The sequence below is a fragment of the Terrapene carolina genome, unplaced genomic scaffold, assembly GCF_002925995.2.
Source record: "Terrapene carolina triunguis isolate 2854851 unplaced genomic scaffold, T_m_triunguis-2.0 Scaffold189, whole genome shotgun sequence".
Taxonomy (NCBI): domain Eukaryota; kingdom Metazoa; phylum Chordata; order Testudines; family Emydidae; genus Terrapene; species Terrapene triunguis.
In genome coordinates, this window is record NW_020664540.1 from 10,823,264 (window position 1) to 10,967,442 (window position 144,179).

Genomic DNA, 144,179 nt, shown 5'->3' on the forward strand with positions numbered 1-144,179 from the left:
TCCTTGCTGAATAAACCTGTCATTCAAGAAAATTATTTCCACTGAACTTAGCAGAGGATTGAAGGTATTTGCATAACAGGGACCAACGTACTTCAGCCAGGTTAAAAGGTTCAGAATTCATCCAGTGTTTAGCTTTTTGCCTCCTTTTCCTTTCAGCAGCCCTGTACAATGGCTTCTAATCTGATAATACAGCTAACTATCTAAATGATGTCAGAACAGGAAAGTATTGCAAGGTTTGGATGAGGGATGGATCAATTTCACTTTCAGTAACTCCTAAATCTGATTTGTTGGAATTTAAGATGTAATCCTTAAAAAAAGTCCCTTAAACCTGAGGGCTGTTTATTAACATCCTTTCTTTTTTTATTTGACCTTTGTCTTAGAAACTACTATTCTGTACCTGCCACCCTCCGAGGGTCCTTTCTGATAATTTCATATGCGTTTACTTTTAATGACTTATTTTGGAGGATAGCTATAAAGCCAGTAGGGTTACATATACAATTTCAGATTTTTATTTTAAAGCTTGTGTTGCTGAGTTAATGAATTCATACAAATAGAAGCAGGATGGATAGGGTTAAATAAAGGAAAACAACAGGCGTCCAGCATTTTCCAGGAACTATTTTCATAAGAGTTTCAGACACCTACCTTTCAATGTGTATTCATACAAAGATTTTTAAAGCCAGTAAATTGTCTTTTTTTTGTTTGTTTGCAGGGAACTCAACTGTGGTGGAACAGAAGATGAGGAGACTAAACTGGTTTTAGACTGCTGTGGCATTCTTAGTCTGCGCTATGAAAACTTTGGAAAAAATATGAAAAAGGTGCAATTTTTCTGACTGCTTTTATCATCAGTCTCAAGAAAAACCTCTCCCTGTGCTCATTTTCAGGCGCTTTCCACCTCTCTCACCTTTTGGATACATGGCAGGAAGTTTGGATACATGGCAGACGTCAGATTTCATAATCAGATTTTGACACTAAATGGAATTTAGCCACTTTTGCATTGAGAATACGTTTGACACCATTCAGGCTTTCAATAGATGCAGTTCATATTCATTGCAAACTCAAAGCATCTTTCAAGTTAAAAAAATGGCAAAGAATGGTTATCAAAGAAAATGAATAAAATCCATATTGAGATAATTTTTTAGAAAATGATTGAAGTTTTAACCCAAGAAAGGACTCTTAGAGTTTCTTATAGCTTAGAATAAGAACATGTCAATCACGATTAAGCTTCTGGAATCGGAATCCCTTTGAAATGCAGCTGTTTCTTCTTTAATTGTGGCAGCGGACTCAAAAGAAAAGAAAGGTCCAGCCTTAAAGATGAGTCAGGAATACAAAATAGCTCAGGATTAGTTGTGGAGTTCAAAGGTCACTAATTACACTAAGGAGTTCCCAGACACAGGGAAAACATTAAACAGGTCACCTACCAAATGGGAAACAGACTTTGTCTTCAAAAAAATTATCTTGAAGAGATAGGTTTCTAGACAAAATCAAAAAACATCGCACAGTGAGACCAGCTGATCTCAATGGGATGAGAACTGGAATTGGTTTTAGTTCTCTACTGTTATGGATGGCTACAGATACCCTGAAGATTAACAAAAATTGTCTAGATTGCACCCAGCTTTCTAGAATGCTCTATTAAGGCATGGGGAAAGGCCTTAGCATGAAAAAGATGATTTTTACTTACTGCCCTTGATCTGCATCAGTGAAATACAAACTACCTCTAAGATCAATAGCTGACCTTGGCACTTGGCTCATTTAATGTTACTGAAATGCCTATAAAATTGTTCAGCTGGTAGAGAAATTTCAGCCTAGCCTGTCAGATGACTCTGCTGATAGGGCTATCACACAAGAGATGCTAGTTCAGGAATGACCTCCGGGGGAGTCTTTCTCCACCAGTGGGGGCTAGAATTGGCTTGAGGGTAATGGTTTCCCTCAAGGTCTCTTCCCAAGAGAAAAGTCCAAGGAGCATTGTTTGTTGGCTCTGCCTAGCAGTTGATCAAGGGGAGGAATAAACATCAACTGGGGATAAAGACAGCTGTTCTGCACCCAGGTGTGTGCAGCAAGAATTAAGAAATCATGAAGGGAAACGGGGTGACTAAGAATGACAGTGAGTGGAGGCAACAGGGAGATTTTAATGACCAAGGCCCAGATTCAGCAAGGTACTTACGCAATACCCAACTTTAAGCATTGACTTTAGTTGGACACGAGGAATCCCATTGATTTCAACTGAAATCCATGAGACTAATCACACGCTTAAAGTCCAGCACATGCTTAAGTACCTTGCTGAATCAGGGCCCAACAGTCCCTTGTTGTCAAAAACTGCTCATTGTCATTGCAAAGATCTACCACGACAAGCTATGCCTCATTCCACATGGAAGGCCATTCCTTCCCTGGAAAACCTTAGAGCATTCAGTTTAAGGGGGCGAAGGCAGGAGGAAATCTCTCTCTCTCTCTCTCCTTAGTTTATTGATTAATAAAGTTATTTACATAAGAACAGGATCTATTTCTTCAGTTCCCACTTTCCCACCTGAAGTCACAGTCCTGTTCCTGATATTGCAATCGGTGGATCTTAGAGCAGAAACAGATTTGTGGTTTCATGGAAATAATGCAAGAGAATTGCAGAAAATCTGCTCGGTGCATACCTTAGTGGTTTACAAAGAGCCCGTACTTGCTCTTGAAGTCAACTGAAGTTTTGCCATTGACTTCTATGGAGCAAGATTGGGCTCCAATTGCGCCATTATCCCCTCCCTACACACTGTGTGGCAAATTAAGAGCTGGTGCCAGGGGAGCTAACCCATAAACAGGCTATGCAGCTGCAATGCAGCCCCTCTATGGCAGTTATCGACCGTAAGAGCAAATGCTGCATCTCTTCCGCTGAGGTTTGGAGTTACTGCTGTGACGGCTTACCCCTGGGGTGCCACTTGGAACTGGGGTACCACTGAGCCCACCTGACCCACCAGCCTGGGCTCCCTTAACACTGTGCTGCTGAGGCAAGCCAGACAAGCCCTTTCCCAGGCTTCCGACTACACTTTACCAGCACACATACAGGTAGGGACACACCCAGCTGCAGCTACACACACAGATGCTGAGATCAGCTCTGCATGGGAAGGCTCAGCTAAGGAACTGCCCAGTTATTCAAGTGCACACCCCCACTGCTGGAGTCTAAACCCAACATTATACCGTCTTGCGCTGCACAGAGAATTGAACAGCGTGAGCTCATGAGATTAGCCCCCTCCCTCAATACACAGCTTTCTGCCCCCAGTTATGATTTCCACACACTGGTGTTAGACAAAACAAAAACAAGTTTATTAACTACAAAAGATAGATTTTAAGTGATTATAAGGGATAGCAAACAAATCAAAGCAGATTACCTAGCAAATACAACAAAACGCAATCTAAGCTTAATATACTAAAGAAATTGGACATAAGTAGCAAATTCTCACCCTAAATGTTGTTTTAGGCAGGTTGCAGACATTCTTGAGGGCAAGCTGCACTTGCTTGCAGCTTAAAACTCCAGGTACTCCTTTCACAGGCTAGGAAACTCTCTAGCCTGGGTTCAGCCCTTCTCCCCCAGTTCAGTCTTTTTTTCTTAGGTGTTTACAGCAGTAATCTCAGGTGGGGAGTCAGTGAAGAATGACTCATGACCATGTCACTCCCTTGCCTTAAATAGCTTTAGCATATGGCGGGAACCCTTTGTCATCCAGTTTGATTCCCATGCCTGATCAGTGGAAAAACACTAGTATTATGATGGAGTCCAGTACCAGGTGACTTGGTCACATGCCTCTGTAGGGCCATAGCAGCCATGAGACAGAGGCTGTTTGTAACGTCCTCAGGAAGGCTTCCCAGGAAGGCTCCCCGGTGGGAGATTAGCATCTTCAAAGTCCTATTGTTTTCCCTAAATCACTGCTTCCCAGGATAGAGTCCTCCATCCTGTAAGTATGGCCTACAGTCTTTGTTCCTACATGTATGGCTTTACATTTGGCCACATTAAAACACATATTGTTTGCTTGTGCCCTGCTTACTAAGCCATCCAGGTTGTTCTGTATCAGTGACTTGTCCTCTTCGTTATTTACCAATTGTGCAAATTAAGTGTTATCTGCAAACTGTAGCAGTGATGATTTTATGTTTTCTTCCAGGTCATTGATAAAAACATTAAGCATGGGCCCAGGAACTGATCACAGCAGAACATCACTAGGAACACACCCAATCGATAAGTGCCCATTTACAATTACATTGAGACGTACCAGTTTGCCAATTTTTAGTTCATTTAATGTGTGCCATTTTGACTTTGTATCGTTCTAGTTTCTTCATCAAAATGTGCAGTACAAAGTTTATTACAAAAACACTATCAAGCTTGTTTAATAAAAGTACGTAATCAAAACAGATTAAGTCAATTCCATTATTTTGCCCCAGATTGATGTCAGGCTGATAGGCCTATAATTACCCATGTTGTCTCATTTGCTTTTTTAAAATATTGGCACAACATTAGCTTTCTTCCTTTCCTTTGGAACTTCCCTTTTTCTAAGACTTATTGAAAATAAACATTAATAGTCCGAAAGCTCCTTGGCCAGCTCTTTTAAACTCTTAGATGTAAATTATCTGGACGTGCTGATTTAAAAATGTCTAGCTTTAGCAGCTGTATCTGAGAGAGAGGTGCAAATATGGAATACGAGAGTCAGGGCCCTTCCTCTGAGAAAGAGCACTTTGTATAAAAAAAGATTCTTAAAACTGCCCTTTGGTAGAGAAAATATTGAATAATTATTTGAAGTAATTATTAAATGGATGACCTTATCTTGAAAAAGAGGCTTGGTACATTATTAAGCAACTAAAGGGACATCAACTTGATGTCTAGTTAACATCAGAACAAGTTAGTAGTAGTTGCAGGAACTTTTTATTTTGTGGGTTCACAATCACATTTTCCTGATATAAAAAAAAGTTTCTTTCGCTGTTATTGTGTCTGAAAGACCCACACAAATGAGGAAAACTTATAGGGAAACAGCGAACCTGGCTAGACACAACATAGCATGAAATACACAAAGTAAACAAATTGAGAAAACAGAGGATTTTTTCTCTAACCTCTCCTGTATAGTAATCTCAGCTGTGGGCATGACATTTTCAGATAGCATTTCCATTAGGTATCATGGGGGATTGTGGTGGTTATAATTAGCAGTAAAAAAACAACAATACTGTTTCCCATTGTTCATGCTGTGGCTATCTCACAATCACCACACCAGAGAGAGGTCTTGTGGCTATTAAACAAAGCTGTTTAGCTCAGACATGCTTGGTCTACCTCCGTTTGTCTTTTAGGCTGACCAGTTCATAGCTGCTTTCCAACATATGGGCCAAATCATGCTCTCAAAACATCCCATTGAAGGCCAATGAGCAACATTTTGTCTGATTATGAAGTTTTCTGCCATGGGATGTCCATGGTTTCCAGTGAGGTGAGAGAGGCTGGTCATGGCCTGAGGGGAGACACCACCTGCACTATCATCCCCCTCCAAACCTTCACTGACATCCGCATGTAAATTAATCCTGCCAATCACTTTCCCTTCTTGCACACTGAAGTCCTCACTTAGGGAGATTTGGAAGCATGGACAGGAGGCGAACCAAAAGGAACATAGCTTGTGAAGCAGCCCTGCTTTCATGGACAAGGGAGCTTCTCCTATCACACAATGAATTCCTCAGCCTCTGTTGATACTCCAAGATACACAGATTGTCCTGGAGATTCTTGGACATCTGTGAATTACAAAGGTAATGCCTGCTATGAAGGTTGAACAAATCCCCTTTCCCTCTACTGGGATGGTGCAAAGCAATCCCCACAAGGTGAAATTCAGATTCATGGCCCTTCTGTAGCTTTCTTGTACATAAGGAGGCGGGGGGCAGACCATGCCCTAACTTTAAAAAAAAAATTCTTAAAAATTTTTTTTTTAAACATTCTCTAGCCTAATCTGAGCAGTGTTGGTCTGTATGTATGACAGGGTCTTTGGGGGGCAAGGGTGGGGGTCAAAACTCTAGGAAATTTATGAATGCACTCTTTGTCCAGTAGTAAAAATGAATGCAGCATCTTTGTAAAATGGGTCATTTTAATTCCACCATACTGTAGCTGTCCTTTAGAAGTTTGCATAGCAGTTTCAGCTGAGCTGCATGGTTCACATAAATTAATCTACTCTTTAGAACGTTTAACCAACCAATTAGATTACTATCTCAATCTAAGCATATTTAAATTATAGCTTAAAACTTTCCTCCTTATATAATCACTAATCTTATTTATCACACAGCGTACAGTTAAACAAGAGGTACTGTAGCAGCAGCCACGGTGCTCAGTTATTAGAGGCGGCATTCTTCTCTTCTTTTGTGTTGCTCTCCAGGTTCCCATCTTTTTCCCCCCCAGCCTTTCACAATTTGCTCATTTCCTGATATCTCTCTTAAAGTCCGTTTCCTGTGTTCCTGCAGATACCAATTTTCTTCTCAAAATTAGAGGTTTGCCTCTGTAAACTCACACTCCCTGGCCTTTAAGCCCAGTTTTCCAACGAAAGTGGGTTAGTGATACTTTTCAGCACGTTAACAAACTTGGATAATTTTGTTAGCTATTTTTTGTTAATATTCTGTGATTTGTTTTTTAAACTGTATTTGCATCTCTGTATCATCTTTGCTACTGTCTCCTATAACAATGCCATCTAAAGGTAGATTTCCAGATTATTGCTATCAATGTAATTATGTGGTTATTGTTCCCAACTTTAAAAGCACGATACAATTCATTTGCCATTACTAAAATATAAATGAGCTAAAGTGTTCATGTGTACTTCATACAGAACCACACACAAAACAAATTGGGAAGAGCAGCTGTATGAAGACAAAGATAAAAAGGATTCTTTGCTATTGGACTGCCCTATTAACTTAGGGTCCAATCTGACTCCAACTGACTTCATTATAGGAGTAAGATCAGGCACTTTATGTGGGCCTGTAAGTCTGTGTGTTGATGGACGCTGGTGTCTACGCAGAAACTGAAGTCAGTGGCATTCTCCATATGAACAGGGCTCGTCCATACCAACTTGCAGCATTGGATCTTTATTTTGTAAAAGTTAATAATAGCGGGAAGATGTGTGTGGGGTAGAGATGGAGGGTTGGAATCAGATTTTAAAGTGTATTCTTTCAAATAGTATCTAGGACTAAAAATTTTAAAGCAAACAAGATAAATTTAATTTAATTGAAATAAATTGATATGTTTTCCCCCAAAACAGGAACTTAAATACAAATATATTAATTAAAAATACTGCTTCCCCCCCCCCCCCTTTACAATTTTGATAGCGGTCTTTTTTTGTTCAAATACAAAAATTCTTCACAGGGAAATTAGAAAAATAATGTTCTGTACACTACAGGTGCTGGGGCTTTGGAATTCCAGATGTAATAATCGGAGGAAATCAATTCCCGGGCTAAAAAAGATAGACAAAATAAACATTAAATGGTGTCTTGCATTAAGATAATACTTTATTCAATTTAAGAAAATATTGATCCATTCTTACTAATTGACAGAAAAAATGTAATGGTCTCTTTACATTGAAATACCCAAATTATTATTTGAAAATTGTTTCTGAAGAGGAGATATTTAAAGTCTCAGCTTCAATTACCTCTACTAATACATTAGTCACAAGCTAATAATTCAAACAGAGGTTAACTCAAATTCAGGTGTATGGTTTGGATTTTGTTTAATAAATATAAACTGCGTATTCAACATAAATATATATGGTATGACAATTAAGTGCTGTGATGAATGGTTTGGCACCACTAGAGTTCTCATGAGGAATTTCTGGGCTTCTGCTGAGGTACTTGGAAGAAGTTACAAAATAAAGAAGCAGCAAATAAAACAGTGACTATTAGTCACCGCTGTCTGCTCACATTTAATGAGTGTCTAATATTTGCCCAACAGTGGTACTTTTTTGGTGAAGACTCAAGAATCTTAAGTGTTCAAAACACATCGGAGAAAGAATGGCCCACTGTTAATTGGGGATGACAGCACTTTCCTACCTCACAGGTGTGCAGTGAGGATAAATATATTAAAGAATATTAAAGAACTGTGAGGCACTCAGATACGTTGGTAATGGTGGCCATATAAATATTTAAAATACAGAGATTATCCACTTATGCCACGTGCACATTGTTCCTTCTATAACCCTTTTTTATCAGATACTTGTTATAAGAGTCTTAAAACAGACATAATTTAGCTATTCTACATGGAGTTCATAATTCAGTTTCCAAGTGTAGTTCATAATGGTGTATCTTGTCAAAAAGACTGCACTATTTACTGTAAGAGCGGGTATGATATTTCTAGTTACCATGTCACAAAATTTTTACATTCTTGTCGGGCTCAGTCACATCATTTGATTAAAAAGGTACTTTAAAAAAATAAAAAAGGGTTGAGAGACACATTTTTTGCTTTAGTGACTTTTACACTGAAATTCACTAACTTTGAAAATCGTATTTAATAAAATCAACAAAAAATAATCTAATTTTAAAACTCAGCCAGTTATTTGTACTTCACGACTCCACTTTACCGTTTCAACTAAATAATCAATAATTTTGAACTCACATGTACTTATTTTTGGTTTTCCTGATGAAAAGACCTGAACAGAATGCTGGTCTGCATAACATCCAGTAAGTGTGTAGTCTGGGATCCTAAAATAAAGCTACAAAAATATGGAGAAAACATGATCAGATGCATATTTTTATTCTTACTTCAGAAATGCTGGCAATCTAAGTTATGTCACCCTTGGTGTGCAAAGATATAAAATTGATAGGAAGGAGCATCTTAGACAAAATAGAGAACAAAGATATTGATTATGTGTGATGCAAATCAATGTAGTTTCATAGCCAATTTTAGTTAATAAAAAGTGATTACTAATTCTCATACAGACTACAACTCACTTTTACATATGCAGTACTCCCACTGCAAATTGGATCAACTGGTTGCTCTTTGCTCATAGAACCAAAAGTCACAGTTCCAGTCAGAGAAATTTCTAATGATTTGGGAAATTTTTGTCCTAGAAACAAAAACAGCCTCAGTAAAAATTTAGATAAACAAATGTACACAAAAATGACTAGAAAAAAAAAAGATGTATTTTATTCAGCTTACCTATCACCCAAACCAATAAGCTTTTCTCTCGAGATACGTCTAGCTGGCCATAACTAACTTTGTACTCCAAATGAGTGACTGGACCCCTATTATAGAAAAGGGAGTAAAATGTCATTGGAACAAACACCATACAACTATTTATTGACAGGTATTTTATTGAATAAAGCAACAAATGTATTAAAACAAATGCCACTATTTATGTGTACACAGACAAATCACACTGAACTGAACATACTGCTATTTTGTGGAAAGAAATTACAGTGTTTTAACGTATTAACTGCAGTAGAACTTTTGGTGATTTTATTTCATTGACAGCATTTTACCACTGCTATGATCAATGTCAGCAGCTTTGTAGAATTTAATGATAATTATATGACAATATACTCATAGCAATTATCAGATAGGCTTAATAAAACTGTAGTTTTAATTTTAAATAACTATATTTGGATAAGCTGATTTCTGACTATGATTAGAAGTCTCTACAACTGGGAGATCCTGGTTCGGAAGCAACCTCAAGACTTACTCCACCAGGTGGGTGGTAGCTGAATTTGGCACAAAGAATGGTAGAGGGAAATAGGATATTCAACAAAAGTGCTCCAAGTTATCCTTTCAGAGTAGTAGCATAAATCTGGTTGGAGAAAGCGTCTGTCCTGACTGTTGGTACCACTGATAAAAAAAGAAGGCTTCCTGAATCAGGATCCAGGTGAACATCCTGAGTATCTCATTTGAGTTTGAGTACATTTTAGGTGATTTCTTAACGCTCAATGACAGCAGCCTTGGGCATAAGCTTGAGGGAGAACAAATCCTGATATGTTGATCCATGAGATCCCCATTCTAAGAAGACTATTAGGGAGGTGAAGAAAATTATTTAGGATTTCTTTACTCTTACCTGTTAAAGAAAGGTATACGAGCTTCACAATACTCAAAAGCATTTTTTACACTTTCATGAAGTTTTAAATTAACTGTTAATTTTAATTGCAATTCTTCTTCCTTCAGCTGGTAAAATCCCAAAATTGGTGGTACAGGCACCTGAAGAGAATACATTAATTTTAGGAATAATTCAGCAATACCTTCAAGAAGTTAGTTATGCTCTTTAATAATAATAAGTAACTTAATAGTTGTTTAATTTATGTTGAGAACTATATATTTTTAATGACCCTGCAAGCCAGGCTCCTCATGTCACTTATGCTACATAGATTTGTGGTGTGCCAGGAACAGTTCTTGGCACCTTATCTTTGCTCTACTGTGTCAGAGTAAAGTTCGCTAATCCCTGAGGAAGCTCACTTAAACTTTCTCAAAAATATAGATTTTCTCCTCCCTCCCACCTCCAAACCCACTTGAAAGAGTGGTAAGTTATATGCATCAGGGAATGTAGTTACCTGGGAAGTATAGTAGCACAAATTGAATAAGTCAGAAGGAGGAGTGAAAGGAAGTTTGTATGGCCCACTAAATGCAGAATCATCCATGACATCAACGCTACAGGAAGTAAGAATTGCAGAGTCAAGGGAAGTCACACAGGGATGCACCAGGATATCCTGGAGTGGAGAGCCATTGGCAGGGAGGTTCAAGCTGACAGTCACATTTGATGTAGCTCCTTCCAAATCACACTTGGAACACAAAATGTCAGGAAATTACTCAAAATTTCTAAAATCAGAACTAGACATTTGAAAATAAAACAAAAAATAAACGATCCCACTAAAGAATTTAAAATCGACTCGCATGTGAAGATTGACAGATATACTTTCAAACCCACGTCTTTTTCCCAATTTTTAACCTTCTGATATCCTAAGGAGTATTAACACAGACTCTTTTATAGAACAGTCTTTTAATTAATAAGCACTCCTTGGCAAAAGATGCAAATGAACCAAGCACATGCAGTAGCAGATACATTATTAAGAATTTGATAGACATATTCAATAATTGTCTGTCCAATTAATTCAGTTATTCATACATCATCGGTTTAATAGATTCAAACATGCTATTAATGTCCACTGAGATACCATTTCAGCTTTCTCACACTGATGGCCTGCAGTGCTATCCACTGTCTAGTCACTTGGTGCGCCAGCTCAGCAGTGCGTGATTACGCCAATACTTTCTTTTTATGGCTGGCTCTCTACTCTGCAAAGTGACCCAGAAACCTGCCCTACTGAGAGCAAGAATCTCTCCACCAAGATAATCCCCACCAGCACAACTGGGGGGGAAAAACCCAGTCTTCAAGAGCAGTAGACTTTGGTCAGCTTCCCTATGAGATGAGCATGTTGACACTTATTGCTAATAATTAAATTACCATGATGCACTTTATCAGAATTTCTTTTCTCCTTATCAAACAATAGCAGCTAAAAAGTGGTTAGTTATAATAATGTCACACACTTCTCTAGCACAATTTATGACAAAGAAGAGGAACTTTAAATCATTTGATACAGCTACTGGATTCACTATTAAAGATACAAATATTAGCATGTTTCATAAAAATATTATTAATCTAATCTACTTAACAAACATGCTTCCTCATTTTTACTAATAAAAATAAACACCTGAAACACACACAGAAGCTATTTAAAACAATCATAAAACTGTTTTCTTTCATAAGAATCTATTGTCCTTAGATTTAGCAATATTAGGAATTATAGTATAAACAGCATGTGTGGATGCATGGTTTTGTTTTAATAGAAGAAAGCAAGATATAAAATTAAACTTTCATTTACTAGAAACCCACCAGGCAATTACTGAAGTGCTAATGCAAAGACACTTGTAACATTCTCATTTAAGAATTTTGTTTTTGTTGATCATTACTAAACAAGACATTTATTAGATGGCTGGGGTAAATTTAGCACTATAATTGTTATTTCTCATTCCCTGTCCTTAAATGCAAACACTTACCATTTCATTAAAAATAATAAGAACATTGTAAAATACTTTGGATCTGGATGAGAGGAGTGTTGGTTTTATTTCCCATAAATAGCTAGTGAAAAAAAATGTGTGAAGAATGCAAGAAAATAACAGTAAAGCAACATTTTTATTCTGATTTAGCTCACTAATCTAATAAATATCCTCTGGTATACATTTAGGCATAAAAGCTATTTAGTTCGATTGCCCCATATGCCAAGGTAAAATGAACTGAATTTTTACTTTTCCTAGTGCGTTCATATGCTAAATAGGTCAGTCAGATTTGTACCAGAAATATCCTCACCTTACAAGTCACAGTTCCATAAACTTGCCACATATCCGCAACATCCCTTTTGTCATATTGCATGGACTTGACTTTTTCAGTGATACAAACATTAACCTGAGGTTTGCCTTTGTATGTGCTAATTCTCCAAACTGGTTGTTTCTGTGTGTGGTTTGTAGAAACATGAATGTTATCTAATAAGCCATTCAAGTTTGTATCTAATGGGGTGCCAAGTGGACAGGCCTGCATGAGCAAACTTGGAAGTTGGCCCACTTTTGCACTCATCTCAGCTTCATTCTTCTGACTGGAGTTAATGAAGACCAGCAATCCTGACAAGACAGCGAAGGCTTGTGAGATTCCACTAATGCTAATAAGGGGTGGGCGTGGCTTCAAGGATTGCTCAACTAGGGGAAGACAAACATATATCAAACCACTCTTCTGAAAGGCAAGGACAGGCCAAAGGTCCCCTCCTCCTGTTGGAAGCGCATACACTGAAGTCTTGTTGATTCGAGAACAGCTATCTCGATATTCCACAAAGTTCTTGTCTGGATCTGTCAGCTTAAGTTCAAAAAGCAACGCTTTAAGAAAAACACTGTCCTCTGGTACGGTCACATAGCTTGCTCCATTGAAGGCTTTTGCTCGTTTTTCAACCGTGGGGTAACGCCTGTAATACAGAAACAGAAATTCATTAGCATTACTCATCTTACCCTGCCCATAAAACAAAACACACACACTTCCTGATATTTATTGTCTGCGCTATACTTTGTCTTTTCTAATTAGCCAAACGCAGAAATTCCGCTGATGCTCTGAGAGGGAGTATTATAAAGAACTATGGAAGATAGCTATAGTCAGGGTTGAGGTTCAGTCAAATATAAAAGCACAGACAGAACATTTGAAGGCCCTCATCCTGCAAATTATGCTGTGCTCACGGACCCCTATGACACCCCAATGAAACATGTGGGTGAATGGGTCTGCCCACCCGGAGCAACTTGCAAATTAGAGCCTAAATCATTGCTAATAATATAGAAGATTTTTAGCAACAAGTGGATTTTTATTGGAAAGTCTGAGCAAAAGTATTCACCCATTTTTGAATAAAGATATGTATCTTTTCTGTTATAAAAAGATGCAGACTATTTAAAATAAAAACAAGCATAAATAACACCTGTGCAACAGAACTTTAAAAGTTGAAACGTTCCAGGAAGCTAGATCTCAGTCACTGAGGACTAGTTTCCAAACAATTTTCCAGGAAAAATGAAAAATAAATTTTGCATTTGTGCAATACAAAATTTCTGCTGCCTTTAGTGTTGTTATAATAATATTTATAAGACTACAGAAGAACATAAATACATAATATCAATGTTACTTACATACATGTAGTTTTGCATTGCTATTCCACTGTGGACTTTCATAATTCTGTAATTCCAGAACTGCACAGGCAAGAGCTTACATAATAAAATCTGTAGCGTGGTGATTACTTAAATTAATCTAATATTAAGGTTAGTCAGCAACCTTTACTTTAATATACAGAGGCCTTTCAATAAAAAAAAAAGTCCATTTTTTTCAACAGGAGTTGTATGGATTTATATGTGGGCAAAATTGGATTCTAAATTGTATGTACAGTGCATCTGAAGAAGTGAGGTTCTAACCCACGAAAGCTTATGCTCCCAATACTTCTGTTAGTCTTAAAGGTGCCACAGGACCCTCTGTTGCTATGTACAGTATGTGTAATTTAAGACTACTGTAACAACTTACTGTCATATATGCATTTCTTGACTGTTTAAAAAGTTATAATCTTAATATTGCACGAAAAGATTTTATATATTTTAAAATTTCTATTTTGTATCAATGTTCTTTGCATATTTTTCTCTGATTTTCTAGTGAGAGTATTTGAGAGAAACCAAGCCAGCTATTTTATCCTCAAGCAGTATTAATTTATGTATTTGTTTTAGGAGGGGGAGGGAAATCCCTATTTTCTTCTTAGGCTAATTTATATCCACCAGGAACAATTGAGGATTTGACTTTTTAACAATTGACAAAAGAGGAAGAGTGTTGTCACTGTTTTTTTTTTTTTTTGGTTCACTCCATCCCCTAATCATCCTGAAACGGATTCCTATTTGGGCCAAAACTTTTTTTTTTGGTGTTGTTCTCAGCCCCACCTAAAAGACCGCTTTAAGCAACAGGGGAGCAAAAGTTATTTTTATAGATTAAAACAGACTCTATTTACATGATTCTACAGAAATTAAAAAGATAGGATGACAGTCTCTCAGTCTTTTTGCACTTCATTTTATCTGTGCCTTCCATGTGTTCTTCTCCCTTTCTCCCTTTGATTCCTTGTTCCTCAGGTCATTGTTCTTTAGTTGGAGGGTTCTTCTCCCATTGGCTGGCAGACAGCTCCAGTCCCTTTTGGTTCCTCTCTTGGCAGAAGCCCTCATTGGAGGCAGCTATGCTGGCTTCTCCTGGTTGATTTCAGCTGTTTTTACAAGCATCTAAGCCTTTGTAGTGAAGAGCCTGGATGCCTGGATAAGAAAGCATAACAAAAAGAGAAGCCAGAACTGTGTGATTTACACATGGGCCACAGGAAAAAGTTTGAGAATCATCTCTCCAAGTGGTCTTATATACATGATGAACAGTAGGGGGCATGGATCTGTTTCACAGCTTGAATTTTTCTCGGGACTTGTTAAACATAATTGAATAGGATGGGACCAAATTCTGCCTTGGGGATTACCTCTTGTTTTTGGCTGCTTTTTTGAAAATATGGGAAGAGGAAATGCTTGGGGTGTAAAGTTTTGCATCACTAATATCCCAGTCTTCTGCCAGCACACTTCATCTGCTTGAAGTTTGTCAGCAAGCCACAGTGATCTCATTCTATGCATGGGGAGTAGAGGCTTGGATTCAAATCACTGATGGTGTTGACCATCAGATGATTATATTGCTTTACTGACTTGCTGGTCTCTCAGCCTTGTGGTTTTCCCTTCAAGGACATGCTGACAATTTCATGGATTTAAAAGTTTTCACTGGTGAATCAGCTGTGGTGGTGCACCTATCTTTATAAGATACTGTAGAGTGAATGCTCTGATCTTTGCCTGGACGTGGATGTGATCAGACAAAGAGAGGGGAATGTTTGTGATGTCTCCAATGTCCTCACTTATGCTGAACATCAGATCCAGTGTGCATCCAGCGGAGTGCATGAGTCTGGAGATGACTTTTCTGAAACCCAGGGTTTCTAAGCAAGATAGGAGACTGGATGTTAAGACATTCTTTGTATTATCTATGTTGAAGTTAAGGTCACTGATGATAATGAACTTGGGTATTCCAACACAACTATGCGCCACAGGTTTATTAATTCCCCTAGAAAACTGACAGGATCTTTGTCTGGACATCACTAGAAGTCTAAGATGCTCTTTGCCTCTTCCATGCAGTTAACTGGGAAACAAAGTGTTTTCATAGAAAGCAGTATAGTCTACTGAATAGGGTACTGGACTAGGATTCAGGAAACCTGAGTTCTATTTCCTGGCTCTTCAGCTATCTCTCTCTGTTTACTCTCTCACCATTGTCCAGCTTGTCTGTTTAGACTGTAAGGTTTTCAGAGCGGGGACTGTTTCTTACTATGTGTTTGTACAATAGAGCCCCAATCTTGGCTGAGACCTCTAAGTACTACTCTAATACATATAAGAGGAGGAATTTCTAGGGTAAAGCAGTCTTCATCTGAGGTTGGAGGTGACTACTTTCTTTTTGTCTTGTTCTGGATTCTCTCTTGATTGTGTTGAATTGAGTATAAGATTGAAGCCTTCCACTTTTACCCGTTCTTCAGGCCCCACAATTTTTTCCTATCCTCAATACGTCCAGGTTCCCTTCTTTCATTCTCTGGAGAACAACAATCCTCTAGAATCATCCAGATTACTCTCAAACAGGCAGGAGACTTCCCACGAAAACACAACTGGCTTTTCTAGTCAGAAGCCTTTCTACTCTCTGTGCATTCAGTTCTAAAGGATTAAGAGTCCTAAATAAATAAATTCTTCTTGGAAAATACCCCTTTAGTACCCAAAGAACTCTCTCTATATGAAGGTTACAATCAATTTGGGCAAAAATCAAACTTCTGTCTGAAAATACTTTACCTACTCTCCAGTTACAAATAGAAGAGTACTAAAACTCAAAGAAGTTATCAGAAATGTTTTTCTACATTTTCAGTTGTTTGCTTTGATCATTTGACAGCATTTTGTAGAGAGTCATCTTCATGGTTTTCTGTGTGCCACCAGACACTGTAGTTGGTTTTTCTCTTAATGAAAAGACCCCCATTAACATCAGAGGAACAAAACAAAAACAAAAACCACCACCACTATTTTTAAAAAGGAATTTAAATAGTATGGGTTATTTTACTGCTCTCTCAGAAATTGGAAATTTTAAAAATTATTTTCTAAAATTACAAAGAGACACCATCAACTTGAAGTACAATATTAATAAAAAAATATTTAATTGGCATCATGCAGTTTAATCCCAGTATGGCAATTGGTTTTATTTGTTTATTTTTGGGAAGGAGTTGAAATGTCCCATATATCATCATTCAAGCTGTTATGAAAATACTGATGTCCTTACAATGCCAATTGGTGATTTTTTTTGTAAGAGTTACTATTAAAAAATAAAGCAAATGCAATAAAATTATGACAAAAGAATAAGTAAGCAACCACAGCCCAGAAATATTGAATATCTTTTCACTGATGTAGTAATACCAAAATTTTACTGACATAACTGTATCCAATCACATCACTATATTTCATCTAGTTATCGGTATTCACTTTTTAACCCTGTCCTCATACTTACCAAGCTTTACTATGGCATTTGATCAGTCACATAAGTTGTTTAATGCTTTGTATACTCTTCTGCAATTAATACTAGTCTTTAAATAATGCAAAGAGTCCAACATAAAGAAAAATTCAGATCTGTTTCTCCTCTATTGTACCGAATAATGGGTAATGTAATGCATATGTACTGAATTACCAAGCTTCAGGTTAAAGATGGAGTGGAAGTCTCAGTTTAGCACTTCATTGCTTTTGTCTGTTCAAGTCAGCCCCTTATCATTTGAGCAGTTATTTGAGTTTCCATGCATTACTGGAAAAAAGTACCGGCTCTCTCCCCAAAGAAAAATAGATTTTTTTTTAAAATAAATCCTTATCTCTTTTTTAAATCTCAAATGCTACTGGGAACAATTATTTCATTTTGTTATAATCCATGGACCTAGCCCTGCAACAAGCACTGCATGGGCAGACCCATGCACCAGCATGGAGCTCTAGTGAAATCAGTGAGGCCCCGTGAAGGCACAAGGGTCCATCCAGCCTGTACGTATTAGCTTGTAGAACTAGGACCTAAATAACCTTTCAGCATTTCTCTCTTCCTTAAGTGAGGATGGATTTGCAGGGCAGTGCATGTGTGTTACAGTTATTCTCTAGAGAATGGATGATTTTGCTGTTTCAATGGGCTTGTCTTCACTAGAATATCATGTTAGATCATAACCTTGAGGAGTCATGATAAATAATATAATGTTAGACAGGACTTTGCAATCAGTATAAACTGGGCTAAATCACATTTACTATTGAGCCACTGGTCATGGGCATCCCTATTAGGGCCATGATCAGTACACAGGACATTAAACACTATTTGTCCCCATCTATGCTGACTGCAAAGTCATGTTCAACATTGTGACAGTTAAAAGCAACAGAGGGTCCTGTGGCACCTTTAAGACTAACAGAAGTATTGGGAGCATAAGCTTTCGTGGGTAAGAACCTCACTTCTTCAGATGCAAGACTGAAGTTAACGATTGTGACAGTTAACGTGCCTCTTTGTACATGACCTGATTTTCTGATGAAGCAAAGACCAATGAGAGATATTTACTAGCCCTGTCAAGATTCCCTGATGCAATGAAATTCACAATGGTTAATATTATTGGGTCTATCATAATCTGGGAGGAGCAATTTTAATAAAACCGTATTTAGAGTAAATCACTCGATGACCTGGCTTGATTTTGAAAATTTTTGTTTTGCCAGGTCTGCATGAGCCACCCTCACGCACACACTTTAAGCAGTAGAGACTCGGATTCACACAGACTCGGGCAGTGTTACCTGGAGAACAGCACGGCTCCACAGGCCCCTTGTTCGCAGCTGATTAGCCACAGTCCCCTCAGGGCCATCACAGACAGCTAGGAGGCCAGGACCACTGCACTTCAGTTCATCATGCTGGACAGTTACCTGAGGTGCCTGGCATCCCAGGCCTAATGGCTGCTAAGGGCATTATTGAACAGTGACATTCCTGTCTGTCCCCCCCCACCCAAGTCCCTTCCCAGCCTGAAGCAGGCACACGCCCTCCCCCCTCTCAGCAACAGGCACCCCCACAAGCCACCCAGGGGACCACCCCCTTTGCTGGAAAAGGCCCCCCCAAAAGCAGAAGCCTGCCCCCCCCACACACACACAATCTCTCTGTCCCCTCCCCACCCAGACCAGGAACACCCTCTTCCTCTGCTCCCCAGTAAGAGCCTACGGACCCAAACCCGGAGCCCTTCTCTGTCTCTGCCCAGCCCCCCAAATCAGAGCAGCCCCCCCAAACCGGAGCGGGCCCCTCTGCCCAGCCGCAGCCCCCGCCCCCAAGCCAGAGCAGGCCCCGGGGCACCCGCGCCCCACCGCCGCTCTCTGCCCCGCGGAAGGACTGACTGAGGCCCCGCCCGGCGATGGCGCTGGCGCAGCGCGAGCGGGGGGCGGGACGTTCCCACCCTTCCGGGCCGGGCGCTGCGCACCGCGCGGGCTGCGGCTCCTCTGCGCAGGCCAGGCCCGTTTCCGGCGGGCGGGGGCGGTGCCGCGGCGCTGGCCTGTCAGGGGCACAATGGGCGGCGGCGGCGGCGGGGTGTGAGGGGCTCGGCGAGGAGGAGCTCGGGGCAGCTGCTGCCGCAGACATGGCCGCCACTGCCGAGCTCTTCGAGGTGGGTCGGGGCGGCCCTGGGTGAAGGTGTATGTGTCCGTCCTTCCGTTGGGGCCTACGGCTGGAGGGGCAGTGGGGCCGGGAGGGGCAGTGGGGCCGGGGCTCTCTGGGCCCTGGAGGGCGGGAGGTGTCTCTGGGCCCTGGGGATGTTGTGGGGCTCAGCAGGCAGCGGTGGGGGAGGTCTCGCTGAGGTACATTTGGTGTCCGAGGTGAGGGGAAGCAGAGGGGACAGTGGGTGGGATTTCCTCCCCCGGAGCTCAGCCCCATGCTCGACTCGCTGACGGGTGCTGCAGCCCCCAGGAGAGGAGTGGGGGTGAAAGCCGAGACCCTTGAGTTCCTGGGGGCTGGTTTCCTTCTGGGCTCGTCCCTGGTGTTGCTGGTTGCTGGAGGGACGGAGTTGTCCAATGTCGTGAGCTCAGCCTAAACTCAGTGCGGTCTTGGTTGTCAACACTAAATTCTCCCGTCCGACTCTAAAGAGCAGGCGACTTCCAGCTTCATCCACAGGTGCTGGACTGGGAAACCACGTAGACATAAAAGCAGAACTGAGAAGGGGTTGCTGTGCTGGGAGAAGAATAGATATGAAGGGTTGGGGAAAATGGATATAAAGGGAAAATAGTGGTGGCTGTGTTGGGTTAGGTGCAATGGGGCATGCAGCTGCTGGTTCCCCTCAATGAGGGCTCCAACAAAGACATTCCTATTGTGTCTTGCTTTATACTGGATTGTAAACTGTTTGGGGCCAGGAATGGTCTCTTTGCTATTTGTTTGTATAGCACTTAGTACTGTGTTCCAAGATTAGGGCTTCTAGGTGCTATAAATAATGTAATTTTTCCATAGTGTGAGCACTGTTGTAGTAGAGAGATTGTTCTTATAGCCCATCTCAATGCTGACTTGCCTCCATGCAATGGCAAATGAAGTACCCAGCACATGCTTCATACCTCACCTGGAAATGTTCCATGGACCAGTTTGGGAACATTCCCCCTGGCCAAGGGAATAGTTATTCTGCTACTGTATTTGAATCAGATACATTGTAAATCATTATTATGACCGATCCATGTTATAACACAGTTTTTTCTGGCTTGTATCAAAAGAAAAAAGCAATGTTAAAACACTATGTTATAACTGCATTAAGGAGCCATATATTCACACCCTTTACTTTATAATTGTGTTTGGAAAAATATGTTTGCCCCTCAACCTGAAGACAACATGGTTGCATTTTGTAGTGTAGCTGTTAGATATGCATAAAACACTAGGTCTTTTCTGCATTACAAAATGGAATTGGTTGTTACATGACAAAACATGGTTTGCAGTGGTGGTTCAGCTGTGTTGGTCCCAGGATATTAGAGAGCCAAGGTGGGTGAGGTAATATCTTTTATTGGACCAACTTCTGTTGGTGAGAGAGACAAGCTTTCGAGCAATGAAGTGCTCTTCTTCAGGTGTGGGGAAGGTACTCAGAGTGTCACAGCTAAATACAAGGTGGAGCAGATTGTTTAGTATAAGCAGCTAACACATATTGTCAGAGACCATTCAAGGGGAAATGGCCTGTTAACACGTCTGCAATCATAGGACAAAAAAGGGGTGGTTAGATTATTGTAATAAGCCATACATCCAGTGTTTTTATTGGGTTCATGATTTTTAGTGTCTTGCAAAGTTATGAATTTAAGCTACCAGGCTCATCTTTTGAACATGTTGTGCAGGTTTTTTTTTTTTTTTGAGGATGAGGACTGAGAGGTCAGCTATGGAGTGATGGTTTTGTGAAAAGTGTTCCCCCTTGGATGACTTGTTGTTTTTTATCTTTTATCATTTTTCTGTGCGAGTTCATTTGAGAGTGTAGTTATTGTCTGGTTTCACCCACATAGTTGTTGTTGAGACATTTAGTGCACTAGATGAGCTACTCCACATGTTGTGATAGGCATCTTGAAAGATGTCTTGTGGGGGATATTGATCATCATGCCAGTGGAGATATGTCTTCCAGTTTTGCATCTGTTTTGGCAGGGTCTGGTGCTGCTTTCCGTTGGTCCTCGTCTGTGGGGAGGTTGCTTCTGATGATGAGCTTGGAAAGTTGAGGGGTTGTTTGAAGGCCAGAAGAGTGGGCTGGGGAAAATTTCTTTCAAGATGTGGTCCCCATTGAGTATAGGTTGTAACTGCTTAATGATACCCCATATGGGTTGCAGTGTGAAGTGTAGGTGACAACTAGGTTTGTGCAGTTGGAGTGGTTTCCCACTCTCCTCCCCCCGTCCCCCCGCATTGAAGCAGATTCTCTCTGGGTATTTGGGTGGTCCATTCCATGATGGGATCTACTTCTCTGGTGGAATGTCCTTGTTCAACGAAGGCAGTTTTAAGTATGTTAAGGTGTATATCCTGGACTTTCTCCTTAGAGTAAGTATATTCTGTGTTGCCTGGCTGTAAATAAAGGGTTTCTTGGTGTGGTTACAGGATCTGTGAAAGTAAGTGTGGTGATCTGTGGGTTTATTTTATATAGTTGTCTGTAGAGTTCCATTGTTGAAGCTGATTGTGGTGGCCAGGAAGTTGATGCTGGTGCAGGAGTGTTCTAGAGAGAGTTTGATGGATGGGTAGTGGTTGTTTTTGAAGTTGTGGTGGAAATCTATGACAGATGACCTACACTCTCTCCAGAAGATGAAAATATCATTGATGTATCTCAGGCATATCATTGATTTTGTGGTATATTTGGCCACAAATTCTTCCTCAAAGTGGTCCATGAAGAGGATGACACATTGGGGAGCCATCCTAGTATCCATGTCTGTTCCCATGGTTTGGACAAAGTGTTGCTGAACGTGAAATTGTTATGGGTGAGGATGAAATGGATGAGTTTGGTGGTGTGTTTGGAGTGGTTATCTGAGTGTTGTCCATTGTCTTGTAGATATTTGAGGCAGGCAGCAATGCTGTCATTATGAGGGATGTTGGTGTGTAGGGAGATGACATCCATGGTGCAAGAATGATGATTTGAGGGAAATTATTAATGTTGTGAGTTTCTGAAGGAAGTCAGTTGGGTCCTGGAGGAAGCTGGCCTTTTGTGTGGTAAGTGGTTTGAGGATGGTTTCTGAGTCCTGATCATCTGCCAATAAAAGTGCCATGGCCAGATAAGATGGATCTGCATAGGTTCCCTTGTTTGTGTATCTTGGGAAGCATGTGGAGGGTGCCTCACGTGACTTAATGGGAAATGAAGTTGTAGAGTTTCTCTTGGAGTTGTTTGTGGAAGGATTTGGTGATATGCTTAAGTACCTGTGTGAATTGTGGTATGGGGTCTTCTTTGACTTCTTCATAGTAGGTGGTGTTGGAGAGTTGTTGTTTGGCCTTGTTAATGTAGTCATCGCGGTTGAGAACTGCGATGTCTCCCCTTTGTCTGCTGGTTTGATTACTGTTTGATGATTTCAGGGGCTGTGTAGCTGTCCTCTCAGCAGTAGAGAGATTGTGGTAGATGTGATGTTTATGGATTTCACAATCAATTTTCCTAAAGCAATCAAGGTAATGATAAAGTGTGTGATTTTATCACTGTGGGGTATCCAGTCAGATAATTATTTTTTCTTATGACTATTGGTGGAGATGTGTTAGTTGTGGGTTGTGTCTTTGTTGTGAAATAATTCTTTGAGAATGGGTCTGCGAAAGAATTCTTCTAATTCTCCATGTTAGTATGGTATCAGTTTCCGTGGTGGGGCAGAAGTTCAGTTCCTTGGAGACTAAAGATAATTCAGCTCCGATTAGGGCTGGTCTTGATAAATGATGATGATGGGGTGTTGTGTAGTGTCTATATGGTGAGTTCTGGTGCTACGGTTTCTCCTGGAGTTGGGGTTGTGGAGTTGTTGTAGTTGGTTTTGCTTTTTGTTTTTGTGTTGGATGGCTGTCATCAAGTTTTTTGATAGATGTTTTAGTTTTTTTGCATAATCCCCAGGTAGTTGTCCTGTTGTTGTTTTTTCCTGCCAGTGTATGGGAGTATGTGATGATTTCTTGTTTGAGATGGTCTCTTTTGGAGTATGTAAGGTACAAGAGATGGTTCCTCAGTTTTTCTGAAGTCCTTCTGCAGAGCTGTTCAGTGTATTTGAAGTTGTATGTAGTGGTCAGATTGTTATTGATGATGTTTTGTTTCTTGCATTTGCCCAGGAAATAGATGTCGCTGTTAAGTTTTGCTTCCTTTTTCTTTGTGTTGTGGAATTTCCATTTCAGATGGCAAAATTTGATATCTATCACGTACCAGAATTTGATACCTATATAGCAGCCATATTGAAATTGTAGTGTGTAGATGAAGCCTTACCCTAGATACCAGGTTTGAAACATTGTTCCCTAATATAGGTATACAGTCTATTTTTGTCCACTTAAGCAAATAAGAAGTTGTAATAGCTTTTTAAATAACTGTTAGTCAATAAGCTGCTTGTGGGACCTCTCCTACTAGTGTTCGAATTTGAAAAGTGATGTGTATTATGATGGTAACTGGGTTGAACATAGATAGAGGAAGATGTGTTACTGCCTCATTTGGGCAGAACTATGTTTGAGAGATATTTTCAACCTGATTATGCACCCTGGTGTGGATAGAGAGTTAATGAAAATTGATAAGCCAGAGGGGACTTGAAGAATTGATCTATCTACTGAGCCAAAATAGAGTTCAACTATGATTATGGCTGAACTGGATTTTAACATGGTTTGATCCAGTTTGGGTCCATTTGCCCAGGCCAGACCAACTGCGTTATTGCCCAATTCAACCACAATTGTCATTAAATTTGGTTGTTTTGGCACTGTAGATACGGTCCCATATATTGCTTTGGTGCTAGAGGGAGGTTCAAAGCTGTACAGAAAATGCCTGTTAGAGTTCATCTGATGATATCACTTTTACAGATTGGGTGCTTAGTAATGACATTTACAGTAAATGTTATTTTCTGCAACTGTGGAAAGGAAATGTAAAATGCTTACTCAACCGTCAGATTGCTCTAGATACTTTTTTTTATTGTACAGCTGTTTGAGCTTTTATGTAATACTTTCCACTATTCTAATTCTTGCCAAAAGAGAAGCAGCAACAGATAATTCAGTACTAATATTCTTTTTGTTGTTGATGATGTTTAAGAGCTTTTTTGTTTGTTTGTTTCTAAAGAGACAGAAAGATTGGACAGCGATGCTTTACGGGGATATTTATGTTCAGTACATGTTAACCATCTTCATACTATAAAGGATGCACAATTTGACATGTACTGTATAGTTTCACATTCCACCAAAAAAACTGGGATATAAACTATTACAGTATATTATTGTTCAATACAGTTGTAATAATTTAATCTATTTTCAATAAATGTTTTCCCTTCTTATCAAGCTTATACGTTTGCAGTTGAATGTGCTACGTAACTCTCAAAGTGACATTATCAATTTCAAAATCAGGTTTCGCTTACTGCAACATCAATCAAATCAATGTACAATTCACTTACTGTAACTTCTAAAATTACTATAACTTAAAGATTGGAGAAAAAACCTATTTTCTAAGTTTACATTGATCAATACTTTGTATTTCCCTTGTGTGTGTGTAACTTTCACACAACAATGAGGAGAGGAAAATGTGAGTGTAAAATTACCAAAATTGGCCAGGAGGTAAAAGGACTTATCTGCTACATGAATGTAGTTTTACTTTAAATCAAAAATATGATTAGATATCAAGTTGATTTCCCTTGAAAATGCTGCTCTGAAGAACCAAAAGACACCCACACATACAATATTGAATCATTTCAGATTAAATACTATTTGTGGGCTTGTCATATTATACATTATATACTGATGTGCATTTTATTCCCTGCAATATTCTCAAATGTAAAATGTACTGAAACCTATATATAAATCATGATTTAAATCACTAGTCAGGAAGACTCGATTTATTCATGGATTTCTACATAAAAGTGCATTTTTGTTGGTTGTTATAACCTTAATACATATTCTTTACAACTCAAAGATAGATGTAGGTTTCATTTTTAGATGGTACACACTATACGTTTTTCAAGTGATTTATTTTGAAAACTTTTCAGATTAGTTTTACAGCTATATCAGAAAATGAATGATTGGTTATTTCATTTTCCAAAGGTAATTGAAGCAGATATTTCTGAAGTTATTGGGAGGTGAACTATCTCCAATTCAACAGGTTAATCATTAATATTTGGAGGATTTTCTTGCCATGCTGTATTAGGAGGAGAACATCACCAGACAGACATTTAAATTGTTTTATTTAACTAAAACAACAACGTTATGTATTCTGGATTTTTTTCTTCAACAGCAAACACATAATATTTTAACAAAAGAAGCATATGAATTTTTGAATTTAGTTAAACATTCAAGTTTTTAAAAATCAGGTTTGTTTTTGTTAAAATTGTTTTTAACTAAAAGTTAAGTGAAATATTAAAAAAAAACAAAAACCCAAAATTAAATCAAGTCTGTCAACCAGGTCAACATGAGAAACTTAAAATATCAGTCGTCTTCACCTTCATTTTCCTGTTTCTTCATAATCTGGAAAAGAAAAACAAACTTTCCTGCTTTTTCAGGTCCCAAATGATTTCTCAATTTGGAATGAATTAGTCCAAAGAGAGAAAATATTCTTTCTACACCAGCAGAAGAAGCTACTGTTGTTAAAAGTGAGATTACCACTTCAACACTGAATCCAAGTGCTTAAGTGACTTCCACCAGTTCACTGGTGTGACTTTCTTTAAAACATCATCAGCAAACATATATTTCTTGAGTATATGAAGTTTATTATAGTTGGCATTTTGGAGGGATGATTGCTGGATGTCCATGTCATAGCCAACTCCTCTTCTTCAGCAGTTAAGGTTTGACCCTGGTACCGAGTATTGAGAATATTTGCAAGAAAACGAGCTGGAGATAGTGCTTGTCCCATTCGTTTTTTTTAATGCTTGTAATTTAACTCTGTCATTGCATATTTCTCTTTTTAAGATCTCACTCAGTTCCTTCCAAATTTCCACAGCGTCAGCAATAAAACCGCTATTTCCCTGCATTTTGTTCAAGGCTACAGAAATAGGTTTCAGGGAACTCAGCATGTGTTCAACATTTCTCTTAAGCCCAATGTTGAGAACTTTGGCTGTGACAGTGCCATCTATTTTTTCACGGTTTTGTTCACAAAATGTCATCAGATTAGGCCAGTTCTTGATATAGTGCTCAAAACAGTCCACTACTGAGTTCCATTGCATGTCTTGTGGGAGAGTTAGCTTGATTCCTCCACTTTTTTCAGAGCAGCTGCTGCAAAGTGGTTGTTACGGAAGTATTTTGCAGTTTCAACAATATTAGCCTTTATTTCTGGAACATTGAAGTCTTTGGCTAGGAGGTACATTAAATGAGCACTGCAACTGAATGTTATTAGCTTTGGACTCTCTTCTAAATTTCTTCTCATCTTGGATACATTTGCAGCATTGTCTGTGACCAAGCTGCGTACTAGACATTTGAATTTTTTATTCACAGTTTGTTATAGCTTTTACTGCTACTTGTAAGTATTCTGCTGCATGTGCATTTCCTGAGGTATCAATTGTTTCTGTAAGAAAGATATTCCCTTCTGTTATCACGCAAGCACATACAACAGGATCATTATGGACATTGCTCCACCCATCAACACTCAGGTTTACAATTTCACCCTCTAGACCTTTTGCACGCTGCTCAATTTCTCTTTCATACACTTTATCCAGCAATTTGCCTGTAACATCTGCTCTGTTGTGTGGACTGTATCCTGGTCTTAATGACTGAACCATGTTAATGAAGTGTGAGTTCTCAATCATAGGGAAAGGAGAGTTTGTTGCATAAACAAACCGGGCAATTTTTTCATCAATTACCTCTTCTTGTAATCTCCTGGTTCTTATCACAAACTTATTTATGGTTGTTTCTGGATGATGGAGATTTTTATTTTTGCTACAGGCGATATACTGTGGCTATGTGACATAGATGATGTGACTGAAACAAGTAACAGAGGGTCCTGTGGCACCTTTAAGACTAACAGTTCTGTTAGTCTTAAAGGTGCCACAGGACCCTCTGTTACTTTTTACAGATTCAGACTAACACGGCTACCCCTCTGATACGTGACTGAAACACTATCATTGGCAGATAACTCTGAAACTGTAGAAAATGAAGGTGGATAGTCTTAAGAATTCTGTATGTTGAGGATGGATTCTCCTAAACAAAATAAGTCAGTGCAGTTATTTAATTATTATTACCATACTGCTCATTTAGTATTTACCATACTGCTCATTGCATTCACTGACACTCAGTACTACTTTAAAGGTGAAATTGTAAAAGGAAGATCTGCCTATTTCAGCTATTTATTTTTTATCACAACTGCATCTAAAATTATAGTACCATAGAGTAACAACTATATTTTTTTGCTCAAACATGAGAATTTAAGAATAGTCCAGAAGGAAGACAGGCAGTCCTTAAAGAAATATAAAATAAAAAAGTTTACCTACCTGAAGATCCTGCATCTTCAGACATGTTCCTTTCATCATAAGAATGGCTGTCTGGGTCAGACCAAAGGTCCATCCAGCCCAGTATCCTGTCTACCGACAGTGGCCAATGCGTATGTGTTTGGCCTTTATTGCAACGAAGTTTTTAACCACTTTCATAATGATGTGTAAACAGCAATTTAGTAAATTACCCACTGTGGCACATTGTAAAGAGTCTTTATTCTATGGCTAGGAGCCTTTTGTGGCAGATGAGTACATTGAACGCCTGGCATGGCGAATTCCTGGAGGAGGTTCCAGAGGTGGAGCAGAAGCTTTTGATCCCAAAAGGTAAATGAAAATGTGTAATTTGTTTTAACAATCTTTAATTATTCAATTTTTTTTACATCTGTAACAGAGCTATATGCAGTGTCGGCATGTATCCAAGAAGATCTCCAACTGGGAGAATTGCTAAAATATGTGACCACAAGCCAGATTTTTAATGAACTTTCAGAACAATTTTATTTAGGGGGAAAAATATAGCAGTAAGAAATGAGTGGGGAAATCCCTTTTTAAATAAAAGGGAATGGCTTCTACTTGGCCTTATGCTTTGACAGTGGTAATTTTTGCTGGTCAAGAGGGAGAGCTGGTTTGAGCAGTGTCCCTGGGCAACAAGGCCAGCCTTCTTTTTGATGTGTTTAATAACTTTAATCAACAAGTAAACACAATTAACACAAAAATTCTATGCAGCAATACCCTTGGGGGGGAGGGGAGTGAAAATATTCTGTACCATTTTGGTTTTTAGAGGATGGAGCATTGTTGTGGTATCTCAGCATCTTCCACAAAATATTCATTTGTTATCTTGGTTAGCATGAGAGAGGCCATGTTGACTTAAGCAATTTTGATTTTCTGATATGTTGAAAAGAATCCGTGTTTCAATCAGTGCTGTTCATTATGACTTTACTCTCACCAGTGCTAGTCTTAAAGCCGTCATTGACTAGAGTATTTTGGGGCTGGGTGGATGTCCCTTCTTCCTTTTGTAGTCACAATTTAGGAGTGCTCAGTAGGACTAAATTTAGGGTAGACCTAAATTAACTTGGATTAAGGTATTGTGTGCATGTAAAACACAATAGCTATTCCTAAATAATTCCATGTGTGAATACCCTCATTCTGGATTAAGAGTGTCTTGTGCCTGTTTACCTTAATCTACAGCAGATCAAGCTGAACAAGACACTCTTATTCCACAATAAGAATGTCCGCACATGGAATTAGATATCTCCACATGTGGACAAGCCCATACTAGCCAGAGGTAGATATGAAAGACAAAGATAGAGGCTTCATTAATAAGGTTCAGTGACAACCCCCTAGTGAGAAGCCCAGCCCTTTAGACATAACATAAGAAAGGCCATACTGGGTCAGATTCAAGGTCCATCTAGCCCAGTATCCCGTCTTCTGACAGTGGCCAGTGGAGGTGCTTCAGAGGGAATGGACAGAACTGGTAATCATCCCCATCGCCCATTTCCAGCTTCTGGCAAACAGAGGCGAGTAACACTGTCCCTGCCCATCCTGGCTAAAAGCCAGTAATAGACCTGTCCTCTGTGACAGCTGCAGCAGTTGGGGTGGGGGTTTCTAGAATGATGCTGTCCCTGGAATTAGACTTCAGAACTGAAGTTACCCATTGAAATGAATGGAAGAGGTTCACACTTCTGAGTCATTATTTTTAAACAGTAGTCATTGTGTCAGTAGTTTACATTCAGGCCACATTTTAAAGATTACTTTCATAACCATAAGCTTAGATTCTCAAGAACAGTAATGTGGCAGCATTACCATATTGCTCTCTATAAATATATCAGAGGGATAAATACCAGGGAGGGAGAGGAATTATTTAAGCTCAGTACCAATGTGGACACAAAAACCAACTGGATATAAACTGGCCATCAGGAAGTTTAGACTTGAAATTAGACGAAGGTTTCTAACCATCAGAGGAGTGAAGTTCTGGAACGGCCTTCCAAGGGGAGCAGTGGGGGCAAAAGACATATCTGGCTTCAATACTAAGCTTGATAAGTTTATGGAGGGGATGGTATGATGGGATAGCCTAATTTGGGCAATTAATTGATCTTTGACTATTAGCGGCAAATATGTCCAATGGCCTGTGATGGGATGTTAGATGGGGTGGGATCTGAGTTACTACAGAGAATTTTTTCCTGGGTGTCTGGCTGGTGAGTCTTGCCCACATGCTCAGGGTTTAGCTGATCACCATATTTGGGGTTGAGAAGGAATTTTCCTCCAGGGCAGATTGGCAGAGGCCCTGGGTTTTTTTTGCCTTCCTCTGCAGTGTGGGGCACGGGTCACTTGCTGGAGGATTTTCTGCACCTTGAAGTCTTTAAACCATGATTTGAGGACTTCAGTGGCTCAGACATAGGTTGGGGGTTTGTTGCGGGAGTGGGTGGGTGAGATTCTGTGGCCTGCGTTGTGCAGGAGGTCAGACTAGACGATCATATTGGTCCCTTCTGACCTTAAAGTCTATGACTCTATGACTCTCCTGCTTGCCATGGGTAATAAATTTACATGGGCAAGTTTCATGAACTTCTGCATAATCTAACATTTAATAAGTTAAGATTCTTTTTTAGTCCTTACAGTTACAAAGATGGTTTTTGAAATGTAAACAGTATATAAACTAATGCAGTCTGCACAGACAACTCCAATACTGCTGCTGCTCATAGCTTTGCGAAGCTGCAGCTAAGTGAAAGCTGGTCAGTCTTAGCAGCAGTAAACACTGACATTCGGAGCAGTGGTGAAACTGACAAAAATCAGGTCAGTTTCATGCAGCTGCTTGGTGGAAAAGCTATAAGCCTCAGAGCAGGTAGGCTCTGGAGCTACTCACTGGGAGGAGGCGTAGAATAGCAGAGATACCACTCTCCCTTCACTTCACAGTTGCCTGGAGACTCTTTGAGATGGGAGTAGTGAGCAGAAAGTGTGTGCTCCTTCTCCTTTCTAGTAGTTGGATCAGGTTGGAAGGGCTTTAAATTATTTGGACACTTACTTGCCAGAGGCTAATATGAAAAAATGGATCCTCCAAACAGGGTCCAGGAACAGCATCCTGGAAGAAATGCCATCACCACCTCCTCTGCTAATTCAGCATTTCCCCAGATGCAGAGTTCCCTGATCTTTCATTTGGTTTTGTTATTAGGGTTAGTCCTGTGGCTGTTTTATTCCTTAAATTGCAGGGGATGACTTGGCACTGGCATTTTTTACCTTGGTGAGAAGGCCTAGTGTTTGTCTACATGAGAAATTTTTGCATTGGTATAAGTAAACCATTGTAAAAATCCCTAATGGAGACAAGTCCTTGGGCTAGTAAGTGCCTGGCAGTTTTTTTCCAAGCGGCTATATCTATATAAAAATATGAAATGCACAGGTGTAAGAGCTATAAATGTAATTTTAAAAAAACCCAGAAGCTTCAATTCTACAGAGATTGATACCTTAGGTTCAATCACTAGCCAAAGAAAGCTTCCTGCTTCCTGCAGGTGAGTGGATTTCTTAGGCCTGTGCCTTTAATACATTTTTACTGTAGTAAGATAAACCTTTTCATATTAAAATCTGCTTTATCAAATCATCATTTTTTAAATCAGATTATTAGAAGAATTTGTAAATCATATCCAAGAACTACAGGTAATGGATGAAAGGATTCAAAGAAAGGTGGAGAAGCTAGAACAGCATTGCCAGAAAGAAGCCAAGGAATTTGCCAAGAAAGTACAAGAGCTGCAGAAAAGCAACCAGGTAAGAACTAAGGTGTATAGTCAATATTAAATTATAAAAGCTATTGAAAAATGTTATCCTATAAAAAAAATTCTCAATACAGTGGGCCCATAATTTGCAATCAGATCTCTGTAAACAGTTCCTTTAAAAAAAAAAAAAGGGGGGGGGGGGGGGAGGTGTCTTATCTGTAAAACAGGTCTTTACTTCAGGGATTGCTGGGCTCTTCAACCCCTACGGGAGGTATTGGCAACTACAGGGGTTCTCATGAAGGCCGTATGTTCAATCACTGTGAGTAGCTTTAGCAAGACCAGCTCCTCTTCATTCCTTGCTGGGAGCCCCTGCAACAAGACTAAGCGCTAGGAATTCCTCCCCACTCTCCTGGGAGTTGTTGGCAACTATCTGCTAGGGGAGAGTATTAAAGGGGAGGGAAATAATATCTCTTAAACGCAGTACTTAAATTGTAGTTGCTAATGGCTATGTACTAGAGTGAAACCCATTTATAGTGGAGTGAAGCTTTGTTGAGTAGCAAACCCTGCCCTGCTTTCTAGAATGCATGAGGACTGGTATGGTTTCACAGTGAAGTGAGTACAAGGGCAAGGTGTCAATAGCCACCCATGTCAAGTATTAGGAGCATAATTATGTAAGAAGTGGTGAACAGGAGTGACCACTATTATTGAGCTGCTCAGGAACATGCAGAACAAAAGTTAGGGATAATTTTCCGTCAATGTGTGCAACTCATTGCCATGGGATGTTGTGAAGGCCAAAAGCATAACTGGGTTCACAAAAGAATTAGATAAGTTCGATAGGTCCATTAATGACTATTAGCCAAGATGTTCAGGGATGCAACCCTACCATGCTCTGGGTGTCCCTAAACCTCTGATTGCCAGAAGGTGGTTTTGCCAGTCTTGTTCAATTACTTCCCTCTGAATCATCTAGCAACGACCATTATCAGAAGACAGGATACTGTGTTAGATAGATTGACCCAGTATGGGCATTCTTATGTTGTTACAAATCCAAGTTTTGGGTGCTAGTCTGGGATGTGAGTATCAGTCAACTAAGAATAAAATTATAAAATATGTATCTTATTTGCAGTATCTTATGCATAACTTAATGTTCATTTTAAACCATATACATATGAAGTGTGTATGTTTGTGTGTGGATTTGGCCCCATATCTTTTAGCATAGAGAGGCAAAGTTTAGGGTACAATACATATTTGTAATTAAAGTCACATCTGGTTTTGGTACTTTACAAGTTATGTTTGGTATTTTACATAAATATCTCTGCTAAAATATATGGGGCCAGATCCTCAGCTGGTGTAAATCAACATAGCTCCACTGATTTCAGTAGAGCTACATCAATTTACATCAGCTGAGCATTGGGCCACTAACCTGTTTTATTAGTTTTAAAATACTAAAATTCCAGGTCTGATTATAGACTATTGCCTTTCATCATCAGTGTTTGCTTATGTCAATGGTTCTCAACCTATTTACCATTGTGGGCTGCTTATGCAGCTCTTTGTGTTATGTGGGCTGCATCCACACAATATACACACTACCTGTATGGCCCTGAGGATGTCACATGGGCCGCAGCTGTGTGCTGATTGGGCCGTAAACCAGCCATGGGTTGAGAACCACTGGGTTATATGGCTCTTCAGAAAAGTGTAAAGAAAGTAAGTGAACTCTGGGTAATTAGGGGTACATTCTAAATGAAGCATATACAGTAACTCCTCACTTAACGTTGTAGTTATGTTCTTGAAAAATGCGACTTTAAGTGAAACGAATCCAGTTTCCCCATAAGAATTAATGTAAATTTATTTATTTATTTATTTATTTGTTTTATTTATTTATTTTTATTTATTTATTTTATTTTATTTTATTTTATTTATTTTAAATGGGGGGGGGTAAGGTTCCAGGGGTTTTTTTTTTTTTTGCCAGACAAAAGGCATTACATACATTTTAAACAATTTTAAACAAGCAATTTAATACTACAATCATCATTGCTGAGTATGAAGCAGTGGGAACATCATTGCTGAGTATGAAGCAATGGGAGGTGCCCCCGCCTTACCCCACACAGGCACAGCCCACTGGCACTGCAGAATGCTGAATGCCGCAAAGCAGCTGAATGCCGCGGGCAGGAGGCGAGGGGAGCAGGAGCAAGGCGCTGATCCGCGTGGTCCGCTGAGAGGGCGTAGGGGAGCTGATAGGGGGACTGCCAGCTGCGGACAAAGCAGGCAGCCAAATGACGTTATAGCGGAGCATTGCACGACTTTAAACGAGCATGTTCTGTAATGGAGCAGGGACGTAAGAGTGAAACAACGTTAAGCGAGAGGACGTTAAGTGGGGAGTTACTGTATCTCTTTCCCCATCACAGGAGTTCTCTCTAGCTGTGAGTGCTGAGCTTGTAATTTAGTTGTCCAGTTTGGTTTGCTTGTCATTGTGACTGACACTAGATAGAATCAATAGTTTACTTTTATTTTATTTTTTTAAGTACAGTAAGTGGAAAAATTGTGTATTTTATAGGCATGTCTGTGTTCTCCCAGGTTGCCTTCCAACATTTCCAAGAACTAGATGAGCACATCAGCTATGTAGCAACTAAGGTCTGTCACCTTGGTGACCAACTGGAGGGGGTAAACACGCCACGGCAACGGGCTGTGGAGGCTCAGAAACTGATGAAATACTTTAATGAGTTTCTGGATGGAGAGCTGAAGTCTGATGTTTTTACAAACTCTGAAAAGGTAAGAGCTGTCAGCGGGATAAAAGCAGTTCAAAGCAATAAGCAGTACTGCCCTAATTACAAGCTGCTGCCATGACTTACCATGGTCAGACTTCAAACCAGGGAGTGACTGACTTCTTAAAGTGTCATTGTTCTGAAATGTAAATTAACAGCACTAGCCTGCAGATTGCTGATAAAGCATTTGTATTCAGTGATTCTTAATTTGGCAATGTTGGCATTTTTCATTTTATGAAATTATAAGAGATTTGAAAAATGCTGAGAGGGCAGCTTTAGAATGCACACAGAAATCTCTTGCCTTTTTTCTTTGAACTCCTCCCTCCCCTCAGTTCCACCCAATAATCCATAAAGTTTTTGAACACAACGTCTGAGATTTTGTTGTGCTGGGCCAGTCTACTGGACATGGATACTTATAATTGGAGTGTGCTTTTGGGGAATGTACAGCCTATGGTGGTGTATTCTCTCCCCTCACCAAGATTTGGGGGAATTAGGCATGAAAGCTGAGATACTTCTTAAAAGTTTCTAGTTGTCCTTACAGCATAAATCAGTATAAACTGACTAGTGGGACTGAAAGGAACAAACTGCAGAAGTGGAGTGCAGCTGCTGCAGGAAACAGGACACCAATAACTCCATGCAGTATGTAAAATGAATGTTACATTTGAGATGTATCCCAAAGAATCAGCTCGCTAACCCAAAGTACTGCACATGGTGTGCATGGTGGATAGGAATTGCTACATTTGGGATGGGAAAAATTTATTTTGCAGGCCTGGCAAAAATGTTAAGGATGGCTGGCTGTACTTGAAATGCATCCTGTAGGAGAGATGTGTCATAGCTCAGGGTTAATAGCCATCCCCTTACTGCTTAGCTGAAAACATATCATAGCGAAATTAGAAACTAACCATTTCATATGTCCATACTCCGTAGCAGCCAGTTGCACAGTGTTGTTTGGATCATTGTCTGTGGGTATACAGTAATTGCTGTTTGGCACTCTGCATTAGTCAGTGAGAGTGTGTGAAAAAGTGCTCCTGTCCTTCAAGAAAAATGAGAACAGATTTAAATTAAAAAAAAAAAAGGCATCACAAGCAGACAAAACCTTTTCCAGATCTGTATATAAAAGTTATCTGTAGTAACTGTCTAAGCTAGACCCAAATAAAACTTGCATACATTTTATTTTAAAAGTGCTTACCATACACCTCCATATAAAATCCCATGTAGTAACATGAAATTTAAATAGTAAAGTGCAGGTTAGAATAGTTACTTGGAGCCTACTGCAGTGTAATTGTTAATTAGCTAGTATTTTCATGCCATTTATAATTAGAAGTTCCGTAGCACTTTCCACTGGAAGATCCCAAAATATTTGAATAGATTTTAAGGTGAAGAAAGGATTTGATGAACATGAATTAATTCTAGCACCGCCCAGTGAAGTAGGATCTGCATCTTACAGATGTGGGTGTGAAGGAGAGAAATGAGGCAGAAGCCAAACTCTTTGCTTTAGGCCACAAAGGAAGCCTGTGGCAGAGCTGGGAGTAGAAACTAGATTTTCTAGGTACAAATAATCCTATGTAGATATCAGGTAAGTCTGGTGCTTGAATATTGATTGTGCTCGGTAACTTTAACATTACCTCCTAAGTCAAATCATAAGTAGAGATAGTATTTATAGGAATAAGGGAGAACCTGCTTAGATATGTGCTTTACCATCTCCTTATACCCACAACAATTTAAGTGCAATCCTGTGTGCGCTCTAAAAGTAAAATATCAACATTTCTTTGTCAGTTATATGATCTTGGAGCCCAAATGTCTGTGTACATTTCACTGCTTTGGGGGCTAATGGCACCTCCTGGGTTGCCCTTGCATTATCCCCACATAAATGCAGGGTTTACTCTAACATTTTTACCACAGTGTTAAAATAATTTCTTTCTTGGACACTTAATGATTGTGCCTTGATGATTTCCCTGGGTAAACTATGTTATTGCCTTATTGACCTCATGCGTGCAAATTCTTTCCTGAAGTCTAGTTGGATTTTTTTTCTCTTTTCTACTTTTGGATTGTTCTTTCAATCTTGCCACTTGTTAACTACTCTGAATAATTCTCCCACATTTATATTTCTGTAATATCATATCTCTGCTTTGCAGTCTGTTCCCCAAACTGTATGTATCCAATTTCTTCAGCCTCTTCATGAAGGCATATCTTCTGTTCCTCATCACTTCTGTTGTCCTGCTTTGGAGGGACTGGTTAACCAATCCTCTTTCTGTAATGAGAAGCCTATAAGTGAGCAAAGTGCTCCAGATGTCACTAAAGATGGTTAAAATAATCACCTTCTTAGTTTTATCAGTGATACCCAGATTAGTGTTTGCTCTTTATGCAACATCATTTTAGCATGTGCTCATGTTTAATGTGTTTGCTGTCATCTTCAAATCCTTCTCTGCATTACTGCTCTGTAATCAACATTTTGCTGTTTTGTCCTTTGCATGGATTAAAATATATTACCTTGAATTTTTTGTTAAAACTTCCTCCTGTTCATCTCAGTCCATATTTTTCTAAATTCTTTAGGTACTTCTAGTCTTTAACTTGTGTGTGTTTTTTAATAGCATCTGTATTTATTTTGATTTAACACAGTTCATTGAGATCTGATTCAATTAAAAACTAAGTGTGCGGATTGAAGTAGAAACCATGGAAAATTGATTTGTCATGGCTTCTGTTGTACACAGGTGTTACTGAATTCTGGACCTTCAGTTAAGAAGTTGGTTAATAATTGTGAAAAAAATAAAAATATTTGTATTATTGTAGTGTCTACAAGCCGTCTTCGAGCTCACAAGAACAGAACTAGCAGGAAGTGCAGGGAGACCACATGATGTTCATATCTCCTTAATCCTGTCAAATCAAGCAGCGTTGTTTTGTGGGTGGTTTTAACTAGGGCTGTCAATTAATCACAGTTAACTCGCGATTAATCGCGATTAATTTTTTTTGAGTTAATCACACTGTTAAACAATAGAATGCCAATTAAAATTTATTAAATATTTTTGGATGTTTGTTTACATTTTTAAGTATATCAGTTTCAATTACAACACAGAGTACAAACTGTACAGTGCTCACTTTATATTTTTTATTACAAATATTTGCACTGTAAAAATGATAAACAAAATAAATAGTATTTTTCAATTCACCTCATACAAGTACTCTAGTGCAATCTCTTTATCATGAAAGTGCAACTTACAAATGTAGTTTTTTTATTACATATTGCATTCAAAAACAAAACAATGTAAAACTTTAGAGCCTACAAGTCGACTCAGTTCTCCTACGTGTTCAGCCAATCGCTAAGAGAAACAAGTTTGTTTACATTTACGGGAGATAATGCTGTTCACTTCTTAATTACAATGTCACCTGAAAGTGGGAACAGGCATTCACATGGCACTGTTGTAGCTGGCATTGCAAGATATTTACATGCCAGATGCCCTAAAGGTTCATATGCTTCTTCATGCTTCAGCCATCGTTCCAGAGGACATACTTCCATGCTGATGACACTCGTTTAAAAAACAACAACAATGCATTAATTAAATTTGTGACTGAACTCCTTGGGGGAGAGTTGTTTCTCCTGCTCTGTTTTATCCGCATTCTGCCATATATTTCATGTTATAGCAGTCTCGGATGATGATCCAGCATATGTTCATTTTAAGAATACTTTCACTGCAAATTTGACAAAATGCAAAAGAAAGCTACACCACTCGACCCAAGGTTTAAGAATCTGAAGTGCCTTCCAAAATCTGACAGGGACCAGATGTGGAGCATGCTTTCAGAAGTCTTCAGAGCAACACTCTGATTTGGAAACTACAGAACCCGAACCACCAAAAAAGAAAATCAACCTTCTGCTTGTGGCATCTGACTCAGATGATGAAAATGAACATGCACTGCTTCGGATCATTATCGAGCAGAACTCATCATCAGCATGGACGCATGTCCTCTGGAATGGTGGTTGAAGCATGAAGGGACATGTGAATATTTAGCGCATCTGGCATGTAAATATCTTGCGACACCGGCTACAACAGTACCATGCAAATGCCTGTTCTCACTTTCAGGTGACATTATAAACAAGAAGCAGGCAGAATTATCTCCAGCAAATGTAAACAAACTTGTTTGAGCATTTGGCTGAACAAGAAGTAGGACTGATTGGACTTGTAGGTGCTAAAGTTTTACATTGTTTTATTTTTGAATTCAAGTTTCTTTTGTACATAATTCTACATTTGTAAGTTCAACTTTCATGATAAAGAGATTGCATTGCAATACTTGTATTAGATGCATTGAAAAATACAATTTCTTTTGTTTTTACAGTGCAAATATTTGTAATCAAAAATAAATATAAAGTGAGCACTGTACACTTTGTATTCTGTGATTGAAATCAATTTTTTTGAAAATATAGAAAACATCCAAAAATATTTAAATAAATGGTATTCTGTTATTCTTTAACAGCGCTATTAATCGCATGATTAAAAAAATTAATCACGATTACTTTTTTTAATCGCTTGACAGCCCTAGTTTTAACACCGTGGCTAGGATTTTCTTTACCCCACTCAAGGTGCCCTCCAGTCCCCAGGGCTGCAATAATAAAGCTTCCAAAACCATCATGGAGGCATTTTGTTTGGGCCTGTCAACAAACTTCAGCTTTTAAAGGGCTTCAGTAACATCAAGCTGTAATATTTACAGTTGCAAAAGCTGTGATTTGCATTTTCATAATTTTAACTCAGCCTGCCAAAACTGTCACTAAAATCTGTACAGCCGCCCTTTATCGTGATGACTGACAGTGAAAAGACAAATTATCTTAGTCACCTGTCAAAAGTTTTCCTGCCCATGGGCAAATAGGAGTTTGCACACTGTATTAACTGCACTTGGTATTTTTTTGTAACTAAATATTGACAAGGGTGTTTGTTATAAGATGTTATTTTATAGCCCCAGGATTAAATTCCCTTTAATCTGAAACATAGCCTCTGCCTTAGAGGAAATAATTTATATTTGATTTCTTCCCCACCTCCCTCCTCTAGCATGAATTTAGAAACTGTAGAGATGCACTACTTTAACCCTAGACAGTATTTGGTTCTGCCATGCGGGCAGGGGACTGGACTCGATGACCTCTCAAGGTCCCTTCCAGTCCTAGAATCTATGAATCTATGAAACCCTCCAGGCATCGTGTCATGATTGCCCTTTCTAGTTGAAAAAAAGTCAGGGTGCAGCTTTACTTGGGACTTATTAGTGCTGCTTCTGACCTGGCTGGAACGGTCACTAGCCACTTTACCCTGGGGTTTAGCAGAATGTCACAGCATTACTCTCAGACCTTTCTAGTTCAGGAGTGGGAGATTGAGCTAAATCTTGAATTCAGATCCCTTGCACACTGTAACGTTGCAGTAGCACTAGACACATGAGCTAGCTTTTTTTATAGGTTTAAGATGCTTTATTGTGATCCTATAACAAAGAGGCTTGTGTTTACATGAAATTGTATGAACTACTAGTATGTAAATGAAGATTGATCTGACATAATAAAAACATGCTGAGGCTAGGTCTACACTACCCGCCTGAATCGGCAGGTAGAAATCGACCTCTCGGGGATCGAATTATCGCGTCTCGTCGGGACGCGACAATCGATCCCCGAATCAACGCTCTTACTCCACCAGCGGAGGTGGGAGTAAGCGCCGTCGACGGGAAGCCGCGGAGGTCGATTTTGCCGCCGTCCTTACAGCGGGGTAAGTCGGCTGCGATACGTCGAATTCAGCTACGCTATTCGCGTAGCTGAATTTGCGTATCTTAAATCGACCCCCCCCCGTAGTGAAGACCAGCCCTGAGAGTCCTGAAGTGGGTATTACTTTCCATGTGGATACCAAGCAACTTTAAAAAGAGTGGAGAGGGGGCAATTGTGAAGAAAGAGAGAAATCTTATAGCCATAACTTTTAGGGTTTTTTTAGTAAACTTATGACTTTCCTCCCCTAACAGATTAAAGAGGCAGCTGATATTATTCAGAAGTTGCATCTGATTGCACAGGAATTACCTTTTGACAGGTAAAATCCAATTCAAACATTTTAAATAATATTTGGAAGAGCTATAACTTTATTGTGTAACTTCAGTTTTTTTCTTGGTGCCTGGTGTCAGCTGATTTCTTTAATAGTTTTTGACATGATGAGTGTATTTGAGTATTTAGGCTCACCTTTGAACTTACACCTCAAAGTACTCGATACATTTTGCTGGAAACAACCTAATTTGAGTGTACTTATTTCCTTGTAAATTGTATACTAATTTATTATAGATTTCTTACAGATAAAGCTTGAAATATCATTGTCTTCCTGCTCCATATGTTGTTAAACCCTAACTACAATGAACAGCAAAAGTGTTCAATTAACATGTTAATACTTGTTTGAATTTTTGTGTGTGGGTTTTGATTAATAGTACGTTTTTTTGATTTAACAGGTTTTCTGAAGTAAAATCAAAAATAGCAAGTAAGTTTCCTCCCCCATTCAACCAATTTTGCTCAATCTTAACTTGTGTTGCTTGGTTCTTTAATCTGCTTTTATTGACAACATTCAACTCTTTATTTCTTTGTCAAAAAGTTCCTTGCAAAGCCTGATGGATATTTTTTTCTTTTCAGGTAAGTACCATGATTTAGAGTTGCAACTGATTCAGGAGTTTACCAATGCACAGAGAAGGGGGGAAATCTCCAGAATGCGAGAAGTAGCAGCTGTTTTACTTCACTTCAAGGTAAAGACTGAGGTTTTTAACTCTAAAAGCACATGCTGCATTAAGTACCTGTTCTGAATGAATACAGTAATGAAGCTGGTCTAGACCTCTGAAGAAAATGGGTCTGAGAAAGTTTATCCTTTTGATAAATCTTCTATTAAAACTAAGCAGACCATTTCCCATAATTGCTGCATTTTCTTTATTGAATTGTCAGTATGTAATGATATTTCACAATACTGTAAGCATAGAAAACATATTAATTCCCGTTTTTTTTCCATCCCACAGGGCTATTCCCACTGTGTTGATGTATACATAAAGCAATGTCAAGAGGTAACGTGTTTTAAAACCACATATGTCTTTATATTTGGGTCAATTATTTGTGCATGCATTTTATTATTATTGATATCTATTGGTTTGGAGATCTTACATTGTAATGTGCCTTTAATCTCTAGGGAGCTTACTTGAGGAATGATATATTTGAAGATACAGCCATCCTCTGTCAGCGAGTGAACAAACAAGTTGGAGATATCTTTAGTAGTCCGGAGACTGTATTGGCCAAACTTATTCAAAATATATTTGAAGTCAAACTTCAGGTATTTAAAATTTGGCGTATTAAAGTTGGTTGTTAAGAATGAATAAGAAGATTCCTTAAGTACTTCTAGTAACAAAATCCCAAAGAATCTATATTGTTTGTAATATTTTGAGTAACCTTAATCATGGAAAAATCACATTTGACTGCTCTTTAAAAATTCCAACAAAAACTATCAATTAAGGATGTTAAAGTAGCTGTTTGTGTACTATAAGCACAATGTAAGCAAGAATACATAAAATACAAATATACGCAGACTTAAACTGGAAGAATAGATGTATTCACTAATTATTCTGATTATGTCATTCAATGTCAGGCACATACTTGGTTTATCTCTGCAGCCCCAACATCAAAAATTTGGGAAAAGAAAAATTTATGTTTAGTAAATATCCTTAATCCTTTCACTCTTGGAGTCAGATTTCCAGTGTGAGGCTAGCATTGAATATGCTAAAATAATGTATGCCAAGAAATAGGGTCCCGCAGCTAATATAGTAGTAATATGAAAACCTGCTGTAGCTGAAAATGACAGTCCCTCATTCTGCAAATACTTATATACGTGAGTAAAGTCAGCGTGACTACTCTCATGTGTAAAGCTACTTCTCTGTAGGTGTGGAAGATCTTGTTCTTCCTATCTAGAACAATATTGTTAGAGCCTAATCGTAAAATTGAAGCTTCCTTAGATTTAATTCTTGGGCTTTCCTTGAAGGAGGAGTGATCTGTTTACTTACATGATTGTAAGTGGATCTGAATTATTCACTTGTTCATCAGTTGTGTTCATTTACTCTGTTTGTGTACTAAGAATGCATGTAGACTGCCAGTCTTTTTGCTTTGAAAATCAGATGCTTTGGCTCTTATATCTTATAAACAGCAGACATCTTGCATTTCCAAACTAGTTTCCTTAAACTAAACACGTTTATCTAAAACCCTGGAGTTAAATGTAAGGTATCTGTAAATTGAGATAAAAAGTAAATATGTATGACTGTGTTATATAAGATGCAGTACTTTCTTGAGGGTTTATTGTTAAGGCTAAGTTTTAGTCAGCGGTATTTTTAGTAAAAGTCATTGACAGGTCACTGGCAGTAAACAAAAAATCACTGCCCGTGACCAGTCCATGACTTTTACTAAAAATACCCCTGACTAAAACTGGGGGAAGCGGGGGGTGCATGGGTGCTGGGGAGTGGAGGGGGGTGCAGGTGCTCAGGGGAGGGGGTGAGGGTTTGGTGAGGCTGGGGCAGGCTCCCTACCCAGCTCCTGGGAAGCGGCGACCTTAGCTCCACATGCTGCCTCTGCTCTGCCCCAAGCCCCAGTTTTGCAGCTCCCATTTCCTGGGAACCACGGCCAATGGGAGCTGCGGGGGCGGTGCCTGGCTGCCAGCAGAGGTAGTATGGGGAGCTGAGGGGGAAGCCCCCCCTCCAGGTAAGCACTGCCCTGCACCCCAATACCAAGCCCTGACACCCCCCCCAAACTCCTGGGGAGGGGCGAGGGGGAGCCCGAGATTGCCCCAGCAGCAGCTGGTGTACCTGGCCCAGGGGCAGCCCAAGCTGTTCAGGCGGCTCCTGGGCCAGCCTCACCGGGCTGCTGCAGAAGTCACGGAGGTCATGGAAAGTCACAGAATCCATGACTTTCCGTGACCTCCAAGACAAACACGGAGCCTTATTTATTGTAGATAATATGAAATGTTGATTTTTTCTTATTCCATTAACTGAGATTATGCCTCCATTTTATAGAGTAATGTAAAGGATCAGTTAGAAGAACACAGGAAGTCAGATGCAGAACAGTATCTTAAGAATCTTTATGAGCTGTATACAAGGTAGCTATAATTTGATTATCAACAATTTGTTGTGTAAGTAGCATCTTGTGAAAGGTTCATTTGTTGTTAAGAGGTGGGAAGAAAGGACGAAAATTCCAACTTCCTCTAAAAATTGGACGACTATTTTGCTGCCCATCTGCCTTGACAGTTTTCCTTTTTAAATTATGTGACCTTTTAGAAAACAGCTGTTGTACTTTTAAAGAAAGTATCTAGATTTTTGAGGAATCAGAGACTGACATTATTATTTAGCAAAGTATATAACACCCTACTCTTGTAATATGAGAAGTGTAATTAACAATTTGACTGCACTTGTACCATATGTATAAAGCTGTAAGAAAGTTGTGAATTTTTGGGGGGGTGGGGGTGTCCGAAAGTTGTGGCCACAATTTGTGGAAGTTGTGGTTTGGGGTGCAGCTGTGTGCGTGGCTGGGGTTACAAGACCGAAACTCTTGCTTTGTAACTGACTAGATGTTGAGTTGGAAGCACACCCTCCACAAGGAGCTGGATACCTCCCCATTCCTCCCATCCCCGGGGTGGGGTAAAGGGGCCCAAGCCCCTGCACCCTAGAGCTGGCCCTAACTCAGAAACCCCTAGAGATGCTGTGGGTGGTTGGCACTGCTGGGCCTCCCCGTCCCAGCCCTGCACCCTGCAGGAAGCATAAGCTCCTACCTGGCGCCACTCACTGGGTCCTCCCCAAGTGTGTTCCCCAATGCATTCCAGCAGCTGAGGAAGGCAAAATCCTTGAGGTCACACAGGAGACATGGCTGGTCAGCAGACCCAGCCCACTCCACTTGGCAGCACCAGTGCTGGTGGGGCTGAGTGCAGGTGGTAGCACTTGATGCAAAGGGGAGTCAGCAAGTGGGACGAGCCCCCAGGATTGTGCAGCCCTCATCCGCGCAGGTCCCAGGCCCCACTGTCCTTCTCATCCACCTCCCCCATGTCATGATGGAGGGGGGGCGGATGGGCCAAATCTGAGTAAGTGGCGTTGCAAAAAAGTTGTGGTGAGTGTCGAAAGATGCAGTTTCCACAACAAAATCACAGCCTGCCATTTTCTTATACATTACATATGTGCATAAATTATACATTGTTCTAGGTGCGTTGCAAACATGTAATACTGTAATTCATACAAATGCAACACTTTTTTTCTCTGTTTCCTTTGCATAAAGAACTACTAATCTTTCAAGCAAATTGATGGAGTTTAACTTGGGTACTGATAAGCAGACTTTCTTGTCTAAGCTTATCAAATCCATTTTCATTTCCTACTTGGAGAATTACATTGAGGTGGAAATTGGTTATTTGAAAAGTAGGAGCGCTATGATTCTGCAACGCTATTATGATTCCAAAAACCACCAGAAGAGGTCCATTGGCACTGGAGGGTGAGTTTCTTTTTAAAGAGGAGAAAATATAATAAAGGGAAAAAATACAGTGAACATCACTTAAACTGTACATTGATCATCTGCATAAAAGCTGGCTTCCAAAACCATCATTATTTTCTGTATTACTTGTGTTGTCACATTATATTACCATATACTAAAAGGTTTGCTTCCCTGGATACAAAGGAAATGCTAGATAAATCCATTATATAGTCACATGAAATTAAACTAAATGTCTTGAGCAAGTAAGTTGAAACTTAAGCCTTAGTGTCTAGCAGATCTTTCTTCACCAAATATAATACTTTTATCTAATATCTTTCTCAGGCTTAGTGTGAGTCTTATTACTGTAATAAGGCTAAAGACTGACACACCCTGAAACAAATTGGCGTCACACTATCACTTGTGCAACAGTTTACTACTAAAAGTTGGATAGGAGTAGTTATCATATAGTGAAGAGCCTAAGGTGATCAAATTGAACAGACTCAAAGTGGGATCTTTGAAGTATAGACGCTGTGCACAGCTGAAAGTGTGTTAGCAGTTATGCATTCTTTCCTTTTGTTTATGAAGGAATTTTTTTTAATGTGTATGTTTTAAGACAGTCTTGTAAAATCCCACTCATCTGGGGCAAATAGGAAGCTTTTGTGGGCGAGTATGACCAATTGCATGATCTACGTTTTCTCTTTAGTTGTTAGCCCTCGCGGCTGCAAAAACAAACTGAATGTAACTAATACTTCAGTTGCCATGCGGTGAGTGCAGCTGCTGTAGTTACACTGTTGGCCTGAAGGAGAGCTCCAATAGGCCCTGCTGGATCCTTCAGCCTCCCTCTCTTCTGAGTGCATAGAGGGAAAGGGATTGAAGACCAGCCGTTGTAATGCCCCCTCCCCTGGGTCATGTCTGTTCCCTCCTTTATCCCTCCTGGCTGGAGCAGGAGTTGGAGTCTTCCTGCTGTTCTGCCCTGTATTCTTCTGCCCAGCTCTGGCGGTCCCGTGCTGAGACAAAAGAAAGGGAGGAGAAGAGAGTGAGTTCCATAAAATCCTTCAAAGAATCCAGCAGCAGAGAGGGCTAGAGCTGAGCTCTTGGTTCTCCTCCTCAGCAGCAACCACGTGCTTAGACAGTGAGGGTCTGTAGCACCGAATGTGCATAGCCACATTGTACAGCTTTATTTTAGGCATCTAAAAGCTCCACAGGGTTATTACTGATCTGGTGTAGCTAGGGTGAACAGACAGCAAGTGTGAAAAATCGGGACATGGGGTGGGGGTAATAGGAGCCTATATAAGAAAAAGACTCAAAAATCGGGACTGTCCCTATAAAATCGGGACATCTGGTCACCCTAGGTGTAGCCAGGTTAATCATGGACGACCCTGTGGCTGCTACCAGTCTGTGCCCAGGCATTGTCCCCTCCTGGTCTCCAGTCCGATCTTCAGGGCTCAGTATGCAGGGATTTTGTCTCCAAAGTGGGCTATATGACCAAAAAGTGCCACCCGGTGGTGACCAATGATGACTTCAGTCCTCTTAAGCTCAGTTCTCAAATAACACATCCCTATTACTAGAGCCCCGCAAATCTGTGGACATCCTCTTTGTATCCACAGACCATGTTTGCAGATCGTTGATCGGCTGCAGATACAAATTTTGTATCTGCGAGGGCTCGATCTGTTGCTGATCAAATCAAACCATCTTATCCCAATAGTCCTCGGGAACTGGGAAACTGTGGTGCTGCAAGTGGAGCAGCTGGGGGGGGGGGAGGTGCCTGCCATCAGGAGAATGCTGGAAACTTAGCTGCGGGAGAGGTGCTGAGGCTGCTGAATCTTTGAAGAGCTGCTGTTGGGGTGTAATAGGTTTGGTGGGTCACAGAAGAGAACTGATTTGGGGGAAGGGAAGGAAGAGAAAAATAATGCCTTGGCAGGAAGAGATCTGATGTTGCAGGGGAGAGAATAAACAGACTGAGATGACTGGAGTGCTGGCTGAATTGGGGGGAGTGTGCATGGAGGTGAGCCTGAGCATGTGAGACAGCCAGGGCTGCCTATTGAGTGAATGTTGGGGTGGTGTGATTGTCAGGTGCATGGGGGTGTGTAAGAGACAGAAAAACTGGTGAGAAGAGAGTCCAATGGGAGTTGTGTGTGTGAAGTGAGAGTCTCGGGGGGCGGGGGGCTAAACTCCCACAACAGGATATAAATATACGCCATTGAATTCACTGGGAACTACTTGTGTCATGCAGTGGGGAGTACCTAGTCCCCAGGGTGTGGAGGGGCATGGCAGAGTAGTGTGGGTGTGGTCGTGGTTGTGGGACTTGAAGAGTGGATTGTGCATGCTAACATGTTTGGTAAGGTCAGTAGGTTTTTGTCTGCTTTAGTAAGTTTTCTCTTGACCACTTTGCAAGGTTTTATTTATTTAAGTTTTATTCAAAATACAGGTGTGCACCTATTAAGTTATGTTTTAGGCTTCTGTTTACCATGTTAACTATTATAATATTCCCAATGTATTGTTAAACTTGAACATTAAAATTTCCACTCAGTGAGATTTCCCTCTGGTGTATTGAATTCTAGTATTCAAGATCTCAAAGAGAGAATAAGACAACGTACAAACTTGCCATTGGGCCCAAGTATTGATACCCATGGAGAAACCTTCCTCTCCCAAGAAGTGGTGGTTAACCTTTTACAAGAAACCAAGCAAGCTTTTGAAAGATGCCATAGAGTAAGTCTGCTTTCTGTGACTTCTATAAGTAGATATAATTTGAATGGCACACAAAAACAAAATTGAGCTAGAAGAAGCAACTGTTTACACGCTCAATTTTAAGAACACATCTTGTTTTACCATTAGTCGAAGTCTAATAGGAGGTGAGTGGACTTGGTGCAGAGGCGAGGACTTGAGTCTCCATTTAATGAAATGAATTACCTTTTTAAAATCAGGGTCATGGTGAGGTAGCGTAAGACATTGTTTATAGACTTTTTGTTTAACAAAAGTGAGTTACAGAAAACTTCTGACCATTTGTTTTAAAAACACTATTTATAACCAATTGGAATAAAAATAGCTTTTTACATTGTTTTTGTTTCTAAACCAGTCCTTATAATTGATTAGCATTTAGTATAACAACTTTGATATGTTGTACAAATGTCACAGAGTTTAAAACAAGAAGTTACAAAAATAAGATTAATTTAGGTACGATAATTTCCCTACAAACATTCAACTGTCACATGTATCAATCTTCTATTATTAATTAATACTACTGTTGAGAGGCTGCGGGGAATAATCTTTGCTGTTGCATTGTTTACCTTCTATTAATCCTTGACTGTTTTCAAATGTTTGTGCCTAATACAAAATAGAATTTTTACTATTGATATAAATCACAGGTTTTTCTGTGGCTCATTGGCTGTGTGGGTGTAGTGCTTTAAAGGTTTAATAAGAACCTTAGATTTAATTACAGACTTTAACGTAGAGGAGCCAAAACCATTTTTTGCAAATACACACATCTATTTATAAGATTTATCCATAAAATGAACAAAACAGAACTCCAAATATTTTGCTGAACCGTCTCAGTGTGTTAATAGCTTTTAATATATTAGATATTGAGAGGATACAGTGTAACCATGGTTATAGCAGAAATAGATACAACACTGGTTATTATTCACATAACAGCCGACTTAGCATTGAGAATGTCAAAGTGACGGCATGATGCATAGACAAATTAGTCATGTTATCATTATAGTGGTCATTGGTAAAAACTGCTGTAGTTCTAACTCAGTTCTAACCTTCCTTTTCAGTTGTGCATAATTTTTTTTTTTCCAAACACATTCCTTTTGGGATGAAATTTTTCAAGTTTGGTCTCAGCCCAAGATTGATTTATTTGTAAAGTTAGAGCAAAATAAATTCAGGTATTTCTGCATGCATGAATAAATGTTGCACTTTCATAACCAAAACAGATGAAACTAGAAACTTTAAAGCACAATTTATCAGGGAGACGTAAAATAAAAACTTCTAAAGGTAAAGAATATTCGAAATTAGTAACTTCATGGGAATGCATTTGAAGAATTAGAATGTGTAGTTTTTATTTTATTTATTTATTTGGACACCTAAACTAAGCATACATTTGGCTCCAAATGCCAGTGGTCCAAATCTCCTGTGCTGCAAAGGTCTATAGTCTTGCTTTTGCAGATATTCTAAACTACAAAGGACCAAAGTCCAGTTGCTGTTCAGAGAACTTTAAGAGCCACCTTTTTTAAGTTCTAAAAGCCCAAATAGTGTTGGGTTTTTTTGTTTAGTTTTTTATGAAAAAGAAAAGGCAGAGCATCAGATTTTGCTATATAAATATCTAGGACAAGATTTTAGAATTATATGCATATAAAAATGTACTCACACCATACAGTTACTGAAATTGTATTTGTGCGCATGATAACTGACCATGCAAAAGAGGAGTTAGAGGTGTACTGTTACCTTGACACTTCATACAGTCATAGTAACTATGTATCAATTATTCAAACATGCAACTGTAAAAAATCTGAGCACAACTGCCTACTCAAACGTATGCATGAAAATTTCAACATGTGATGATTGTCTATAGTCCTATATTATATATTGATATATGGAGCAGATCCTCGGCCAGAGTAAACAGTCTCACTTTATTGACTTCAATGGAACTATAACAGTTGACACCGTCTGAGGATCTGTTTTATTATTTTGAAAGTGCGCTGTAATTTTAAGTCTTCTGCGATCACTGTTTATATATTTTTAAAAAGCATGTGCAAAGGATTGTCTACACATGAAGTTATTCACGATAGCTCTGTATGTGGTCACATTGTTATTCTGGAATAAGTGTGTCCACATATGGAGTTATTCTGAAATGTCTTGTGTGCTTTAAATTCACATCCTACCCTAATTCAAATAAACTTCCAAGTATAGACAACAAGTTCTAATACTAAATATCAAAATATTTGTTGTTCTTTTTAAAGCTCTCTGATCATTCTGATTTACCGAAGAATGCATTCAGAATTTTTTCTATGCTTGTGGAGTTTTTGTGTATTGAGCATATTGATTATGCCTTGGAAACTGGACTTGCTGGTAAGCATAATTCTGTCTTTTGTTTTCTTAAATGTGTGGTATTTCATTATAAAATAGCACATACTAATGTTTCTAATTTCATTGGTCAATGCATTCAGAGCACTTTATACTCTTCAGTGATTGGCCTTGAGATCTATGCAAGTTAATGTTGTGCAAGGTGTGTTGATTAAGGGAATTAATTTATCTCATTTATTTGGAAGCCATAAATAAGCTTCTGAAGCACACCTTACATATGGGAAATCAGTACAGATTGAAAGACCATGATTATTCAGAAATATCTGGAGGCTTTATTTCCTGCATCATAAGAATCTGAGTATAATCATTCCCTTCCTACCTGTTTCACCTTCTCCATAAAAAGAGAATAAGGCTTTTATAGAGTATGTTTATTTAGAGTGTGTGTGGTTTTACATGTATATGTTACATAGAGGAACACTTCTTATATAGAAAGACTTTTCTCATTGTATTTACTGTTCAAAAAAACCTCTTTTGTTTGTGTGTGCATATTTTAATATTTTAGGGAAACGTCTCAAAGTAAGATTTTTTCTATGTTTCAACTGTTTTGAAGAATAAACTAGATGTGGTTACAGAGTTATAAGTCTTTCATACAATTTGCTGCCTTTCATTGATAAGCAGAATTCCTGTTTAATATTAGTGGGAATCCATTGAAGTTACCCTTTGTACTATCTACATACAAGGAATATTGTATATAGACTTTTAGGGTAATTATGAAAAAAACTCCTGTGATTTAGGCTTGGTCTACATAATAGAATTAGGTCAACATAAGGCAGCTTCTGCTGACCTAATTATGTCAGTGTACATACTACATCCTTGTTCCCCCCTGATATAAGTTCCCTATTACACCGACGACATAACTCCACCTCTGCAAGAGGTGTAGGATTTATGTTGGTGTAGCTAGGATTACTTACCTTGGCTGTTGGCTGTCATTCTTGTCAATTTCATGGCTCCATGCTGGAGCCATGAAATTGATAAGAAAGCTGGGGCGAGTAGAGGGGCTCCAGCTAGAGCCCAGCTGTTCCCAGGCTCCCCACTTCCAGCTGGGCTGCACCCATCCTGCTCAGAGCCTGGCTGCCCCCAGGCTCCCTGCTCCCCCTGTGCCTGCCTGGCTCCCCGTGGGGAGCCCTGGTGCTGCCCAGCGACAAGGAACTGAGAGCCAGGGGTGCAGCCGGGCTTCCGGCGGGGAACTACGTGTGGAACTGAGAGCCCAGGCTCTCAGCCCTCCACACTGCCCCTCTTAAGTCGGTGGAAGCGTTCCTGGTGAGGATGTGCACCACTGACAGAGGAGGGTAGTGTGGACATGAACCACTGCAGTGGGTGTAAGTCGCCCTAACATAGGTCGACTTATGGTTCTAGTGTAGACGTGCTCCTAGATGCCGAACTCCTGTTTTCAAAGTGACTGATGTTTTTAGGGGCCTACATCCCATTGATTTTAACTTAAGTACTTTTGAAAATTTTACCCTTCTCCTTAGAAAGGATAGTGATACAGATTACATGCACTATATTTTTTTCTGATCCTAAATAAATGTTTCCACCTTAGGCATTCCTTCTCCTGACTCTAAAAATGCAAACCTTTATTTCCTGGATGTTGTACACCAGGCCAATACTATTTTCCACTTGTTTGACAAGCAGTTTAATGATCATCTGATGCCATTAATCAGGTATGTCAGGTGTTCTGTTCTGCATTTCTTCTGTGAATATGTATGGTCATCATTGCTAGAAATTATGAATTTCATTGTTGTTACTATTAATATAGTTAAATATTTTTATTAAAAGGAATTTGCTTTAAAAATAATTCAAATGATTGATGATGGAAGTTGTAGAAAGTTTAGTGTTTATTTAAATCTGACTTCTAATCAGTAAATTTGGAAGAGGAGTCTTTTAGTCTGTTATGTTGATGTGCAGCATATTGGCATGCGCAGCCGTCTTGGCTCACTCTTCGGTCCACTGGGGACTGGCAGCAATATGGGAGCAGAGTGCTCAGTCCAGGGGCAACTCCCTCTGAACTACAGCAGAGTGTCGCCCACCTCTGGGTCAGCAAATACAGTTGTGGGGGTCTTCTGGTTTTTGAAGTAGCTCCATCCATCAGTCCTTGATTACAAAGACAGATAACTGCATCCACTCTGGTACTTTCTGGGAGGGGACAGGCGAGGAATCCTGAAGTACTCCTGTTCTCGCTAGCAACCAAAGCAAATGGATTTGATTTGCATTATTTTGACTGTTATGATTTTTTCCCTATTGTTTTCTAGCTCTTCTCCAAAGTTATCTGAATGTCTTCAGAAGAAAAAGGATATAATAGAGCAAATGGAGATGAAACTGGACGTGGGCATTGATAGGCAAGTGAAGTTTTAAACTTTCCATCAATCACTGCTCTACTTACCATTTTTAACACAAAGAAGTTTTGCCTTAGCTTGTTTTTCCTGCTGGGAAGTAATCATTTAGAATCACAGAATTTATTTCCTTTGAAATCCAGACAGAAAATCAGAGATCACACTGAACTTTTGTCAAGAAAAAACTAATTTTGGGAGGCTGAAATATTTTCCATGCTTGATTTTTTTTACCTGAAATTAATATTTTTGGGAAGAGTGAGCAAAATCTTTCATCTACTTTTGTGTTGAGGGAATGAGATAATTCACAATTTTCCTCTGTCTCTCTAAAAAACAAACAAACAAAAAAAACCCAAAACACTTCCTGCTTTGGGCTGCGGGGGAAAAGCTCACATACAGAATGTTGAAACTTGAAATTTTAAAGTATTTAAAGAGCAGTCTGTGTGATAGGCTGAAAGAGATTAACTGACTTGTTTGAGTGGGACTGTGGTGTAATGCATATCTTGGGAGTCAAGAGAATTGAGTGTAATTCTGGGTTTGACATTGACTTGCTCTGAGACTGAGGCCTGGTCTACACTAACCCCCCAATTCGAACTAAGGTACGCAACTTCAGCTACGTGAATAACGTAGCTGACGTCGACGTACCTTAGTTCGAACTTACCGCGGTCCAGACGCGGCAGGCAGGCTCCCCCGTCGACTCCGCGTACTCCTCGCGCCGAGCAGGATTACCGGAGTCGACGGCGAGCACCTCTGGGTTCGATTTATCGCGTCCAGACAAGACGCGATAAATCGAACCCAGAAGTTCGATTGCCTGCCGCCGAACCAGCGCGGTAAGTATAGACAAGCCCTGAGTGATTCATTTAATCTCCGTCCCTCAGTTACCTCCTATATAAAATGGTGTGATTTTTATGGATGGAAAAAGCATTATAAATGCAAAGTATTATTGTCATTTTGCAGTGGGGAAAACACAAGAAAGAGGTAATGCTTAATGTTAGGGAGCAGAGCCACAATGTAAGTACTCTACTTACAGAGTATGTATATGTTTACTTGTACCAAGGAAATTTGTTTTATTCCCATATCTCCAAATGATTTGTTGGTTGACCTTGGACCAGTCGCTTAACCTCTGTGCCTCGGTTTCCCCTTCTTAATGTAAATAATACATCCCAATGGGAATTGAAAATTAATTTCTGTACTGCCTTGAAAAGTGCCATATAAGCATTAATTATTAGGTGTCCACTCCATCCTGAAGGAGCAAAGAACAGAACTGTACAAGAGAAAACAAGCATTGCTCCTTGTATCCTAGCTCTGTTACCTTCTGATCGGTGAGGAAGAGTCTCAAAGTGTGTAAATTGCAAAGGAATTGAGGGATGGTTTGGTAAAAATATTTGCTGTGGCGATGGAAGGAAAGGAAAAACGGGAGAAAGTACAGAGATAACAATGGAGATTTTAGCCTCTGCTGCTGGAAATGCTGTAGTGGTTTAAACATCAAGTCTGAAATACTTAGACTCTCTGGAGCCACTGGTTCAAACCTAGACAGGATTGCCTGAGCCCTCAGTGTCAGAGTAGATGAATTAAGTTCTGTGTACAATAAATAATCTCTAAAGACTGTGTGAGGATTTTCAAAAGTGCCTATTGATGGAGAAGCACAAGTCCAGTTGGAAGTCAATGGTACTGTGTTCCCAAGTCACCTAGGGTGGGATTTTCACAAGCCCCTATGTGTTGCAGACAACTACATGTTTGTGGTGGCTCTGCAAAAGAGAGACCAGTTTTGAGACAAATCACTTATATAAGAATGTGGTTACTTGCACACCATTTTGTCTACATGAGCACCAAAATACCAGAAAAAACCCCAAGAATAGATCACGCTGGACTTGGGCACCGTCTGGTAACAAAGAAAGGTAGATTTCCAGGCACTGTTGGTTTCAATATTCTCCAGAATCTGACAATGTCTGATAGCATACCCTTGAAGGGTATTCACAGTGATGGTTTCTTCCCCGGTAATGATTAGCAGAACTGATTTTAGTCCATGGGACCATCCTAATGAACTAGCATTGCTGTTCTATATATCCATATAGATTGCCTTACATGCATGTATATTAAAAATGGGAGTTGGAAGAGCAGGGGGATGTAACTCTGATTTCTGTTATTGACTGGGGCAAGGTTGTAGAGTGAAGTACAGCCAGAATGGGAGTCTGAGCTTCATAGGCATGGAAAATAATTAATTTGATTCCCTGTTTTGGGATTAGGTGTATTTTTCCCTCCCTCAAATCATGTGGCGCTTTCATAGTCCAAGCTATGTAGCTTCATTTTTGCTGATTACGGTCCCTAGAAAACTGAGAGAATCTGTTCTGGAAAAATGAGTGTTCCAGGGAGAGTCACTTGGGAGAATGAGCTCTATGTATTGCAGCTGCTTTGCTCTTCAAGCACTCCCTGGATCAGCTTTGGGACTGACTGACTAAAATAAACCATTTCTGACTTTAGATAATGTTCAGGAAGGATAACTGCTAGGGGGAAGATGCAAGTAAAATTGCACTGGATCTTTCAAGACAAGTGACCAGATTCTTTCTTGTTGCAAGTGTTTTGTGATGCTGTTTCACTTGAACTGTGTATTATTCTTTATGAAGTTACTGAACTAGGTCTAGAAAGTTCCCTTCAGAGTCTTTCTGGTTTTCCCCAGCAAAGAAGAGTGCCTGGCTATTCTGAAGAGCTGACTTTAAATGGGTTATGTTTCAATTCAATTCTCCTTTAAAATCAGCTGGCCAGCACATACTGTATTGCATTCCAGGATAAAGAGAACTTTGGAGCAGAGACTTCTCAAAGGCTTCTATCTAACTCTCGTGCCCCTACCACCTTCAGAAAATCAGACTTGTCTTGTGTACTAAAATTGTATTGTATAGCAGCTTCAAAAATATTTTTGATCTTTGCAGTTCATTTTAGCGTGAACGTCTTTTTATATTAAATGGTGAAACTCATTTAATGTTCATGAATTTGTAGAAGTGGTGGATAATGGATTTCTACTTATATTTTTTGTGGGATCACTTCAGAATTTTTAAATGTTAAAACCAAGTAAATGAAAACTTTTATTTTAAAACACATGTATATTTTAACTTTAAAGGACACTGAATTGTATGATTGGTCAGATGAAGCACATCTTGGCTGCAGAACAAAAGAAGACAGATTTTAAACCAGAAGATGAAAACAGTGTTTTGATTCAGTATACTAATGTGAGTAAACAAATAGAGATTTGTCAGTAATAGACAGTAGCATTTTGAAGATAATTTGAGCAGTGTTGGCATTTTGATAGTGTATGTCCAATTACATGTACATCTGATTAACATTCAGGCTTGTTTCACTCTATGCCAAGGATTCTCGAACTCCTTCACAATGTGGACCCTAAACTTGGTGGGAGTATTCTCAGTTTTGTTGTATAATAGTAGTGTCCAACAGCCCCAGTCAGACTGGACGAGGTGCCGTACAAACACAAACTCCCCCTCCCCCAAAATACCATCTAAATTAACATGGACCAAAACTTAATAGAGTGTGTGTCATGGATCTGCCTTCCCATTTGCAGGTCTTTCCAGTGACAATGGCAACAATTGCTTACCCAGAAAAGTAATATTAGGGCAGTATTTAATGAATGTATGGATGTCTTTCAATGCAATTTTTCTGCTGAAAATGAGGAACGTCAGCAGCAAATGGTCAGCTGGTGATCCACAGACCATTATGTGTGAGCCAGTGCTCTATACGTTGCTCATCATTAATCTGAGACTTTGCTTTCCAAATGTTTTTTAAGAGGGGAAGCGTCTCTCTAATCAGTTAACTTACAAGCAATCTTTTTATAGGCCTGTGTCAAAGTATGTGGCTATGTCAGAAAGCAAGTGGAAAAGATTAGAAAGTCTATGGATGGTAAGAATGTGGACACAGTTCTGATGGAGCTTGGAGTTCGTTTTCATCGACTTATTTATGAACATCTACAGCAATATTCCTACAGTTGCATGGGAGGCATGTTAGCCATTTGTGATGTGGCTGAATACAGGAAGTGTGCCAAAGACTTTAAGGTTAGTGTATGTATACTTAATATGTATGGTGTTATAGAGGCATACATAAAATGCCTGGATAGCAAAACAATATTTTTGTTGGAAAATGTCGTCCTTCATATAGCCACATTTCACATCTTTTGCCTTCTATTCACAACCTACCATAAATTTTAGACTTTAGATTGCCTGAGTACCATGGCAGCAGCTTTAAACATTTAATAAATGACGCCAGCGAGACCGTCTTTTCCGAATAGTCCTCATATCTATCTCCTAAATTCACTTGCTTTGTGTCATGAGCTTACCTGAGTCAGTTGAGCATCTCACAAAGCAAGCTTGTCCTGATTTTATAAATCATAATAGCCACCTGGGATTTAAAATTCCAAAACATAAAAGTCCTTTGGTGGCTTAACCAAATGGTTTAGTCAGAGTTAGGTCCCTGACCAAGCAAGGCTTGGTTAAAGCAGGGGAAATCCTTCCTCCTTGTTCCAGCTTCAACCAGAACTGGCCTTTGGAAGAAGCAGTCAGCCCATTTTATCTTGCCTGCTGGGCCTTGATTGGCTTCTGTCTGCTTCCAGCCCTTCTAGCTGCTGGAGAACTAATCCTTATTGGTGCTGCAAGCAGCTGACCTTGATTGGCCTCTAAACAGTTCTTGCAGGTTCAGACTTGCTGCTTTTTTTCTCACAGACATATTCAGGTGGAATGGGTCAAGGTGGTGGTGGGGATTTCAACGGGGATTAGCAAATGCCTGCTACACACCAACATGCATTATTTTGAATGTAATTCAAAAACACACTGAGTGTTTTCATGTGTATGTAGGATTGCACATTGAAATAAGTTAGGAATGTACGCACTGCCAGACAAGATAAGACCTGTGGTCCATCTAGTCCAGTATTCTGTCTTCAATAGTAGTCAGAGGCAGGTGCAAGAAACCCTGCATTAGACAAATGTAATATAATCTGCCCTGCATATTAGGTATCCTCCTAATCCCTTTTAGTTAGAGATTTAAGACCACAGACATCTAAGGATTAGTCTCTTGCAAAATTTGTTACCATCACTATTATAACTCTGGATATTCTTTTTATCCTAAACATCCCATCCCTTTTTGAATTGTGCTAACTTTTTGGACACAACTTCCTGTGGCAATGAGTTCCACAGTTTACTTTCATACAACATGTAAGTAATTTCCTCCTCCTGGATTTGAATTTGCCATATTTAATTTAACTGAACACCCGCTCATTCTTGTGTTTGAGACCAAACAGAAGCTGCCAGCCGTCTCCATATCATTCATTATGTTATATGCTTTTAAAGTGTTATGAAGCTGGCTCATTTTTATTATTTCCAAACCAAGCTTCTTCAAATAGCAGAAGCACCTGTCCTTAATGAGAGTTAAGTTCATGGCAATTTTGAAGCTTTAATGAATCAAGGCCATGTCATTTTAGAGCACACAAAAAATCTGAAAAAATTCTTTGTGCAAACTATTTTTTCATGGTGGGATAACAAAAATAAAACCGAACTTTACCAAAAATAAGAAATAAGCGGGTAACTTCTTCCAGAAAGCTACAATTGCATGTAATTGGGTATTATAAAAATACCACCTCAGTCATAAGTAGTGTAACTATAATATTGGTGAGTGGTAGCGGTAGTTTGTTGCGGGTGGTTTTTTTGTTTTGTTTTTTGAACAATTTTTAAACAATTTTCAAATTCTCTGAATGGTCACATCTCACATTTGTTCTGAAACAAAAGTACCCAAATTCATATACGTTTTTAAAAATTAAATCTAGCTTTTGAAAATTGCTTTAGTCTGTTTTTTACAGAAGACACAAATGAGTCTCCTGTGTGGAAAATAGCACTGACATTCTCGATGAACTTTGCAGCAGCTATTTCATTATAAGACTTACACTTACTTTGAGCATTTTTACTGTTTTTGTTTTCTCTTTCTCTCTCTCTCTCTCTTTCAAACAGATTCCATTGGTGTTACAGCTTTTTGACACCCTGCATGCACTCTGCAATCTTTTGGTTGTAGCACCAGATAACTTAAAGCAGGTCTGCTCAGGAGAACAACTTGCTAATCTGGACAAGAACATCCTTCACTCCTTTGTTCAGCTGCGAGCTGATTATAGATCTGCTCGCCTTGCTCGCCACTTCAGCTGAGCGTGCAGACAAACATGTTGTACCATTGCCAGGCCGGGGGTGTTAGAAAGCACAGGGAATAATTTCTTATTAAACAGCAGTTGTAATTTTTGTGGGACAATGACTGTTCAGAACAAAACAGCAGCCATATTTAAACCAGAATTTATTTGAAGAACGTGAGCAGATATAATCCTTAATTCATATTCCTTAAACTACAGTTCCCCCAGATATGAATTTCTGCAAAACTACTTGCCACTAATTTTCCATTGGAAAAACATTGGTGAAGGAAGGCAAGCGATAAATTGAAAGTATTTTAGTCCTCAATCCTGAATTATCTGATACCATTTGTTAGACTTTAACCACAGAGCATAGCGTAGGTAATGGATTACATAGAATAAAACTGTGTAAAAACATTCATCAATTTTAATGACTTAAACTTCAGCACAGCTAATCATAATCAAATTATCTTTGCTGATTGGTGTTTCTAAATCATTTCATTCTTTCAAAATGTTATCCTACGCTATACAATTTCTTGCTTTAATTAATTAGCTTTGAATTTCTCTGAGATGTAGGAGTAACAGAAACACTATCCCAAGAAAGATGTAATTTATTCATTGTATAGAACTTTAAGCTAAGCTAAATTGGAGAGGGGTTTTTGTTGTTGTTGTTGGAGCCCACTGGAATGTATCAACTTCGTATGAACTCATGGCACTCTGTTTATTATCTGTCTGATAATGGCACTTTTAGTTTTGAATATGTTCCTAAATGAATGCAACCACCTTGTTTTAGATTTCATTACTGTGAGGTGAAGATGCTTGTTGTCGGTTTAACATAATAGAGACTTGTTTGTTTTTTATTCTGTACATAAACAAATTGAGATTGCAATGGAAGTGAAAGGATGAGGTATAGCCCACACATTCGTCTGTAGAAGAGGAAGAATTTGTATTAAATCTAGCCAAAATCCAAAGCTGAAACTTCCTATCCTAAAGTTAAACTATTCTCAATACCTGAGCAACATAAAATAGTTGAAAGTGCAGAAACTTCTCTTCCCCTTTATATATCTAATGCTGGGGATAACTATTATTGTATGTGTGTTTAAACAATAGGAACTTACTCAAGGTGCCTCTGAGATGGATCCATGCTGGGTACAGTAGCTGAAGTGAAGTAATGGGGATGATGAAATATTTGGGGTAATATTTCCCAACAGTTGAAAATTCTGTAGTAAGTGGTGACATTTTAGAGCCAGAGAGCTCCTGTGGAAACCAGATATGAACTGCATTGTTTCCGTGTTCTAAGTTCCACTCATTATCACTGTGCGGATCATCTGTAGCGCTCTGTCTTAATTCTACTCTGCAGGCTTGGCATATTTTCTGCAGAACTTTCTCTCCCTTCTTCTGAGTAGGTTTTCCTAAAATCTACTTTGTCTCTGTTACAGCTATCCTCTGCCAAATTTTTTAAAACTTCCCAGTCAAAATTGATTTTTTTCCCTTTATTTTATATTGAGCAGAGAATTATATTGGTAAACAAGAGAAATCAAGTATGCCAGGTTTTCCTCCAAAGCATTCTGGGAAACTGTGGCTGCTTTGTCCAGATGTATAGCTCTATTCCTTGGCCATGGCAGAATCACAGAGAGTTCTGGATACTGGAGGAGGCACATGCTTGTACTGTTGCCATTTTTAGAAAGCTCTGATGTGAATTCAAATTATACCTCTCTGTTACCTCTGTAACTTAAAGCCAACAATTTTAAGATAGTGGCTTTACTAACCAATATAAAATCTTTGTACAAAAAGTGTCAATTTGTAAACACTTCAGAACAGTAAACAAAACCACTAGGCATCATTTTAAGACTGCAAATTACAGAAGTGCTTCAAAATGTCTTGTGTTGTAAATTTCTTGTTTTGAATTATATTTTAAAATTATATAAAATGTACTCACCATATTGTTTACTTTAACTGTGGTGTTTTCCATGCATAAATTCAGTGCAATATTCTTTATTATGTCTATTAAAATGATGATGAGATAACAATAGGTGAATACTTAGACATGTAAACACTCAATAAAAAATATTCCCTCCATATGCCTTTTTCATTCCATTCCATTTCCATATTCTTATCTTTATATGCAATTGTATAAATCCCCTTTATTAAAAAAAAATCAATAAAAGTAATTTTACTGATCACATTTATCGATAGTGTGGGCCTTCCCTTCCCACTTTTAAACAACAAAATAAAAAACATAACACAAACCTTTTATATAAGAGACTATTATTACGATGAAGTTTACTGTAAAAATAAATTTTGGGTTGGGATGTGGGAGAGCTATAATTTTTATACATTTTGAAGTTTATAGCTTTTATAGCATGTAATTTAGGAAAATATTTCCCGGAGTTTCTGAATATAATAGCAGTACTATCAAAAATACAAATATGCTTTTTTATGTGTATGTAATGAGTTAAAAGTACTACTTTTCTAACGTTCACTCTTGGAACATTGGCTTTTAACAGGCTGGCAGCCAAGTGAATGTTAAAGAGGAGGTATGTGTATGTGCATGTAATTATGCTGTCTCCAATTGGTTAAAATGGTTTTGCAGTAAATTATTGTAGGTTGGAAAATAAGCTGTGTTTTTACAAGTCCTACAATTTATTAACATGACTTGGTATTGTATTGTATTTGCATAAGTGCAGAGGGCAGAAAAAAGCAGGCTCTTCATAACAATATAACTCAACAAATATAAAAGAAAAAACAAAAATCAGGAAATGGAGGGTGTGGTGGACGAGGATGGAAAAAAGGAAGTTCTAGGTGGTTAGAAACAGAAGATAGTAGAAAGACCATGAAGATGGCATAAGCTAAAAGGATCTGGAGAACAAGCAATTTGTAAGTAAAAAGCCCAGCACCTGAAAAGGGAATGCTAGAGTCCTAAAATATGATTTAACCGGGCCCATATATCAACAATATTGGAGAACAGACAGGATTGTGATCAGAATACTTTATACAAGATCCCAGCCTTATTAAATGAGATACTGCATTCTGCGAGAAGTGGGAAATACACCAGCAATCTGCAGTTTAATTGGAGTGAAAGAAATTTTTCTGGAGCCAAGCTTGTTTTCTTTTTCGAGGCTGTCAGTGGTCTGTAGAATGGTACATGGCTGTTTGAACTGCAAGATACTGACATGCAAAATGTCAGTTTACTGTGGGTCTCAAGGAATCAGTAAAATAACTTGGTTTTTCTACCTATCTCTAAGTGCGTATAAAGCACCTACCATGGTTTTATTTAAGTGCTGCACATAACTTACAAATACAGTGAGAGGTGCCTCAAAGGCAGTCCGACGTCGTCTGTATCTAACTGGTGCCCGTCTGGGTGGATGTTCAGTTTCCATCCTGAACTAGGTTGTATTCTGTCTCTGTGGGGAATGCAACGGCAAGGAGGTGCATCTTATTTGATGACCGAGAGGCTAGGACTCTTCCTGCTGTCCTTTGGAAGTGTGCCCTGTTTGGCCTGCTGGCTCTATCCCCAGCTTCCTCAAGTCTGTGTATGGGTGCCAATAAACCTAGTGCGCAGGATGATCTTATCTGCCATGGAGGATTCCTGGAGGAAAGATGACCTTTGAGATAACGTTGGACTGTTGTGGCAAGGGCTTTGTCAGTCTGTTATCAGACCTCTGAATTGACTCAGTAGTGCAGGAGGAACCGGTGAAGGCTGTTGGGGGACAGACACCAGCTTCATTGCCCTCACCTCCTCAAATATCAGGAGAAAGAGCAGGCAACTATCCTCCCCGCTTCCTCTCTCCCCCTCAAGAAAACCCTCCCCCCCAAAAGTACCTCATCTGAGGGAGTGGGAGTTTGAGAGTTCAGTTACTGCTGACCACTCGACACTTGGCTATGATCTTTCCTGATCTGCCTGTGGGTAAGGCTGCACCTCGCAGGGATAATTCCCTTCTGAGCATTGCAGGCGGGAAGTGGAGCTGCAGGCTGATTTGTCCAGCACACACTCTCCTCACTGGAAAGATTTGTCTTCATGTATAGTGCTACACTGGTGCAGCTGTGCTGTTGTAATGAAGACACTACTCTGCTGATGGGAGAGCTTCTGCCATCAACATAGTTAATCCACCTCTCTGAGGTGAATTTAATAAATTAAAAAATCGTGGGACTAACATTTGCAGACCATCACTGCTTATCCCTTTTCCCCACTACCATCTCTGTCTTGCCTGTTTAGATTGTAAGCTCTTTGCGGCAGGAGCTATTGTCTCTTACTCTGTAAATGATTCCTCACTCTTGGTTGGCATTATCCTAATACTAATAAATAATAAAAAGAACAGGAGTACTTGTGGCATAAGCTTTCGTGGGCTACAGCGCACTTCTTCAGATCCGAAGAAGTGGGCTGTAGCCCATGAAAGCTTATGCTCTAATAAATTTGTTAGTCTCTAAGGTGCCACAAGTACTCCTGTTCTTTTTGCAGATACAGACTAACACGGCTGCTACTCTGAAACCTAATAAATAATAGTAAATTTGCAAGAGTTGGCAATGCTGCTCTTGAGTGGATTTCACTTCCCAATCCCTCTTTACTCGTCTTGTATTAGAGTCAAGTTTCTTGGGCTTTAAATCACTGGAATAGATTTCACCTTTTGATTAACTCCCAAACCTGCTTTTGCAGCTTGTAAGAAAACGTTTGTTTCCAAATGCCTTTGTATTTTAGTGATCTCTAGAAGAATTGCAGTTCTGTAGAAATTAGTTTTTTAGTGGTCTCCAGATGAGGATGGCAACAGCTAAAAGTGGGTAGTCCAACCTGATGAGTGAAGGTGAAGTCAGTCAATATATAGTGTGGCAAGATCGTACTGTTTCTAAATCAAAATGAGTTCGGCATTGCCTACTGAGGAGAATGCGTTGCTGGTCTCCATTGAGCCGAGGTTAGGCTAATGATCTTGCCAGTATAAGCGCAGTCATTTTGAACTTAGCAAAATACTGACTATTACAGTGCAGCCATAGAAAAGCCAGTTAACGTGAGCTTTAATCTGAAACCTTTTTATAACATTCATTTTATTGTAAACAATTCATTAAAATAACTTGCTAAGGCTTAGACAAGTGGATTTTTGAAGGCTGCTCATTCTACTTACCTATCCATCCAAAGTCAATTTGAGTCTGAATATATAACATTTTACTTATAATAGCAAACAACTTCAGAGAAGACATTTATTCTGGAGGCATAGATTCAAACTAGACAGCAATGATGCATTACAAATATATAATTATTTGCACTAATATTTGAGCAGGTGGAATGGATTAGTACATGGTCAACATTACATTGCTGATAACATGTATTTTTCTGTATTAATATGTACTGTGCAACATGTATTAAAATGGTCAATAATTCATTTTAACAGTGATACCAATATTTATATTGCTGTGTTCTGCAGACAGCAGAACGAATTGGTAAAATTTGCAAAGCTGGGCTAGATTTAACTTTAAAAATATTTAAAGACCAGAATTAATTCTCTCCTTTAAAAAACAAAAGACCTTGCTATTTCTTTTTAAATGTCAGTAAAATTGGGAATTGGCAAAGTATGTATAATATCCACTGTCTGTCTGAGGGGATATTTAAAAGAGGGTGGCAGGGTGGGTGTGAAGAGATAGAGACAAGTGACTTACATAAGCTATTATCTCAAGGACAGGTAAATAAAATATAGAATTGAGTAAGCAGGAATATTTACTACAGATATAAAGGCTTGTCTACATGGGGACACTCAGGAAAATTAATCCAAATTAACTAAAATTGGGAATTTATAGTAGATTGGTAAAACCGCATAAAACCCTTGTGTGGACACTCTTATTTAGAATTAAAGTGGCCTTAATTCGATTTAGTTGGTCTTCACTTCCAAAGTGACTTAATATGAGACACCTTAAAAGGACCTGAGCTTTAGAAAGTGCTGAGCACTCACCCTCTGAAAATCAGGCCCCTGTAACATGTCTGAGGTTGGGCACCCAATATGAGAACTGGTCGGGAACTTTTTCCCGATTTCTTTTCCATCAGAAAATACTGACCCATTGAAATTAAAACTTTGCAAAGACACTTAACTGGTTTTGATTTAAACTTTAGTCAGGAAGATTTCTCAGGGCTAGGCTGGAATTTCTGGTCAAGACCACACAGATAGTTTAGAGCAGGCTAGAGAGACTGTTCAAAGACTACCACATCTGCCTTTCCCCCTTCTCGCTGCAGTCATGCACTGGCCACAGCTCACCTGGACGAGCAAATCTGTCCTATTTGCATATATGCAGGTATTGGTGTACATACAGTCATCTCTTGCAGATAGCTTTGGACATGGCTGGTTTCTTTTTCTGTTCTATGTAACTTGTTTATCTTAAAGTAACATCATGTATCCAAAAAGCTTCTTTAAAATGTAATGGCAGCCTGATATGTATCTAACACCACCTGCTATTAGCATCAGTGTGAATGAGCACCCTGCTGAGATGGACAAATAAAGACTTGCTTAGCTATTGCGAATCATCTTGCTTTTGAACTTGCTTTTTCCCTGTACCAGTGAGAGCACAAGTAATAATTTAGAGGTAGAGGGTTAAGTGTCGCACTACTGGTTGAGACCACAACTATCTGACTGTTACCTAGGCAAAATAATTGTGCCAAATTCATTGGTAGTGTAACAGGCACAACTCCATTGACTGGAATGAAAATATTTAATTATTTTATAATCATGCACATTAGACACATACCTTGGGCTTCTTATATAATGGGAGATTTCCTTTGGAGCATAAATCCAGCATCACTTTGAAACCACTAATGCTGCTTCAGTGTAACAATTCCCATACATTTGAGATAAAATAGGTAAACTGCTTGGCTGAATTCTAATTTAGGAGAAGCGCATCACCATTTTCAAGTTGCTCTATTAACCCCTGCCCCCCCATACATTGCTAAATAAATTCGATAGCTGAGGATCAAAATTAGTTAAAGTAGTATGTAGGCATTACAATTTCAATTTAGCTGCTTCTGCTCAAATCACAAACTAAGCCCTGGTCTACACTGGGGAGGGGGGAGGGATAGATCTAAATTATGCAACTTCAGCTATGTGAATAACGTAGCTGAAGTCGACGTATTTAGATCAACTTACTGTGGTGTCTCCACCACGGTGAGTCGACTGCTGCTGCTCCCCCGTCAACTCTGCTTGCGCCTCTCGCGGCGCTTGAGTACAGGAGTCGACGGGAGAGCGCTCGGGGGTCGATTTATCGCCTCTAGACTAGACTCGATAAATCGATCCCTGCTGGATCGATTGCTACCTGCCGATCTGGTGGGTAGTGAAGACCTACCCTAAGATAGAAGTTACCAAAATGCCAGATACATTGCTGGTACGTAAACTTAGCGCTAACCTTAGGGTATGCATATTGGATACAGCTCACTTTTTGGTGACTTGGATACTAGGATGGTACTTTAGTTAGAAGTTGGAAATTATCCTTTTCTGGGAATTGAAAAGTAGCTCGAAGTTACTTTTGGGGGGTTACAAACATCTGCAGTATGAAGTACAATAGATAGTAGTCCCTGTAAAGATGAGGTAAGGGTTTTATGAAATTAAAACACTTTACCTAATAAAAATAAATTAATATTTGGTCCAAAAAAGTGCATAAGAAATCTGGGATGAATGGAGATGCAGGATTTATACGAAAAAAGCAGTAAGACTGACTCTCTAGGAAATTATTCCAAAGTGTACACTCAGATTATACCACCAGGGGGAGGATGCCTTTTACATTAGTGAGATGATCCAAAATTTATCCATTACTTTTTTAAGATACCGCACATGTTGAGAAAACCCAAGGAATTCTTTGTGCAACTAATAATGCAATCCGCATTGCTGTTTTCAATTCAGACCCACCGTATGAGGTAGAGTACATGGAAGTGGGCAGCTTCGTGTTTTGTTTCATACAAAAATGGTGCATTTTAGAAACATTAGGGGCCTAGCTTAAAAGGAGAAGGGAAAAGAAAAACCCTAAGTGGATGCTTAATACTCAGCTGTGAACTCACGTTGTGAGGGCAGAAATGAACAGCAGCATCAGCTAAGGGACAGCGTTCATGACTCCTTATTTCCAGGTTTTTGGTGGTTTGAACTGGATCATTAAAGCTTATAAAAAGTGTTTTTCCTTGGGAATTCTTAAGAGAGTGACTGGGGGTTGGACTGTCAAGCCAAGCTAGAAAATGTGTATTAGTTACACAATGTGGCATCAGATACAGGATTTTGCACACACATTGTGCTTTTAATCGGAAGCATTTATTATTGTTTGGGTTTTTCAAGTGCCAACAATCTACTTTGCGCTGCACAAGACAAAAATGAATATAGTCCTTTCCCTGAAGAGTTTATAGCCTGTAAAAATAAGCATAGAAAAGATTGGATGTACTGGGGAACCAAGAAAGGGGAATAACAGGGATTTTTTCGTTTCATTTTATTTTTGGACATAGAGCTATATGAATTCTAGGAAGGAAATGGAATGCAGCCAGCTCAGGGAGGAAATGTGTTGTGATGCAAAGCATGCAGCTACATTCTCCACCACAATGTGTGACTGAAATGGAACCACTGAAAGAACGGGGAATATAATGACCCGTATTCTGGGCAGGCCGCTAGGGCTAACAGCCCTGCTCTTCAGAAAAAAACTTGCTGTGGATAGTCAGCATCTGACCTCTCCTCTGAAAAATGAGAAGAGTGCCACCTGCTGAATTTAGGTAAATGTACTGTGTATATAGGCATTTATATAAACCCATGCAGACCGAAAGGTTTGGCTAGATCCCAGTCAGAGGGCACATCTTCTTTAAAGGTTATGCTCAAGAAGGCCATGGAGAAATTCTGGCTACCACTAATTCCATACCCAGAAAAGCTCAGTTAAAATTGTATTGCTTCTGACCTTCTGGTGTATTACTGTCTTTATGATTATGCGACACACACGGTGAGAGTGAGTGCTAATATCAAAATATATTAAATCCGCCTTCTTCCTGGGTACAGTATGTGGGAGAGTCTGACTGGCTAGGAATTTTCTCTTCTGGCCAATTTTTCTTTGACACAATGCCAATGAATAATGAAGTTTCCTACACCATTTATGAAAGTTCAACTCCTTTCTTTAGAACAGGCTGAAGTCTGGGCAGTGTGATCATCTCTCTTCGGGTGGCAAAGAATCAAACGCGTGCCGATACCTGCCTGATCATGTTTAAAATCTTGTTGAGCAGTCACAGAGGCACGCAAGGCTTCCCATAGCTTATGGACATTAAATGGTGGTTGACTCCTCAGGGCTTCAAGGTAGACTTGGTGGTGGGTAAATCCAGGCCCTCAGTGAGGAACTGGCCCTTCTCCAAACGTTGTTAACATACAAGCCAAGAAAGTCACTTTAAACCAGCTGCCCTCATTGCTTTGACACCTGAAAATTGCCTGGCTCCCAGGAGGGCATTTGGGTTTCATTTTTTCCACTGCAAATGGAAGAGTCTATAGCTGGCATAATTTCATTAGAAAATTCTGTGAAGAGAGGAAGGCTTGGATTGAGTGGACTCCTTCCTATAAGTGTTCAATGGCATCTTTATCAGGACTGCAAGTACAGTTGGTTGTATAGGCAGGGCCTGGCATCTGGGTTTATCTCCAATGAGAGTGATGTGCCCAGAGGTGGCTCAGTGCAGGGGGTGATGCAGGCATGAAAACGTCATGTGCTCGTGGCAGTGCTGGTCTGGGGGCAAGGGGATAAGCTAGAGCAGTGGCTCTCAACCTGTCCAGACTACAGTACCCCTTTCAGGATGCTGATTTGTCTTGTGTATCTCCAAGTTTTACCTCGTTTAAAAACTACTTGCTTACAAAATCAGACCTAACAGTACAAAAGTGTCACACTGAAAAATTGCTGACTTTCTCATTTTTACTATATAATTAGAAAATAAATCAATTGAAATATAAATATTGAACTTACATTTCAGTGTATCGTACATAGAGCAGTATAAACGTCGTATGAAATTTTGGTTTGTACTGACTTCGTTAGTGCTTTTTATGTTGCCTGTTGTAAAACTAGGCAAATATTGAGAGGAGTTGATGTACCCCTGGAAGACCTCTGAGTACCCCCAGGGATACACGTACCCCTGGTTGAGAACCACTGAGCTAGAAGATAAGCGGTTCTGTTTTTGACGATTTTGATTAGGGCTGGTCAAAAAATGGTAATGAAAGAAAGGTGAGAGGGGGAGACAAAATATTGAAAAATGTTCATTTTCAATTCCATTCAATTTGATTCCAAATGAAACATTTTCATTAATCAAATGCTGGTAAACGTCAAACAATATGAATGCTTTTTGTGAAAGACATTTGTATAATTTGAAAAAGCGTTTTTCAATCGGCCTGAGTTCTAACCAGCAATTGGCAGTTTAGTGATCTGCACAAGATGATGAGATGAATGTGCATTTCTTCCTGGGAGGGGTCATATTATTTTCACTGCTAGGCATATGCTACTGTTGAACAATAGCACCCTCAGCATCTCTTGTCTTCCTCTGTGTCTCTCCCTCGGTGATGCCCCTGTTCCTCTGGCCCCTTAGTGTGTAACAGCTTAATTCATTATAACCCTGGTGAATCAAGACGCTGCCGGCCTGCCTGTTTATAACTCAGTGAGAAAGCTGTGTGTGCGCGTTTTGCTGGCTACACTACTCTGTTTAGAGAGATTTCCTAACCTGCAGGATGTAGGAAGCTTGTGTATGCAGCTCTGCCACCAAAGAACACCCAGGCTGGTCCAGATGCCCAGAAGCCTTTCGTTCCGTTCAAGGAGTGAATTCCACGGCAGGTAGGAACACCTACATTTTGGGCGGAGGAAGCTGTTTCCAGGTTTGGCACAGAACACAATAGAACGTTTATGATCTCCAGTTGGTGGATGGTGTAGAGACAAGGCAGGTCATCACCATTCACTTCTTGAAGATGGAGCTCTGTGATCCTGGGATCTCAAGTCATCCTTTGGGAGAGGGTGGCCTTTCTGCCTGGTAACGTTTAAGAGCTTATTTGATGGCGCAGTGAATCAATGGGTGCTCCGGCTCCAGATGGGAAATAAGCCCCTAGCCCCCAGTACCGGTTTAATGTGATCCCGAAAGAGAGGCTAACCTTTATCAGCCTGAGATCAATGTAATATAGCACAGACACCTTTAGAATTTGGTGTAGCCATCTCAACAACAGGACTTGCTATGTGACCATTGGGATGTTTGGGCATGGGGGGGGGGTCGTCTTACTGCTTTTATTCCTATATATGCCAAAAGCAATGAACTTGGCATCCCCAGTTTTGCTTAACTAGGTTTCCTTTATACCAGACTTCTGAGTGTTCCTTCCCCTCCTGCAGTTTGGATTTGTGGCCGAAGCATCATCCACTGGACAAACAGGTTGGTGGATAATGGAAATACAAGATTGCAGTTGACGGTTGGTGCAGCCCAGCTTTGGCTGAATTGTCCTAGCATTTGTGGCACGTGGTAGGAGCACCTTGCTCGTAATGCTATTTGCAAGGGATAGAAGGCTGGGTCCACTACGAGTTTTAATTATATGCCCGAGCGTGGATGATTTAGTGGAGAATTCTGGGGTTAATTTCTTCATTTGAATCTTGATGAGACCTCTGGCTGCTGAGAACCGGGTGAGCACTGTGTGACCTAGCCTACTTCCGCCAAAGGGGAGGAGATAGTAAGTCTCACCTCGAGTTCAATAAGATTAAGTATCTATTATTTTATTACCGTTGCACCTAGGGGTTCTAGTCGTGGACCAGGACCCCGTTGTGCTAGGTGCTGTACAAACACAGAATAAAACAGTCCCTGACCAGAGGAGCTCACAAACCAGAGCTCAGGCACAGAGGTGTCTCACACAAGCAGAGTGAACCCTGTGATGGTGGCAAGCTTTGTTAGTTCCATGATTCTTTCATAGAATATCCGGGTTGGAAGGGACCTCAGGAGGTTATCTAGTCCAACCCCCTGCTCAAAGCAGGACCAATCCCCAGACAGATTTTTGCCCCAGATCCCTAAATGGCCCCCTCAAGGATTTAACTCACAACCCTGGGTTTAGCAGGCCAATGCTCAAACCACTGAGCTATCCCTCCCTCTTTCCGCTGGGTTTAGTTAAGAAGGAAGGGAGAGGGGGGCAGGGAAGGGGAGAAGAGTGCGAGAGGAGTGATACTGAGGTGAAGAGATGCAGCCAGGAGGCTTGGAGCAAACAGCCAATCTGCACAGGGCAGAGGAAGTCCAGTCAAAACTAGAAAGTACTCCAAGGAATAAAAGACCCTGTGGCTGGCCTGGGTCAGCTGACTTAGGGCTCAGGCTGCGGGGCTAAAAATTGCTATATAGATGCTTGGGCTGGAGCCTGGTCTCTGGACTCCTCCTGTCTTGTGGGGTCCCAGCCATGGGTGTTTAATTGCTGTGTAGATGTGTATCCCAAAGGCTGGCTCCTCTTTGCAGCTTCCTCTCAAGCCTAATCAGGGGAAAGGGAGGAGGACACTACACCTGTCCTAGTGCCCCTGGGCGTAGGGGGGAGTTTTGGGTGCAAGGAGGTGCTGAGGGGAGGGGTGGAACTCTCAGAACCTCATTTCTTCCCCCCCCCCCCCCCCCCCCATGCAGCAGTCCCTGCTCTGGCTGCTTCAGCCCCTATCAGCTGGAGTCTCTGGCTGCTCTCTGCATCTTTCTTCCAAACCCACTTACAAGTACTTACAGGCCCTGAGCACCTCCAGGGAGCAAATGAATAATTATTCAGCACTGCTGACCTGAAAGTCCCCATTAGTTCGGTGGGAGGGGAAATGCCTTTAATACCATGTGTGTAGTCCAGTGATTTCTAGGTAAACTAATTTCTATTACAATTTGAATATTCTGTTGGAGAGGGAACTGGGGATGCAAACCTAAGAAATCCAGTCAGTTCAGATCAATTCTCCCCCTGTGTGTGTGTGTGTGTGTGTGTGTGTGTGTGTGTATATGTATGTATGTGTATATAGCATAACTGGTGGAATAATTGCAAATAGTTTATTTCGCCTCGATGAATTTATTAAAAAAATATTTGCAAATCAAATATTGTCAGCTCTATAGATGGTGGAAATATATTTCTCAAAAACATTATTCACCACTTATTCCTATCAGTTGGCAGATACATTATTTGTGAATACACCGTTTTCATTAGGTAAGTAGCTGTAATGTATGCATATGTTTAAGTATATGTAATATGTACATGCCCATACAGGAAGAAGGGGAATCTCTCCACTAGTTTTTCCCTCAAATACACCCCACTCTTGTGGTAACTGAGGGGAGATGAACTGGTGAAAGCAACAGGGGAGCTCAGATGTATACAAGGCTTAAGGCAGCTGCTGGCATGTTAAGCACCCTGCCACCAGACACCACTCAGAGCATTTCTACCTGTTATCAAATGCCCCAGGGAAATAGACCAGCTTTACAATGTGAAGGCCTTCCCAGTCAGGCTATTTTGAACCAAGGAAGGAAGCAAATTCAAAGCCTCAGGACCCTCATACAGAATACCCTGCCAACAGCCCTTTCTTGTACCACTGGGTCTGCCCCTGGAGCGCCTCTCCTGATTCAGCTGTGGGGGTGTGGCACAGAAAGGAAGGCGCACTCTCAGGCAGCGAAGTCCTAAATCGTGTAAGGACTTCTTACATTTCACCCGGAAACTCGCAGGCAGCCAGTGCAGATCATGGATATACGCCTGGTGAGACCCCCTGCTTCCCCAGGGTGCTGCGGCACAGTGCAGACGCTTCAGCTTCTGAATGAGTTCAAGGTGTCACCCCACATAGAATGCATTGCAATATTGCATCTGGAGGGGACGGAGGCATGGATGGTGGTTGCGAGGTCGGCAGCCGAAAGGAAGAGCCACCATCTCATACACCTCTACCCTGATATAATGCTGTCCTCAGGAGCCAAAAAATCTTACCGCGTTATAGGTGAAACCGCGTTATATTGAACTTGCTTTGATCCGCCGGCGCGCGCAGTCCTGCCCCCTCCCCTCCTCCCCCGGAGCGCTGCTTTACCGTGTTATATCCGAATTCGTGTTCTATTGGGTCGCGTTATATCGGGGTAGAGGTGTACATAAAAGCTAACGAGCTGACTGGATTGTTGCTGTTACCTGATCTGCTAGTGGAAACTAGGTGTCCAAGCAGTCCTTTTAGATTGTGAACCTGATCGACACAAGCTGGACGCACACCTTCAGTTAATGGCACAGATATTACTCAGGCCAGTGGCTAACCTCAGCCAACTCAGCATCACCTCAGCCTTGTTTGGAATAAGGCCCAGTGAGCCAGCACCCCTCTACTGCCCCAGTTTCAGTCAAACGCTGAGTGAGATGACTGGCCATTTTGGCTGCGGCAGATGGAACAGAGACACAAAGCTGCAAACAGAAAGTGTCTTGGTAATAACAATTATTGTTCTCTTGGGCTCCTGTGGGGGCTGTCAAATTTGTATAGTTTTAGACCTTAAACTAGACTTGAAGGCAGCCATGCAGGAAAAAGGTGAGCACTTTTCCCCCCTGACAGCCTGATTCTGCAGTGAGCGCTATGTGAACAGATTCTTACAACGGCATGGAACTCATTACAGGATTGAAGCCATGGGAGTAGTTTGGAGGGGAGGCATGGGGGGGGTGTTGCCCCCCCCCCAAACTGCAAGCCTCAGGCAGGTGCAGAATTCCTCCCCCCATCCCCCCGACCTGTTGGCCTGGCTGGAGCTGCCCCCTCCCCCCGAAATCCATAAGTCAAACTACGCCTATGATTGAAGCCTGAGTGAGCTAGCTGGTGCAACCTGGCTGCCTATAGTGGCTCCGTGAGTACGTAAGCACGGAATGAAATCTGTATATTTCACATACATAAATATGTAGTATTGTTTGAATCTTGCATGTTTTTCTAAAAGATATGCTCTTGTTCAAACAGAAATTAGTTTAGCAAAGCTCTATGGCCTGTGACAGGCAGAAGGTCAGACTAGACGATCATAGTGGGCCTTTCTGGGCTTGGAATCTGGGAGGCTACGAGGAGAGAAACAGTTAAGCGTCTTAAGCTGTGTAAGCAAAAAAAGAAAAAAAAAAGTTGCCAACATATTTTTTGACAAAAGACAGGAAAATGACAGGCTGTTCTGGGTATGCCAAAAATGTTCCCTTTCATACATATTGACAGCCAGAGGGGGGTTATTATTGAGAATATGGGTAAAGTTACTGCCAGCTTCTGCGGGTACTCGTGTTTAAAAAGAAACTATGGAAACCAGGAGTAGGAATATTAATTAAGTTCAAATTTGGAATGCCTTTGCCAGGAGAGGCTGCATGAATTCAATGAAGCAACCTGTTGGGTTGCAATTCACTATGTTGTTTGCAATTTAATAGAATGCTGAACTTTTCATAAATTAACATGTTGTTTCAATAATCTGATTAAAAGGTTATATGTTGATAAGATTAGCCTCAGCTGTGTTTTTCCCCTTGTTTAAAGAACCAGTGTATATTTTCTTGTCTTAAATCTCTGTGCAGCCATAAACTATATCTTAGGGGCTGGCTCATCAACTTGTTTAATCATTGTAGCTCAATGGATCTGTGACCATTTATACCAGTTGAGGATCTGATCTTAGTCCTCAGTTTCTGGACAGGATCTGATTAATTGAAACTATTCTGGAAAAAAAATGCGTTTTTGGATTAGTTGTATGCCTATAGCATAGATAACAATAATGATACTTTCCCTGCTTGGTCTGTTGTGCCTCACTTGCATATTGACTGTATTAGACCTGATGTGTTAAAATTTTTTTTTATGTATGTTTAAATATATATGAAAAAAATTTATACTGGTCAGATCCTATGAGGTAGAATGACCCCAACCCTATCTCATAGAGCTGGAAGGGACCTTGAAAGGTCATCGAGTCCAGTCCCCTGCAGGACCAAGTACTGTCCTTGACAGTTTTTTTTTTCTTCCCCCCCAGATCCCTAAATGGCCCCCTCTAGGATTGAACTCACAACCCTGGGTTTAGCAGGCCAATGCTCAAACATCCCTCCCCTCCTATTAACCCCCATTAATAAGAGGAAACTGAGAGCCAGATATAAGTATTGTTACTTCCAGGATGCAGATAGGGGAACTAGAGCACAGAGACAAGGAAGACCAAGGTTTTCAAACAAGGTAGGCACGCAGTTGCACTCTGTAAAGATCCCAGTTCTACAGCAGAAAGATCCCATTGGCTGCAAGGGTAACTTGGCTGTGCCAATCTGATGACACAATTGTGTCATCAAACTTGTGCACAACTGTCCGCCTAACTTGCACATGCAGACATGCCAGTTTGTGTTTGAATCAAGCAATTAACCAGAATCAGCCATGTGAATGTGCAGTTATCAGACTTTGCACACACAGTAATGGGAGTTGTACAACTGTGTGCCTGACTTATTTGGAAAATCCAGCCCCAAGTGCTGAGTTGTTACAGGCCACACAGAGTAGCCAGGATTATATCTCAACAGTTTGTGGCTCCTGAACCTCATCTCAGATCACTGGATCATAAAGCCATTGAAAAAATGCCTAGCATTTGATATTAGCATCTGATAATTGTCAATAGTCCCATATTTTTGGAGTAAAGTAGAAGAGATTTTATGTGCAACACACGTAAGTGGCATCTCTGGTTGTGGAAAAGCATCATTCAATTCAACCATAGGAATTTAAGAAAGGATGGAGGGGAAATGGAAAGGTTATATTCATGTATTGTATGTATTGAAACAGGCAGAATTATTTGTGTGATGCTGTTCAGTTTTTAGAAATGCAGGGAAGTAAATTGCAAGCCGTTATCTCAAAATCCTCAATGTAAAATATCATCACGTGTAAAGGAAGGTTGCCAGCGTTGTATGACAATAGGTTGGCTACATTGATTTTTAACTACCTTACACCTTTGTAATAAGAATGGCTACTGTGTTCAGAAAACGCGTATTAAGCCAAAAATAAACCCCATTTTTATGTGAAAAGCGAATCCTAAATATAACCACGGTCAGCAATAGATCTCAGATCTAAATTGTACGCCTTGCTGATTCTTATTCCAAATCCAGGGCAGCAGATGGTAACAATGCACTTCCCTTAGATGGTAGAAGGGAGGCACTCTTGTTTCAAGTAATACTATTTCTGGGCGATAATCCAAAATGCACAGTAGGCAGAAGTTAAAAGGAAGTGCTTGCTTTTAGGTTTTTAAACTATATCCCTTAATCCCGGGTGATGATTGACAATCATGATTTAGAGTACGAGGTGCCCCTCTCTAATCCAGCAAGTTTGATGTTATTTGCGTATCTAGGATGCTTTATTCAACTAAACGTAAATTGGAGCCTGTGCAACTGATGCCACATTTCAGAGATGAGTCCTGGACTGGGAGTCTATTTACAGATTAGTGGATACACAGTTCCCATCGTTGTCGTCTTTGTGTGTGTGTGTGTGTGTGTGTGTGTGTGTGTATAACCAGTGCCCATCATTGTAGTCTGTGTAATTTAAAGACTCCAAAAGGCAAATTTACAATTAAAATGTTTCTTGCTGGGTAAGAATACTAGTAGGAAACTTTTTACAAAATTTAAATCACCCTAAGGGAAGCAATATACAAGATTATATTAATCCTAATTTGATCATTATAATAAAATAACAAAATATCTTTGTATTTACTAGTGATTAAAAAGCTATCCTTCATTGATTTTTTTTTTTTTACTATAACGTGCTTGATATTGGTTTCCACAAAAATGTCGTCTTCATCCTGCTGGCATTTACAGTGAACAAATGCAAAATGAAGATGGGGTAAATGACCTTATTTCAAAACGTTTGTTATTTTTAAAGGCAAGGTGATACTTGCTTATGTCCTGTGATCAGCTTTTAAGAGCCGTTTTGCGTAAAGGATAAATGGTAACAGGTCTCTATTCATTTCAAAGAAATGGAAAAAAACCAGCACATATTTAAAAAGAAAAACTACAGAAAGACACAAACAAACGGGTATGATTTAGCGCAAACATTTCCATGTCTGTTAAAAGGATGGGGCTTTACAGTTGATTTACCAAATACATGGTTCCTAAGCTGTACACTTCTGTAGATTGAAAGCTGGCATCTATATTTGAGCATTAATCACAAGCAGGTGCAGTGTAGGGAAACCCCCTTTATAGCCAGCCAGATGAGATTAGATTAAAATGATCCCTATGTAAGGTGTTGAGATGCCTACTACTGGGGTGGAGGGAAATCACATTAGACTTGTGACTAGATTAACACATGGGCTGAGCTGACTATTCTTTCCTGGCCTTTTACTTTGCTGGGTGGGAGAAATAAAAATGTATCTACACAAGTGAACTGCCGCAACAAGGCATGCTTCTGTAATTGCTTTGGATACACATACTGGTTCCTCAAGTCAGCAGAGGATACCAGCAGTGTCAGATGCCATAGGATGCATGTCTGTAAACCCCAGTTACATAACCCTTTCTGTTGCAAGTACACCCTGGATGTATTGCATTGTGCCAGATAGTTGATGGAGTTGTATTTATTTTGCATCTCCTAACTGTGGAACCAGACTCTCGGCTCATGTAAATCAGCGCATCTCTATGGACTTTAGTGGGGCTATCCCAGTTCACTCCAGCTGGGGATTTAGGCTGCACTAGACTGTAATCCAGTGTATGGTACATTATAATATTTTGATATTGCAAATGCAATATAAGCACAAGTCCTGGTCTGCGACATTGGTTCTTGAGTTCAGACCGTGCAGGAGATCATCACTATAGGATGATACGTGGGGTTCAATACTGTGCTAGACAAAATATAGTGTAACCCCCAAACCTGCTGAAATATTTTATTAAACTCATTTTGCATAGCTCCAGTGTTTGGAACGGAGCTGCCAGACGGGAGGGGGGCTATTGAACTCATTCTGTCTTTCTCTCATGAATGGCACTGGGGGCTCCTTCTTGAACTGCTGGGGCAGAGCCCTGATGGACCAGGGCTTTATTCCAGTACATATTGTCACAGTGGCAATTCCCCACTCCACTAGCTGTGCTTGAGTAAAGAGTGCAGGATCAACCTCCAGATCATTCCGATCTTTTCCTAAGGGACCTACGTCACTCTGAGTCATTCACACTGTGGTCTTGCGAGCGTTTTACCATTTTCCAGAGGGGTTCTCTCTAATGCAGTCTCATTGCAGGACTCCACCTGGCTTCTCTCTACACAAGACCTTGCACCCGATTCTGATCTCTACTGCTAACCCTGTACACGGGCTCTGTGAATGTACAGAAACTGCAAAACCAGAGCATCTCATTACTAGGGAATATAACCCAGTGATAGCGGAGGGAATTCCCTGTGGCATAGGGCTTGCCAGGCATCCGGTTGCCAAGCATCCGTTTTTTTACCAGAATGCCTGGTCAAAAAGGGACCCTGGTGGCTCCGATCAGCACCAGTGACTGGGCCATTAGAAGTCCGGTCAGCAGCGCAGCAAGGCTAAGGCAGGCTCCCTGCCTGCCTTGGCTCTGCGCAGCTCCCTGGAAGCGGCCGGCATTTCCCTCCGGCTCCTAGCACAGGGGCGATCAGGGTAGCTCCATACGCTGCCCCCGCCCCCAGCACTGGCTCCACAGCTCCCATTGGCCAGGAACCACAGGGTATGGGCAGCGTGCACCGTGCAGAGCAGCCTGGCTGTGCCTCCGTGTAGCTGCTTCCGGGAGCAGCGCGGAGCCAGGGCAAGCAGGGAGCCTGCCTTAGTCCTGCTGCACCGCCGACTGGGAGCCACCTGAGGTAAGCACCTGCCCAACTGGAACCCGCACCCCAACCCCCTGCCCCAGCTCGGAAACTCCTCCCACACCCAAACTCCCTCCAAGAGCCCACACCCCCTCCCCCAGCCCTGAGCCCCCTCACGGAGCCTGCACCACAACCTCCTACTGCAACCCTGAGCCCCCTCCCACACCCAAACTCCCTCCCAGAGCCTGCATTCCGCACCACCTCCCACACTCCAACCCCTTGGCCCCAGCCCAGAGCCCACTCCTGCACCCCAAACCCCACCCCAGAACCCTCACCTCCTCCCACACCCCAACCCCCTTCCCCAGCCCAGTGAAAGTGAGTGAGGGTGGGGGAGAGCAAGCAATGGAGGGAGGGGGACTGGAGTGAGTGGGGGGGGTGGGGCCTCAGAAAAGGGGGGGGCGGGGCCTCAGGGAAGGGGCAAGGCGGGACAAGGGTGTTCGGTTTTGTGCAATTAGAAAGTTGGCAACCCTAAGTGGAATGACGGTATGTCACCTTTCACAGCTCCTGGCATAGAACCATGTCAGGGGGGGTGGAGAAGGAAGGGGCAAAGCCAAAGTGCTCTGTTACTGCTGGACAGCCACTTGAGTGCCTATTATTTACAGCAGGACCAATCTGATCCCTGGCCGCCTCCAGAAGCCAGGAGGTGCAAAGGTGCTTGGCCACCACCTGGAATCATGGCCCTTGTCTCGTTCTCTGCATCTACAGCTCCATCTGTCTGCTGCTAGGTCTTTCCTTCTGCTCTTTCTCTGTTGGTTTGCACCAAAGTCCCCCACCACCTCCACTAAGCAGCATTCTCTAGATTTTCTTTCTGCTGTTGTGCTTCCCTCCAGCTCTGCTTCCTCTCACTGTCTTGCTGCTCTCGGGCCCCTCTCTGCCACTCCTTGGCTTTTTTTCCCTTTTTCCCAGTTGACCTGCCTGTGTTAAGAGTTCATGTAAAGAGTGCACAGAGGAAGCCATTTGCTATGCACAACAAGTGGTATTGGTCCTTACAAAACCATGCCCCAGGAAATGTACCAGGTGTTCTTGAGCGCCATCTTCTGGCGTGTTTATATCTACAGACAGAGCTCTTGTAACAGTCTCCATGCTACGTCAGTCTAAATGCTATATTTCCAATGTGCTCTGCTATGATGAATTTGGCAATGTTGCCTTGACTTTACGGTGCCTTCTTGGAATATCAGCCCTGCTGCAACTGCAAAGGAGGTTTGCTCATGGAATGCGTGACCCTACAAAAGAGTCAGTTCACAAAGTGCACCTCAACTCACTATATTAAAGAGGGATCAGACTGTATTTATACAAGTAGATTAGGGGGCAGGGACTGTCTTTGTGTTTGTACAGCACCTAACACAATGGGGTCTAGGGTGACCAGCTGTCCTGATTTTATAGGGACAATTCTGATTTTGGGGGCTTTTTCTTAGATAGGTGCCTATTACTCCCCATCCGTCCCGATTTTTTACACTTGCAATCTGGTCACCCTAATGGGGTCTGATCCCTGACTGGGTCCTCCCAGACAGTACCACTATACAAATAAATAGTAATCATAGATGTCAGCCAAACACCTAGGATTGTATTTTTTTTTTTTTACACTGGATTCAAAGAACTGGGGGTGTGTGGCCACTACTTAGTTGATTGCTGAAATACATTGGTAGGAATTTTTAAAATATTGGAAAGGGAAAATATTGGAACTTGAAATTTCCAGAGAGATCACCAGTGTTAGGTTAACGAAGCTTAACTTACCTGTACCACACTGTGTCTCTGTGTGATCCTGATTGTAGGCCTGATCCAACTCCCACTGAAGTCAAGAGTAAACCTTCCACTGATTCCCCTGGCTGGTGATTTAAGTGTCAAATAAAGGGGAAACATTTCAGTTCAGATTTGGTTTTGGATTTCTGGAATAGCTTTGGGGCAGTGACTGCAATTTATTTCATGGCAGTACAATGCACAGGACAACAGATGGAGGCCGCTGAGTTACTGCGATATAGTTGTTTAATACTAACAATGCTGCAGTTGTATGGTGGGATTTTCAAATGCATCTAAGTGATTTAGGAGCACAAATCCCATTGAAAGTCAATGGAATTTATGCTCCTAGTTCACTTAGGAGCTTTTGAAAACCCCACCTGTAGAGCTCACCCAAACCACTTCTTTCCAATGAGTACCATGGTCACTCCAAACTCATGTCAATAAAACCTTAATAGCACATTGCACTATCATGTGTCTTATAATAATTATCTTTACCTGTATAACATGAGAGAATGCAGGATAATGGGGTATGGTATAAAGGTTTTATTGGTTACGTTTTGGGACAGCTACATTATTCAGAAGTGAAATATGACCTCCCGACGACTGCCGATGAAACATATTTTCCACATTACCATCATATATTTTGTTTATGCTGCATATTTCACAGAAATACAGTTATAAAATAGCATTCACGTTATTTTGATTGGTACTGTTTTTATGTACCCCTTTGCTTGTAAAATCAACCACTTTTGTACTGAGTGGCATCCATCAGAAGATTGAAATTATAATTAACGGAGTTTAGAACCCTCTAAAAAGTATCCAAAGCAGCTTCTTCTACCAACTCTAATGGTGTCTATTTAATGTCTGATCTCTCATGACCCGCCAGGGCTAGAAACAAGTGCTGTGTCCCATTGGAAAGGGAAATTCAGAGCTCTCTGACATTAGAACATAATTGTTTCTTGCTTGGTGGGTTCACCCGACTTTGCCCTTTAAACCTGCCACTATTCCAGGATTGAATATTGCCATATGTGGGCTCTGACCATTGTAATTTTATCGGAGACACTTTCTGTATGCAGACATGCCGAAGGAACAGGCATTTTTTTCTTGCAGGTTTAGGTTTTTTTTTTATAGTGGTCTGAATAGCTGGTTTCTTTAAGTTGGTTTGTTCTGTGGATCTCAGTGAGACTTAAAAATCAAGTCAAGTCTGAAAACTATGTGCAGTCTACTATAACATGTTGGATGCCTGACTGTACAAGAAATGCCAGATTGTATTAAGTGGCAAATAATTGCATAAAGAGATCATATTAAGGCATAAGATGAGGAAGCCGAGTTAAGTATGAGCTTTTGTCTTTAATTGTGCATTTCCTGACTTTTAAAAGCTTGTTTTGTCAAATTCCAAGTTGTAGTTGACACTCATATTTTGGGTACAGATCTTTTGTTGAGAAAGAAAGAAAAAAATTGCCAGCGGAACATCAAAGCATTAAAACAATGAGCATTAAGGGAAGGAAAAGAGATTTTTAAGATGAGGTTAAAATAATGAGATGAATGAGGAAAGCAAAGATGCGTGATATATATATATATATATAATAAAGTCAGAAAAGTAAACAAATAAAGACAATGAAAATGAACTACTCTCAGGAGAGGTGGGCCTAATAAAAAAAAACCCAGATCTAAACTTTCACAGATGTATTTGAGTGCAGAAGGGGAGGGAGTTAATAGCTGAATCCAGATCTGGCCCTGGATTTCTCATCTCCCATCTTTCTCTACAATGGGCTGAAACCAAACTCCAGATGTGGAGGAGTCAAAATCTGGATCAGAATTTTGCAGCTCAGACCCATTTCTAATTATAACATCATTAACTCAAACACAAGTATCATCCAGTACCTGACTCGGTCTAGGGCTAAAAACGTCAAAGGAGATAAGGACTGAACCATGCAGTTTGGATTTACAGATGGAGGCAAACCAGCCCCCTTCAAGTTTGCTTGAAGGTATGAATTCATCCAACTCCAAACTCCAAGTGGAAACTCTCACAGTTTTTTCCTTTGGCTAATTACATAGTTAAAAGCTTGAGTTGAACCTGAGAGCTGATTAGAAACCATTGCAAAGCAGGAAGCCATCAGCAGTCTTTGCTCACATTATCCCAACCCCTGACCCAATAGATGAGTGGCCACTTTCTGTACTAGATGAAGCTTCTGAAGTGTAGCCCTAGATGTGGTGGGACATGGATAACTGTGGTGTGGTTTGCATCAGAGAGGGAAAGTCACCATTTCCTGGCCAGCTAATGATGGTTAAATCCAGGAACTGCAATAGATGGAAGAGGCCCAGTTACTGAGAGTATGACACATTATTACTCATGTGACTTCTACAGATAAACTATATTAAACACAATGAATTCCTTCAATACTAACCCTTGAGGATTAAGACCCTGAGTTCACAAACACTTATGCGTAACTTTAGGTTCGTAGATTCATAGATTATAGGCCAGAAGGGAACACTGTGATTGAGTCTGATCTCCTGTATAACACAGGCTACAGGACGTCTCTGAATTAATTCCAGTTTGAACCAGAACATCTTTTAGAAAAACATCCAGTTTTGATTTTAAAAATGCCAATGATGGAGAATCCACCACAATAAATTGCTCCAATGGTTAATTACCCTCACAGTTAAAAACTTGCATCTTATTTCTAGTCTGAATTTGCCTAGCTTCAACTTCCAGCCATTGCATCTTGTTATGCTTTGGACCTTTGTCTGCTAAATTGAAGAGCCTTTTGTTATCAAATTCTTGCTCCCCATGCTTGAGCAGTCCCCTTGCACACTACTCATGTGCATAAAGGGAAGCACATATTGCATACTCCTAGTTGTGTGCAGGACCGGCTCCAGGGTTTTTGCCGCCCCAAGCGGCGGGGGGGGGTGGGTGGGGGGGAAGCTGCGATCACAATTGCAATCAGCGGCACTCCAGCGGCAGCTCCACCACGCCGCTTTCTTCTTTGGCGGGAATTCGACGGCAGGTGCTTCCCTCCGAGAGGGACCCGCCTCCGAATTGCTGCCGAACAGCCCGACGTGCCGCCCCTTCCCCTTGGCCGCCCCAAGCACCTGCTTGCTGGGCTGGTGCCTGGAGCCAGCCCTGGTTGTGTGCAAAGGATATTTTATTGTAGATTATCAAGCTCTTTGAAAGTGTTGGGAATTAACTGTAAATGCAATAACCATTCATAACTGGGTAACACATCTGTGATCTATTTTAACGATCTGTTTAATTGGCTACGGTCTCGGTCTTGCTTTCTTCAGAGCAGCATGTATGTGTGTAAGTAAGGCCTAAATTTGTGTATGCCAAACTTGCCACAAGCTAAAGGGAACTAATTTTTAAAGTGTGGCTGCTCAACACTCTAAAAATCAGGCCCCTTGAACGTGTCTCAAGTTGGGCCCCAAACAGTGAGGCACCCAAAACTACTATTCACTCTTGAAAACGTGCACACCCGCTGCTTAGACTCCACTAATAAACATGTCGGACTGAATCGGCCCTATTTAGGTCAATGGTAACACTTCCATCGACTTCAATGCCAGCATTGGCTCCATGATTTTGATCTGTTCTATTATCAACAGATAGAAAATAGTCTTAACAGTCAATTCAGCTTTCATGTGTGGCCCTCTTCCGCCCCCCTTTTCCCCCAGTCCTCCCCAGGCCAAGGAAACTTGTGTGTGTTCACACCTTCTCTGGCTTGGCACTGTATTAGAATACTTGCAGTAAAGAGAGGAAAATCCTGAAAGCTGTGCTTTTACCGGCAGCTTGGCACCATCCCTTCAGCTTTCATCCGCCGACTGGAGTGTGCCAAACTCACGCTGGCACAAACAGATGTGACTCTAGAGCTTTAAGTGTCCAATGAAAGAGGCATTGCTTGCTGAACGCCGCGCTGAAAACAGCCAAATTCACCAGCCTTAGGGTTTTCCGTTGAGATGGACAGTGTCTCAGAGCTTTGCTTCAAGGTTCCTGGATGTTGATTCTCTTTCTTTTTTTTTTTTTTTTTTTGGTTGGTGAACTGACATTTTCCCAACATTCAGTGTGTGATTTGTTTCAGAAGAATGTTTTCATTGTTTCAGAAGCGTGTTTTCAGACTAGGCGGAGTGCTAAGAAAGCCATTTGATTCCATCTTAAAGCAAATGCTATATATTATTATATACATGGTAACTGATTAAATGTATTGCACTTGCCCTGCAAGCTCACATGTATTGAGATTTGGTGCAACAGATAAAATATATTTTGATTTCCACAGCAGTAGCCACTTTTCCTGCTGTTTGAAATGTATGTATTTTACTGCTTTAGATACAGTAGAGTCCATGCCGCAGACTCCCAAAGAGGAGATGTTTAATTGGCAAAAACCGCTTAATCCAGACATCTACAAGGGAAATTAGGTAAGCCCAATGATGCTTAATGGCAGTGAGTGCCACTTAATGGGGATTGTAATTCTGCTTAACTGGGACACCTTGAGGTAATTTAGCGAGGCTTAGTGGAGCTGGCTGAACAATTTGCAGAGCTTATTCTGCAAAATTTAGGCTTTTTTCTCCCTGGTTTGCAAATACTCAGTGAACAGACTGCAATTCCTAAAAATATGTTTGTTTGTCACAATTGTCTGAGGGTCAGATCATAAGTGGGGCCTTGTATGTTGGGGGAGGGGAAGGGACAAGAAGCCCCCCCTTCCTGGAGTGGCCTGGGCAAGGATCAGTCACAATAAACTAGTAGATTCTAAGGCCAGAAGGAACCACGGTGATCGTCTAATCTGACCTGCTGCATAACACAGACCATAGAACTTCACCCAGTGATTCATGCATCCAGTCCAACAACCTCTGGTTGGACGAGAGCATATCCTTTTAAAACATGGCCAGTCTTGATTTAAAGACTCAAGTAATGGAGAATTTACAGGTGGGGAACAGAGGCACAGAGAGGTTAAGTGAGTTGTGCAAAATCCCACAAGAAATCTGTGACAGAGGTGGAAATCAAACCCAGATCACTTGAGTCCCGGTTGAGTGCCTTTATCACAAGACCCATCCTTCCTCCTGAGATAAAGAAGAGCTTATGGTAAGATTGGTAAATGCTGTGTCCAAGAATTAGAGGCCTGGGAAAAAATTTCATGGCAAGCAGTATCAAAAGATGTTCTTGTGAATTTTTAAAAGAATTGGCCATGAAGAACACATTGAGTGAAAGGCAATAACCTGGGGTAGTCTGACCTACATTGTGCTAATTGTTTGTTGTAGTTTTGCAGCTCTTGGAATGGGTCTCAAATGAAAAATCTGTTCTGTAGCACATTCCATATTATATTCCCTCTAGACAAAGCATTCTGTCAACTCATGACAGTGTTATTCCAGGCATTTCTTCTTGGAATGAATTGACAATGACCCTAATATTTGGCTGGAGGGAGGTTGCTGCTGGGAAAGAACGGGATGGCTCAGCTGGTCCCAAACTGGTAACTGTCTGTTGAATTATTATAATAATTCAACATTTAACGTTTCCCACCAGACAGAGCTTTTAGATCTTCTAGAAAGCAGCTCTCTTTGACAGAATAGCTTGGGACCAGGTAATTGTAGGTTGCTAATAAAACTCTTGTTCCTTCATATTTTCCAAAGCACAATGATTGAATGCCATCAGTGAGAGAAATGTTGCTCTTTGGAGAATTAAAAAGTGATTCAATGATTAAGCCTTGACTTTAAAAGAAAAGGTTATGAAATGAACTGCAAGAGTTCTCTGGAACTAGGGAAACCCCTGAAGTGTAGGGTGGAAGGTATCGTTACACAAAGATTATAGGGTGCCGATTCAGCAAAGCGCTTAGGCACATGCTTAACTTTTGAGCATGTGAATGACCTCATTGGCTTCAATGGGATCATTCACATGCTTAAGGTTAAGCATTTTCTTAAGTGCTTCACTGCACAGAGACCTAAGGGCCTGGTCCTAAACCCATCAAAGTCAATGGGAGTCTTTCCTGTGACTTCAGTGTGATTTTAAACAGGCCCGCAGTGACTAAGTTGGGATTTTAAAAAGCGCTAAGTGACTTGGGAAAACAAGGGCCATGGAAAGTCCCATTGATTTCATAGGGGTTGGATTGGATGCTTGGCAAGGAATAATATGTATGTCCATTAGATGTCACAGTTTGTTTTTAAATTGCTTTTCCACAGGTGTAATGTTCTGCAGCACTATGGTTTATGTGTTCTGAATAATGGACTAGAAGCAAATAGCCTTTAGTGTCCTTAAGGTAAAACAGGACTAGTAGAGAAACAGCATTTAAGCCCAATTCATGATTTCTTCACAGCCAGGAATAAACACCAGCAATGATTCTATCATGGAGGGATAGCTCAGTGGTTTGAGCACTGGCCTGCTAAACCCAGGATTGTGAGTTCAATCCTTGAGGGGGCCACTTAGGGATCTGGGGCAAAATCAGTACTTAGTCCTGCTAGTGAAGACAGGGGGCTGGACTCGATGACCTTTCAGGGTCCCTTCCAGTTCTAGGAGATAGGGTATCTTTAAATATTAAAAACCTAACTCATTTAGGTTTTTTGTTTCAAACTGGAAATGTTTCTTACCAAAACCAGCCACAATTTTTCGTACTTTAAGGACCACGTTTTCAACCCTGGCCTATAACTTTGCATGCCTCCCTTGGTGTATGCAAGGAAGAGGTGGTGCTGGCAAAATGGATGCATGTTAGTTTTTTGCACATGCACATTATGCAGTTGAGTGGGCAACTTTACAATGTGTGGGTGGCCATTTTTGAGGTTGCCCTTAGTTCCATGGGCCCAATCAGAGTCTGGGACTGGCAATATAGTCGTTAAAGCTGCGTTAAGTCTGGGAGTGACACAGGTTCTCAAATCAAAAACCACACACCAGTTGTAAGTCAGCAACACACTCTTTCATTAAGTTTTCCTCAAATGGATGCTTTTAAGATGGTTGCTGGTATCCCATAATATCAAAAGAGGTCTCTTAAGATGGCCTATTAATTGTATGCAAAGTCAAATAGAATGCCAGTATAAAACAATAATCAAGGCACATTAAATATTTGTGTTTATTATTTATTCCATTTATTACACTTTTTAAAGATTCTAATTAAAGCTTGTCATTTGCTGTGTGTGTGTGTGTGAGACACACACATGAGATGATTGTGAGGAACTTCAGAAGAACCTAGCCTGGGCGACCGACTGTGCAATGCAATAGATGAAAATATATGTAGACAAGTGCACATTGGAAGCAACGATTCATTCACATTGCTGAGTTTTAGGTTAACTGTAACCACTTCTGAAAAATATCTATGGGACCGCTCAGTGAACACAACTGCCTGGTGGTGATTTTAAACCACTCCAAAGAGATTAAGTGAAAATATTATGTTATTGCATAAATCAATGATTCCCCCCCACCTGGAGTACGAGGTCCATTACTGGTCACCATGTATCAAAAGGATATACAAGAAATCTCTAACGTCTAAAGAATGGCAACATCAACTCTGTGCCTGGAAGCATGAAGCCAATTACTTAGTGCCTGGAGTTAGGAAGGAACTTTGCCTATGAGGTGATTATTGCTTACTTAACCACCATGGTGTTCCATTGCACCCTTCGCTAAAGCATCTGTCACTGGCCTCTGTCACACAGAAGGATATTGAACTAGGTAGTTCACTGGTGTGATCTGGGATGGCAAATCCTCGGTGGGAGGGTGTAGGAGCGCATGTTATATATTTGTTGCATACCGATGTGACCAATATTCCCTTTTAGTGGAATTACTCCTGCATTCCACTGGTATAAATGACAAGAGACTCAGGCCCATTATATATACATATAAGTACATGAGCCTGTGAGACTACACAAATACATACATATGTAGGGCCCTACCAAATTCACGGCCATGAAAAATGCGCCATGGGCTGTGAAATCTGGTTTCCCCCAGTGAAATCTGGCCTTTTGTGTGCTTTTACCCTACGCTATACAGATTTCATGGGGGAGACCAGCGTTTCTCAAATTGGGGGTCCTGACCCAAAAGGGAATTGTGTGTGTGTGGGGGGGAGGTCACAAGGTTATTTTAGGAGGGTTGCGGTATTGCCACCCTTACTTCTGCGCTGCCTTCAGAGCTGGTGGCTGGAGAGCGACTGCTGTTGTCAGGGCACCCATCTCTGAAGGCAGCGCCCTGGCACCAGCAGCGCAGAAGTAAGGGTGGCAATACCAGACCATGCCATCCGTACTGCTGCTGGCGATGGCTCTGCCTTTAGAGCTGGGCTCCTGGCCAGCAACTGCCTCTCTCCAGCTGTTCAACTCTGAAGACAGCACTGCCACCAGCAGCAGCAGAGAAGTAAGGTTAGCAGTACTACAACCCCCCCTACAATAACCTTGCGACACCCCCCCCCACACACACAACTGCTTTTTGGGTCAGGACCCCCTACAATTACAACACTGTGAAATTTCAGATTTAAATAACTAAAATCATGAGATTTACAATTTAAAAAATCTTATGACTGTGAAATTGACCAAAATGGACCGTGAATTTGGTAGGGCCCTATACATATGTAATATCAAATAGAGGGGTGTATAGTGTGCGTGTGTGTATAATATAGAAATCATAAATATATAAACTATTTAATTTTTGTATGTTTCAGCAATGAAGGCAATGATTTATAGCAGGATGGTCATAACTAATGTATAATTGCCCTAGTTGACTGCACAGACATTTCATAAGTCTTTTCATGCGCAAGAGAGATTTTTTTCTAACATGACTGCGCAGTTGAATCATGTGAACTCTAAATTACGTAAAAGCTGGTGTGTTTGAAAGCCAACTACTTCACAAGCTGTTCGGCTAAAGGTCTCCCAGTTAGTCCAGAAATGTTTTTTTTTTTTTTTTTGCTGTCATTTCTGTCCTGTTAATTTGAGCAGAAACTATAATTAGATGTAAGTGGTCCTTTTCCCACAGAAATGAATGGCAGCATCTGGAGAGAGACTACCGTTCCAAATACTTTTGGCTACCGACTGTCTACAAGTTAGCAGTATGGAGCAAGGGCCTGAATCCAGACTTCTGTCGGCCTAATTTTGTATCTGTGGAAGCACAACACTAAATCCAATATTCTAATGACGTGCTGTGATGGGTGTAGAGCAGAGTACATTCCAGACCTTAATGCTGCCCGCTCCTCCTGGGAGGCAGACGCTGCCTGCGTCTCCATGTATGATTGTAAATATTTTTCTGAATCACCTGGGCTAGGAGAAGGGAAAGGCATTTTTTGTTTTCCATTGCATTATCAGACTTGACAGTATCTGGGCTCCGTTTCCCCAGACAGGAATCAAGCCGTGTTTGCAAACCAGTAATTGAGTTAAAAGATGTTTTGTGTCTGAACTGAGCCCGCTTCGTCATTTGCTTTCCCTGCAAAAGGACTGAACTGCTTCTGCAGGAAGGTGTGGCTCCTGGCACCACATGTGTCTGCCATTGAGCACAGGGTCGTCCCGAGGTCACGTGGCTCCTTATCGCCACCAAAATACGCCTCCAATGAGCGTTTATTGTAATCAGCACTAGAGTGTTAAATTTCATCAAACTTTACATCCTCTACAGGAGCATCAGACTTGAAATATTTCCATTCGGCCTTTCAGTTAATTGAAATCGGATACATTTCTTTCCTGTCTTCATCTTTATCTTTCTTGGACCACATTCAATAGGTCTCCCCTTTTCTGTGGGGGGAGGGATAGCTCAGTGGTTTGAGCATTGGCCTGCTAAACCCAGCATTGTGAGTTCAATCCTTGAGGGGGCCACTTAGGGGTCTGGGGCAAAATCAGTACTTGGTCCTGCTAGTGAAGGCAGGGGGTTGGACTCAATGACCTTTCAGGGTCCCTTCCAGTTCTATGAGATAGGTATATCTCCATATGTTGTTATTTATTTGCAGCATTGTCATCTCTGGCCAAGTAGTATACATATTTGAACTTTTTCTTTTTAAACACAGCTTCACAGTTTTACATAATTGAACTGGTGGGTCTGCATACGCAGGACATGCATGATGGCAATTTTAGAAATGGGTTATTTATTATTTGGTTCCTAAGTTAAGCCTGTCTTCTTTATTTTATCTTGCTAACATTCATAGCTCTGGTAAAATGATCTTTCTGCTGCTTGGTTTTATTTTCCAGTACTTTATTGTCTAACAAACTTTTGGAAATATAGCGGGGGAAAGAATTTAGCCTGAGGTTTTCAACGCTGCCTAGAAGAGTTAGCAGGGGCGGCTCCAGGCACCAGTGCACCAAGCGTGTGCCTGGGGCAGCAAGCCGTGGGGGGGCGGCCTGCCGGTCGCCGTGAGGGCGGCAGTCAGGCTGCCTTCGGCGATGTGCCTGCGGGAGGTCCGCCGGTCCCACGGTTTCGGCGGCAATTTGGCGGCGGGTACGCTGAAGGTGTGGGACAGGAGGACCTCCTGCAGGCATGCCGCCGAATCCGCGTTACCAGTGGACTTCCCGCAGACATGCCGCCGAAGGCTGCCCGACTGCCATGCTTGGGGCGGCAAAATACATAGAGCTGCCCCTGAGAGTTAGATGCACAATTTCCACTGAGATTGATGAGCATTGTGTGTCTAAATCCCTTAGGTGGTTTACAAATCTCTGCCTTAATTTATTATGGAGGCATCAGTAGTGACTGCGCCATTGAGGCAGATTTGAGTCTTGCACTTGTAGCGAGGATTCAAACTCTGTTATGTGTGAAAAATACAGTGTATCGTCCCCAAAATCACAGTCCTTATTTTTTAAGTACAGAATTATATTTCTGAGCATTTACAAGTAAATCTTTTCATTAGTTTGGGAATTTAAATTAAAAATTGGTCTTTTAAGAAATGTAGTTCTCCGCATCAGACATTTTTTTTGTTGCTCTTAATAATCCCAGTTACAGAGTAACACAGACCCTTCAAACTTCCCATATAGCTAAACCTCACTGAAAACTTTTCTATGGGCTATATTTGATTTTTTTTTTATTAATAGTATTTTTCCTGTTGTTCTTCATAACTGAAGGTTTCTCCTTCAGTAGAGAGCAAAGAATGCCAATGGTTGGCTACAGAGAATTCCACAAAGAACTGATTTCTTTCTAAATGTCTGCCATCTTCTCTTGTTCTCAAAGGGATTATTGAAGGCACAACTACCCTCAGTTGGTGGCCATTTTGAGAAGGGTCTCTCTTTCCCATGGGCTTCAGAACCTGAGCTCCAGTCTGTGTCTACACAGCTATTTTTAGTGCTGTAACATGAACCTAAGTCAGTAGACTCGGGCTCTGAGATTTGCTGCCGTGGGCTTCTGCTTGCCATATGGGACTGAGTGTCCCAGCCTGCTCACAACATACAGGGCCACCATCTTTCCTGTGGCATCAGACCCATTGAGAACAATGGGAGATGGTGGCCATTTTGAAAGGAAGCAAGTCTTCCCGACAGATAAACGTTGTGAAAAATAATGAGGGGAAAATACCATTAATCCTATCTTTTCTAAAGCCACCCAGATCCACTCAACTGATAGACCAGCAGCGAGGGGAAACTGGGGGTATAGATGCCAGCGGTTTTACTCTGCAGTGGTAAGACAAAGCAGCTGTAAACTAATGTATCTGGCCTGTATGGTCTCACTGTTTGTGCTATTCCAGTGGGGGTTAAAGCAACCAGAGTGAATCTGGTCCTAAAAATTAAAGTTAAAAACTGGTTTGAGGTTGATACCTCATAACTTAAAATCTTTAGAAATATTGCATTAATATTCTTTTTGAGTTTATTTTGTTCATATATACATTTTTAATTAAAACAAACCCCAAAGAAATTCCCACACAAAAACTACGTTAAAATGGAGTTTACAGCCGCAATTTTGGAAAACTACATTACAGGGATGTTGTAATCACTGCAAAACCAAGTGTTCTAAACCTTGGAAATTCACAATTAAGGTTAATTTATTATTATTATTATTATTATTATTTATTATTTCATTGTATTTTATTAATAATAATTGAAAGTTTCTCCTTAAGCTGAAACCTTATCTCTGCCCTGTAATCACACCACACAATTATGATTGAGACATTTAGTGTTTGGGCATAGGTCCCAGCCCCTCCACGGGGAAAGAAGCCCAAGTCCCTCTCTCCAGTACAGGGCCTCCCCTCAGTTCCCCAGACCTTGGTCACCTCTAGGTTGGAATACAGCAATATTCTCATTCTTGGGATTGCACTCAAAGGTCACTTGGAAGCTTCAGCTCCATGTGTGCCCACTTAGGGTGATTCTCATTGGGGGCATGATTCCTGTTGTCCATAACCTCTACTGGGCTCCCAGCTCCTTTCCAGGGGTATCTGAAAGGGCTGCTCTAGTCTAGACAATATTTTATGGTTTGAATCTTGGCTAATTTGGAATCTGCCTTGCTGTCCGCTTGCTAACAGAGGGCCCTTGAGCTAATGGCCCTGGGATGGAAAGGGAAATGGCTGTTCAATGAAGGGATGCCAGGACACAGACCACAACTCATATTCTGACACATCCATTCTTCCTTCCCCCTTAGAGTATTCAACTTTAAAACTCTAATGTGCGTCTAATCCTTACATGCCCTCTTTATTTTTTGCTCATTGCTCATTTTAGGACAGTAACTAACCTTTTTTTTTTTTTTTTTTTTTCTTTAACCGTAAGGGCATTCTGAAAATATCATTTGTTAGATACAGATTTTTGTCTGTGGGAGGTGCTTGGAGAGAGTTAAATGGCTTTTAGTCTTTGGGGTGAGGTAGAGGGCCGGGGTAGGAATCTCGGCAACAGGGGCTCAAATGAGTTAACTGTCGTTTGACCGAGGTAACCATGTATGTGGCGTTGTCCATGAGTTTTGATCAGCACATTTTATAAAGCTCAGTACATAACATTTGGTGGTGATGTTGCAGTTCCCCCCCCCCATCCATGCGAAATTACAGCAGTGGAAGGATGGGCTTGTGCTTAAGGCATTTAAGGAACCAGGAGATCTGGGTTCTGTTCCCGACTTTGCTTTTGGAGAGCACCTAGACCTTCACTTCCCAGCAGCCTTCACCAAGCTTCTGAGACCCTGGAAGTAAAGGAAGGCCCCAGAACTGCACTTGCAAGTTTTCCATACTTTTGAATTTTTAAACAAGATTCTAGGAATCCGAGAGTAATTTTGTGTTTTAGGCTCAGTCCTGCCAGCGTGTAGATGGGACCTGGCCAGAGAGCAGAGCTGAGCCACCGACTGGGCTGCTGTGCATGATGCTGTGTTAAGAGGAGGTCACTGCACACTCGAGGTCTAGCTCATGCCCACTGTACACCTTGAGGCACCGAGCAGCTGTTGTTAGAGCTCAGTGGAGCATTTCTGTGTCCGTGGTTGGCGCTCACGGATGGCCCTGCTCCCTGTTACTTATAAGGGCAACTTTGAAGAGCGCTAGAGTGAGCCACTATTCCTGGTTGGCAGCAATAGTGACTGCTATGGCGGTTGTACACGATGGCATTTCAGCCTCACAGGTGAAATCCTGGCCCCACTGAAATCACTAGGAGTTTCTCCACTGATGTCTGTAGGCCCAGGATTTCCCCCCACTATCCTGGCCATGCATCTGTTACTTATATAGAAACATCTCTTGTAAATCGGTGGCAGCCAAGATTACAGAACATAGTTTCTCTGGGTTTTGTAGGGCCAATAGAACTCCTTGTTGCTGTGACCTGCAAATGGTTTCCAGCTCTGAACATTATGGCGCCCCCTCACGTCATCTTCTCCCCCACCTCTCGGCCAAAGGTTAGTGACTTGAGATGCATACACTTATTTTAAAGGAAAGGAGACAGAACACCCAATGGCTTATTTAAAGGTTCTGTAAAGCCAGCCCCTCACCGCTGCCATCTGTTGGAGCCACGGGTACGGTGGCGATTCTTGTCTGCCCCTCCCCTTGCAACCATGGGAAGCCTTGAATGCAGCACAGCAAAAGCAGGGGAGACAGCAGAAACCCGGGAGAGTGCCTAGTGAGTGCACAGCCCTGCTGCACCTCTCCCTTCCCCTCAGTGAGCAGTGAGGGATGGGGGAGTGGGAGGTGCGGCAGGGCTGGTGGATTTGCGCTCTACGTACTGTATACAGGGCCAACACCTTAGCCACAGCCACAGAGGAGGACCCAATAACCACATAGAGGAGCTCTCAACTGCATTAACAACCATGAATCCACTTAGCTTCTCGCCCCACCTGCTTCTGCAGAGCTCCCCTGGGCAAAGCCTGTTTTCTCAGGGTCTATGTAGGATCTGGATGTGGCTCTATGTCTGGGTGGTGACCAGTGGAAGAACATTCTCTGAAGAATAGCGGAGTGTCTCCACAGCTGGCAGAATCACTGACTTGTAGGCTACCACCAAGGATCTATTCTTACTCCACAGAGGGATCGCTTCCGTGCGATAGGGGCAGATGCTTGCGAAAGTCAGCATTTGATGAGTGGAAACCTTTTAGCTTTTGGCCCGGTTTGACTAGCATGGAATAAAAGAGTGAATCATTTCAGGTCTGGAACGTGCACTCATACATGCAGCATCTCCTGGGACATATTGTTGAGCTGCCCTTCCTTCGGAAACAAGGAGTGTTAGCCTAGTAGTAGCAATAAACTTTAAAGACTAGATGCTCAGCTGTTGTAAGTTATCGTAGTTCCATCGATTCAAAGGACCTATGCAGATTGAAACCACCTGAGGATCTGTTCCATGCCTAATACGATCCCTTACTGACATCCTTTGAAAAGTGCTTTCAGATCTAGTGATGAAAAGTGCCGTGTAAGAGCTAGGTATTAGTATTTATTTAGCTTTTTATTCTATTTGTCCTGGAAGAATGGTGGTTAAGGTTGGTCTAGGTGCAAAATGCCGTGGGTATAATAAATGATAGTTTGGTGGGGAGAGGTGCCAGTAAGTTGGCCATTCAACCTCTAACCTGGAGCAGAAAGTGACCAAACCCAAGGATGTGGCATTGGTATAGGTAGGTGGATGAGCTGGCCCTTGTTCTCTCATGCCCATGTAGTTTCTATATGACTTTTCCAGCCCTTAAGCCATTGGTTCTCCAGGCTCACTGTCAGTCTCATGGACCAACTCCCTTCCCTGCTTTCCCATTGCTCGGTTACCAAGATGTTTTATTTTGCAGGCTACCAGGCACAGGATTCACCAATAGCTTGGGGATCACTGTCTTCAATCAATAATGCATCCTTGGACTGCCTTCAACAGATTTAAAATGTACTGTTGTTGTTACTGTCCTGTTATATCACCACCTTTTAAATTCTCTAGTCAATTTATTTAGCTTTGGATCCTGGAGAACTTGTAGAAATTTTGGAGACTCTTTGACCTGGAAGGGTTCCCCTGCTCTCCTCAGATGGCACAATCTTCAGGGAGAAGAGCCCATTTCAATTTGCAGAACCTTCCAAGGACCCTGTGGTATATGAGGTATCTTGAAATCCTTCATGCTATCTGTATTCTTGGCAGGGGCCATGTACAATAATAAATAAATAAATAATCCTGTAGTCATGGAAGCATAGTTTACATCAGATTTCTATTTGCATGCTTTCATCCATATACATAAAAAATATTTCATGTACCAAGTTAAATAATGCACAATACTTAAACTATGCTTACTTTTTATCCTTTGGTTATTGTAATTACAAGTCATTTTGTGAAGGATTTTCTATTTTTAAGAAATCACACTTTTGTACTTGATCCAGCTAACAGGATTTTCTTACATTACTTCATAAAGAGACCATCTTTAAACTTCTAATGTTATTTCTTATTCATTAGTACATATGCCTGTAGGGTATGTTCATAAATGGGTTAAAGTTACAAAGTTATGCTTATAAAAGCTCATGGTAATTTGGAGTATCAGGAGGATTTATTAATTTTGAAATCTTAAAAGAGCAAAAGCTAAAATGAGATTGGATTAAGTATATTCTTGCATGCAGTTATTCTAAACACCCTTAAGGACCGCAGACTAACTTACAGAGGACATTATGCAAATATGAATATATCTCTAAGTGCCTCATAGGCTTGCTGATGTAATATTTTACATGGTTAGTTAAGTACATCAAGTAAAAGGTTTGACCTTGGTATACTATAAAAGGTACTCATCTCACAACACCCAATTGTTTCCAGTGCCATTGTGGAAACGTATCGCTGAAACGTGCAAACAATTTGGTGCGTAAATCTCATTAAATATGGCTCAGGCAGCCAAGCAGCTGTCCACAATGCCCGGACTCTTAGAAGACTAAAGATCTGCTTTATAATTTATCTTTATCGGGATGCTGTTTGCATTTATTGCCAGCACCAGGCGGTGGCCATGTGATGAGATGACTGTTTTTATGATGTCCAGTAGTTTCTGGGCTTTCTTTCTTTCTTGCCAGGTTACGATGCCCTTAAGTCAAACATCGTTTGGGGAAGAGACGTGAGCTGGAGTTTGTCTCAGGGCAGACTTTGGCCAAATACTTGGATTTACTCCCTGTTACACTGTACCTCAATAAGCCCGACTTTAGGGACTGTAATGTTACACTTTCCTATTTTTATCTCCTCCTGCCCCCACCCCATTTTATATTTTTTTTCGGTTGAGATGGCAATGAAACAGAATAGAAAGGTGGTTTGCTAAATATGGCGCATTATCTTTTCTGTGTGTCTGTTTGTCTGAAGGGGAGATTGGTTGATGTGGCACCTGCTGATTACTTCAGGGTAAATCCTTGTTTGTTCTGTTTAGCATTTCTGTGGTTATCACTAACTGAACTGGAGGTAGAAAGTCTATAGATGGACAGTGATTTGCATGTGGTCTATAGTATTAATTAGATGGAAACATAGATATTCACTCCTGCACACCAAGATATCAAAACCCTTTAAAAATCTGTATCGTATCCAATAGTTCCTGTGGGGCTCAATAAGTAATGAGTATAATCTCTCTCAAAGCCACTCCAAAGTGACCCAACTGCTCCAAAAGTATTATGGAACATTATATTACTTAGACTAGAAATACTCTCTTGAGATTGCCTTTCTTCCATAGGGGTTTTAGGAGCAATCGAACAGCTAGGAATATAACAGAAAGTGAATTAAATAGTGCACTTTCAGATGTAAAGGTGCAAGATGATGATGCTGAGTTTTGCGCTATTGTTATGAAAGGCTAATGGTCTATAGCTGCCAGCCCCATCCTTTCTATTGTAATTTGTGGATTTGACCTCTTACCCCTGTTTTAGGCAAGTTTTATATCCTGTGTCGTGCAGGAGGTCAGACTATGATCACAATGGTCCCTTCTGGCCTTGGAAACTAGGAATCTATGAAAACGTAGCTGGTTCTTGGTCCCTTGAGCTATATATTTATTGCCACTGTACACTATTGCTGTGTATGAAAGCGAGCTAGATGAATCACTTGATAAGCACTAACACAAACAGCAAAGGAGTCAGTATTGATATGCACCTATCTTGGACATATATACACACACACTGCACAGTACAAATGCACATAAGACAAGTAGAATACCTATTTCCAAATAAGGCTAATCTTATACTTTTATACGGCCTACTTTTCTTCAGTCTTCTCACAAAAAATAGCATGTGACCGGACACCTAGTGAAGTTAACCCAGACAATAAAGGGGAAGGGATGCAGATTAGGATAAGTAAAGAATATGTCAGAGATCTGATGACCAATTTGAATGAATTCAAATCAGCGGTGCCGGATGCTATTCACCCCAGGGTATTGAAGGAATTAGCAGAAGAAATCTCGGAGCCACTGGAAATAATATTTACAAACTCATGGATGATAGGAGAGGTCCCAGAAGACTGGAGAAAGGTGAATGTAGTGTCCATTTTTTAAAAGTCCGGGGGCAGGGTGGGGGGCAGAGGAGATGCAGGGGAACTATAGACCTGACTTCGATACATAAGAATGGCCATACTGAATCAGACCAAAGGTCCATCAAGCCCAGTATCCTGTCCTCTGACAGTGGCCAATGGCAGGTGCCCCAAAGGGAATGAACAGACAGGTTATCATCAAGTGATCCATGCCCTGTCACCCAATCCCAGCTTCTGGCAAACAGAGGCTAGGGACACCATTTCTGCCCATCCTGGCTAATAACCATTGATGGACCTATCTTCCATGAATCTATCTAGCTCCCTTTTGAACCCCGTTATAGAATTGGCCTTCACAACACCTTCTGGCAAGGAGTTCCAGAGGTTGACAGTGCGTTGCATCATAGGAATCTTTGTGTTTGTTTTAAACCTGCTACCTATTAATTTCATTTGGTGGCCCCTTGTTCTTGTATTATGAGAAGGAGTAAATAACACTTCCTTATTTACTTTCTCTATACCACTCATGATTTTATAGACCTCTATCATATCCCCCCTTAGTGGCCTCTTTTCCAAGCTGAAATGTCCCAGTCTTATTAATCTCACCTCATACGGAAGCCATTCCGTACCCGCAATCATTTGCCCTTTTCTGAATTTGTTGCCCTTTTCTGAACCTTTTCCAATTCCAATATATCTTTTTTGAGATGGGGCGACCACATCTGCACGCAGTATTCAAGATGTGGGCGTACCATGGATTTATATAGAGGCAACATGATATTTTCTGTCTTATTATCTATCCCTTTCTTGATGATTCCCAACATTCTGTTCGCTTTTTTGACTGCCACTGCACATTGAGTGGATGATTTCAGAGAACTCTCCACAATGACTCCAAGATCTCTTTCTTGAGTGGTAACAGCTCATTTAAACCCCATCATTGTATATGTATAGTTAGGATTATGTTTTCCAATGTGCATTACTTTGCATTTATCAACATTAAATTTCATCTGCCATTTAGTTGCCCAGTCACCCATTTTTGTGAGATCCTTTTGTAGCTCTTTGCAGTCTGCCTGGGACTTAACTATCTTGAGTAGTTTTGTATCATCTGCAAATTTTGCCACCTGGGAAGCAACTAGAGCAATGTATGAAATATTCAAATTGTGAATACTTGGAGAATGAAGGTGTAATCAAATCCGCTTGATTTCCTTCTTTGACAGGATAAATGATTTGGTGGATAGGGGGAATGCAGTGGATGTAATATACCTGGACCTCCGCAAGGCTTTTGACACAGTCCCACATAACGTTCTGATAAGTAAGCTGGAGAAATGCGGGCTCGACAGAACTACCATTAAGAGAATACATAATTGATTACACAATGGCAAACAAAGAGTAACTGTTAATAGAATGATGTCGGATTGGAGGGAGGTCTCAAGTGGGGTTCCATTAGGATCTGTTCTGGGTCTTGTTGTTTATTAATGACCTGGATGTAGGTATAGAGAGTATACTGACCAAATATGCAGATGACACAAAGCTGGGAGGGTTGCCAATAGTTGGGAGCATAGAGCTAAAATTCAGAGGGATCTTGATGAATTGGAGAACTGGGCTATAGACAACAAAATGAAATTCAACAAAGACAATGTAAGGTGCTACACTTAGAGAAGAAATCCAAAAGTATAAATAGAGAGTGGGGGATATCTGGCTTGGCAACAGCACTGCTGAGAAGGATCTGGGAGTTGTGGTGTATCACCACCTCATAATGAGTCAGCAATGCGATGCTGTTGCAAAAAAAGCAAATGCAATTTTAGGTTGCATTAATAGAGGCATAGCATGCAAGTCACTGGAGGTGATAATACCGCTCTACTCAGCGCTGGTTACTCCTCAGCTGGAGTACTGTGTCCAATTTTGGTCCCGAATATATGGAAAGGATGTAATGAAACTGAAAAGGATGCAGAGGCAGTGACAAAGGTGATCAAAGGGATGGAAGGCATGCCATGTGAGCAAAGACTGAAGGACCTGGGTATGTTTAGTTTGGAAAAGAGGAGATGAAGGGGGGATATGATAGCAGTCTTCAGATACTTGAAAGGCTGCCATAAAAAGATGGAGAAAAGTTGTTCTCTTTTGCCACAAAGGGCAGGACAAGAGGTAATGGGTTCAAACTACACTACAGCATAATCTTCCTAGCTGAAAGAACAGTAGGACAATGGAACAGACGCCTCGCGAGGTTGTGGAAGCTTCTTTGCTGGAGGTTTTCAAAAGGAGGCTGGAGCCATCTGTCTTGGATGGCTTACACACAAAAAATCCTACATCATGGCAGGGGGTTAGAGTAGATGACCCTTGTGGGTCCTTCTAACCCTTTGATTCTATATTTAGATTTGTAATAAAATGTCATTGGAGAGGAGATTCCACTATTATGCTATTTTGGTTGTGTTTCATTGATTTTGTATATACAATGCAATAATGATGTATGCATAGGCACATCAAACTGAAGCTAATAAAACAAGAATATGTACAATGCGGTACAGCTGGATCCAGTAGAGTTGTGAGAAGACGTTCACATTAAATTTAATGTTTTGGTCTTAAAATATTATAGAATTTTTCATCTAAAGAATTGTTCTTAATGTTGAACCTAATCACAAACTGCAGGAAGAAATAATGAATCCACCTACGTCAGAGATGCAGCATGGGCCAGTGGCTTGGACACTGGACAAGCCCTCAGGATATCTGGGTTCTAATCCTCTCTCTGCCACTAACCTGATTTTTGACCTTTGGCAAAACACTTCTGTTCTGTGCCTGACTCCCCTCCCACCTTTTATCTGTCTTGTCTATTTAGATTTTAAGCCCTTTTGGGTAGGGGCCATCTCTCACTAAGTTTGTACAGTGCCTAGCACACGGGGCCCTGTTTTCAGTTGGGACTGCCAGGTGCTACCGTAATGTAAATAGTAAATAATTTTTGAAACGTTGCCAATATTTTCATCAAATTTGAAAATGTCAGTAAATTTCCTAGAAGCAAATGCCTGTTTATGCAAATAGGTTGTGCCAAGGGCCTTTGAGTGAGTCTCACAACCCCATTCAGGTAGAGCAAGTCTATTGTTACCTTCCATTATTCGAACTCCTTATGTTCAAAGAACTCAACCTCTGCTTGACTGTGCTGTGTGCCCGACACCCCTTTGGTTTGGCCGATGGTCACATCTTCAGCGTCACAGTTTCCAACACCCATTTTCACCTGCCTGGACCACTGCTTGGACTGTTGTTTTATGGAGCAGCTGGTGGCGATTTCCTAAGCGGTGGGAGGAGTTCTAGTGAACTGTGATTACCGTTGTCTCTCTTGAGCCCGTCCTGGGGCAATTGCATTCATTGTTAAACACAAACCTCCACGTGGGTGTTTCAAACCCATCCTCTCTCCTGTTCTTGCCAGTGGAAGGTTTGTGGGTGTAGAGGGGTCAGTGCCTAACAGACAATCTGTTATCCCGTGCAGAAGCACATTCAATGCATATTTCTCTGGTGATAGGCAATAGTGGTAGTTGCACAATGACTACTCACTAGCATTTGTGGGCATCACTAAGGGACTGAGCCACAGTGGGTAGGAAGTCTAGCTGGTAGGGAGAATTGGCAGGTGTAGAAATGATGCGGAGGTGAAGCCGGAATTTAATTTCCTACAGACCCCTTCTCCACAAGCTGTGCAAACTTTCTTTAGCTAAATAAATACACTTTAAAGACAAAGATTTCCCATTTTCATAGAAACACTCATGGTAACAACTGCTTGTGCTTACTCTCCTGCAGCCTTAACAAACAGTCCGCTCATTTGCATTTTCTCTATTGGTTTCGGCGGTAAACTTCCTTCCAAAAAGGAGGGGCAGGGGAGGAAATCTTGTGTTCCCTGAATGCAGAATGAAATGACACGTTTTCTTGTTCACACACAGACAGAGTTGAGCACTTCACATCTTCAAAACACTGTTCACATAGGAACTAAATCATGTTTGTAAATTCTTGCTTCTGGAAATGAGTTCAGATTGGGTGTGAGTCCCGAATGAAATGGTGGTGGGCTTAATGAAGCCCATTATGAACATTTGCCATAAAACCACAGTATTGTTTGGTTGCCCTGAACTTTATTAGTTTAAATTTCAGCACGCAGAAGCCTCAGCTAATTCAGAGCCCCATTATTCTCTCATCGATACGCACAAAACATGGAGTCATCTATTGAGCCTGTATGTCCAAAGATGGTAACAGAAGGATCAAAATTCGAGGCCAGCTTTGAAGATTTGGCCCAAAACATGAATAGCCAAACAATGGAGCGAATACTTTAAAAAGTAGAGCTAATAAAAATATACTACTCATTGTCAGCAGTAAAAGAGAGAAATGCATAGTCACCTTAGGGCCATGTTCTAATCTCAAATGCACAGTGCACATTACCATATAGCTGAAAAAATCAGATATTTCCAAGCTGTTGTGTGTGTGTGTGTGTGTGTGTCCATCTGACAGAAACTAGAATCTTCCATGAGTCTGAAATGCACTTAACTCCCCCTCCCCCCCGGTAACTAGACAGTGTTTGGTCCTGCCATGAGGGCAGGGGACTGGACTCGATGACCTCTCGAGTTCCCTTCCAGTCCTAGAATCTATGAATCTATGAAACTGATCATTCTCAAACCATGATTGGCACGACTGGTGGAGGGGCAGTAGGGTGAAAAGAAGGAGAGGCATGACCACAAGGCTGAAGGCAAAAGAGAGGTAAAGGAAAGAAAATAGAATATGACTAAGCTGGAGCTGGCAATCATGCCAACAGCCTTTCACTTCCAGGTCACCAGTGCAACTGCAGCCTCGGTAAGTAGTGTCCAAAAGTCATTTTTTTGTCTCGTAATGATTCAGTTTGGTTTGAGAAGTCTATGGATTGGTCTGGTTTGGGGCATGCAGATTTCTGCATCTTCGCAAATGCATCACTGTGGCTGGCAGTGATGGATAATAGCTAGATTTATAGTGGTCAACGAGTGGACACGTGATTGTATAATAGTTCTCGTTGTCTATGCAAGCATTGGCAGAGCATACCCATGGTACCGTGTAAAGCATAAGTACACCCCACTCCACACAGCAGGATAGGGGATGCTCAGATCGCAGTACACAAGATGCTATTTTTACCTAAACTTGTCCCTATTTCAGTGCTCAGAAGGATGTTGGTAGAGGGCCTTGTGCAGCTGAGGGCCTTGTTCTGAGAGCTCCTTGCTCCTGAGAATTTCACCATAGGTCTGCTCAGCCGCAGAGTCCCCACTGATCTTGCACGTGGTTGTGGATTGAGAGGCAGTGGCTGCCGTAGTGGGGCTAGCCCAAAGAGGGCATTGAGGATTAGTGCCACTTAAAATTGGTTCAGGGCTCCTGCATAGCAGCAGAATGCTGCTGTGGCCGGGGCAGGCGTCTGGCGCCAAGTAGATTCTCTTAGAGATTTAACATAGACGCTCCATAAAAGGGGAGGCAGGGCTGAGCCTTGGGAGACTCCACAGGTGAGAGCTCTTGGGGAGGAGGAACAGCTGCTAGTTGTGACCCTCTGGGAGCTATATGAGAGGAATGAGCAAAGCCATCTTAGCATGACTCCACTCGTCCCTGCCAGGTCTGTGAAACGAGTCAGCCTCACCCTCTGATCATCTGTGTCAAAAATGGCAGAGACAAGGTCGGTGAGGTAATATTGGCAAAAATGTTGGTGAAAGTTGGTCCAGTCAAAGATATTACTTCATTCACCTTGTCCCCCTAATAACCTGGGAACAAGATGGTTACAACAACACTGCAAGCCATCAAAAACTTCTGTCAGCTCTAAGAGAACTAGTATTGCAATTTGTCCTCAGTCCATAGCTAGGAGGTGGCCATTCACCAACGTGACCAGAGCAAGTGCTGTAGCAGAGTGGTTGGAGTGTTTGAACGCAAGATATCTTGCATCGACCTTGTGCACTTAAATTTCACTCTCACCGACATAGCTGACCCGTTACGTTGACTTAATAATACCACCTCTCCAAGCGGCATAGACGCACAGTTGATGTAGTTAGGTTGACGCAGTGTCAGTGTAGATACTGCATTACTTATGTGGACTGTTATTGGCCTCCAGGAGCTGTTCCACAATGCCCCATGCTGAACTCTGCATTGCTACAAGCAGTCCTGGTGAGGATATGCACAGCTGACCCAAGAAGCGTAATATGCACACGCACAAACAATGTATGCGGTGGTTATATGCTGACATAACGTAGGTTGACGTAATTTGGTAGTGTTGACATGGCCTTAGTGAGAAAGTTTGCTACGTGATGGCTTCTCAAGCACTGGCTGGACTATTGTATATTTCAAGATAGCTGCTAGGCAGGTCTTTCTGAATGGGGAGACGTTGACGTTCTTGGCTAGCAGTGGCCCCGGGTCTCTTTAGCGCTTTTCTCCAGCCATGAATGGCAAAATCTTGAGTTGTTTATACATTGTCATTGTCTCTTTGAAAAAGTTCACAGAAATAAGTAAGGAAAGCTAATACCGTTTCTGTATAAATAATTCCAATGGGCTATGTTTACAGAAGTATTTAGGTGCCTAAAGATACAGATGGGTGCCTAGTGGGATTTTCAAAAGCATCTAAGTGAATTAGGTACCTACCTGCCATGACTTTCAATTGGAGTTAGGTGCCCAACCTGCTTAGATGCTTTGTGCGATTTACAAAGGTGTCTCGCTGCATATTTAGGAGCATAAATACCTTTGTAAATCCTGCTCATCATGGATAATCCCAACCTGGGGTTGCTGAGTACTGTAGTAGCAGTCAAATGTCTTTGCCTCAATTTTCAATCGCTCAGAAATTAAGCACAAAACAAAACAGTGTTTGGTGATGACCTCACAATATTTTTATTTTTATAGGCCCTGGTCCAGAAAAAGAAAAAAATATGAAATGAGTGGGAAAAGGGTCATATAATGAAGCTACCAAAGAAAGGAGACCTCAGTCAGTTTAAAGACTGAAGGGGAATTCAATTGCTGTCTATTCCAAGAAAGGTATTTACACATATTGTTCTGGACAGAACAAAGAAAGAGGTAGATTCAAGGTTACAAGAAGAACAGGCAGGGTTCAGACTGAAGAAAATATGTACAGATCAAATAATAACCCTACGTTTCACCATAGAACTGTTGATCAAATGGCCATCACCACTTTATATGAATTTTATAGATTTCCAAAAAGCCTTTGATACAATGGATAGAACAGTTTTATGGAAGTTGCTATGCTGCTACAGAATCTCTCAGAAATCTGTGATCTTCATTCAGAGCTTCTGTGAATATATGACATGCCAAGTAATACATAACAGGGAACTGACTAAGATATTTCAGGTTACCATGGGCATCAGACAAGGAAGTTTTGTGTCACCCATGATCTTTTTACTGGTAGTGGATTGAGTAACAAGAGATGATAGAACAACCAAGGGGCATACAATGAACTTTCACACAGAAATTAGAGGAGGACTTTGTAGATGATATCACCTTGCTATCCTGTACCCATAGGAACATGCAAATCTAAACAAATAATTTCCAGGCCTATCCACAGTTAGTAGGGTTGAAAATCAACATAGAGAAAATTAAAACTGTGACAATCAACACACAACAAGAAACACCAGTAACGCTGTTGGGACTGACATAGCAGAGGTACGATATTATGCATATCTTCGCAGCATTGTAAGTACAACAAGTGGAACAGACACAGACATTAAAGCCAGAATGGTGAAAGCTGGACATGCATTTGTAACTCTGGAGGTGATCTGGAGAAATATGAATCTTGCCCTCCAAACTAAACTTTGAAGCTTTAACACCATTGAAAAGTCATTATATGGTGCTAATGCTTGTAGACTTATTAAAATCTTACTATCTAAACTCCAATTTTGCATAAATGTCTGCCTTAGGAAAATCATTAATATCAGATAGCCAGAAAAAAATCACAAATGAAGAACTCTGGAGGAGGATGAAACAGAAGCCTAAAGGACAGGAAGTTATGGAATGAAGATAGACATGGCTAGGACATGTATGGAGGAAAGACCCAAGTAACATAACATAAGACAGGTGTTGGACTGGAACCTGCAGGGCAAGACACAATGAGGTAGCCCAAGGATAACATGGACATGCACAATGGAAGCAGAATTGAAAGGTATCAAAATGACATGGGGAGAAGCTAAGACTGCAGTGGGAGACCAGCAAAGATGGAAAGACAGTGGTGAAGGTCCTTTGTTCCCCATGGAACAGAGAGGCACAAGAGAAGAAAAGCCCTGATCCAGCAAAGTACTTAAGCATGTGAACAGCCCCACTGAAGTCAATGCGACTGCTCGCATGTTTAAAGTTATACACGTGTATTAGTGCTTTATTGGAGAGGTGGCTCTTCAGCATTAAAGCCCCATATCAGGCAGTGAAACCCCAAGAAAAGAAACAAACCCCATTCCATGATCTTGCCAGGTCACTGATGATACTGACAGATAAACAAGAAAATAACAAACAAAAAAAGGATTGTTAATTTCAGCTTATTGAAACACAGAAGGAAGATTCAGTGTTTTCCAAGTAGAAAAGAATAAAACTGGAAAGGTAATAAGTTACTTCAAGCTTTTGAGAGTGTATTATGAACAACAAAGGATGAAAAACAGACACTGAAAACTATACAATGGGTACTTGACAGTGTCCTTTTCATATATTTTTTTCTGCTGCTTGTTGAAATATCATCTTTCTTCTTGAAATTGTTTTTTTTTCTTTTTGTCCTGGAAAGAGGCATCATCTTCAAACCCTTCCTCACGGAAATAAATCTAAAATGAAAACAAGTCACACATTTGGCCAACACTGCCTTAAAATTACACATCAAGAACATTTCCAGTGACAAATACTTTCAAGGCAAACAAACTGAATAGAAATTAAAAAATCTCTGTGGGACATAAATATGTAATTACACTCACACAGGGAGCATTTTATCAGGTAAACCATCCTACTTTGTTAATTGAAATGCTGCGGCACAGGGTTTTTTGACAAAGGGCCTGAATATGTATGTATATTTCGCACTGCTGCTGTTCCATTTTCCTCGATCCTTTCTCTATGTGTTGTAGTGATGTGGGAAGAATCACTCCCTGCTCCCTTTGTTTGAATACCCTCATTTCTACCTTCACCAGGGCAGGCTAAGACTGTCTTGGGAGGCACCATTTTTGTTGTTTTTCAACAAAATCCTCTTTTCAAATTAAAATATTTGGAAATGCTGAACTCTTGAGAATGCAAACAAAAACAAACGAGGAAAAACTCCAGTAAGTGTCTGACTGTATTTGTCTAATCCCATTAAACGCAATCTCCAGACCAGTTCTGAAGAAGTTACGGAAGCGGATGGTAACCAAGAGTTAGAGCAGGGGTAGGCAACCTATGGCATGTGTGCCGAAGGCGGCACGCGAGCTGATTTTCAGTGGCACTCACACTGTCCGGGTCCTGGCCACCGGTCCAGGGGGCTCTGCATTTTAATTTAATTTTAAATGAAGCTTCTTAAACATTTTAAAAACCTTATTTACTTTACATACAACAGTAGTTTAGTTATATATTATAGACTTATAGAAAGAGACCTTCTAAAAACATTAAAATGTATTATTGGCACACGAAACCTTAAATTAGAGTGAATAAATGAAGACTCGGCACACCACTTCTGAAAGGTTGCCGACCCCTGAGTTAGAGTTAGGTTTGGGTTATGAGAGTTTTCTGGTCCGGGTGCTAATCCTTGTGAATATTTAGTGGCCATGGGCAGTTCTCTGTCCCTCTGTGAAATATTTAGGGAATGATCACTTCCAAAAACACAGCTGCTGGCAAGCTATTTAATTGTCTAAATGCGAGCAGAAATGCCAGCTATGGTTTTGCTCATCCATCTGCAATAGTTCTAAATTGCCAGTCTCTGCACTGGCAGGTGGGTTGGAAGGTTTTGTCCTTTAGAAAGGACGTCTGAAGCACATTATATTACATGCATGACCTGCACACGCACAAACTGCTAAAGCTCACTTGTTAACAGCAACCTCCATGTTAGCTGCAATACTAACAGTTTATTAGAGAGGGCAGCACCACACCTTCCCCCAGTGAAGACACAGACACTGGCAGCTTGTCCAGCTTCTCTCTGCCCTGTAGATCAGTGAAGAAGCAATGGGCTTTCCTGCTCATTTGTGACCTTTTACTATCACTTCTGGTCTTTCTCTGTGCCCCAGTGTGCCCTTGTTGCCAAGAAGGCTAACAGCATTTTGGACTGTATAAGTAGGGGCATTGCCAGCAGATCAAGGGACGTGATCATTCCCCTCTATTTGACATTGGTGAGGCCTCATCTGGAGTACTGTGTCCAGTTTTGGGCCCCACACTACAAGAAGGATGTGGAAAAATTGGAAAGAGTCCAGCGGAGGGCAACAAAAATGATTAGGGGGCTGGAGCACATGACTTATGAGGAGAGGCTGAGGGAACTGGGGTTGTTTAGTCTGCAGAAGAGAAGAATGAGGGGGGATTCGATAGCTGCTTTCAACTACCTGAAAGGGGGTTCCAAAGAGGATGGATCTAGACTGTTCTCAGTGGTAGCAGATGACAGAACAAGGAGTAATGGTCTCAAGTTGCAGTGGGGGAGGTTTAGGTTGGATATTAGGAAAAACTTTTTCAGTAGGAGGGTGGTGAAGCACTGGAATGGGTTACCGAGGGAGGTGGTGGAATCTTCTTCCTTAGAGGTTTTTAAGGTCAGGCTTGACAAAGCCCTGGCTGGGATGATTTAGTTGGGGATTGGTCCTGCTTTGAGCAGGGGGTTGGACTAGATGACCTCCTGAGGTCCCTTTCACCCTGATATGGTGCCCATAGTGCAGAATGCTGCAATGATGGACAAGATTTAGCAGGCTGGTTTGAGGAAACCAGAAAAGGCTGAGTAATTTTCTGAAATTATCTGAACCTTTTGAGGTTTCATCTTTCCTTCCTTCCTTCTCTGCCTCCCATCCCTCTCTCTGCCTCTTCTCTTTCCCAGGCCTACTCATCCCCCTTTGGCACTTGCTAGTTGGCTTCACTGATGTTTCCAGCATCCCAATGAGCCTCTGCTATGTTGGGTGTGCATATGTTGGCATCCGTTGGTCATCTGGAATGGCTACAAGAATGGATGGGCCTAAGCTGCTCAGAGAGGAAGGTTGGGCACTAATCTGGGACTCGGGAGGCATGAGGTCAACTCCCTGCTCTGCCACAGGCTTCCTGTGTGAGTGTGGGTAAGTCACTTAGTCTCTCAGTACCTCCGTTTCCATCTATAAAATGGGGATAATCGCACTTCCCTACTTCACAGGGATGTTGTGAAGATAAATACGCTAAACATCATGTGATGTTCAAATAGTGCAGTAACGGGGGCCATATAAGTACCTAGATAGATAACTGTTCAGTCCAGTGAGGCTAGGGAGGAAGATGGTGTGGGGAATCAGGGGCCATGTCTGGGAATGGGGTAAGGATGGGGTGGGGGTTGCTGCGGGGAATGGGGGGCCAAGTTTGGGACTGAGAAGATGGAGTTAGAAAGAGACAGGGGATAACTGTTCTCCATCACTTTGGTAAATTTGGGAGTGGTTCATCTGGGGGAAAGGGCTGAAGCATAGGGCGGGGTTGTTGTTTTTAACCACACCAGTTCACCCATCTCTGATACCATGTGTTGTGTTGGTAGTTGGCATTATTATACAATACTTTGTGGACTGAGCCCGAGTGGTTCAAGAAGCCCCAGTAATTCTTGAGATGGGGACTTGGACTAAAAGAAACCGTGTCTCCATGTCACTGTCAACTATGTTCCAACAGTGCCCTCAAGTTATAGTATCTTAGTACATTAGGCATTTCATCTTGCCCCATTTCTACCAGACGCTTCCAGCCAAATAATCCCTGCAGTAAACTGTTTGCCATTGACTATTCAGTGTCCTTGACCAGTTTGTCTCATTGCTCTGTCACACGCTGATACTCAACCATCTTCTTCTCTCTCCTTTCCTTGTCTGTCTTTTCAGCAGTGAGGTGGGTGTTTGCTTAATAAACAATGTTTGAAGTCAGTCGTCTCCAGGTAGCCGTGTTGACTGAAGCTACTGTACTGTGGCAGAGTGCAAATACAGCAGCTTAGTGGATATTGTTATGGTTCATGTGAAGCCCTCAAACCCAACTGACGAGGATTTCCTCAGTGACAGTTCAGCGGATGCCTGAAGGATTTGACACCACCTGATTATTTACCATTGTTTTTGTAAAATGTAAAAACGGCCGCTTAGCTGAGTATATGAAATGCACAGAGCAGTGTGTCTGCCACCTTCTCAGCAGCTGGAAAGCATGGTCATTCTTTCATTTATGCCTAATTATCCATTCAGTATTTCACAAAAACTATTGTCCTAACTCCGTTTTCTCAGACACATTTTGTGTTTCTTGTAGGTTTTGCAGAATTTACCGTTCCCTCAAAACTCCACAGTGTGCCTCTTGCTTAACTCAAAGGAAAAAACACAATTTTGAAAATGTTGGTTCGATGAAAACCTGAACATTTTCCAAAAGTGAAAGCCAAGGTGGTCAGGGACAGGGCCGGCTCCAGGCACCAGCTTGCCAAGCAGTTGCTTGGGGCGGCCACTCCGGAGAGGGGCGGCATGTCCAGCTATTCGGCGGCAATTCGGGGGACGGTCCCTCACTCCCGCTCGGAGCGAAGGACCTCCTGCCGAATTGCCGCCGCAGATCGCGATCGCCGCTTTTTTTTTTTTTTCCCACTGCTTGGGGCGGCCAAAACCCTGGAGCCGGCCCTGGTCAGGGACACAACCCCAAACTCTGGGTGTCCCTAAAATTCTGACCACCAGAAACTGGGATTGGATGACAGGGGATGGATCACTTGATAATTGTCCTGTTCTGTTCATTCCCTCTGAAGCATCTGGCACCGGCGACTGTCAGAAGACAGAATACTGGGATAGATGGACCATTGGGACCCAGTATGGCCATTCTAATGTTATTAAACGCTTTTTATGGAAGTTTTCAATATAGGAAAAAAAGGCGCATTTTCATTTAAAAAGAGTTTTCAATTAAAAATTTTGCCCAGCTACTGTGGATGCATTTCTGTAGTGGGTGAAAAGAAGCCTGCATACATTCCTTGTTACTTCCTACAGGTTTTGAGAGAGTTAATTGGTTAATGTTGCTGAAGTCTTTTGCAATCCTCAGTTGAAAGCGCTATAGCAATTATTTATTTATATATTTATTCTTACCACTCGCATATTCTTTTTTTATAGCTACCCTAAGCATGCCATCCTTTTATCTTTAAGCCGTATTCTTATAAGTACTTTTTGTAATATGATTTTGGCCACCCTTAAAAAACACCCACCTAAATAATACTCAGGACACATCCTGCAAAAAGAAATCCAGTCAGCTAGCCTACTCTAGGGCTGCTACCCATTAATTAAGAGTGTTTCAGAGACACAAAAGCAATCTTTACCCTTTGCCCATACACTGTGGGAATGTCACCTCTGCACCAGTCCCAGAAAATCCTCAGGTTGTTTGCTGGTCTCCCATGTGTTACACGTATCACTAACCAAGCCATCAAATGTGCTGTAAAATACTTTAAGCAGCTTTTCTGTACCTGAATTGCTCTGAGTAAATATTAATGTTTTTAAAGCAATTGCCTGTCGTTATTTTCTTTTAACCTGCTGGACTCTATTTTGACTAAATAAGTATGTGCTAAGCTTTGTTGGCACAAGTTGACTCTCGTTCAATACCTTGAGAACAGGTGCTAATTCAGATCTGGTACAGAAAGTTAGCCAGCTGATCGTGTTTGCAAGAGTAATCTTACTGCAGTGTTCTAACCAAACAAGATGTCAGGCTTTGACAGTTCCTTTTGATGCACTTAGCCTCTAACTGAACCTGAATTTTTGTATAAGCCAGTCTGTAATTTGATGCTAACTAAATTTACTTTGAGTGGAATAGAGTAACTGACATGAATAATCTGAGTGATGCTGGAGGGCTTAATGTTTAGCTGTCTATGCTTCTCAATCTGTGTCAAGCATTCTTCCTGCTTACTACAGAGAGGAAGCACAGAAATGCCACATACCTGGTACATGACCTAACAACGCTGCTGTACTGTGGTACTTTGCTCAGAGGTTTTGCAGACAAACTTTTCCTTCTCAACACTGCAGGTAATATAGAGCTAGCGGGAAGATATACATTCGGCCTAGCTTTCCTCTCACCAATGTAAACGTGGAATTACACCAGTGAAAAACTGGTGTGGTAGGAGAATCTAGCCCATGACATTTCAGCAGCTTTCATGCTTTTTTCTATACGCGCTATGCATTATTGGGGGCAAACCCTTAATATAACCCCCCAGGCTTGTTTCCTGGACAACTGGGAGTGAGTGACCTTCTCCTGACTTGATCTACTGCCCACTGAAGTCGGTGGAAAGTGCCCCGTTAACTTCAATGGGCTTTGGATCAGGTCCTCTGTCCCTTGGATGACACTTCCTGTTGTGTACTTAATAAATTAATGAGCCATTTATGTACCCCATCATTCTGTCTGGACATTATTGTTTTTTTGCTCAACAGCATCCCTTACTGGCTGATGGAGGGTTAAATTAGCAACCATCTAAATAGAGCTCATTTTAGCCTTCCTTTATAAAGCGGGATGGGGATTTCAAAAAGAGACAGAAGGTCTCTGTGTGTGTCAGTGTGAATGACAGGATTATACAAAGGAAAAAAATCTATTCAATCTGTGTGTTTCCAGTGTGCCAGTCACGGTGGTATCTAGACACTGTATGGGAAGTAGATGGAACCGAACATTCTTGCTCTCCATGTTTTGGACATAGATGTGAAGTTCCTTCTTCTGGGAAGGGCACCAGCTTTTGATATGTTCTGCAGCCTTGGGAGGCACCAGAAAGCATTTGTGTGGAACTGAAGAATTCTACTAGTGGTAGAAAGTGGCCAAATATAAACTATTCACTGATATGGAGGATCTTTTGTTAAGAGTTATAACAATGATCCTGATTTCAAAAATCTGCCTGTGAAAAGTGTACAGAAAATATTTATAGTGAGGTGACTCAGTATTTCAAACTCTTACAAAGACATCTAGCCTCACCAGGCCCAATGAATGCTTGCAAATCCAGTACCGGAGGGAAATATTATGGTTGTCATACACAATATCCGGTGGGGGACACCTCAGTTGGTAGAAAAACTTGACAGAGTGACACTCCAGTTCTATTGGCCATGTGTCCACAAAGAAGTGCAAGAGTTCTGTCTCTCCTGCCTGGAATGCCAATGGACAAGTCAAGAAAAGGATTTTAGCAGGACTTGGAATGATCGCATGAAACATGTCACTGTGGTCCTGCAGGCTCTCAAAAGCATGGGGCTTACAGCCAACCCATCCAAGTGCCACTCAGCTAACCAAGAGGTGATGTACTTGCAGTGGGGTGAAGATGCCTACACCCCCTGGTGGGAAAGGCACAAGCCTTGGCAGAATGCCCCATGCTCACCACACAAAAGCAGGTATGACATTTCCTGGGTTTAGCAGGGTATTATAGCTAGTTCATCCCAAACTTCACCATAATTGCTGCCTCTCTACGAACTTGGTGAAAGACACAGCCCCCAAGTAGGTCTGGTGCTCTCAAGGTTTAAGGCTTTAAGAATATTGAAGGATCAGTTGGCTTGAGAACTTAGCTTGTTCCACCCCAGTTTTTAAAGACTTTTGACTTACAGGCTGATGCTTCAGACATTGGCCTGGGGGCCATGTTGTCCCAGGAGGTGGAAGGAGTAGAACACCCAATCCTTACCTCAGCTGAAAATTGTTTCCCCAAGATGTCTCATACTCAGTAGTTGAGAAGGAGGCTCTGGCAGTGAAGTGGGCTCTCAAGGCCCTTGGGGCCAGCCATTCCACCTGGTGATGGGCCATGGACCACTTCTGTGGTTACATGCCATGAAAGACCACACCACTCAGCTCATGCTCTGACAGCAGCCATATTGGTTTGAGGTGTTGCACCGAGCAGGAAAAGATCACAAGAATGCAGACTTCTTCTCATGGGACAGAGGAAACTTGTCAACACACACCAACCCTGCAACACCAGTCCTGAGGGGGAAGGTATATGATGGGGTTTACAGGCCCTACACAGAGAGTAAGGGAGTGATGAAGCAGTACTGGACCAATAGGCCCCCACCCCTCAGCAGCTGTGGAGCATGCTCCAAATGGAGGGTCTGCTCAAAAGGGGACTTTGACAGTCAAGCAGGGAGGGAGAGTGAAGGAGAGGCTGGTTGAAGGGAGGAAGCCAGTTTGTAGCTTCTGGTGACAAAGTGATCCATAGCAGAGAGGTTGGAGCATGAGTAAGACCCCACTGGGAGGATAGGGGCCTACCTCTTTTTCCTCCCTCACTCCCTGCTGGGGGAGAATAACTGGACACTAGGAATAGAGCTGGGAATGCTCTGTTGACTGACTGAACTGCAAGGACTGATTGGGAACTCTCGCTGGTGGGACAAGGGGCTGCAACCACACCCCAGACTGAAGAGAGAGCGGGGAAGTAGGAACTGGCCCAAGAGAGGCAGTCAGGAAGAGGAGACCAAGACATTCCATGCCTCTCCCCTTTGGCCCCTTGGCTGGGACCTGGTGGAGAGGGAGGGTCTGGGTCCTCCTACCTTCTCTCCCTCCCCCACTCTCCCCCTTATAGTGAGAACTCTGGGGCACCTGGGAATTGATGAGCCATGGGCTGCCCACTGGGCCTGCTGGCCTCTGAGTGAAACCCCCCACACCGTGTGATTAATAAATTTATTGCCACTGTATAACATATAGGAAAACTCCCCCACTCCCATAGAAGTAATGCAACATATACCAAAGAGCATACTATTAGTAAATTATAAAGATTTAAAAACAATAGTGTAAAAACACATCTCTGTGGCCCTGGAGGTTGCAAACATGCTTTCCATGTAAAGCTGTATGTTGCATTTATGCTGATTTAATCATTCATTAAACATTAGTAAGAGGCCAATTATGCTGCTCAAGAGTAAGATGTTTTACGAGAAAATGACAAAAAGATACATGTAATCATTGAAATGCCAGTTTACAATCAGATAGGATGTGAAATAATCCCTTTAGCAAGCTTAAGCTTTTACATATTAATGGAAACATTGGCGAGTGGAAGATGGCTTTAACAGCCTTGGAGTAGGACCTGATCATAAAGCAACTGCTTATGATGTTCTGGACTAAGAATTAATGCCTTGTTTTATTCCGTGACACAGATACTATGAGACATGTTCTTAATTATCCCATCTACAGTTTAGAGGTGGGAGTGTGTATCGGAGAGCGATTGATTTAGAAAAAAAAAGTCCTTTTGGTGGATCTTGCACATACATTTGTGAGAAATATCTTCAGCGCATTTTTCCTGACATTCACAGTACCAGAATCCACCATTTGCCAAAAAGAAAGAAAGAAAGAAATGAAAATCAAGACTGCTTACTCAAACTAACAAGCCTTGGACCTCTTAATGCACTCCCCAAGGAGCTGAGAATACTTTAAGGGTACTACAATACTACAATGGCAGCAAAATAATATAGTCAAAAAAAAGTATCCTAAACACTACGTAAGGACAAGCAAGCCAACAAGAAAGAAAATGAGAACTGACCTGGGCCTCAGCCAAAGCATGTTAATTTTGCAGTTTGGATCAACTCTTTCTTCTCAACAGTGCCGCATCTCTGGGTCTCACCAGGCTGAGAAACTTCTGCTTGGCCGTTTCCTATCTTGAAATCTTACAGTTTGTTGCCTCAGGGTCTGACCTAGCAAATCTTCCAAACTCATCAGATCTGAAGACTGCTGGCAGCTAGAAGTGGGGAAAGAGAATTCTAGCCAGGAAATGTCCATCCTGATGCAATATTATCAAGAGCTGGGTAGTTATGGAACCTCTTCAAAGACAAGGGCCGAACATTGAAAGCCAGGCACTTATTGAGATCAAGGAAAGGGATCCAGGTAGGGAAAGGGAAAGAAAGTTCTGGTTGAGCTAAAGAAGAGAGGGAAATTTCAGCTAAACTTTTGTCAGTCATAGATCAACATTTAGGGGACGTGCTAAAGTTTGATGTTCTCCTGTCACTCTTATCCTTATCCTTTCCAAAGAGGATGGCTCTAGACTGTTCTCAGTGGTACCAGATGACAGAACAAGGAGTAAAGGTCTCAAGTTGCAGTGGGGGCGGTTTAGGTTGGATATTAGGAAAAACTTTTTCAGTGGGAGGGTGGTGAAGCACTGGAATGGGTTACCTATGGAGGTGATGGAATCTCCTTCCTTAGAGGTTTTTAAGGTCAGGCTTGACAAAGCCCTGGCTGGGATGATTTAGTTGGGGATTGGTCCTGCTTTGAGCAGGGGGTTGGACTAGATGACCTCCTGAGGTCCCTTCCAACCCTGATATTCTATGATCAGCCAGATTCATTTCAAAGCAGTATATGGGACAGCCCAAACGTATAAACCCCTCCTTTGCAATTCCAGTTGGTCAGATGTCCTGGTTGCCATGCCTGCCTCACTTTGCCTTGGAGCAATGGACCCAAATCGTGCTGTTGGAGGGGGAAAATGTATGCAGGAGATAATATTGAAGGCTTGTAAGCTGCCAAACACATTGTGTCTGTGGCAACACCTGTTGACTGGCTGCTGCAGTGGGAAGAGCAAGATGAAGAAAGACAGCTGTAAGAGTGCCAGCAGCAGCAGGAGACTGTACCCAAGACTGTTTCGTGCCAGTAAGAGTCGTGCCAAACTATTTGGCATTGTTTCAAATATCTGGGTGTCCACTTTGTTTGCCAGCTAGCAATCACAGGGAATACTTTAGCATCAACACCGCTACCAGCCTGGCTCCCACAATTCTTCCACTTTAATTTCTGTCTTTATGTTGCTTCCCCTCTGCCCCCATCACCTATATATCAGTGAAACACAAGGTAAGCCAGATACTGTGATGCGTGTCCTGAAATGAGGCCTGATCTCTGCAATCGGTATGCAGACAAAGCGTCACTCGAAGGTTTTTGGCAATAGGCTTGTGAAATCGGCTGGGTTCGGTATTTATTTATTTATTTTTACGAGAATAACAATTTTATCTTCTGCAAACACTTTGCTAACCTGCACGCTTCCCCTGCCCGCCCATCTTGAAAAGCTGGAATTGCAGACCTCAGCTTTGGGGACTTTACAGTTGCATTGGGGCTGTAATAAGAAAAGACTGGTGGGCAGGAGGCTCTGTCTGTGAAATGGAAAAAGTAATTGTCAAATACTTTTGATTTCTTCTTATCTTTTTCTGAAGGCTCCACCATGGCTGTGGGGATACCCCCCAAAGCATGAGAGGTCTCAGAGCTAAGCGAAGGAGAAGCTGTTTTGTATACCTTTGTCCTAGAAATTTTTCATAGATTCTAAGGCCAGAAGGAACCATTGTTATCATCTAGTCTGACCTCCTATATAGCACATGCCACAGAACTTTCCCCATATAATTCCTAGAGCAGATCTTTTAGATTTAGTTATTTATTTAGCATTTGCATATTCACCGAGCCAAGCAATAGCGTTCTTAGTGGCCAAGTGGAGCTCTCGTAGCCCTCTGCTGAATTTGGTTAGCTGGCACTCCTCGAAAATCAGTAAGTAGATCATTGTTTGATCTGCATAGTAGCTGCAGCTTGGATTGTCTTGAAGACCCCAACGGTGCTGGTTGGCTGCACAGAGGTCTTGCCCAGTCCAGAATCAGTTAAGAAGGGCCCACTAATGGTGTGGCAGGGTGGTTGATAAGCACCAGTCTTCCCACCACAGGGACTCTGCTGTCAGACCCTGGCGCAGCAGCCTCGACCACTGTGGGTGTCGTGATGAAAGACATGCAGCTGATGGACTAAAAAGGTCATTGAACAAGGCAAGCTTGGGTTGGCATGTACCTTCTCAAGCAGCTTGCCAGCTGCAATCTCCCTCTTGATGTAATGTGGCTCAGAACTGGAAGCCATGGAAGATGAGTCAGTCGGGAGAGTTCCTGTGATGGTGTGCATTGTTGACTTGAGTTGCACATCAAGAAGTTTGGTGTGTGCTGACCGATTCCATAGTGGTGCACAGTACTCTCCTATTGAGTACAAGATGGCAAAGGCTGAGGTCCTTAGCGTTGGTGCATCCGGTCCCCATGAAGGACCTGCCAGTTTGCTGAGAAGGTTGTGTGTTTTGACCTTCGCTGCTATCTTGCTCAGGTGGCTTTTGTATGTCAGTGTTTGGTCAAGGGTCATGCCTAAGTAAACTGGGTATGCTTCATGCTTCAGCCTCTGGCCATTCATTATGATGTTTAATTCCCTCTTAGCGTTGGCATGGTGGAGGTGGAATGTGCTAGACTGTCTTGCTGGTGCTAGGCTGAAAGTGCCATGTCTTTCAGTAGATGGCTAGCTTTGCAGAGTCATCATACAGGGTCTTCTCCAGCTCAGAGAAAGTTGGAGCCCATGGCCTGCAGCAGATGTCATTGCATAGATGAATTCCCATGACTGGGATGGTGGCAGGTCATTGATGTATAGATTGAACAATATTGTGGTGGGAGGATTCTTGATATTTTAACAAGTAGACCAGTGTGCCACACCATAACATACGCTGCAGTGAGGTCAAGGAAAATAGCACCTGTTTTCAGGTTTCTTTGAAAACCGTTTTCGATTAACATGGTTAGCTCAAATACTTGGTCACACGTGCTTTGAATTTATTGAAAGCCTGCTTGCTCAACATTCAAGATGTTCTCCATCTCTGGTGTTATTCGCTGTAAAATTAGGTGCTCTAGAACCTTGAGACACACAGAAAGCAGCGATATTGGGCAGTAGTTTGATGCCTGGTTTGCGTCTTTACCAGGTTTTGGGAGGCTGATGACTTTTGACATGCTCCAGATTTTCAGCAGTCTTCCTTCATTGGTGACCCTTGTGAACAATTGAGCCAGCCTAGAATGGGCACATGGGCCAAGATGTTTCAGGAACTCTGGAAGGATGTGGTCATAGCTGGCAATGGTGCCAGACTTGATTATATAGCACTCTGTCTAGCTCTGGAACTCTGAAACGTTCAGGGCAATCTCTGGATTTGTGCTGTCTACTCTCTCTGGACTCAACTCTTCACTTCTTTTTCCAGGGGTGTCTTTCCCATGCTAAGCAGGTGACTGGCTACTTGGTTAGCACTCACAGATGATTGACTTGGTGTTGGTGATCACTGGGCTACTCCAAGGTGACGAAGTAAACTCCAGCATTTCTGGTTGAAATGAGTAAAGTCCTGGTTCTTGGTCTTTTCCTCCTATTTGGCTCGGCAAGCACAGCTCAAAGCTTCAATTAAGTGGTTGGCCACATCCAGGTCACCCGTTGACTTGTACCGCTTGAGTAGAGTGGCGCACTCCTCTTCAAGGCAGGGGATGTACACAGGGTGATATCCACATGGAATGGCTCTGGTGGCTGGTTTGTAGATGGTACTACAGAAACTCCTGTAAGCGTGCTCTATTGGGATGTGGCAGGGCAGTATCATTACAATGCTCCATTCCAGTGCCTTGCTGTATTTCTCCCAGTTGGCTTTGATCATGTTCCACCACTATTTCTTTGCGCTCATGATGATTGGTAGCTAAAGGCCAATGTGGATCAATGATGGTCTGTGCTGGCTGTTTGGAAAGTTGTGCAAGATGTTGCATGATGCTGGATGTGGGTTGCCGTATATTGAGTTGACCCAACATATGTCAGGTGGGTAGTCGCGATTTCATCTAGAAGAATGGAATGTCCCAAGCTGTTTTAGATCATGAACAAGAGAAAGGTCATTTTGTGAGACTCGGTCAACAAGTTGTTCACTGCCGGCATCAGCCACTTTGTAGCCCCAATCTGTCTGATGGTTATTAAAGTCTCCAATGTAAATAGCTGGGGGCAATAAGCATAGAAGGATCTGTTGACCCCAGCTAACGCTAGGTCAACTATCTGAAATATTCTGATCTTGATAACATCACAGTATTCAATAGATAACAAATGGACTGCGTCTGCAATGGTAGCCTGAACATATGTGGCATGGCCAAGCTTTGGGTGTGCGGCATGACATATTAGGTCGAAGCCATCAATCTTATATTGGCCAGCTTCATTTGATGAAATATGAGTTTCTTGTATGCAGATCACATCGATAGCATGTTGATATGCAAGACAGCTGACTAAATGTCACTTGACTGTTGATAAACCTTCAATATTGAGTTGAGACTCGGAGTGCGGGCCTGATGATATGGAAATCACAGGATTGCACATTCATAGAGTTACTGGAAGTGGTGATACTGGAATTCTTCAAGAATGAGATTGCAGAATTCAGTTTGCTTGGAGGATCATTAGCTTCCCTGTGGTGTGACGAGAATGCTGATCCATTGCCAATCTTGATTTTAAAATTGTCAGTGATGGAGAATCTACCATGACCCCCAGTAAATTGTTCCAATGGTTAATTATCTTCACCATTAAAAACCTATGCCTTATTTCCCATCTGAATTTGTCTAGCTTCAACTTCCAGCCATTGGATCGTGTTATACCTTTCTGTGTTAGACTGAAGAGTGCATTATTAAATATTTTTCCCTTGTAGACACTTATAGACTCTAATCAATCACCCTTAACCTTCTCTTTGTTAAGCTAAATAGACTGAGCTCCTTGAGTCTATCACTATAAGGCAGGTTTTCTAATCCTCTATTCATACTTGTGGCTCTTCTTTGAACCCTCTCTGATTTATCAACATCCTTCTTGAACTGTGAAAACCAGAACTGGGCACAGTAGTCCAGCAGTGGTGGCCCCAGTTCCAAATACAGCAGTTAAATTACTAGAGATTCCCTGTTTATGTATCCAAGGATTGTATTTGCCCTTTTGGCCACAACCTCACACTGGGAGCTCGTGTTCATCTGATTATCCACCATGACCTCTCAATCTTTTTCAGAGTCACTGCTTCCCCATCCTGTAAGGTCGCAGGCCGCAATTCAGCAAACCTTTCCTGTTCAGCAGACACATGCATAGGTCCTAGTGGGCCTTATTCTCATTTCCAATAAGGGCCTTCTGTCCACTAAAGCAATGTAAAGGGGCCCTAGTGTAAATGAAAATCTGGTCTACTGACTTCAATGGGACCTAAGGCTATGATTAAAGTTAAGCACATCCTTAAGCACTTTGCTGAATAACGAATAACTAGACTTCAAATGATACAAATAATACTGTTCTCACTTCTTACCATTAAGCGTTGCCCCAGAAAAATTACTAGACACAACTGGAGAGACTTGAATTTCTCTGAGTGAATCCATTCTAAAATACTAAATAATGTCAAAAATTCCCTTGCATGTGTAACATCAGAATTTAGGGTTATGTGGGGGATTCCACCTGCTTCCTAGGTCAGGTTTTTGATTAAGTGTTTGACATTTCTTTGCTGGGGGTATTTGATTGCTTAGGTCTACCCATGAGAGATCCTCAAGATAACCTTATAGATGCTCACCAATATCAATCTCCGATGAACTAGTTTTTGAAGGCAGTACTTCCCAGAAATATACCATTGTTCTTTCTGTCTATGGGTACAATTTAGAGAGAAAATCTAAACTACCACATTAAATGTGAGTGGATGGTGGGTAATTCCCTACTTTGAGAAGTGTGGAATGTTTCCTGGGAGGTTTTGATGTCTCAGTGTATTTCACTAGCTTTGTGATGCAGCTCAAGATGGTGGAAATCTTGCAGGATCAACTGCCTTCATGAGATTTCTACAAAAATGTTTTGAGAACTATTCAGGAACAATGAAAGAGGGAATAAAATATGATTGCCTTGATTTTAAGGATATGTCTCTGCCTTCTAAGAACGTAGTGAAAACTATGAGAAGCCTTGTAATTGTTTGTGGCTCTGTTACTAATACTGACTCAGTATGACCATGGGCAAGTCACCTAGGACAACATTTTCAAATGTAGGTGCCTATAATTATGCACCTAAATCATAGAATCATAGATTAGGGTTAGAAGAGATCTCAGGAGGTCATCTAGTCCAACCCCCTGCTCAAAGCAGGACCAACCCAACTAAATCTTCCCAGCCAGGGCTTTGTCAAGTTGGGCCTTAAAAACCTCGAAGGATGAAGATTCCACCACTGCACTAGGTAAACCATTCTGGTGCTTCACCACCTTCCTAGTGAAATAGTGTTTCCTAATATCCAACCTAGACCTCCCCCACTGCAACTTGAGACCATTGCTCCTTGTTCTGTCATCTGCCACCACTGAGAACAGCCAAGCTCCATCCTCTTTGGAACCCCCCTTCAGATAGTAAAACACTAACTTGATTTTCAGACGCAAGGAGTCCGGTGGCACCTTAAAGACTAACAGATTTATTTGGGCATAAGCTTTCATGGGTAAAAAACCTCACTTCTTCAGATGATTTTCAGAGGTAGTGAGCACTGGCAACTTTCATTGACCTCACTGAGAGATGAGGATGTTTAGCAGCTCTGAAAATCAGACCACTTCTTTAGGTGGAATTAGGGGAGAGATTTTTTCAAAAGCACAAATGCCAGTAGTGGAGGATGGCATAGAGATGATCTAACTGGTGCTACATCCCGTGGAGAATCCCCCATTAGCTGGTTAACCTGGCTTTCTGCCTGATTTACACGGGCAGAGCAGTAGAAAGCTAGTAGAATAGAGAACCAGAATCTGGGTCTTTGCTTGTACAGGGTGGATATCAATAATGCCTTTTTCTTATATGGCACTTTTCATTGGTAGATCTCAAAAGCACTTCACAATCTTTAATGTATTTAGCCTAACTGCCATTTGTGCCTTTAAAAATGTATGCCTAGTTGCCAACTTTAGACAGCCAAATTGGCCCTTAATCTCTGTTTCTCTGTTTGTTCATGTGTAAGTGGGTACAATAATATATTACACAGGAAGGTTGTGGGGCTCTACTTCAGTCTGTGAAGTAATCTAGTCCAAGGTACTTCAGTTAAAAGTGCTATTATTGCTTATTATTACTGTTTCAAGTACACATACTGTATTCCTTGGAAAATAACCTGCGAAGATCTTCAGAGGGAAACCTCACAGGCTGCTGAAAGAACAGAAAGCGGTGACCTTTTTTACTGATAGCTGATGAGCCAAGTTATATTGGAGGCGCAGGTGTTTGTCTGTAATCAGCATGTGTGCTCTGAAGTGCTGACACTGCTGGGAGGGGGTCTGGTGGCTCAGCCTTGGCTGTAATACACACGAACAAAGAATTGTTTTGCTTCAGCTGTAGGCGAGGCCAGGACCTGCCTGGGAGATCTGTTTTGAGTGGTAAAGAGCCTGCTTTATCCTGGTATTATTATGTATTATTTGTATTACTGTAGTGCCTATGAGCCCTGGTCATGGACCCAGACCTGGTTATGCTAGGAGCTGTACAGACATGGCAGTCCTTCTCCAAAGAGCTTGCAATCTAAGTATAAGACGAGAGACAACAGGTGGATACAGACTGACTGAAGGGAGTACAAGAGAACAATAAGACCGTATTGGTTAGCCTGATCAGCAGTGATCTCAGTACACCAGCTGCCTTGCTGTTGTCAAGTTTCTGGAGGTCTCATGGAAAGGAATGTTGTGAGGAGGGTTTTGAAGGAGCAGAACGAGGTAGCTCTGGGGCTGTTTACAGGGAGCTCCTCCCAAGCCTGAGGGGAAGCATGGGAGAAAGCACAAAGGTGCTTGTTTGAAAATGTAACAAGTGGGCAATGGAGGCTGGCCTCCGGGGCTGCTTGAAGGCAGGAGTTGACGTCTTGATATTGAATGAGAGAGGATAGGGAGGGTTGGGATAGTGAAAGGGCCTTGAAAGTGAAGACAAGGTTTGATGTGATAGAGAAGGGGGAGCCAGTAGGGGGATGCAAAGACATTGTGTGATGGGATGACCACCCCACCCAAGACCTGAGAAGGTTAAAAAGGGCCAATTAACCTTATAGGCTGCACCTGGAGGATAGCTGGGGCCTGATAAAGTCTAACTGATGATGAAGCCTAGCTGGACAAGGGAAAGTTGAGCTTGTATAAAGCCAACAAGGTGAGCGCAGGAGGGGGCTGCAGCCAGGAGCTAGGGAGCTCTGCAGTCACTCCCTAGAGAGAAAGGGGGTTGGTTAGGGACTAGCGGGAGAGAGTAAACCCTGGCATCCTGCCCTGAACTACAGAGTCCGGCAAGAAGCCAAGATGGGGGAGTAGCCACTGGGAGCAAAGGAAGCTCGGGCTGGCAAATCCAGCAGCAGGCCAGGTGATAGAGAAGGGAGGTTGGAAGGAGTCATAGAATCATGGAATATCAGGGTTGGAAGGGACCTCAGGAGGTCATCTAGTCCAACCCCCTGCTCAAAGCAGGACCAATCCCCAACTAAATCATCCCAGCCAGGGCTTTGTCAAGCTTGACCTTAAAAAGTCCAGGGAGTCTGAGTTTGGGCAGATAATGGTTGCTGGGCATAGGGTCCCTGGGCTGGAACTTGGAGTAGCAGGGGGGCCTGGGTTCCCCTGCCGGCCTCTGGGAAAGTGGCACAGACTTGGGAAGTGGATCAGAAGACTGAGACTGCAGGGGAGTTTGACTGGTCGAGAACTAATTCCCAGATGAGCCACAAGGTGGCATCCCAGCCATGAATAGCAAAACTCGTGACACAAGGTCAAAGGCGTGGGCTAGGGCAGTGGTTCCCAAACTTTAACAACCTGTGAACCCCTTTCACCAAAATGTCAAGTCTCACGAACCCCCTCCTAAAAATGAATATTTCCAGGGATTTTCTCCTTTACCTGAGAATAAATTATAAAAGCAGTGATCTTGCAAATATAAAATTTGTTTTTATTACATGCTTATTACACACTATTTATTATTAATTATTTATCATTACAGTATTTTTATTACATTATGAAAATGGCAACACTCTTCCAAGATCTCACTTTCGTAGCTTGTATCACGTTGAATAAGCTTGTTATAAGACAAGGCTCCTATGTTTCATCAAGAAGTATCAGATGTGAAACAGCTGAAGGTATCTAAGAAGCCAACTCAGAGTTCCTCTTATACAAGCATTCAGGTCTTGAGCAGTTAGGGTGACCAGACGTCCCGATAAAATCGGGACCGTCCCGATTTTGAGCTGTTTGTCCCAGAGATCGGTCGGAATGCAATTTTTGTCCCGATATTTTGCGCCGGCTTTTTTTTTTGTTTGTTTGCCCCCCACCCCGGTGTCCCAATATTTTCTTCATCTCATCTGGTCACCCTATGAGCAGTTCAAGCAAACAACACACGTTACAACAAAGCTTAAACTTGTTCTTCATAATAATTTTAAAAACAATACTAGCTGCCTATTTAATTTTAAAAACAGCAAAAAATATCCACTTCCCTTTCCATTTCTTCTAAGGAGTCTTGAAGTTGAAATCTCCTCAGTGTGATAGATGTGCTTGCTCTGATCTGTTTAGCTCTTGGAAGTCCAGGGGCTCTGGGCTCCTGGTCCCGTGCTGCCCGGGGTCCCTAAGGCAGCTCTGTCCGCCATTAGGGAATTTTTTCCCGAGAACCCCCTGTAACATTTTGTGAACCCCTAGGGGTTCACGAACCCCAGTTTGGAAACCACTGGGCTAGGGAAATGGTCTTCAGAGCAGCATTCTGCCTGGGTTTGAGCAGGGCAAGATTGCTTTGCTGGGGTGCTCCTATGAACAAGAGGACTTCAGATTTCACAGGGAATGGCTTATTTCACAGTCCGTGACACATTTTTCGTGGCTGTGAAATTGGTAGGGCCCTCCTCATAGCGTGTGGAAAACAGTGATGAGGAATGAGAGCACTGGATTGGGTGAATTAATTAATTTCTGCTTTGCAAGGGATACGTCAAAGATGCCCCGGTGCACTCTGGGCTCAAGGAACGTAGATGATTGAGAAGCAGATAGGTGTGCAACTGAAGGGACACATGCAGCGAATATGGGCTCAGGCTCCCACATATTCTGGGCCATGCTGCAAATCTGTGTGATGCAGGATTTTCATTGATTGATAGGAGCCAGCTCCCCATGCTGGTAAGGTGAGCTCTGTCAGCTGCTGTGACATCACGGATCACAAGATGCTGCTGACACGACTACATAACAATGGATAGGATGGAGCAAGAGTGTTGGGAAGTCCTCTATGGAGCATGGATTGGTTCTGTCACCAAATCATTCTGTCTAACATATATGTGAAGCTGCTGCCTCAGCTGATGAGACAGTGGGGTCTGAGGTAGCACCTATATGGATGACCTCTAGAGCCATGTTGTTACGTCTTTAGAGAGAGATCGAACTTTTGATTATGGAGATTCTGTTTTATGCCGTCTTAGTACCTGGCTGATCTTGCAGAGTGGGCTGTCGGTGTGAAGGGAACACCACCAACTGGGCAGATGGCACACGTCTGTTGGTGAGATGATGGTTTAAACTCAGATAAATTGCAGGAATCGTTACTTATTGGACCGAAGAATCAGCTGGAGGGGCTCTGTCACTTAATTGGTGGCAGCGTTGTGTGTGTTAATGGAATGGGCCTCCAGCAGAATAACGCTGCTTATAACAACTTGGATAGTTGCTGATCATGAGCTGAATGTAGAAACCCGTCTCTTGGGGGCAGCACGTGGTTTTTAGTGTTCTGTCCCTCTTCACTTCTCTACATTGGTGGCACCAGGAATGTTGAATGGGGAAACAGGTTAGGGAAAAAAAGTCATACCTATTAAAGAGATGTACTCAGCACGATTTTAAGCACCTGATATTTATAATAATATTACAAATAATGTTTTGAGTTCTTCATTTGTAGGTCACAGAGCACTTTACAAACATTAAATAACCCTCACAATGCCCCGCTGAAATACGTAACTGTTGTGTATTTTACAAATAGATGAACAGAGGCACCGAGAGATTAAACGACCTGCCCATATTCACATAGCTAATCAGTGGCAGATCTGGGAATTTAGAACCCAGCAGTCCTGTCCTGCTGCTCCGGTCGAATCAACAGACAAAATTCTCCGTCTTCTCCCGTTGTATTCTGCCCTTCCATTTCAAAGGCCTGTTCATACGCTGGGTTCTCAGTGATTTAAACACTGTGGTTACATCATATTCTTTCCACTGAGTAGCTCTCTATTGTGTAGTACAGTGCACTAGAGGAAGGATGACCTTGTGGATAAAGCACGGGACTGGGACTAAGGAGATGTAGCTTCAATTCCCTGCTCTGCCATAGGATTTCTGTGTGACTTTGGGCAATCACTTAATCTCTCTGTGACTCAGTTTCCCATGGGGACGATAATGCTGGTTTTCACCCATCTTTTACCTGTTTAGACAATAAGCTGTTTGGGGTAATGTATGTACACTGGTTAGCAAAATAAGGCTCCAATTTCAGTTAGGCGCCACTGTGATACAATTAATAATAAAAATAAGTAGAACAGAAATGATTTAAACACTTTTTCCACCCAAGTGCCTTTCTTAACAATAAAGCTTAGTCATTAAAAACATAGTCTTGTGCTTTTAGAATGAGAGAGAGCGAACATCACACTGTATAAATTGGCACAAGCACGAGTCCGAATGTACAGAAAACATTTTCCTTTTTAGCTAAACTTTTCAAGCACTCTCTGCTCTAATTAGTCTTTTCTTTTTCCAAAGATCAGTCAGCCTGTTCCTCTTCTAGATTCTTTAGGCCGGGATTAGTATCCAAATGCCTCACTTATTCTGATTTTACCTGCAGGTGCAGGTCAAAGGACCAGCATTTATCCTTCAATAGGGTTTGCAAGACTTCTTGTTTAATCTTTGCTCCAAGACAATAGAGTTGTTTTACACAAATTCCTACCTCTCTGTTCCTATAGCAGTGCCTGCCAGCTGTGCTCCAGAGGGGAAAGACCGAGCTATTCTCCTGAACTTTGAAAGCTCAGGGAGAGAATAGGGAAGTGCTGCCTCTTGAAAACTGTGTGGCTGGATCTTATAAATAACTAGAGTCTTTGCTGCGTTTGGCTGTATTGAGCCTCTCTTCAAACAACCAGAAAAATCATCTTTCGTATGAATCTTTCCATCTTTTGTTGCTGGATTCACGGGCTACGGTAGGTTCTTCCAGAGAAAATGTTATCTGAGTAAATATTTAGACAGAATAAGCCTTAATCACAATAGTTATGGTTCATTAAAGAGGGTTTTCCATTCACTGCATTCTGAAAGTAATGTGGAAGGTACCAGAAACAGGCAAATTCTGCAAGTTTCCTATTCGTGGAATCTTTCCTCCTCTACTGGGGAAACAAAGGGCTAATTATTTGTGAGAAGCATTGCTAGGCCTCCTTCTCCAGCCCAGGCCTCGGGAGGAAAGGGCTAGTGTGTAATATGGGTATTGGCCAGTGCTTAATTTGTAATGAGAAAGGTGCCAGGGCTCAAGCAATTTTTTTACATTCCTAGAATCATAGAACTGGAAGGGACCTCGAGAGGTCATCTAGTCCAGTCCCCTGCACTCATGGCAGGACTAAGTATTATCTAGAGTCTAGACCATCCCTGACAGGTGTTTGTCTAACCTGCTCTTAAAAATCTCCAATGCTGGAGATTCTACAACCTCCCTAGCAGGGGTGAAATGGAGATATCCTATCTCCTAGAACTGGAAGGGACCTTGAGAGGTCATCAAGTCCAGCCCCCTGCCTTCACTAGCAGGACCAAGTACTGATTTTTGCCCCAGATCCCTAAGTGGCCTCCTCAAGGATTGAACTCACAACCCTGGGTTTAGCAGGCCAATGCTCAAACCACTGAGCTATCCCCCCTCCCCCCTTTACTGGTACAGGGGCTTGGCTATGGGGGCCTGGAAGGGGTGGGGTTGGGGGGGTGTCAGCCTTCCCCAGCCAGCCCATCTGCGCTGCCTGGCCCGTGCTGCCCGGGGCTCCGGCGGCGATTTAAAAGGGCCCAGGGGTCTGGCTGCTGTAGCAGTGGCCAGGAGCCCCGGGCCCTTTTAAATCACCGGCCCTGGGGCAGCGCTTTAACTTCGGCTGCATATGGGCCGGCACTGGCTTTTTACCGGTACACCGTACCGGCCCGTTCCGGCCTACTTTGACCCCTGCTCCCTAGGCAATTTATTCCAGTGCTTAACCACCCTGACAGTTAGGAATTTTTTCCTAATGTCCAATCTAAACTTCCCTTGCTGCAATTTAAGCCCATTGCTTCTTGTTCTATCGTCAGAGGTTAAGAAAAACAATTTTTCTCCCTCCTCCTTGTAACAACCTTTTACCTACTTGAAACCTGTTATCATGTCCCCTCTCACTCTTCTCTTTTCCAGACTAAACAAACCCAGTTTTTTCAATCTTCCCTCATAGGTCAGATTTTCTAGACCTTGAATCATTTTTGTTGCTCTTCTCTAGACTCTCTCTAATTTGTCCACATCGTTCCTGAAATGTGGCGCCCAGAACTGGGGACAATACTCCAGTTGAGGCCTAATCAGCACAGAGTAGAGCAGAGTAAATGCAGCAAGCCCAGAGGTGCCGGGGTGGTGAAGTGCCAGGCCCAGAGGTGCCGGGGCTCAGCCCTGGCACAAATTAAGTGCTGCTATTGGTGCCAACCTGCCTGGCATATCTGCTGGTGTGGCTCAAATCCTTGTCTCGCTGGTGTATAGCCCCAGACTGGCGTGGGGAAACTATCATCATCTAGGGTCACTCACCTAGAAATATCACCTAGAAATGATATTTTGCCAGTCACCATTTTCTGATCACCAATGTCACACTGGCAAGTCTGACTTTCAGGAGTGAATGCATCTGAGATGAAAGTGGCAAATCAATTTGGAAATAGACTGAGTTGGCAAAAGACTCCGGCTGCCCTACTCTCTCTAACGCCTTTTAGTCCAATACCTCTCTGTTCTCTCTCCCAGAAATCTAGAGCGCATTTAAAATCGATCTTTAGTATGAATTCAAGAGGGTACGGTAGGGCAGGGTAAGACATTGAGAGCAGTGTCTCCTAGAGAATCAAGTGACATGGACAATCGACATGCCAAGGGGATGGATCTTCATTGCACAGTGCGTAGAAACGCCATGTCTTGGCTTTGGTGTTGCTTTTGTGGGGCTAGATTGTGAGTTTCCCTCAGCCCTGAGCGAGGGGAGGGGCATAGCTGCCTTGCCCCAGTACGGAACGGAGACGCTGAGGTACAGTTACATGCCTTATCTTATGTGCTCCCATGGACCCCATGACCACCATACCCCACAATCTGTAATATATACATTTGTCCTCCCAACATCACGGTGGGATAGGGAAATCCTATCGTTCCCATTTTACAAGAGGAGAACTGGATCACAGAGGGCATGTCTACACTGCACTGTACACCTGGGTTTGCGGGAGATGGGCTAGTGGACTCCGTTTTTCCAAGCCGACGTTTTAGGATATGTCTACACTGCAATCAGAAACCTGCAGTTGGTCCTGGCCAGCTGACTCCGGCTCACGGTGCTATTTAGTTGCAGTGTAGACATTTGGGTTTGGGTTGGAGCCTGGGCTCTAGGAACCTGTGAGGTGGGAAGGTCCCAGAGCTTGGGCTGCAGCCTGAGCCCAAACGTCTATACTCCGGTTAAACAGCCCCTTAGTCCGAGCCCTGAGAGCCTGAGCCAGATGGCATCGGGGATGTCTAATTGCAGTGTAGACATACCCACAGTGTCTGCACTTCATTGTAGACCTGAGTCTCTCAGCCATGCTAACGCGTCCACACTGCACCGCACAGGCCTTCTGACTTGGCTCTGTGGCTCAAGCTGCATCCACACTGCCCAATGATAGGGCTTTGCCCTGAGTCACAGAGGGACTCAGGTTCTGATCCAACCCCCAGGCAAGGTCCTAGGACACCCTCCCCCACCGGAGTCAGACTGATTTGTGTGGATGGAAGTGGGGGTTGGGTTCAAATCTAAGCCAGAACCTGGGTTTAATGTGCACTGTAGGCATATCCAGAGAGATGAAGGGACTTGCCCAAGTTTCACAGGAAGGCTGTGGCAGAGCAGGGAGTTGAGCCCTAGTCTCCTTCATCCCAGGCTAACACCTTAACCATTGGACCTCCCTTCCTTTCTGGTTCCGTATGTTGTGCAGTGGGGAAATAACCTGCAACCGGCCCATACCAATAACATCATGGGTGTGTCTACACTCAAGCCGGAAGATGTAATTCCCAATAGAAGTGTAGCCACAGCAGCATGAATGGTGGGAGGGGCCGGCCACCCTGAGTATGAGCCCATCCAAGATCCTACATATACTCAGGGCAGATAGCCCCTCCCACTGCTTGTGCTGGTGCAGCTGCACTTCTATATTTAGCATGGGTTTGCCTCCTTGAGCTGGAAATTACCCCTCCAGCTCAAAGTGTAGACGTACCTTATTTCTCCCTCTGAGCAGGCTCTGTCAAGCCTCCACCCATTCTCCGCTAGTCCCCGCCCACCTGCGCAGAGACCAGAACAGACCAGTGATGCAAACAATAAATAAGAACAAGGAGCTACCTATAGAGAAATAGAGCCTTGAAAAGGAGGGTATGGGGGGGGGGGGAGGATAAGAACATACCTCTGACTCTCCTGCATGGAACAGCTCACTGTCTTGCCCATCATCCTAACGAAAAATTGATTGTTTTCATATTCTTCTTCTGCAAAAGCCAGAGCTGAGCACAGCAGAATATTCAATAATGTGCCGAAAAATATGAAACTTCTGTATTAAAGCCAAATTAAGATGGTGTTTTATGATGTGAACAAAAATACTCAACTTGAGCGTATTTTTTTTAAAATATCACACAGAAGAGAGAAATGAAATCTGTATTTAAATAGCTGTGGAACACTGTGCATTTAAAGTGCTCAGCAAGTTATTCCCTAAAGCACTCCATATGATATGTAAATCTTTTGATCTTTCACAAAATGCATGAGTTCTGCAAAGAATAATGAGTGCAAGCTTGGGGAAGTACAATATTGACTGTCAATGTAGTGCACTTAGCCACAATTATTATTTGCATGGCTATTGCAACAGAACTGGAGGGCACAGTCCTGTGAATATTTTTAATGCGTTCTAATAGCTCCTAAAAGAGATTTTATTTGATAATAGATGCATTCTTTCTTTTGGGTCTACAAGCATTTATTCAATTTGTTCTTTACATTTTTACTCTCTTATAGTACGCATCGGGGAAAGGCGGGGGGGGGGGGGGGGGGGGGGGAAAGAGGGAGGAACAGTGTAGGAGTCCTGAGAAAAAACAATTAAAATGCTGCCCCGTTATGAATTGTAATATGATGGGCAAAATTACAGTAATATTTATTTTTTAAACCAATGGGCCTTGCAGAAAGACAATTCCAGATCTCGTGAGCAATCCATTTTAGATAGCCTCAAGTGACCATTTAAACATAAAGGGCCAAATCCTTAGCTGGTGTAAATCAGCATAGCTCCTTTGACTCCAGCTGGAGATCTGCCCCCCCCCCCATTTTAAAATCTACAACTACTCCAGTTTCTAGCAGACAACTGGCCTTGTCATTCACGGCACTTAGCGCTGATTGATATCCTGGCGATATCTTTTGGTTACAGCACCTGGCCCATTGGGTCCCAGACCCTGGATTGGGGCCTGGGACCCAAAGAGCTACAGTAATATACATGATAGTGTTAGCAAAGAGGCTAAAAGGCTGAATAGATGTGGAGACGGAACTCCCCTCTCACACCGAAAGGGGAAACCGCAGCTGAGGTTCTAAACAAGGCAGGCACAGGGAGCACTGTGAACTCGGGGGAGAGGAATGAGCTGTTAACGTATCATTAACAATGGTTACGAACTCGCTTCGTGGAGGCATCCTTTTCAAGGCTCTATTTCTCCACAGGTAGCTCGTTGTTCTTATTTATTGTTTGTATTGTGCTAGCGCATAGGGACCTCAGGAAAGGATCAGAGCCCCACAGTGCTAGGCCCTGTTAACAGGGAGCCAGTCTTTGCCCCAGACAGCTCACAATCTAGGTTTATGGACAGGTCTACACGGCCAAGTTCTGCCTGCCCATGTCGGCTCGGGGTGTGGAAAAAACCACGTCCCTAATCTTAACTGCCATAGCTATGCCAGCAAATCCTGTACCCTGTGTAGATGGAAAGGTTGCTGAGGTTCACCCATCCCTTTGAACACTATCCCATGCTGCTCATCCAGGTGGGCACTAATGACACTGCCGGGTCTGACCCTGAGCAAATCAGCAGTGACTAACGGGCTCTGGGAACGAGAGTGAAGGGGTCAGGGGCCCTGGGTGTGTTCTCGTCCATCCTCCCAGTTGAGGCTAAGGGCTCAGGCAAGGAGAAGAGCATCCTGGAGATGAAGGCGTGGCTGCACAGATGATGTCAACAAGGGAAGACGCAACAAAGCTTTTGTAAAGGGACCTCATGCCCCACCAATCTATTAAAGATCTTTGAGGGTGTCAGTAAGCGTGTGGGCAAGGGTGATATACTGTACTTGGACTTTCAGAAAGACTTTGATGAAGTCCCTCACCAAAGCCTCTTAAGCAAAGTAAGCAGTTATGGGATAAGAAGGGAGCTCCTTTTGTGGATACAAAATTTCTCGATAGTTGAGTCAAAAGCTGCCTGAGAAGAGGTACAAAAGGGATCTCACAAAATTGGATGATTGGGCAACAAAATGGCAGATGAAATTCAGTGTTGGCAAGTGCAAAGTAATTCACATTGGAAAACAATCCCAACTATCCATACAAAATGATGGGGTCTAAATTAGTTGTTACCACCCAAGAAAAAGATCTTGGAGTCATTGTGGATAGTTCTCTGAAAACATCTGTTCAGTGTGCAGTAGCAGTCACAAAAGATAACAGAATGTTAGGAACCATTAGGAAAGAGAGAGATAATAAGACTGAAAATATTATAATGCCACTTTATAAATCCATGATCCATCCACACCTTGAATACAGCATGCAGTTCTGGTTGCTTCATCTCAAAAATGATATATTAGAATTGGAAAAAGTACAGAGAAGGGCAACAAAATGATTAGGGGTATGAAACAGATTCCATTTTGGGAATGATTAAAAAAACTGTACTGTTCATCTTAGAAAAGAGTAAAGGGGGATATGATTGAGGTCTATAAATCTATCACTGGTGTGGAGAAAGTGAATAAGGAAGTGTTATCTACCCCTTCACATAACACAAGAACCAGGGGTTATCCAATGAAATTAATAGAGAGCAGGTTTAAAACTACCATAAGGAAGTACTTCTATACACAATGTTTGGAATGCATTACCAGCGGATATTGTGAAAGCCAAAAGTATAACTGGATTCAAAAAAGAATTAGTTCATGGAGGATAGGTCCATCACTGGCTATTAGCCAAGATGGTCAGTGCTGCAACCTCAGGCTCTGGGTGATCCTAAACCTCTGACCACCAGAAGGCAGGACTGGATGACAAGCGATGGATCACTTGATGATTGCCTGTTCTATTCATTCCCTCTGGGGCACCTGGAATTGGCCACTGTCGGAAGACAGGATACTGGGCTAGGTGGACCTTTGGTCTGACCCAGTATGACTGTTCTTATGTTCTTATGTCAACGCAAGGGCTTTGTCTGCATTGACCATAGGACGCTGTTCTAGGAAGGTCTGCTGAGAAGAGATGGGTACACATGACCAAGAATGGGAAGGCCATCTTTACACACCAACTTGCTAACCTAGTGAGGAGGGCTTTAAACTAGGTTCTGAGGGGACAGGTGACAAAAACCACGGGTAAGTATTTAAAAAAGGTGACCTAACAGAGAGTTAGACGTTGGGGAGGACATGGGCAATTAAAATAGGGTCATAGGAGCAGCAAGAGGGAAATCAGTGGGAGAATCTGTTTGACATCTTAGATGTCTCTACACAAATGCAAGGAGTAGGTGGAATAAAGAGGAAGAACTGGAATTATTAGTACATATGATAAAGTTGACTTAATTGGCAACATAGAGACTTGATGGGATAAGTCTCATGGCTGGAATTGGTAGAGAAGGGTATAGCTTGTTCTGGAAGGACAGGAAAGATAAAAAGGGACAAGGGGTTGCATTATACATCAAGAATATATACACTTGTTCTGAGGTTTAGAAGGAGGTGGAAGTCAGACTGGCTGTGTGTGTCTGAATAAAGATCAAAGGGGGAAAATAGTGGTGGACATCACAGTAGGGGGGTCTACTATAGACCACCAAACCAAGAAGAGGAGGTGGATGAGTCATTTCTAGAACAAATAACAGAAATATCCAAAACACAAGACCTGATAGTAATGGGGGACTTTGAATACCTGGAAATGAGTCAGAAAAGTGATATGGAAAAACACAACATTTCTAATACGTTCTTCGAATATACTGGGGCCAACTTTTTATTCCAGAAAGTGGAGGAAGTAACCAGGGTGACAGCATTTTAGACTTGACTCCTATCAACAAGGAGGAGTGGGTAGTGAATCTGAAAGTGGAAGTCAATTGGGGTGAAACTGATCATGAAATGATAGGGTTTATGGTTCTAAAGAAAGGAAGGAGTGAAAGCAGCAGACTAAGGACAATTGACTTAAAAGAAGCCGATTTTAACAAACTCAGAGAAGTGGTAGGTAAGGTCGCATGGGAAGAAAATCTAAGGGAAAAGGGAGCTCAGGAGAGCTGGCAGTTTCTCAAGGAGACAATATTAAAGGCACAACTGCAGACTATCTCGATGTAAAGGAAAGACGGGAAGAATAGGAAAAGGCCAATATGGCTCCATGAGGAGCTCTATAATGATCTGAAAATCAAAAAGTAATTTGACAAAAAGTGGAAACATGAACCGATTGCTATGGAGGAGTACAAAAGAACAGCACAAGCATGTAGGAACAAAATCAGAAAGGCATAAGATGTGTTACACCTAGCAAGAGATATAAAAGGCAATACAAACAGGTTCTTTAAATACAATAAGAGCCTGAAAAAAAACAAAACAAGGAAAGCCTAGATCTTCTACTTAGTGAGAACTAATAATTGATGACATCAAGAAAGCAGAGGTGTTTAAATGCCTATTTTGTCTCAGTCTTAACTCAAAATGTTACTAGTGACCTCAACTCAGCACAATTAATATTAACCACAAGGTGGAAGAAGCACAAGCCAAAATAGGGGAAGAACAGGTTAAAGAATATTTAGATAAGTTAGATGTGTTCAAGTCAGCAGAGCCTGATGAAATTCATCTAGGGTACTTAAAGAACTAGCTGAAGCAATCTCGGAATGGTTGGCAATTATTTTTGAGAACTCCTGAAGGACAAGTGAGGTCCCAGAAGACTGGAGAAGGGCAAACCATAGTACTCATCTTTAGAAAGGGAACAAAGAGGACCCATGGAATTATAGACCAGTCAGCCTAACTTTGATATGTGGAAAGATACTGGAACAAATTATTAAACAATCAATTTGTAAAAATCTGGCGGATAATAGGGTTATAAGGAAGAACCAGCATGGATTTGTCAAGAACAAATCATGCCAAACCAACCTAATTTCCTTCTTTGTCAGGGTTACCTGCCCAGTGGATGGAGGGTAGCAGTAGATGTGATATATCTTGATTTTAGTAAGGCTTTTGACACAGTCCCACATGATAGTCTCATAAACAGAAAAGGGAAATGTGGTCTAGAGGAAATTACTATACCATGTATGCACAACTGGTTGAAAGACTGCACTCAAAGAGTAGTTATCAATGGTTCGTTGTCAAACTGGGAGGGTGTATCTAGTGGGGTCCTGCAGGGGTCAGTTCTGGGTCCAGAGCTATTCAATATTTTCATTAATGGGTTAGAAAATGGAATGGAGAGGATGCTTATAACATTTGCAGATGACCCCAAGCTGGGAGGGGTTGCAAGCACTTTGGAGGCCAGGATTAGAATTGAAAATGACCTTGAGAAACTGGAGAATTGGTCTGAGTTCAGCAAGATGAAATTCAATAAAGACAAGTGCAAAGTACTACTCTTAGGAAGTCAAAAATCAAATGCAGAACTACAAAATGGGGAATAACTGGCTACGTGGTAGTACTGCTGAAAAGGATCTGGGGGCTATAGTGGATCACAAATTAAATATGAGTCAACAATTTGTTGCAGCTGCAAACAAGGCTGATATTTGAGGGTGTATTAACAGAAGTGTTGTATGTAAGACACGGGAGGTAATTGTCCTATTCTACTTGGCACTGGTGAGGCCTCAGCTGGAGTGCTGTGTCCAATTAAGTGTGCCACACATTAGGGAAGATGTGGACAAATTGGAGAGAGTCCAGAGCAACTAAAATGAGAAAAGGTTGAGAGAACCTGACCTATGATGAAAGGTTAAAAAAGGGGCATGTTTAGTCTTGAAAAAAGATCACTGCAGGGGATCTGATAAATCTTCAAATATGTTAAGGGTTGTTATAAAGAAGATGGTGATTAATTGTTCTCTATGTCCACTGAAGGTAGGACAGGAAGTAATGGGCTTACTCTATAGAAAGGTAGATTTAGGTTAGATATTAGGAAAAGCTTTCTAACTATAAGGGTTAAGCTCTGCAATCGGGCTCCCAGGAAGATTGTGGAATCCCCATCAATGAAGGTTTTTGAAAACAGATTGGCCGAACGCCTGTCTGGGATGCTCTAGGTTGCCCTGGGGTCCTGCCTCGACACAGGGAGATGGACTTGATGACCTCACAAGGTCCCTTCCATCCCTATATTTCTATGTTTCTATGCAGCTCATACCAACAAGAGTCCTTTTGCCAGTATAGATTATGTCATTAGGGAGGTGGATTAACAATACCGGCAACATAGCTCCTGTTGCCAGTATAAGCTCCATCTCCACTAGGGCCTTTGCTGATAGATAGCTATATCCATGTAGCTTTACCAATAAACCCCTTGTAGACTAGCCCTTAGATAAGGCACAATACATGGATGCAAGAAGTAAGGTTGTGAGGAGTGAATGGATAAAATAACTGCAAAATGTGCTAATTTTACTTCGGTGGCTCAAGCAGTTGGTCTAGGATCTCCCTGAAATTTTTCCCAAATGAAAAGAGGAGGCAGGAAATAAGGAAGGGGTGTTTCTCTGCAATGCAGATTGTGCTGCATAGCTCATTTACTGGAAGAAAAGGAGACACACTCTAAAGCTGAAGTTTTGCCGTTGACTTCAATGGGAGTAGCATCAGACCTGTAATGTGGTCCTGCTTTGATGATAAAGTTGCTTTGCCATCCACGTCACCGATTTAATACAGTTATTTTATAGCAAATGAAATAGCAAATGCCCATTTAAATGCATTCAAAACCAGCACTTGATACACAGCGACCAACTGTGGCAGGTGAGAGCTCTCTACTGTTGGGAGGCCGTGTGGCCGCACTGGACTGTGATTCAAGAGACCTGGGTTCCATTTCCGGTTGGGTGACCTTAGGCAAGTTTCTTCACCTCTCTATGCCTCAGTTTCCCCATCTGTAAAACAGGGATAATGACACTGCCCTCCTTTGTAAAGCACTTTGAGATCTACTGGCTAGAAGCACTAGGTAATATTGTTGAATGCAAGGACAGGACCTATTTGAAGACTATGAAACAGCTAGAGTAGAAAATGACTGGCGCAGTTTCAGAAAGGAAGGTGGAAGATGTAGGAGACTTATCGTGGGCAGTTACCAATGGGTGATACCGTAAGCCTGACCGGGTCCATTGATTGAAATCAACGTTACACCCATGTAAAACTGGAATAATGCCGTGGAAAATCAGGCCCACGATCTGCATCGAACTTCAAGAGTCCAAGATGGAGAGATTAACTGACTCTTTCTAGGAGTGTTTCAGCATAAAGCCGTTTTTTGTCCAAAATGTGTTTTGATGAAAAATGTTCAACCTGCTCTAACTTCATCTCTGTCTGGGAGGGAGCCAACCCTGGACACCCGGTTAAATAAGTGAGAGCTGGTCATCTGAATCCTCTAGCCATCTTGGAAAATCTCAGCTTTAATCTCTTCTGGGGATTGGGATTCCCAGTTCCCGTCAATATTAATGGGAAACTGAGCACTCACATTCCCGAAGATGTCCACATTTTGCATCTTGCCCTGTGCCAAGCATTTTATTGGTCCTTAATGATTAAATAACAATGATGATGATGGTTAATTGGATCTCTGCTTGTAAGTGATCGCATTTTGTTATGTGGCAGCTTTCAGTTGTATTGATTTCTCATTTTCTTCACTGTACTCTGTTACTGTACTCTTCTCTGTGTGTTTTGCAGTTCCTTAGAGTCCTCAACTCCTCTCTGAGGCCTCAATCCTGCAATGCTTCTGCAAATGTCTAACTGGTGAGTGGTCCCATTGGCTTTAACTTAAGCATGTTTTACTGTGTTCTTGGTCAGAGCCTAAGTGTCAACTTCAATGGCTATTGTTTTGAGCCGTCTTAACAGAGGGACAATCTTACCCGCCTGTGATCCCTGACTTTCAGAGCAGTTTCAAACAGGGATTCTTTTATCATGACACTTACGAGAAGTAGGCAGCACACGTTCATAAATTTAAAGGTACAGTAAGCGTGTTTACCCCCATAGTAATTTTCCTTAAAATATTTCCATATGCTATGCTCTGGGAATGCATTATAGTGATTTCAAGAGGAGAAAGGAAGATTATTCATTTCACATCCTCATGCAATTCTTTTGTAGGTGGCTTTCAACAAAGGGTGATATTGGATTACATCCATTTTGGTTCTTAATAAACTAGTAAATCTCCCATTGTTCTGTGTTGTCCAATTATAAAAGCAATGAATATGAGACTAAGCACTTCAAGATAACCATAGCTTTAGAGATAGACAAAAAGCTTTATAGATTAGGATCAAAATAAAACTGCCATTTTTGTAGCATTTTGATGAATAATATTTTGTGAATTAAAGCGTTCTCTCTTAGGAATGTCAGTAAATTACTCTTTAAATGTGAGCCATTGCAAATGTGAAGAGCTTCTTAATACCTAATGTATAGAAAAGCAAAGGATGTAAATCCAACCTGGAAGTTATTTCCCGACTGTCTGAACAGGTAATTGGCAGGGGCATTGAAAATAATTTCCTGAGTTGTATTTACCCAAAAGATAGTGTCTTTTTCAGTTATCTTTTTGAACTTGTCACTTCCTTGCCATTTAGGATGATTGCCTCGTCAAATTCCCCACTTGATCCCGCTTTATGTTAAGGGTGAATTTATAAATAGCTTATAAAGGGTTAATAAACGATTAATAGTTGTTATAAGCATGTTAAAGATATGAGTAGTGTCCTTTAGATGGTTACAAGCACATCAGTAGCAAGTGTTATACCTGGGTTACAAGCAACCTATTGACCTGTTGGACTCTATAACAATCAAGTAGTCATTTATTAAAACATTGATTCATCATTTATTAACACGTTATAAACTATTTATAAATGAAATCTTAATATAAAATGGCCATCTACTGACTTTTAGTTCTAGTTTTAACATAAGATGGAAGACTCAACTCCTTTATTTAAGGTTCCAGTCCTGCAAGCAGCTGGGGGATCTGGGACTCTGTGTGGGCATGAGGGTTTGTCTGCTTGGAACTTTTTGCAGGATTGGGTCCTTATTTATTAATCTCTGTTGTAGCTGGTTAGGAAATGGTAAATCTTTAAAAAAGTATATGGGGTATTTCTCTACTGGCAAGAATACTGAGTTTCTTTTTCCTGGGTCATTCAAAGCAGCCTCCTTTAAATCAGGATGAAAATGCTGGACCAGATCCTCAGCTGCTGTAAATCAGCACAGCTCTGACTCCAGGAGAGCTATGCCGGTTTCCAGCCAGCTGAGGATACGGCCAGCTGTCTCCAAACAATGTCATGCCACTGCCTTCTGCGGAGAGGCGTGGAAGAGAAGAGCTCTTTAAGGAAAAAAGAGAGAGCGGGACCCATTAGAGCAGGATATGAACTCTGAGCACGGATATAAAGAAAAGTGGAATAGTAACTCAGACCATGGGCTTGTCAACCTTGACAGTGCCCCTTGAGTTTGGGATTTATGCACTTCACTGTGTCTGCAGGGGGAGTACCCAAGACTGAAGGTCAAAATTCAACACACATCTCACCACTACCACCACCCTTTCCTATCCAAAACTCAACACTCCCTCACTGTCACCCTTCCCATCTGTGGGCGAGTGGCTGCCTCACAGCACCCCCTGCTGGCTCCAGGGCATCCCTGCACCACAGTTTCCCTTCTTGGATCCTCAACTCCACACAGGGTTTTTTTCAGTCCAATCACAACAGCCCTCCTCAGGGTCTGATTGATTAACTTAAAATTCCAGGCTAGACACACACATCTTCCCTCCAGCCTTCAAACTCCCCTGGTCCGGTCAGAGTCCTTCCTGCCTTAGCAGGCTACTTCCAGCCCTTCCTAGCTGGAGCAATTTCCCTGGTCCCAGGATATCCCCGGCAGTCTCTCACTCACTGCAGTCTTCTAAGCTTCCCTCCTTACTGCAGCAACCTGCTATTCTTTATTGCAAACTACCTCATTCCCCTCAGGTGGGGCTCATGCAGTAAGCCAGGTTGGCTTGGCCCCTGGCTCTCCAAAACTCAACACATGCCACCACCATTCCTTTCCCACCATACTTGCTCAAGGAGACGACAAATACGTCAGGGGAGTGGGGAAAAAAGGCTCCTCCTCAACCCAGCCTGTATAAAAACTGTCTGGAAGCTTTAATCACTAGAAAGTTTCCCATAAAAGGGTGCTAATGCCAAAAGGGTCCTAAGTTCCCTGTAAGCCGGGCAGCCATGCAGCAGCCTATTAAGCGCCGTACAGGCACTCAGGGAACCCAGCCCTGGAGGACCTGCCACGGCTGGAAGACAGGCGGCCCTAGCCTGGACCCCAACCTGCCGTGGCTGGGGGACAGGCACCCCTCCCCATGCTCGGCCTGGACCTATCGCGGCTGGGGGAGAGGCGCCTATCCCCCGGATTTGCTGTGGCCGGGGGACAGGTGTCCGGCCCCGCTGCGCCTGGGTGAGAGGCGCCTATCCTGTGGCCCCAACCCCGGAGCTGCCACAGCGGGGAGGTGCCTGTCCCTACCCACGCCAGCCCAGGTGCTGCTGTGGGGAGTTCTCTCTCTCCGCCATAGCCCCAGGGCAGCCTGCATCCCAAACCCCTCATCCCCGGCCCCACCCCAGAGCCCGCACCCCCAGCTGGAGCCCTCTTACCCCTGCACCCCAGCCCACTGCCCCAGCCCTGAGCCCCTGCCCACACTCCGAACCCCTTGGCCCCACCCCCACCACATAAATTTTGTTATGTGCACCAATATGGAGGGGATGTGTGATACATCCCCTCCATGTTGGTGCCCATAACAAATTCATTCCACATGTGTGGGAAAAATTAGAGGGACCACAGAAAGAGCTTACAGTCTAAATAGACAAGAATAAGCAAGAGTGGGAGAAAGAATTCTCCCCATTTTATCGCTGGGGAAGTGAGACACAGAGAAGTTAAGTGAATTGCCCGAGGTCACAAAGGAAGCCTGGGGCAGAGCAGAAAACGAATGTTGATCTCCAGAGCCCTGGTCCAGTCCCTTAATCCCAAAACCATCCTTCCATGCCGTTTTGAATTGGAATAGCCCAATAGCTACAATGGACGAGTCTAGGAACCAATTTCAGGAGTTACACAATTGGAGACATCCTCATTGTGCTGAATTACAGAGAGTAACATTCTTATCTCAGCAGATCACTGACTGAGCAACAACCTTGTTCCCACTGAAGTCAATGACAAAAATCCTAGAGACTTCCAGGGGAGCAGAATCACGCCCTTAGGGAGTTAAGGGAAGATGAAAAAGTGATTGTGTGAAACCAGCTAGTTCACTAGCCTTTCACCTTTGAAGAACTGGGTTCCAATTATAGTTAGTCCCAAAGGAGAGTAACTTTGGTGATAGGCTAGCCTCCGTTTGTCTATGTAGTACAATTTGATGTGACTGGCAGGATCACGCAATACCAGAACAAAAGGGGTGGTGTAGGTTAGGAACAAGGGGCACTGGCAGAGTTGCTTGTCCCCATGCTATTGATCCCTCTCTTTTATGAGCATTAAATTGACCCCTGAGTTTTCTGTAGGCAAAGCAAAGGCCATGAGAGTGCATGGAACCTTCAGGGCCAATAGGTTTGAATTGGTTGCAACACCACAGCAATTCTCGCATTGAGTTGCCTGCCTGATTTGCTGTCCGCGCCACAAACCACCAGAGTCACAGGCAAAAAACAGAGGGTTAGAGTGTGACTAACCCTAATGCAGCCACACAGGAGAGTCTGTAAAAGTTAGACTCCTTCCACCCTGCTGTACAGCAGTGTCAGGGCTACCTGGACATTGGGTTCAGGGTTTGGGTGGGGCACAGGGGCTCCTCCCAGGCAGCATGTGGGTGAAGAGCCAATGGAGCCGGGGCTGTTTTCTCTCCCTTTCACCATCCAGGATCGCTATAAGCTGCCCCCTTTTCAGGGCAGTTGCAGTTTACTTCCCTCACAGCGGAAGAGGAGAATGGGGCTTCTCCTGGAGCTGTGCCGCTTCCTCAGGGCTGCGCCTAGGGGCCCAGCCTAGTCCCTAGTTTGAAGAAACTCACTGTAACTAGTGTTATGATTTGCTCTGTTACTGCAGTAACCTCCTATGATAATGATATTCACCCCCGTGCCTCCCATTTACACACCACAGGAATAAGTGACTCTGAATAGGGGAGAGTGAGACTGAAATCAAAGGGCTCTTATCATGTACACGTATCATCTGAAAATTGGTATAGAGAAAGCCGCATAAATTACTGCAACCTCGGGGCAGTGGTAACTTTCATCCTGACGTGTTCTGCTCTTTGTAAAAACTGCATAATTACCAGAGCAAATGCCACATCACATGGTGAGATACAGAACGGGTTCTTGGAAGTAAAAAAATAAAATAAAATAAACAAATTAGTCACATATAGTTTTCTAACCTGAAAGTGCTTAAAGGGGGAAAACTGTACATTTCTAAAGCTGACATAAGAATGGCCCTACTGGGTCAGACCAATGGTCCATCTAGCTCAGTATCCTGTCTTCCAACAGTGGCCAATGCCAGGTGCCCCTTTTTTCTACATTTTTAATTACAGTTATTAAACAGAAACTAGCTTTTGTAGCAACCACTAAACAGGTATAGATAGTTTAAAAAAAAAGTACACCCACAAATACACCCACTGGAAAATCAAAACAATGAAAATGCAAAGTCAACCGTAGGTGTAGTTGGCTGTGTATTATGAAACACCTTTCAGACTTGGCATCTGGGAAAATTCCCGGGGGAAAAGCCATTATTAAAGACAACAGGTTGTTCCAGTGGAGTTGATCAAAATGTATGTTTGCAATTCGGGTGCAGTCCTGTGATGTGACTGACAAGCCAGAGCTGGAGAAGTTGTTATCCTGCACCTGCCTCTCAACTGGGGTTGCCGTCATAGAAAAGAGCCATGTTCTGGGAGGATGTTGGGGGAGGGAGTGGCGTGATATAGGCAGAGCCCATGGGCATGTAGAGGAGAGGGACCACAAAGAAGCATCATCCCTTTGACTTATACTTCCCCCTTGTGTTATGCCCTGTAACTCTCCTGCCTGCCACTACCCCAGCCCTATAGCACATGTTAGTTGTCTCTATATGAATCACTCAGGCTCCCTCCATCTCTACCACACTGTCCTGGGGGGCTGTTGGGTTTTTTAAAAAATGATTATTATTCATTTAGGATGTAGCCCTAACGCAAGTAGACCAGCAGCACCTTACAGAGCATGTGCGGCCCACTCAGTGCTCTTGGAAACCCTGATTGATTGGCCAGACCCTAGGGTGGGCCCTGAAACCATCCTCACCCCACCCCTGATCCCAGAGTAGTCAGGGTACTTGGGGTTACTCAGCATGCAAACATTCTCGTCTGAGCCCCCCTCTGCGGCTGTTTGCCTATCAACACCCATCTGCACAAAGCGACTGAATGGTAAAAGGTAGAGAGGGAGGGGAAAAACAAATTCAAGTGAGACGTGTGTTGAGAGGAGTTGCTGGGAGAGTTCTTCTGTCAGGCTTGTATCAAACATTCAGGAGCCCTGGTTAATTT

General features: G+C 41.9%; 2 protein-coding genes across 4 annotated transcripts; one reads left to right on the forward strand and one right to left on the reverse strand.

Moving 5' to 3' along the window:
• Window positions 1-4,519: 4,519 nt before the first annotated feature.
• On the reverse strand, window positions 4,520-18,592 carry AP5M1 (adaptor related protein complex 5 subunit mu 1). Of its 2 annotated transcripts, none has more exons than XM_024223829.3 (8): window positions 18,407-18,592; window positions 12,315-12,957; window positions 10,504-10,731; window positions 10,014-10,153; window positions 9,125-9,210; window positions 8,917-9,032; window positions 8,582-8,678; window positions 4,520-7,427 (listed from the first exon to the last, which is right to left on the reverse strand). In XM_024223829.3, exons 1-8 carry the CDS (start codon window positions 18,472-18,474, stop codon window positions 7,345-7,347), a joined length of 1,461 nt encoding a protein of 486 aa, XP_024079597.1. In that variant the 5' UTR covers window positions 18,475-18,592; the 3' UTR covers window positions 4,520-7,344. The 2 variants fall into 2 exon arrangements, with proteins under 2 accessions (XP_024079597.1, XP_024079604.1); XM_024223836.3 differs by lacking the exon at window positions 18,407-18,592 and adding an exon at window positions 13,661-13,886.
• Window positions 18,593-19,152: 560 nt separating this feature from the next.
• EXOC5 (exocyst complex component 5) lies at window positions 19,153-59,671 on the forward strand. 2 transcript variants are annotated; one of them, XM_024223812.3, is made up of 18 exons: window positions 19,153-19,257; window positions 27,930-28,024; window positions 31,303-31,450; window positions 33,970-34,164; window positions 40,137-40,201; window positions 40,608-40,636; window positions 40,786-40,895; window positions 41,160-41,204; window positions 41,327-41,467; window positions 43,191-43,273; window positions 44,440-44,649; window positions 47,190-47,337; window positions 49,590-49,698; window positions 51,254-51,374; window positions 51,963-52,049; window positions 55,156-55,264; window positions 55,883-56,098; window positions 58,040-59,671. In XM_024223812.3, exons 1-18 carry the CDS (start codon window positions 19,231-19,233, stop codon window positions 58,226-58,228), a joined length of 2,127 nt encoding a protein of 708 aa, XP_024079580.2. In that variant the 5' UTR covers window positions 19,153-19,230; the 3' UTR covers window positions 58,229-59,671. The 2 variants fall into 2 exon arrangements, with proteins under 2 accessions (XP_024079580.2, XP_024079586.2); XM_024223818.3 differs by having other exon boundaries at window positions 19,177-19,257; window positions 31,335-31,450.
• The last annotated feature ends 84,508 nt before the right edge of the window (window positions 59,672-144,179 follow it).

Bases quoted from the DNA above. Each gene is read 5' to 3' on its own strand.
- AP5M1 (XM_024223829.3), bottom strand. From the start codon at position 18,474: ATGGCCCTGAGGGGACTGTGGCTAATCAGCTGCGAACAAGGGGCCTGT. The intron at 10,154-10,503 runs GTAACTACATTC...TATTCTCTTCAG, and splicing joins TGTGCTACTATACTTCCCAG to GTGCCTGTACCACCAATTTT. The intron at 9,211-10,013 runs GTAAGAGTAAAG...TTTCTATAATAG, and splicing joins CGTATACCTTTCTTTAACAG to GGGTCCAGTCACTCATTTGG.
- EXOC5 (XM_024223812.3), top strand. From the start codon at position 19,231: ATGGCCGCCACTGCCGAGCTCTTCGAG. The intron at 41,205-41,326 runs GTAACGTGTTTT...TTTAATCTCTAG, and splicing joins ACATAAAGCAATGTCAAGAG to GGAGCTTACTTGAGGAATGA. The intron at 41,468-43,190 runs GTATTTAAAATT...TCCATTTTATAG, and splicing joins TATTTGAAGTCAAACTTCAG to AGTAATGTAAAGGATCAGTT.